At 32.9% G+C, this 144,179-nt stretch overlaps 9 protein-coding genes across 14 annotated transcripts; 6 read left to right on the top strand and 3 right to left on the bottom strand.

The window, feature by feature from the left end:
- Window positions 1-40,513: 40,513 nt before the first annotated feature.
- Window positions 40,514-44,965, top strand: LOC106717544 (caskin-2). Its single transcript, XM_045679589.1, has 7 exons — window positions 40,514-40,590; window positions 40,885-41,064; window positions 41,357-41,569; window positions 41,694-41,801; window positions 42,032-42,175; window positions 43,810-44,394; window positions 44,532-44,965. Exons 1-7 carry the CDS (start codon window positions 40,582-40,584, stop codon window positions 44,853-44,855), a joined length of 1,563 nt encoding a protein of 520 aa, XP_045535545.1. The 5' UTR covers window positions 40,514-40,581; the 3' UTR covers window positions 44,856-44,965.
- A 2,620-nt stretch (window positions 44,966-47,585) lies between these two features.
- On the top strand, window positions 47,586-52,216 carry LOC106717507 (synaptogyrin). Its single transcript, XM_014511378.2, has 5 exons — window positions 47,586-47,840; window positions 49,323-49,560; window positions 51,079-51,215; window positions 51,482-51,650; window positions 52,063-52,216. Exons 1-5 carry the CDS (start codon window positions 47,739-47,741, stop codon window positions 52,092-52,094), a joined length of 678 nt encoding a protein of 225 aa, XP_014366864.1. The 5' UTR covers window positions 47,586-47,738; the 3' UTR covers window positions 52,095-52,216.
- A 7,068-nt stretch (window positions 52,217-59,284) lies between these two features.
- LOC106717494 (histone acetyltransferase KAT8) lies at window positions 59,285-60,859 on the bottom strand. Its single transcript, XM_014511365.2, has one exon. The coding sequence runs from the start codon at window positions 60,785-60,787 to the stop codon at window positions 59,459-59,461; it is 1,329 nt and encodes a 442-aa protein (XP_014366851.2). The 5' UTR covers window positions 60,788-60,859; the 3' UTR covers window positions 59,285-59,458.
- An 815-nt stretch (window positions 60,860-61,674) lies between these two features.
- Window positions 61,675-93,963, top strand: LOC106717492 (ras-related C3 botulinum toxin substrate 2). The gene is made up of 6 exons (XM_045679554.1): window positions 61,675-61,958; window positions 89,948-90,019; window positions 91,996-92,176; window positions 92,441-92,575; window positions 92,851-93,030; window positions 93,657-93,963. Exons 1-5 carry the CDS (start codon window positions 61,924-61,926, stop codon window positions 93,007-93,009), a joined length of 582 nt encoding a protein of 193 aa, XP_045535510.1. The 5' UTR covers window positions 61,675-61,923; the 3' UTR covers window positions 93,010-93,030; window positions 93,657-93,963.
- A 4,680-nt stretch (window positions 93,964-98,643) lies between these two features.
- LOC106717531 (dihydropyrimidine dehydrogenase [NADP(+)]) lies at window positions 98,644-108,869 on the top strand. 2 transcript variants are annotated; one of them, XM_014511401.2, is made up of 22 exons: window positions 98,644-98,790; window positions 100,194-100,304; window positions 100,512-100,682; window positions 100,993-101,154; window positions 101,376-101,563; window positions 101,711-101,837; window positions 101,937-102,087; window positions 102,448-102,617; window positions 102,830-102,907; window positions 103,011-103,143; window positions 103,804-103,991; window positions 104,169-104,375; window positions 104,502-104,666; window positions 105,075-105,227; window positions 105,479-105,599; window positions 105,774-105,857; window positions 106,377-106,555; window positions 106,803-106,976; window positions 107,279-107,518; window positions 107,904-107,968; window positions 108,230-108,322; window positions 108,746-108,869. In XM_014511401.2, exons 1-22 carry the CDS (start codon window positions 98,752-98,754, stop codon window positions 108,834-108,836), a joined length of 3,090 nt encoding a protein of 1,029 aa, XP_014366887.2. In that variant the 5' UTR covers window positions 98,644-98,751; the 3' UTR covers window positions 108,837-108,869. The 2 variants fall into 2 exon arrangements, with proteins under 2 accessions (XP_014366887.2, XP_045535525.1); XM_045679569.1 differs by having other exon boundaries at window positions 104,502-104,670; window positions 105,079-105,227.
- On the bottom strand, window positions 108,839-114,674 carry LOC106717533 (alpha-(1,3)-fucosyltransferase 10). Of its 5 annotated transcripts, XM_045679572.1 has the most exons (3): window positions 114,631-114,674; window positions 114,402-114,475; window positions 109,994-110,652 (listed from the first exon to the last, which is right to left on the bottom strand). In XM_045679572.1, exons 1-3 carry the CDS (start codon window positions 114,650-114,652, stop codon window positions 110,341-110,343), a joined length of 408 nt encoding a protein of 135 aa, XP_045535528.1. In that variant the 5' UTR covers window positions 114,653-114,674; the 3' UTR covers window positions 109,994-110,340. The 5 variants fall into 5 exon arrangements, 4 of the variants coding, with proteins under 4 accessions (XP_045535526.1, XP_014366890.2, XP_014366892.2 ...); XM_045679570.1 differs by lacking the exon at window positions 114,631-114,674 and having other exon boundaries at window positions 108,839-110,652; window positions 114,402-114,418; XM_014511404.2 differs by lacking the exons at window positions 114,402-114,475; window positions 114,631-114,674 and adding an exon at window positions 111,505-111,632 and having other exon boundaries at window positions 108,839-110,652.
- A 443-nt stretch (window positions 114,675-115,117) lies between these two features.
- LOC106717532 (DNA-directed RNA polymerase III subunit RPC5) lies at window positions 115,118-118,720 on the top strand. Its single transcript, XM_045679739.1, has 8 exons — window positions 115,118-115,251; window positions 115,358-115,576; window positions 115,847-116,009; window positions 116,512-116,627; window positions 116,818-116,958; window positions 117,220-117,391; window positions 117,658-117,857; window positions 118,134-118,720. Exons 1-8 carry the CDS (start codon window positions 115,222-115,224, stop codon window positions 118,563-118,565), a joined length of 1,473 nt encoding a protein of 490 aa, XP_045535695.1. The 5' UTR covers window positions 115,118-115,221; the 3' UTR covers window positions 118,566-118,720.
- Window positions 118,721-121,094: 2,374 nt separating this feature from the next.
- On the bottom strand, window positions 121,095-131,278 carry LOC106717554 (multiple inositol polyphosphate phosphatase 1). Its single transcript, XM_045679647.1, has 10 exons — window positions 131,175-131,278; window positions 130,687-130,864; window positions 127,214-127,359; window positions 125,315-125,488; window positions 124,380-124,499; window positions 124,095-124,193; window positions 123,370-123,498; window positions 122,961-123,111; window positions 122,185-122,383; window positions 121,095-121,493 (listed from the first exon to the last, which is right to left on the bottom strand). Exons 2-10 carry the CDS (start codon window positions 130,844-130,846, stop codon window positions 121,250-121,252), a joined length of 1,422 nt encoding a protein of 473 aa, XP_045535603.1. The 5' UTR covers window positions 130,847-130,864; window positions 131,175-131,278; the 3' UTR covers window positions 121,095-121,249.
- Window positions 131,279-132,194: 916 nt separating this feature from the next.
- On the top strand, window positions 132,195-139,537 carry LOC106717483 (eukaryotic translation initiation factor 3 subunit B). The gene is made up of 10 exons (XM_045679602.1): window positions 132,195-132,370; window positions 132,580-132,895; window positions 133,313-133,499; window positions 135,609-135,835; window positions 136,172-136,348; window positions 136,485-137,064; window positions 137,469-137,587; window positions 137,859-138,012; window positions 138,448-138,556; window positions 139,225-139,537. The coding sequence occupies exons 1-10, from the start codon at window positions 132,244-132,246 to the stop codon at window positions 139,317-139,319; spliced, it is 2,091 nt and encodes a 696-aa protein (XP_045535558.1). The 5' UTR covers window positions 132,195-132,243; the 3' UTR covers window positions 139,320-139,537.
- Window positions 139,538-144,179: the final 4,642 nt, after the last annotated feature.

Here is a 144,179-nt window from a genome sequence, read left to right as displayed (position 1 = left end):
TTAAGGTTATAAAAAATATTTCTTGAAATATTTTTAAAGTCTAGGTTATTTGGAAAGTTGTGAAAGAAGACATTATTTGATTTCTAAACATGTAACAAATATGTATAGTAATAAATAATGTAACAGTATGAAAAGTTGTCTGTCCATCTTGATTCTTGAAGTGAAAATTCTTAATGTTTATAGTTTTAAAAATAGATTGAATCTGAAATAATTGCTCGACTTAAAGCGTGAGAAACTTAATTCTAAACCATAACTTAACTTTGAAAGTAGGTATTTCTAGTAGTTAAATAAACCTTTTATAGATCTAAAGAAAGAGAGAATAGACATCGTGCATTATCAAGAAGATAACAAAATAAGAGCTAAAGTTACTCCACCAACAAGTACATCATCCTCAAATTATAATTATAATAGATCTTTAACCATTTATATACAATAGCGGTTTTGAATATAGCATTTTACAAAGTTAAAAATAACTGTCTATTAAACTAATGAAGTTATTGAAAGGTAATTTAAAAAAAATAATAAAATAATAAATCGTTTGAATCGTGAATTGTTTGATATCTAACGCACGATTACTTCACACGATCGTTACATTCAACAAACGTGATGTAACAATACTTCACGTATTCGTAAAGTATTGGATATTTTATAGGTTGAACTTATAAGTCCAATGCTAATCATTACTATTATAAAAAAAACAATTGAGACGCCAATGACGGTTACGCGTTTTGTATTGTGCTTTCTGTACACCCTCCCGGATGGTAGAGTATATTGTCATTTTTATACTGTTGTCTAACTGCAGTCTGTGGCAGTGATATATTAAGCTAAGCAAGTCTGGTTATTGAGCCATCAAAGATTATCGTTTTCGGAACATCTTCCTTAAAAATGTTTATTAGAATACTTCTAAACTTTGGAACATAACGGGCTTGAATTGATCATCTTCTATGGATGTTTCTTACTTCCTTAAATCGCTTAATTAAGTAACTATAAACGTACCAAATTAAATCCACAATAGAACAATGTTTGCCAAACAGTTGGCACAATAGTTCAGTAGTAATCACCTGGCTAACGGAGTGTTTATAGACATGTTCAAACGTTGGTAAACACTACGCCCCTATGCTGCTGTTTCCCAGTTTCACACAAATACTGTGTCGAATAAAGTTGACTTTTTATTTAACACTGTCTTATTCCTGTGTCTTCTCTTCGTCTGTGCGAATAAAAAAATAGTACAAATATAGCCTCATGTTCCTCAGTGATAAAGTAGCTTTCTAATGGTAAGAGAATTTTTGCATAGGTCTAGTAGTTTTTGAGTTAATTCGTTACATAAAAAAATTAAAAATCTTTCCTTTTTATAATATTAGTAATTCTTTTTTTCGATTTTCATTGAAAATTTCAAATAAAAGTATAAAAGTAAACAAGTAAATCTTATCTCAGTTTGTTAAGATTATAAGTACTCAAAAATCACCCTGTAGTTGAGTATTTCAAAGTACAAGTTCCTCCCCACTCAGTCCCTCTCTGTAGAAATTCTTCACTATGCGACTGGTTAAGCAACCATTAAACAATTCTGCAGCAATTCAAATATTTTATACATACTTTCATCTGTCATTACTCTTCCATACAACTATGCTAGTAAATCAAACAAGTATGTGAGTAATGTTAGAAAATTGTTGGAATTCTTTAAAATAACATCGGTCATACATTTTCTTTAAGAATTTCTGGTGTAAAGTTACATATGCATGTTAATTGCTCATTAAGTTTAAAATATTTTAGAAACTTTATCATCTGACATATAATTTTGATTATTTTTTTTGTTATTTGCCGCCATTTTGTTTATTCTATCTTTTATTCAGAATCACTGTTATTTTTGGAAGTTTTAATTATTAAGTTAAAAGACTTTAATAACCCAAATGTCGATTTAAAAGATAAACTTTTTTCATAACTATTTTATGACATCTATTTTTTTTTTGTTATTTGGTGCCAGTTTCTTTATTCTTTCTTTTATTCAGAGTCACAGTTATTCTTAGATGTTTTAACTATTAAGTTAAAAGACTTTAATAACCCAAATGTCGGTTTAACAGATATAAAAGAACTATTTTATAGTGTATTTGCAGAGACAAAATTCTGTTTAAGTGAACTCGATGACCGTTCAACGACAAAATCAATGTTATTTTTTTAATAAGACACGACTACACGACTTCTGCGAAAACACTTTTTACCAAAGTCTTTAATCAAGCAAAAACTCACTCGAAGCTTTGTTAAGAAATCTTTTGTCCAACTCGTTTATAAATCTGTATTATGTTTGGAACAAAACTGTTTGTCATATTTGAGTTCTACGAATTTAAAATGAATTTAAGACTTCGAACGATCTCTAAAAAACACAAAGTTGTTATTCATTTAGCATTTCTATTAATGTGATCGTCAAAATATTGGAAGATAGTAAAATAAACAGTAAAAATAATCAGACGCCATGTTTGATTTCACGCGAGTAATTGACGCAAAATGGTAATTGAAACCGAATGTATGGACTGCAGAAATGCTAACAGACAAGAGATACTATTGGTGAAACTTGTCTTTGTTTTTTTCAACGTAAATGAGAGAGATAACACTACGTTTTTATGCAAGTGTTTTGTTTATAAACACATAGAAACTCGAACGATGACCTGACCGCTACACGCGTTCATAAACTTTTAACAAACAATGTTTATATAAAAAAATCTATTGATGTTCAGTAACACAAATGTTATTACTCATAATGAGAACAGCATCGTTCAGTGGCAAGTCAACGAGCTGTAACTGTTTGAAGCTACTGATTGTTTAATGAAACACTTCAAAGGTATAAATTCATAAACTCCTTGTTCAATTTTGCTCCGAAAACCGTTACTCTTTGTGACAATCTTCATATTTATATAAAATATTAAATTAATTTCTATGTCAATATATTTTTTGTTTTGTAAACTGTTATGTGATACGGTTAGAATTTTGATTTCCACGTTTGTTATTTTGCCAAAAAATTTAATTTTTCTAACTCTAAAATGACGCTAGCCAAAAATGCCTAAAACAATTCATAAAAATGCAGCACTAAGTTTAGAATCTTGATGCTTTTTTGTTTATTTGGTTAATAAAAAACAAGTGTAAAGCGTTGAAAAAATAGTTTATAGTCAATTTTAAACTTACAAACTACAAGAATGGCGTCAATTCGAGTTATGTTCACTTGGACGTCAGCCAGACGGGGCTCGTCTACGCTAGGAATGACATACGACTGTTTATATTACTTTTTTCTGGCTCAAAGCTTTGATACGACATGAGAAATGTTAGATAGTGGCTTGTATCAATTAGCTGCATCGTATAATCGCTTGCTATTTTTTCTCTTTTGTTTTTTATAACTTCTAAATTGATTTGCTGACTGTACTGTGTTTTAGCGTAGTATTCTTAGTAAGTATTTAGTTTTTTTGTCTAGATCGAATTTCGGAAGCCTACGCATAATAATATTTCAATAATCATGACTTCTGGGCATGTTTAATATTATCGTGCGATAAACGTTTTGAGATATGTTTAAGCTACGAGTAAAATGTAATTGAATCACTGTCTAAGTTTTTTTTTTAACTATAAACTTATTATGTAAACAACTAGCTTTTACTGCTTCAGTGATAGTTACTTAAGTTGTACATTTATAATATTAAATCTACAATAATGTTTCCTTTAAATGACTCTGAGTACAGCAGTTTGTCAAAGCTCAAAAATGTATGTCAATGTATTGGTTGATAAACATCCATGTTTTGCGATGTTCTATATGTAACATTTGGAATGTATGACCTCATTTATTAGGCTACTAAAAAGAGTTGACTGTCCATGTGTAATATAAACCTGACATAATTTTATCCATCGATATGACGCCGGCTATAAATTTTATTCGCACGCGCCTTCTGCCTTCTAAATATCATTTTCGAAGGTTAAAGTCGTAAAGTGTAAAGACAAGCTCTGCTTATATTTCTGTGCTGTATCGTATTTTATTTGGGTCGTATCTAGGATAAGATTTTTTACGTCAACCATTGGTTTAATAAATGTACACACAAAATCAATCATTGATCTCAAAGCTTGCTTGTGGCTATGCTAATCCGTGGTGTTTTTTAATTTACACTTTAAAACAATAGCAAATAAATAAAAAAATAAGAGAGAAAGCATGTAAAAGTAATGTAAACCTAACTAATATTGAATTTAGAAATACTTGTCATGGCACAACTTGAACGGTAAACAAAAGAGCCCGAACTAATCTAAGTTTCGAACGTTGTTGACTGCTCGACAATAGCTTGCAACTTAGGTTAATGTAAACTTGAAGCAGACATTGATGTGGCTTCTAACTTGGAGTTCACTTTGATACAAGTAATATCAGACAATGTTCTTATTTAATAAACAGCCCGACGGAAAACGTTGGTTATCAAGTTCATGTAATTAAAAAGAACTTTTCGTTGCTATAAAAACATTGAAGGATTAAAAAAAAATGTACATGGATATTTAGTACTAAGGCCACATACTTATTTTCCCATAATCACTTGTACTGTCATACTCAACCTTCAAATAAGGATCACTCAACTCTGAGTGTAAAAGAAAGTCGATATTTTGTGTTTATCGCTAAACATTCTGGTGAAAGATTCACAGATTAGGTCAATGAACCCGTGGGCGATTTAGAACAGGCAGCGTTTATAAAATAGAAGCGCGGGGGCGCGGGTCACGCCGGGTTGAAACGATAGTGTAATAAAGCAATTCACACCGATAGGTCGCTTTCGCACTTAATTTCAAATGTAAATGTTTTTTTAGTCTGTTTTTTTAGTAAGACGTTTCAACTTTTCTCTTAAAAGAGGGATATAATACGTGTATAAAAATCTTAAACTTGATTACGTTGTTATAAATGTGTATTAATATTCAGATATCGATCCATTAATAAGCGCTGAAAGCAAAAATGTCCCTAATTTTAGTCATAGTCTTCTAGTTATTTAAAAAAAAAATGGGACCCATCTGCAAGCACTTCCTTTCGATTAAAATAATTTTTATCAAAATCGGAGCACTAGGGGCGGAGTTTCGCGGTAACACACATAAAAAAAATACAGTCGAATTGATAACCTCCTTCTTTTTGAAGTCGGCTAAAAATGAAGGGAAACAACTATCATTGCGTTATCTATACTTGTAATCTCAATCTTTTTAATTATTTCAAAGTATAATATTTTATTAATTGAATGTAGATTTTTTTTCAATATCATTTGTTAATCAAATCGAAGTTAATCTAATGTACAAAATCTAATTAATCTAAAATATAAGCGTTCGTATAAAATTGCTTTGCTTTTTTTATTTTCCACTTTTTCTCGCGCGATATCTGTACCCAATTAGTTCAAAATCAATTTATAGCCGTAAATAATTTATGAACGTATAAAAAACGTTACAAATAAGGTTTCAGTTGCGGCGCTAATGAGCGGCGAATGTCTTAATGCAAACGAAACTGGACGCATAAATTTGTCTATTCAAGTACATAGACACGCTTGTTTTGCGTAAATTAAAAAAAACGTTCCATTATTTGCATAATACTTGCTAATTAAATAAATCTAATTAGTATTAAAGGTAATAAAAACACATGTTAGTGTAATATTTATAGAATGGCAAAAACTTAATACCTTTAATGAAAATGCGCGAACAGAAAGCTATTTTAAATCAAACGGAATTCTTTGATTATAAAATGTGTCCGAATTTCGAACGATTGGCGACCACTAGTAAATAATTACGAGTATTAAACAATAATTTAAATGTCCTTTTGATACTTAAGTCAGTATCCATTAATGTTGTTTTCTTGTTCTGAAGTGTATTGTAAAATGGATTTTGCTTTTTGTAACATTACCATCGTATTTTCAGTGAAACAATGCCTTTAGTAGACAGAAGGCAATGGATATAAATGTTATTTATATCCACCATTTAGCTTAGTTGCAATCGTTTCGGCAGGCAGGCCAATTTATCGGATAATTTGAAATTCCAATTTTACTGGCGGATAATTAACTTACTGTACTCACGCATTGATCAATTTAATAGTCTACAAACTACGTATATGGAGGAAATAATTAGTTTTTTCTATTGTATTATAAAATCATATAAATAGTAACATAATTTATATTGAAGTTGGGTGAATAAACATTACGATAGCGCATACTATTTTTCGAGCACTTAACAGCATATACGATCGTGGTTAAGAGTTACTTTATTCGTAGCCAATATTATATAGTTATCTAAAAAAAGAAATTATAAATTAAATACTTTTTTAAAAAGCTTTTATTATTTTCTTGTTTATTAAAAGACGATTCAAACGAGAATAAACTCGATGAACCTAAAATCAAATCAGCGTCATGTCAGCATAATATTGACCACATGAATAACAAAATTTCAGCTCCATCAGTAACCGGGAAATGGTTTAAATTTACTTTGCAAAACTTGATGACAAATATCGCTTAAAAGCTTACAAAATATGTTATTTACGGTGAAATCGTTTTTGGATTGGAAATAAATTTACAAATGTCATAATTTGAGTACTGTACTTTCTAATATTAATGACTCAATCCTGAAACGTTTCCAAAGCAATAACCATGGATATACATATCCTATATCCGAGATACCTTGGAACATGCAAAATGTAAGCCAGTCGTAAAACGTGTTATAGTCGTTCGGGTATCCCGGTATGAAATTCTATGGCACACTGTATGGCACGGAGCGACCTCTGACGACTAAATTACCATGACGCGTCTCTTGCATACCATTATTTATATACCATTGTGTGGCGATACATTGATGGAAACATGACGTAGAACTATTTTATAGTTTATGCCATTCACATGTCTAATGATTTTATAGTCTGTGCTTAAATCTACACTATGTACTTTTATTGTTAATCGAAGAATCTGTGTTCCTGTGATTTATTTTCTATCTTTCAATATATTTATCGTTAAAAATCTATATATATAAAAGAAAGTCGTGTTAGTTACACTATTTATAACTCAAGAACGACTGAATCGATTTGACTGAAAATTGATGGGGAGGTAGCTTAGAACCAGGAAACGGACATAGGATAATTTTTACCCCGTTTTCTATTTTTTATTCCGCGCGGACGGAGTCGCGGGTAAAAGCTAGTAATAAATATCTTTGACACGATCGTTTGTTTAAGATTTATGTTTGGCACAAATTCAAGATAAAGAAATAAAATTTTAGATAAGTAAGTGAAATTCTAGTAAATAAAGCAACGTAATAAAATTATTTTAACTTCTACTGTCCTTCGCCTAGTAAACATCGAGGTCAAACAGTATGTATTTATTTTAATATTTTGTGACATACTTTCCATTTTATTAATCAATTTATAACATCCTTTATGTATTTATGATTTTATGAATTTCTAAGAAAATAATTGGGGCGAAAAAATATGCCAAGAGCATGTAAATATAGTTCATTACTAGTTAATTTTTATTACTAAAGGCGCAATTTCATTTATCTATCTATAATGTAATTCGGTAGTTATGCAGCCAGCATGCGAGGAGTCCCTGCATACGTGCTAATCTTAATAATATAATAAATGCGGATGTTTAGATGGATGGATGGATGAATGGATGTTTGTTTGAAGGTATCTTCGGAACGGCTGAATGGATCTTGGTGAAATTTGACACATATGTAGAACATGGAAGATAGAGTCTGGAAGAACACATAGGTTACTTATTAGGTTTTTTTAAAATTCCGCGCGGACGGAGTCGCGGGCAACATCTAGTGCCTAAAAAAATGATCGTTCGATGAAAATGTCATGCGAGGATTCAGTTGACGAGTATATGACAGTAAGTAAAAGTAAGGAATATCGCCCAACGCATGTGGACCCTGACGACAACAACAGAAAATCACTCGCACCACGCATGCGACCGCTAAAGAATAATTAAACTGCTCTCTAATACTCTAAAAATTCAGTGTATATTCTTATTCATCTGCTATTACGAAATTGGCCTTAAGGTTATGACACTTTAGAGAAGACAAAAACGGCTCGATAAAAATCTCGACGGCAGTTTTATTTTAGGATAATTGCTAAAATAATTAGCCGTTATAACTGTAACGAGTGGTATGCTATTAGCTTCGTTAATGGAGCGTCCACAACAGTTTAATGATTGTAGGAAGTCGCTTTACGACCGTGACAACTTTTATATGAGCTATTCCGTTTTCATTGGTAGACGAACTGTTATTTTTCTGTTATTTTTTTAGATTTCTAACCCTTTATATTATTGTCATAAATTTCGATTTAGAAATGCTTTTCTACCAAATTTATAGGACAATTTTTGGGTGGCGATTATGTTGGTTTGAAGGGTTATTTGTAGTAATATCTTTCGTAAAAGTTATTGCTTTGATAAAAGAACGAATCAAATCAAAATAGTAGTTGTAGAATTCATTATGTCTGATAGTATAATAGTAAATATTATTCCAAATTAACATGCAAATATAAAATCGATACATAATCGATATAAGTGTACATAAACGAAAATCCAAAACGATTTTATCGATATTAGGCAATCTCTTGAACATTTATGTCACAGCACTACACTAAGCAGTATGTTCTTTACGACATTAAAGTTTAATAAAAAGTAATAGAATAACTTTCACACTTAAACATCTATGTAATTATTAAATAAATTGCTGGAATTCAATCGTTTTAATGTGGAAATCACGATAGTCATTTAATTAAACACGTTCTTATTAACATATTTATACATCGCCCACCAGATACTATGTAAATGAAGTTTCTTAAAAGCCGACCAAAGACCTCACGAATATTGTCTATTGTTTTACTTTTAATATTATTCTGATGTTAATTTAGTTACACATTAAAAGGTATAGAAGTTTTAAAAGTGATTTTTACTAACATTCGTCATCTCCTTGGCCTTATCCCACTCACGTGTGGTCGGCGCGCAAAGCTTTATAAACATTAAAGTCTTGGCTTAATTCTTTACGGCCAGCCGCTTGCTTGTCACCAACCCTACTTGGGAGGAATATTTTAAAATTAAATATTTATTTTTTCAATAAATTAAAAAAATATGTATTTAATTAAAAATTAAATAATTGTACCTAAGTATTTCGAAATTACTATAAAAATATAAATAAATATTTCAAAATTTTAAGCTCATCGCTGGGTAATGATCATCATATACTTCAGTGGTACTGTCATTTTTAAACCCCTTCTATATATATTCTTGATATTTATAAAAATTACGACTGAAATTAATAATTACCCATCTGTATAAGCCGAAAATAATTTCAAGTTTGAAAAAATGCCATCTAGTTCCTGGAATTTTCCTATTTATTTCAAATTTAAAAAACTGTTATTGTTAACTTAACTATTTGTTTACATAATTAATTACATATATATTTCCTAATTACATTTTTGAGTTATCTAAAATCGTATCTTTAATTTATTTTTTATATTAAGAGCGAGTCGGTCGTCGATCGGTACTGAGATGAAAAAGACAACATTATTTTTTTTTTTACTCAAAGTCAATTTTCATAAATGCTATTATTTTTAACAAGAGTTAATTTCATCGTCAGCTATACAATTCATGATCATTACAAAAAGTTATTTACACTGAAATATCACGTAATAATCTCTTTGTTTACTGCAAGTTCGTTATAACACTCTGCAATTTCATCGTAACACGCTGCAAGTCCGTCGTAACACTCACACCGCCTGTGTGGTCTCATACATTTAATGGACATCAGTTTTCGATTTAATTAACAAACAGGTGTCGTTCGTAGTTTTTTTTAAGATGGAGCGCAAGTATGTAACCGCCGAAAAGCGGAGGAATTATACTTTCGCAAATGCTTTTTGTAACATCAATTTTATTTTATTACAAAATTAAATTTCTTATCAGAATTAAGTACGGTTTCTTTAATTTAATTTAAAAAAAAACGTATAAACACAAAATTATTGATCACACAGCCATTTTAATGTTGGATGAAACGAAAACGTAATTTTTCGGCTTATTAATATTCTACGAGGTACAAAGTGACTCACGAAATGATAATATTATAAATTAGAATCACGAGTAAATACGATACAAATGCTTTTGTATGTTAATTTATTAGTTCCTATTAGTTAAGATTTGTTTATTATATTTTGCTGAATCTAATATATAAAATTCTCGTGTCACAGTTTTCGTTCAAGTACTCCTCCGAAACGGCTTGACCGATTCTCATGAAATTTTGTGAGCATATTCAGTAGGTCTGAGAATCGGCCAATATCTATTTCTCATACCCCCCCCCCCATTTTTTAACTGCGCGCGGACGGAGTCGCGGGCGACAGCTAGTTATAATATAAAAAATATTTTAAACTTAAATATAACTCTTTTCAAATATCTTCGCGGCCTAAGGTCATGAGCGCGCTGCACGCTGGTCTCGTGCCATGTTATCCTGATTGTCTTCATGTCGGCAAGATAGAATTGTATAAATGTAATAAGCAGGATAGAAAATTTGTCATGATGGCGCCTCAATCCTTCATTAGAACGCGAAGAATTTAGTTATGTATTCTTCCAAAATGTTCTGTTTAACATTGGCCAGGATATGTTAAGTATCAATATACTTTTTATGGTAAAAAGATTATTGCAATAAAATAAATATCTTGTTTTATTCGCAGTATATTTTAACACGAGTAATATAGCAATAAATGTCAAGTCTGTCGCCTGTTTGGTCAATGGCGCTTGTGAGGTCGGTTCTAAAAATCGAGTATTGAAATTTGCATATCGTAAAGTCACGCTGATTTTAATATTGGAGATTTTATGAATTCAGTTCACTGTTATGTATCGCCAACAGCAGTAACAAGTCTTTTTACGATGGCAATAATTTATAAATTATAATATTTCTGACAATGTATACGTTTTTTTCCTGGCAATAATTTTGGCGTTATATTCGGTTAGAAGTGTAGCCATTATAGTGAAAAAGAGAAACCCAACATTGCGATAAACTTGTCTGGAAGTTGCGAATTACAATAGGTTTTGTGTTCCAAAATATTTTATATTATTTATTTATCATCAGTACATTAAGGGTTAACAACCTTTCAGTTAAATACAAAAAACATTACTGAAGTTTTATTAAACTTGATTTTCGTTCCGAGAATATTTTTAAATTTATTTCAAATAATAATACGATTAAGATAAACAGAAGTAATGTGGCAGCTGCTTTTATAATTATCAATATGACACTTAAAATGAACCCTGATTTTATCAAATGCACCTTCGCTTGCGTAATCGCTAAATCTAACTTTAAGACGTTTTTTTAATTGATTCAATGGTAGATTATATGTGTTGAATAAAACATTATTTTTAATTTTAATATTTACCATTATCAAATATTACCAATCTATACCAAATATGATGTAAATTTAAAAGATTTATTTTGTAAAAAACAAAGCGCTATTATTGAGTTAAAATTTCTCGCAAAATAATTACGCGTACACGCATAATATACAGGTTCAAAGTAATAAAGGTACATTTTAAATTTCGTACGTTGCTAGGGTCGTCAAATGTACCTCGATTAGATTTTATTTGTATGTTAACAGTATAACATTTGCTGACACAACCCTATAAATCTACATTAGAAGTTCAAAGTTCTATCTTTACATTAAGTTATACTTTTTCTTCAAATTAATTGTTCCAAGATTTTCGGTAATTAGTACTTAAATCTTACTATCTGGAGATCTGGACGGATGGATGGATGTTTGAAGGTATCTCCGTAACGGCTCAAAGTATCTTGATAAAATTAGGAACAGATGTAGAACATAGTCTGTGGAAGAACACATAGGCTACTTATTATGTTTTCTTAATTCCGCGCGGACGGTGTCGCGGGCGACAGCTAGTCTTCTATAAAACTAAACAGCTCTTAATACATGCACGTAGTTTATTTATGCGGATTTTATTCAATTAATACTAACTCTATTCGGTAAAATATGTTGACACTAACTTGGCATAAATAACAAAGTACTTATTTGTAAAACTATGTGTCGAGGTATTCCTTGAAATTAGAGGATAGCTTTTAGTTTAAATTAACTAGCATGCATATTAAAATAAGTAAACCATTAATTAACTGTCAAAAAAGTAGTTACCGAATTAATTATGCGTATGTTTTAAATACTTGTATGTAAACATATAATCATACGAAATCGTAATTTCAAATTTTCTTACAAAATTATACGATAATTGATGAATTCGATGTTCCATGATCAAATCTGATAAGATTCAAAAGATACGTGATATATCTTGAAACTTTTGCATATTTATAATGTTAGGGCACTTTCCATAATAATAAGGAACATTGGAAAAGACCTCACAGAAGTTTCGAGAAATCTTTGTCCATTAATTCAATGAAGTAACGCAAAAATACTGCATATTAAATGAATCGGTCATTTCAAAAACCACTTAAGTCAACATTTTTTCCAACATGCTTTTTTTACAGAAAATGGTTTTTCAAAGGTAGTTTATCAGTATTTTCCCATAAGTGGTCACTCCTTCTTACCAAATGACCGTGATTTTGGAGTCATAAAAAAAAAAGTTCGGAAGCATGATCGTATCTACGTCCCAAGAGAATACATTGATTTGGTTTCGAACTCCAGCTCAACATTCACAGTTATAGAGCTAAAAACTGAAGATGTTTAGAATATAAGAAATGGTGGCCAAATTTGTACAAAAAAAATGTTTGTCAACTGAATCTTATGGAAAAAAAGTCCCAAAGGACCAGAAAAAGTCTTTTGCACCTTCGACATACATGAGTTTTTCATATGATTCAGATCGAAAAGGAACTATCATAGCCGAGGAATATATTGATGGATTGATTGAACATTCATTCTCATTATTGAAGAAAATAACAACTTCTGTTTCACTTCCATCAACGAAAGCCTATAATTTGAAAGTGCCCATCAATAAAAATAAAATAGACGATTTAAAACTAGTTCAAGATAGCATTCCGGAAGAGCATATGCCATTTTATAACAACATTTTTAGCTGGCCAACTGCAAATGTTGAAGATAATCCAGATGAGAATGATGGAGAATATGACTATGTACCATAAAGATATTAAAACATGACAAATTAATACATGTGAAATATTAATAAGATTATTTTTAAGTGTAATTCTTAATTACAAGCAATAAAAAATATGATTACTACAATTTTTTTGGTTAAATTATATACCACTAAACCTATTTCTCGCTAAAACAACATAAGTCAAGAACTGTTTATCAGGTTTTTTTCATTATTTCTATTAATAAAGCGAAAAGATTATACGCTATTTTAATTTTTTACCCCTCGAATACTAAATTAACCATAAAGAAGCTCTTCAAAACTCATTTGTTTGTGTATGAAACAGTTTTTATTGATTTCTGAAAAATTATAATTTTGTGACTTATGAGGTTTTTGAAATGACCGATTCAAATGTCCACTGAACTTGAGTCAAAGCTAAAGCTATGCTCTCTTGAACTACGCTGAATGTCAAGTTGACGAACAATGCCGCAATCAAATTTCGTTCGACAAATAATTTAGTGGATATCACAAAATAAATGTAATTTTTTTTTTCGCCGCTCAAGATGTAAGTAATTGGTGTTGAAATTTTATACGAAATTTACTTTTATCCTAAATGATTTTTTTCTCTATATCATGTTACCGAAAAATAAAATATTTAATCTGTAGTATCAAACATCAAAGGTCACAACCGAAGAAATAACAATGCATATTCGATTCAAATATGCAAATTCGAAAGAAAACCATTGAAAAGAAACTAACAATCGTTTTTACGCAGATATCTTATCCGGTTCTCGTTTAGAGTACAAAAACGCACATTATTTTTTTTCTCCATTCTGTGCTTTGGACTTTTTAAGGGTGCGTTTATATGTGGCAACACAGGCTCACGTGCCGCTTGCGAAATGCGCGGAAGTTTTTTGTTTTGTAGTCATTAATTGGGGTGTTAATTTGTCGACATCTTATACCTACGCCTTGATACGTTAAAGGTCGATAAATATTGTAACATTAGCATATTCGATACTGTATAAAAGTCATGTGGATAGTGCAAAAAGATCACAGTTGTTTTTAAGTTAATCAAAACATCCTTAACAAATTGTTTATTTGTAACTGGAATACCACGAACGGCAACGGACATGGTGTGCGGCGAAAGCGCGCAGCTCGTGAGCCTTTCGCGCATTCGCGGGGCATTCGCCATACGTGGAAGCACCCTAAGGTTTGCAAAGATCCGTATATTTATGGGCAGGTTCATTACGTATTCAGCGTGGGCAGGCGCGTGCGACGCATGAGCACGCTTCCCATCCCTCGGGATAATATCCTCTTTTAAACCTCACGGGACATACGGATTTTTAAATTTAGAACGCCTCTAAACTTTTACGACTTTATGGCGTTACGTGTTACATTTTAATGTTCTAATCTGTGCTATACAAATTTAATGTTACAAAAAGATTAAGTTTTTAAAAAGAAAAAATATTAAAAACAGTGAAGATAGTGTGGCCAAATTACATAAATTAATAGATTACTAATGTGGCATGTGGATTATGTTATTTTTTTTTTTGAACGAAGCTATTACAACCATATATAACTAGCTAGCTGCTTAGATACTTTTAACCTATGTTTAATACATTCAAAATTTAAAATAGGTCCTAGAAATTAGTATAAAATATTTCCTTTTACCAAAATCACAAAGCTTTATTTGTTATCGGTGGTAAAAACCACTTACGTTATCCAAGTCGAAGAAAAATGACGTCACCAGCGTACGTGCGCTAAACGAAGTTCGCATTTCATTGAGAACTCTTACTCACTGTCAGGTTTTCTAAAATGCATTCTCGGAACTCAACTGGCGATGTATAAGTTTAAAAAAATACACTCACTATTTCCTTGTATCGACTACATAAACGTTTGAGGCGTTAACGCTAAAAGCCTTAATGGATACTATGCAGGTTTTTGCAATTCGAACCTACTTTGGAATACAAGGAATTGTATTTTCTGTGAATTTAACTAAATTAAAGAAGACTTAATCTATTTTAACTACTACTAACAATCCATGACATTTTAGCAATTTTAAAAGCTATGCTAACCAATGTTTGCTTTATAAAACTACTAGTAGTTTTTTTCGACTCCGTCCGCGCGGAATTAAAAAAAAACTAAATTAGTACCCTATGTGTTCTTCCAGGCTATGTTCTACATCTGTGCCAAATTTAATTTAGAATCTAGATACTTTAAGTCGTTCTGGAGATACCTTCTAACAAACATCCATCTATCCAAACATTCGTATTTATAATATTAGGTCCTTACATATGAAATTGGCGTTTTGTATGGGAGGAACAAAAAGTCGAATATTTTTTAAAATAATATATTTAATTAATCAAAGTATGAACCATTATTTTCTATGCACTTTTGCCATCTCTTAGGTAGTTCATTGATCCCTTTACTAAAAAAACCAGTCGGACGGGAATCAATAAAATCTTTGAAGGCGATTTGGACTGCCCCATCGGAGTTGAATTTTTTCCGTTGCAAGAAGTTATCCAAATTTCGAAAAAAATGGTAATCTGTTGGAGCAAGGACCGGGGAGTACGGAGGATGTCTTAGACTTTCCAATTGAAGCTCTTCTAATTGAGTAGCCGTCTGTTGCGCAGCGTGTGATCTAGCGTTGTCGTGAAGCAGCAGTGGCGTGGAGCGATTGACCAGCCTAGGTTGTTTAGCCGCTAGCTTTTCCATCATGGTTTGCAATTGCTGACAATAGACATCAGCCGTAATAGTCTGGCCAGATTTGAGAAAACTGTAATGAACAATACCGGCACTAGTCCACCAAACGCTTACAAGTAACTTTTTTGTGGTTAATTTTCGCTTGGGGCAGGATTTGGCTGGCTGGCCAGGATCCAACCATTGCGCTGAGCGCTTCCGATTATCGTAAAGAACCCATTTTTCATCACAGGTAATGATTCGGTTTAAAATACCTTCATTATTGTGCCGGTTTAGTAATGTAACGCAACAGTCGACGCGCGTTTGCCGGTTCGCTTCAGTCAATTCGTGAGGTACCCACCTTTCAAGCTTTTTAATCTTCCCAATTTGCTTCAAGTGAATTAAAACAGTTTTATCACTAACATCGCAGCCTGCAGCTAACTCGGACGTGGTTTGCGATGGATCCGCTTCCACAATAGCCTTCAACTCTTCATTATCAACTTGAGTCTCAGGCCGTCCACGGGGCTTGTTCTGCAGATCGAAATTTCCAGAACGAAAACGTTGGAACCAAAAACGAACTGTGTTTTCTTTTGCAACACGACCGCCATACACATCATTCACCCTTCGAGTCGTTTCCGCAGCACTAGTGCCACGGCGGAACTCGTACTCGTAAATAATGCGATATTTTAAGTTTTCCATTTTGTAAAATGAGTGACGCAAACAGAAAAAAAACAGAAGAAAAAAAACAAATGAATGACGGTCATCGAAACACAAATACATGAGTCTATAGCTGTACAAATTTGAATTTGGAATTCCTTACCAAAGAGGGGAAATTCGTGATTAAAGTGGCCAGTACGAAAAACGCCAATTTCTTATGTAAGGACCTAATATAAGTGAGATATAAAAATCTGCTCAGTACATTTAGAGTTTTTCAAAGTATAACAGACATAAGGCGAAGGAACATTGTTGAGTTGTAAAGATTAAAAAAATTACGTCTATTTAAATTATTATTTATTTCCTTAATTTCCATCAAACAACTAATTCAATAAAGTACAATCTTGTAAATATATGGAATAATTTAATATGAGCTTTTTTTTCATTTAGAGTATTATTTCGTGAAAAGGATATAAAACTAAAATCTATTTAGTTTTGTATTCACTTCACATCAATGGTGGGAATACTAAAAAGAACGAAACAAACGAATAAACTAACATCAAAGAAACCTTGAAAGGCCGCATGTACGGAACCTTGAGAATTCTTAGAAGGATTCGAATCCAATCATTAGTTACATGGGATTGTGTTCAAGATATTTTAACCTATTATATATGACGTTCACGCAGTTTATGCTTTAGTTAGAGTTTGGACTAACAATTATTAATGCCAAACTGCAATTTTAGCAAGCATTAAGTGATTTTAAATATGATATGGCATTCTTACATAACCTCTATATTACTAGTTTTATAAATCCGAATATTCACATGGATGGATGAATGTTTGTTAGAAGGTATCTCCAGAACGGCTGCATGGAACTCAATGAAATTTGGTTTAGATGTAGAACACAATCTGTTAGCGCACATAAGCCATTAATTAAGTTTTTTTTTTTAATTCCGCGCGGACGGATTTGCGGGCGACAGCTACTTTTACATAAAAATATCATCAAGCAATCAATTCCATGTCACAAATTGAAACTTTAAGTGCGATATTTCACTTGTATTACTAATACTAAAAGCTATATTTTCATTTTGACGAGTCTGTAATTAATTTAGTCCAAACTTCTTCGTTATTACCTTTTTAGTCTTTAATAAGCGTTTAGATAACAATCAAATTATAACAGGCGATAACTTTGTTGATGCCGATATCGCAAAAATTTTGACATACGACCTCAAATAGGCCCCTTTCGAAGGGAACAGATAAAAGATTGGGCGAGTTAATAAAAGTTTGCAAAGGTCCGGACGATCCCGCCGGCGTTCGACAGCTCGATTTAGCTCCTCTGATTTGTTACGGTTCGTTACAGGCCCAACTGATTTGTTACCACTGTCTTGTATTCTTTTTTAACACCTTTTATTGAAATAACTTTACACTTGCACCATATTTGGACTATAAAAATAAATTATTTATGAAATTTGACACTATTATATGACAGTTACATATATTTTGTATGTGTTTCTTCAATTTAAATATTTTCATTAGTTGCTTTTACACATATCGTGTATAACAATTGCAACAAAAATAAACATCTGCGAAGTATCTACATTGTCAGCAAATCAATTTTAATCTTTGAACGATTAGCAAATTATTATGTTACTGGCAACCCTAAGTGATGTCAAATGGCGCGCAATGGCCGCGTTGCAATCAATTAGGCGGGAAAGCCACCCGCGCTCGCCGCTTTACGCGTCGCCTGCTACGATCGCTGCACTTTTGCATTATTATTACTAACCTCCTTGGTGGCCATTTTAAAATATCCATTACCTAACGGGTGTAAACGTCAATTAAATTACCTGAAGCGATAAAACGCTGACTTCAATATAGATGGAAATTTTTTAACAGTTGCAAAAGTTTCGGACCCATGTTTTCAACAGAAAAAATCGTATGTTTATTAAAAGGATCTACATATTAAGTTACAAACTGGAATAATAAAATTGTCAAAAAACTTAAAACTGACTATATAAGGATAAAGTATTGCTACTTTCAATTCAAAACAAAGGAAAAGTTTAAAACTATTCGTATAAAAGATTCAATACAAGCATTACGTTTTTCTGTTAGTTTGCATCGAACACGCAACGAAATACTACCGCACGAAACACAAAAATGCAAGCGATATATATATATATATACATGACGCTGATGTATAGTGCTGAACTGCGATACTAATACCTGAAGCACACAATTCCCGAAAGAGGACAGACCGAAACTGAAAGCGAAGCAAAAAGTACTACGAAACTACCGTTTGAATTGGCTCTCTTTCATTAAACGGGGCAAATTCAGCGTTTAAATTTTGTTTGTCTCTTTATTTGCTCTAAGTTTTACAATATGCTTGGCTTTCGTGTGTTAAACAGTGTTGCCAGCTTGCATGCCGGCACGTCATCGTCCTGATATATGTGTTGCACGCTAATATCTATTACGAAATTAATGCACGAACCCCATTATCATTGATGTTTTTTTTACCCCCAGATGTTAGAACGTGAAATTAATGACCAATTTCAATGTGCTTAGATAATTAAAAATTGTAATATTACTTTTGTTTTCGTAATTGATTGTGTATTAAGGAGGTTTTATATTTAGTGTATTTTTGTTTGCTATAAAATAATGACAAAACTAATTTGATTGTAAGTTCATTTTATCATCTCATATTACAATTTTGTATTGCAATATTACAAATTTACAACATAAATTAATTTCGAAGTATTGCCAGCTCTAAATAATTATTAGCGCCAAACCGTGTACTCGTTTACGATAACAGATAACGTCTAGGAGATTACGATTGAACTAAAATTAATTTGCATAGCGTAATGACATATGTCTACTTCTACGTATACTTGTAATGTTAGTCTGTGACATGTAGATCTCACTTTGCTATTAATCTTACGTTACTTGGATTACACTAATTTAAGTCGAAATACAAGACACACCTTCAAAACTGTTACTAGGTTAACTTTATTTTCGTTTAGTACTAAACTCATAAAAAAAACGATATAATTAATGCTCATTTCGATGGCTCCTACGTAGACTATCATAAGTCACAATTTATTTCGGTTTAGACACAGAGCTGTCAAACATTTACTGCCTTTTATAAAAGTACCATAGTAAAAAGTATTTTTTAAAAACAAAAAAACTTGAGAGGTGTCAAGGGACACCCGGATGGAACGAAGTTCCTTTCAATTAATAAGTGAAGGAACCAATGTTAATTCTATGAATAAAAAAATTAAGTCTTCACAAGAAGTACATTTTATTTCTATGAATTTTCGTTATATATTGTCACGTCGTTGCCATGGTGAAGTAGCGCTCATTCGTCTATAGTAAAAAGTGTCGTGACAACTTTTCGTAAGAATTTTTTCCGTCTAGCCCCCTTTCGCAACGCGCGATAAGGAACTTCGTTCCAAAAGACGTTGTGATTCAGCTACATTCAAACACTAAAATTAGTAAGTTATATGTAATAATGAAACGATGCAAAAGAGTATGCCCAGACTATAGACTTTTTTATCGCCCGATAGTTTGATCGGATCGGGCTGTAACTGCGCACACTGACACGACTAAGTCAGGTTGGATGTAGGCGCGCACATTAGACAAGCAATCGCCCGATTTTTTTGATATATTTAGTTATTCTCCGATTTTTTAATAGAGCGGTCGCCTAAGGTATTTATAATGAAGTTTAATATTAAAAGACTCTAGTCTGCGCGGGCTCTCAGTCGAGTGCAAATGCATTAATTCAGAGATACCAGCTGAATGAACTTAGACTAGACACGGAACAATTTGTTCGCGCGTAACCGAGTAAAAGATGTCACATTGTACTAATGAACGTTAATTAGAGCGCAGTAACAAAGCCCTTAGCGCCGTAGATTAATTCACAAAAGACGCTATAAAGCTACAAAAGGAGAAATATTAGTAGAAAACAGGAAGTTGTCCTAACAAGTCTATTTGCTACACTTAGTTCTTGCAACTCTCTCTCTCTCTCTCTAGAGTCGGTCCCTCATGACTGAGGATGGTGGTCAGCATCAGGGTTAGTTCTATAGTAGATTATTCGTTTCCACCGATTACGGTCCAGCGCCTCCCTAACGACCGCGTGGAAATCAGATGATGACTGGCCCTTCACTTGGTCACTCCATCTGATTGGTGAGCGGCCGCGCGATCTTTTGCCGTCCGTTCTTGCGCGAGTTCTTGTAACAGTTACAGTTAAAATCTTAGCAATATTATAAATGCGAATGTTTGGATACATGTTTGTCTGAAAGTATCTCCAGAACAGCTCAACGGATCTCGATGAAATTTGGCATAGAATTAGATCACGGTCGGGAATAACACAGACTACTTATTATGTTTTTTTAATCTGCGCGGACGGAGTCGCGGGCGATAGCTAGTCTTGCTAAATACGTAACTAATTACATATATAAATGTTACAAATTAAAGTTCAATATCAAATGATCTCACGTGTTTAATAAAACATACAAGTCCTTTACTGGCGGACAGACAGACGTTACTATCGGTCGTAACATAAATCTATATCTGTTCGACATTTAATGTACAAAAGTCATCAATTGTCACTCGAAACATAAATAACGTGTGATAAATCAGAACTTTCGCTTATATAGAACAAACAAACAATAAATCATGGATACGAAAAGCTATTACACGAACGACATGCAATTTTATAAGATTTACCTTGGGTTTCTGAGACTAAAATCTCAGTTTAAAACATATTGTTATCTCTATTTTGTCAAAGATAAAGACAGGGATGACGATATGTTTTATACCGAGATTTAGGATTCAAAAACCCACGATGATACAGATAAAAATATACTTATTTATAGAAACATGTTTTGTACTTTGGTATGTTAAAAAAATATTATCGAATATTTAACGAATCTAATTACTAATAAAAAAATAGTACACTTGATTCTATACAAAATGAAGGTTTTAAGGTTCTCAACAAATTATCGGCAACTGGACACCGCCATATGTTCAGTTAAGTGACGCGGTTTCGCTAACTCAAGCTTTGAATTTACAAGACCAGTTTGATAAATATGTCGCCAGCAAGTGAATTAGGGCCGGTGGAAGCGAACGGATGATAATTGTTTGCTTAGCTTGACTATAATTGGTTTAAACTAACCGTAATGTGCCTCTCTGTTATATTTATGACAGCTTCAGTAGTTGTGTTCATTTTCAACTGCTATTTATGGATTAACTTACTTATAGACTTTAACTTACTTGTGGTGCTAAACTTCTGATAATTATACGAACTTTTTATCTATAAATTACAATATACATGGTGTCCAGAAATGCAGTGTACAACTTATGATTACAAGTTCTACTATGCTACACCCTGTATATAACTAATAATCAAAGTAGTCTGTTTAATAGATAAAAATATCGATATATTTCATTAGTGGTACCGTAAGTTTTGCGATTAGATAGCGTTCGCGTCTTGTCATAGGAATCCAGCGACACCCACGGCCCGAAGCCAGTCGCTGTAAATTAGCCAGGATTACCTGATAACGTGACGTCATAAAGTACAGACTGGAATGTTGCCATATCTAATGAATGTATCATTGAAATCTGATTTATTTACCAGTGATTTTTTTGGCTTACCTGTTTCCTAGCTTATGATAGACTCAAACCTATTAGTGTGGAGCTATTCGAGCTACTGACTAACACGTCATAAATAAAATAGATTTCAATAGAGAACAAGGAGCAACTTTTTAGTGTCTGATCTAGTCAATTGTTTGTGTGTTACTGGTCTAATTTAATAGAATAAATAACCGCCACGTGTACAACAAAGCTATTGAATAACAACTGTTAACATAAGATTAAGAGAGCTCTAAAATGTCGCTAGTTTATTAGTTAGATACTTATTTTTTTACATACAATAAATATTTTTTCTTCATGTTATTACACGAATAATACTTGTATGCTGTAACATAAAATGTGACCATATGTGACTAAATATAATTATACTTAACAATATTTAATAAATTTCCAATAAATAATAAATTATCTTTCTACTTTTTTTATCATGATTTATAAGCGTGGAAGTTTAAATTTAATGTTTCAATATAAGGCTTAAATGTCAAATCTTTACGACTCATACGGTCTCTTATATGGTGGTCGAATCGATTACGTGAAAGTTAATAAAGATGTTCCGTTCCTTTGTTGTTAACATGAAATAAACAAGTAATGGAATGAAAATATTTCGCGTAACAATAATGGGCTATAAACATCGATAGCGGCATTTTATTGCACCCGAAAGAAACTTCATATCTTGAGTGTGTTTACGTAATTTGAAATTGCATCTTTTACTGTTTCAATCCAAAGAAAATTATGTAAAACAGAAATGTCCATCCTTACATGGCGTCCATGAAGCTATTTGACAGTTATTTCGTAAAAATCTAACTAATATTACAAATGCGTAAGTTTGGATGCATGTATTTATGTTTGTTAGAAGGTATCTCCAGGACGATTCAACGGATCTCCTTGAAATTTGGCACAGATATAGAACATAGTCCCAAAGTATACTAAAGTTTATTTTTAGTACTTAAGTTTTTTTAATACCGCACAGACGGAGCCGTGGGCGACAGCTAGTCGCAAGATAAAATGAAGTGATATTATAAAAAGGAGTAACTAATTATATAAAGTTATTTAAAAAAAATCTTACTAAAAACATTTTGGACTTTACAAGTTTTAGAGTGCAGTTTGGTTGTAGTTAAGTTTTTGGATTGGAACAAGGTATAGAATCTCTCCAGTACAAACAGGGGTCCAGTTAGTCGATTGTCAGAGATAACTTTTGACCCCCGTTGAGTCCCGACTAACAAAAGACCTCTACATAAGGCGCTTGTAATAACATTGCCCTAGAAAGTCGCCTTTATGTCTCTCTGTTATTGGCAATGCTAATGTGACAGAACATAGTGTGCCAATTTAATTTCAATGGCAAGTTTCTGTTATCTAATACAATTGTATGGATACAATCCATTAATAGCTAAAAAAAAAGAATTAAATCTGACGCTACAAATATTTATTTAGATACTAGCTGTCGCCCGCGACTCCGTCCGCGCGCAATTAAAAAAAACTAAATTGGGGGGGGGGGTTATGAAAAATAGATGTTGGCCGATTCTCAGACCTACTGAATATGCTTACAAAATTTCATAAGAATCGGTCAAGCCGTTTCGGAGGAGTTCAAGTTCGAACCCCGTGACACGGGAAATTTTATATGTAAGATTGCAAAAATCCTTCTTCATTTTTAAAAAGAAATGCTGCTGAATTCTATTAACTACATCATATTAAACGAAAAGATTTGTATTTTTTTTATATAACGTATAAACTCAAAACTATTTTTTTTAAAAAGTCCACGAAGCCAGGAGTCCTTGACACTTGTATTTACTCTTGATAAGAACCAAACTTTTTAGATCATAAATAATTAACAAACATGTATATATAGTATTATAAAGTGTTGTTCCTGCAAGATGTAATTTATACGCAAACCAAACCCGGTACCGACACAATGATACATTCATCTAAGATTAAGATCTGCCACGGACAAATCGCCACGTTTAATGTTTATTTAGGGGCCGTTTTGTAATCGTATCGGCTCCGCATCTATTGTTGGCAAACAAATTGCCTACTGAACACAGCGGGACCGCAACTCGTGTTAAATGATTTAAATGCTCTCTCTACTCGAGTTACATTGTCTATTGTTTGTTTTCTTAAAGATATAAAATAGATTTTTGTTTCGCTAGCTATAGGTTTTGCACTTTCAACACACTTTTATAAAATTTATTGACATCCCTTACATGATCTTCAAAAAGAGAGACAGTAAATATTATTATAATAAATGCGAATGTTTAGATGGATGGATGTTTATTTGAAGGTATCTCCATAACAGCTATACGGATCTTAATAACATTTGGCACATATAGGATATGGTCTGGAAGAACACATAGATTACTTATTAAGTTTTTTTTAATTCCGCGCGGACGGAGTCACGGGCAAAAACCAGTATGTAATAAAAGCCCTGTGTAAGTCGAATTTAGTAGGAAGATGTAAAACAATTAACGCTCTCTATACAAAACCTTCAATGGTTAATTACAACATAAAATACAGATTAAAAAAAACAGTAATTCTTGTAAGGGAAAGGATTTTGAAATACACGATTCGTTTAATAAATAAAAAAATTGCTGTATAAATGTTGTAGATATACAAATAACAAAACATAATGTTATAATTATTATAATTCTTGTTATCTATCTAAATAGCAATTTGAAATCATTAAAATGTTTTTACATAATACTAGATATCCGTCTCTACCCCGGCATTAGGTATCATTTGTCACTCGTTTCGATTGCTCTAAGTGATTATCATCGAGTTTATTAAATGTACATTTAAAATGCTATTTATGTCATGGATATGATTGTGTGACTGTCAATTCGTGGTGACATGATAACATGAACTAAACAGTCACGAATAGAAAATATGTTCAGTAGTAATATTTTGTCGTATAAATATTGTATGAAATCTTTAAAACATAATCAAAAACATGTGTTTTTATTCACATACACAAATACACGTAATTTTTACTCATACACGTAAATTTATTAATAATAAACTATTTTCAAATAATCTTATAATTATAAAAGCCACAAAATAACGGTTTTTTTTATACTAACCTACAAATACAACAGAAATAGCAATTGACTTACATTTTTATAATATTTAAAACCTTATTTTTGTAGAAAAATAGGTACAAAATATGAACGCAGCTTATTGACTTTAATGCGAGAAATAATAACCTACCATTACTTTGGGCATTATTAAAATAAATTCAACTGCCTCAAACAGTTGCTTTTGCCTTTCTGTTGCTTTTTTTATTCATCGTACATTGACACCAATGTGTAATGCCCACATCGATCAGAGCGAGCTTTCACTCAAACACATTAGTCGCTGTTTGGCGCCAAAATTCCTAACCTATCATTTAACAATCAACTAACACACAACGAATACTTTTACTTGTTATCATTATAATAATTTAACTCTAACAAAATAAACAAACTTTAAATTGCTCGATGTTTTAATAACTGACATGTTACCAGTAAATCTTTTGATTCATTTATACTCTGTGGCGTTTGAGTTTGTGCAATGTTGCCATGCTTCTTGTTTGATTTTGTGTATTCGCTTCCTGAACGCCAAAACCACTATAATTTAATATCGTCTTGACCCACTGCCGAGTCACGAATAAAGTACGCCTCATCAAATTCGCTTACACTTCTTGTTTAGATCTTATTTCTTTGTTCAACATACATTCCTCTTTCTGTACATTTTCACAAATTACACTTGTACAAAATAACTTACTCATTAACTCTGAAAGCTTACGAAATACATGACATGACTTGTATATTATTCAAATTTAATTTATAACCTCATAAAGTTGTACAAATTAAAATATATTTTATATTAATACGACATGTGCTTATAATTTATGTCAAGATACTCATCGTTCATCGTAAGAGTGGCGCCATACTATGTTAAGTAGGCAAATACTCGTATTATCTGAACGATGGGTCAATAGTTCTTTGTCAAATAGAAAACCAAATGGATTAAGTTCATAAACTTTAAGGTCGTGAATTTGAATTGTAGTTTACTCAACTAAGTTTAATAAATTAGGTCATACTTTCTTCTGTATTTGTATATTTTGTTATTTATTGGTTTTTTTTTCCTTTTCAGGTAAGTTGTTACGTGCCAGCAATATGTTGTCACATGACAATTTTAGTAAGTTATAAAGAAGTAAGATGCGTGAAAAAAGACAGATATGAAAGGGAAAAAGGTTTTCCTAATCATTAATCTTTTCCGTGTGACACGGACATGATCTCTTTTATCTTTTTCCACATTTCAGCTTTTCAAGTCAAGTGCAAAATTAAAGTTAAAATAAGATCTGCTTTACGCACACAACTTCCGCGTACAAATTCTTTAAAAAAGTTACGCGACAAAATTAAAATTGTAATTAAAACCCGCCCGAGACCTGGGACCGGGTCGACCTCATTAAACGGTCAGGTAATTAGCAATTTTGTTAATGGGTGTTATTCATTAATTTGTCGCAAAGAGGAGAGATGGGGCAAATTAAAAGGTGGCTTATATAAAAAAAAACGCCTACTGTTGGACAGGGCTATTAGCAATAATTCGGGTTTTTTTTTTTTTTTATTTATTTATATTAAACAGGGTACAAAATACAAAGTTATATTAAAAGTGTCTATAAACCCATCGTGGGTTTGTCCAGACACTTTGGTACTACGCTATGAAATATAACTGAAGGTAAGTTTAGATTAATTTTTTAAACAGCAACTAAGTGAGATCGCTCATACCGTCATATACAGGGTGCACAACGGGTAATAATTATATAACGCTCAGGATTTAAGATAGTAGTCTTTAAGTATGTATTTTAAATTTTTGTAGTTTATGTTATTTTTAATTTCAGAAGGTAAATTATTTATTAATGTTGGAATTATATATTCTGATGTACGCATACCATAGACATTGACATGTTCTGGAATTGACAATTTTTTATTTGTTATACTCCTAGTTGTAAGTTTATGATTAATTGGAAGCTGAATTTCAGTCCGAAAATATTGTTCTACTAACAAGTTATATTCTACTTTTTTATGTACTGGAATTACTATACAATGTTTAAATAGTTTTATAGGGTCTTTAGAATAATTCTGTTTTATTTTCGCTGGTGTTATTAGTTTTAAAATTTTATATTGTATATTATATATTTGATTTAGGTATGTTTTATAAGTTCGTCCGTAGCTACTTAATCCGTATGATATTATACTTTCTACTAACGCCATATACATAGTGATTAGAACATTGTAAGGTATTCTATCTTTTATTATATAAAATTTAGCCATGATTGCCCTTAGCTTATCACATGTCTTATTTATATGTCGCGACCAACTAAACCTATCATCTATAACCAGGCCAAGATATTTATGCTCATGGACCTGCTCAAGAGGCACACAATTAGATGTGCACTTTCCACTGTGGAGACACATGTGACTGTGTGCTAAAATTTTAATAATTTTATTCGGAGAGCACCGATTGTGGCTCGAATGCACATGCATAAATTTAGTTTTGTCAGCATTGAGTACTAAACCAGCATCATGCGACCATTTACAAAGCGCGTCAAAATCCGATTGTATCTGGCGTTCAGCCACCGCGATGTCTCTGTCAGCAGCCATCAGACATGTATCATCCGCAAACTGGTACACAGTGCAATGTTTAATGACCATGGTGATGTCGTTGACGTAGGTCAGATAATGAAGCGGACCGATAACAGAACCTTGTGCTGTTCCTAACGTAACAGGTACACTATCGCTGTACGACGTTCCGACTTTTACTTGGAAGCTGCGATCATTAAGATAATTTTTACACCACTGTAGCAGTTTTCCTCTTATGCCATTATTATCTAACTTCTCAATTAACAGATCATGTTTAAGCATGTCGAAGGCTTTGCTATAGTCAATAAATATTAATATGACATGTTTTTTTGAATTAAGGCAAGCATTAATATCATCGGTGAATTTAGATAATAAGAGAGTAGTACTTTTTCCAGCTTGAAACCCATATTGCTTTTCAGATAAAACTTTGTGAGATCTGTAGAAATGTTGGATTGTTCCGGTTATATGCTTTTCAACGATTTTATCAACTACTGGTAATATGGTAATGGGACGATATTTATCGTAATGAAGAGTACTGCCTCCTTTGTGGATAGGTCGTACGATACCAGTTTTTAATTCTTTGGGATAAACCCCCGTTTGGATACTGACGTTAACTAATCGCGTTATCACGTGATACTTCAAAACTCTTTAGTAAAAAACAGAGTACCGTAGTAGCCATTACATAGATATATCATGCTGGTTCTGTATTCGCAAATCGTGAACTCAGATTATATTTAATAAATCCAAATATCACTTGTTTAAATCAATCCAAGATTTAGAACTTGTGTTACAAAATGTAATTAGTTATTTAATTACGTACAAAAATTACCAGAAAATGCTATACGTATTTATAAAAATAGATTATATTAAGTCAACTCGAAAACCTTGAATAATAAAGTTAAAAATAGATAAAAGCAAACTGTAATAACTTATATAAAATCGAAACGTTTATTGATTCTTTACATTTGTATAGAAGTTATAAAAAAGTGTTGGAAATAATAATCTATTTTCACACAATAGACACGAAGCTTAATAAAAAGCTAGGAAGTTACGGCTTGTTGCAGTTCTAAAGCGGCTATTATATGTTGCCAGTACTCATTATATGCTCGTTGTAGATTGCAAAACGATTACAGTGATTCAATAGCTAATGGACTAGAAACACTTATTTTACAATTTTAATTATTTAATAAAATAACATCTACAATCAAATAACTTCCTATCCATTTAATATATTATTCGTTGAAAATAGTTTCGAAAAGAGATATCAAAAAAATTCATGTTACACGTGTAATTTTCGCGTGACCACACCTAACCTAAAAAATAATTAATTCGTAATTAGAATTAACATGACGACAGTTAACAAATATGTATTTTGTACCTATTACGTTTTCCTCGGGGAGAAGGGTGGGTTCTTGCGTAAACAAAACCTTAACTTTCTGATAATGTTCCGGAGTTGTTTTGTTTTTTTATGTAAAGACCCGCGGAAAGTTTAGTCGAGCGTAAAAAAGTGTTTACTTTTTTATTTCCATCGTGATAGGAATTTATATGAACTTCCTTTATACAAAGATAAAATACACTTTGATAAAATCTTTCATATTATTTTAAACAATATATTCTATGCTAGATTTCAATTTATGGTGCTCAAATATAATCTATATGAATTTGTCTAAATAGGACAGTGAACATTACCCGTAGACGTATTTGCGTTGCCTACCTTTAATCGACAGAAAAGACTTGTATTTCCCCTACCTATGCGTCCCCTTTTCTACCAATTCCAACTCGATCTCCCCTCCCCATCCCTTAATTAAAGAATTAGAACTCCGACACGCACATTCGAAAACGAAATTACTTCCACTTCACGTCTCTCTTCTGTGTAATCGTGGTGTTGCAGCGGTCAAACCAACCAATGCGTGCCAAAGATGTTATTGCGGCTTCTCCTTCTTTTTATAATACTTAAAAATGAAATAAATAAAGGACCAATTTTAGCGTTAAAGTGACTAACTTCGAAGAAATGAGAACTTAATTTTTTTATAAACTAATAAAATATGGTGTTATAGACTTTTACTTCGACGAATCAATATTCGTACGGATATTTTAAGTATTTATTCCTTCTCATTTAATGAACAAACATTCATTAAATGTTGAATGATGTTTTTAATGAAAATTAATTCTTTAATGCGCAACAAACATGGTCATCGTCAACGTTATTTTAAAATCAAAATTATTTAATTGCCTTTAAGCGTTTCGAAAGTGGATTCAATCATTCCTTTTAATTTTTATGATTTGATTATAATTAAAAAAGATTATTTTATAATCAGCAATGGATTTCTTAAAAGGAATTAAGTAAAATATTCGAACATTTTCATTACGATCTGATAAACATCGGTTACATCAAAACAAAAATCTCCAAAATAACTCCGCATTCACTTGTTTCATTTCACCGAACCAATTAGAGATGAAACGAAGCCCTTTGCTTCTTTTGAAATTAACTTGTTACAATCTTATTACTTCATATTTGGCGATATCCGGCTAAATGAATTTATAGCTTACACCTCGGTAATAAAACCTTTTATGGCACGATGGTATTTCGCTTTACTTGCTTACGCCTGCGTTTTCTCCCTATTGACGGTCAAGATTCTAAAGCCGTAATTAGAAAAGCTCGTTTCAATAACACTTTATCCGAATCCTTACAGAATCTTGATATGTTGGTTTGTTATATTAAAGACTCTTCAAATTACATCAAAGTAATGAATAAGATGTTTCGAGAAATTTCTATGTTTTTAAGAAATTCGTGACTCTAATATTATTCCGTGGTTTTACCTCGCGCACTAAAAGTGTTGAATGGTTATTAAGGAAGTCTCTGGGCATAGATTTAGTATCTGAAGTCTACACTAAGAGACTGCTTAAATAATAACTAAACTATTTTGAATACTAAAAAGATAATACCAAGAAAAAAGATCTGATTACGGCAATTATTCTCTTCAGAAATTTTAAGGTTTATTCGCGTTTTGAATATAAATGATATTATTAAGTAAGGAAAGTACAGATCTGGTGAGAGATGCAAAAAACCACTTTCTAGCGCTTGTTAAATCACAATATGTATTATACAGTTGAATTATCGTAACCCACATAGGTTGTATACTGCGGGTCAACTAATAACTAGTTGCAGTGAATAGGACTGTTGTTGCAGTAAATGTATGCAATGCAAAACATTATACTGTTGTAAAAGATACTCTAGTGATATTACAGTGAAGCTACTGCTGTTAGTGATACCTAAATAGTAGGATTCCATTCTCAATATACCATTCTAGAAATATGCTGTTGAGTTTCTGATTTATTTAAAGAAATTGAGCGTTCTGTAATTTTGTTTGTATAGATGGTCTATTACGAATAATTGCGATATTTCGTAACGTCTTCGACAAAATATGTTGTACTTTACTTTAGTTTTATCCATATAATTACGAACAGCTTAATCTTGATGAAATTTGATAGAGATGTAGAAAATAGTCTGAAATTTAAAAAAAAAACTAAATAAGTAGCCTATGTGCTATATAGGCTACTTATTTCGTTTTTTTTTAATTCCGCGCAGACGGAATCTTGGGCGACACCTATACTAAATAAAACAACATAATATAATGTAATTAGATTATAAGATTTTAAATAGCTACACTACACCATTAAATCTAGACATTCATTGAAAATCAACAGACATAATACGACGTTGGTGTCACAGACTGCTATCAGATATTGTGACAGACAACAGAAAGCTGTATTGGTCATCTCGTTTGCGGTGTAGCGGCGATAGACGTTGACTTGTGGTTTACTTGACTCACAACAAATCACAAACGAACAGAACTTGAATTGATTTAAGTTAGAGATAGACTGACGTATGAAAGTAGAAATGTAAAGACGGAATGTTATGATTATATAATTTTGTAATCTGGCGAGAAGAATCCTTTTACTTAATTTAAATGTTAATTTATCTATTAAGTAATAACTACAAACGTTTAAAGCAATGGAAAACATTCCGAAAAGTTGCTTTTTTGCTACAATACAACAATGAATAGGTCTGTTATAAAGTATCAAAGGTACTTTTTTAAATAACTTCTAAATTATCTTAGTTAAAAACAAAAAACGATAATATTTTCAGTAGTATAAAATAATAAAAACTGTACGAAACTACTGTTTTATTTCACTTTGTACACCCTATACTTTAATAATTTCAGAAACCCGAAAATTCAAGAGTACAGGATTTGTAAATTTTTTTATCTAATATATAAAATTCTCGTGTCACAGTTTTCGTCACCGTACTCCTCCGAAACGGCTTGACCGATTCTCATGAAATTTTGTGAGCACATTCAGTAGGTCTGAGAATCGGCCAACATCTATTTTTCATTTTGTTTTTTTTTTTTTTAACTGCGCGCGGACGGAGTCGCGGGCGACAGCTACTAAAGATATAAAGAGTTCCGTAAAATAGTTAATTTAAAGTTCGAAAGCCGGTACATCGTGCAATTTACGTGCGAGTTAGTTCATAAATATGTTAGATTGCGGTTTAAAAACTCAATTTTAGTGCTGAAACGTGCGAATTTCGCTGATATTTATGAATAGAATAGTATAGAATGGTATTAATTAGATAAATCCAATAATACCTTAAATTATATGTCGATATGTAAAATTGCAAGTGAAATTATGTGGCAGCTTGTCAGTGAACAGTTCACTGCTGGGTAGAAGTTTCTTCCAATACCTTCTTCTTTCTTTCTTGATTCTTATTAAGGTAAATAAAGATTTCTTAAACCATTTACGCCCGATAGAGGGCGCTGTACTAATTTTAATACAAATTTTGTCGATGACGATACGATGGCGATTGTCATAAATATTCGTGCTAGGCCCACAGATCTTATTAAGGACAATTAAGGGAAAATAAAACAGAGGAATGAGATTTTTAAATGGTTTAAATGGTTAAAATTATCATCTCTTTTTCCATGTTGATACCCTGTATGCGAGTATAATAACATAACTCACGCCTGTAACCCAGAGGGGTAAGCAGAGATCACGAACCTCCATTTGGTGTGGCCAAATGAACCTCCACAATCCACTTTTCGCCATTTCGGGAGACGAAACGTGACGAGAGTAATACTCTGAAAAAAATAAAATGTCCGCTTAATTTCAAAACGCATGGTTATCGCTATATCGTAGTTAGATAGTGAACATTGCATACGACATTCGGTGAGGCAGTGGACAAGGAACCGCGCCGTATCCGCGTCTCTCCTGAGGAAACTACCCAGATCTTATCGTGCCCAGATCCGAAACTAAATTAATTCTATTGCTCCAATTGAAACAGAAAATCCGCGATACTGGCACAGGAAATTGAAACTTTCTTTGCCGTTTCGAAAGTAAATAGAAAGTAACAGCGAAATAAAGGTTTTTGTTTTAGACTTTATTTTTTCATTACGATATTATTTCGTAATCTTGTCGAAAATTATTACTAGTACCAAATGTCGTCAAAAGATGGCGTTGTAAATCTTATGATAAAGAACATAATTTTCGGAACGAATTGAAATGACAACGCAGCTCAACGGCAAAGCGAGATTCGCCGAAGACTTGAGTTCGATTCCAGACTTGTGCAATAGTTAAAATTAAAATTTCCCGTCGATTATTGGCGCCGTTTTCATATTGTAACGATGCTTACGTCTGCGGGAATAGATAAAGTTGGGTGGGTCGCAACAAGTGAATTGTTCAACGTAATGTTCACTTCTGTTAGGCTTACCTACATATTTTGATACATAAAACAATTTAAAATTTTAGAATATTTTTTAGTAAACTAACAAAAAGATTTTAATTTTATACAATAATAATTTAGTGCATAATAAATCGATAAAACGCCAAAACAATTTCGTATAATACTTTAAAAAAAAATAATAAAGATAAGAGATTGAAGGTTAACATTAAGCGAAAAATTCTTGCAATATAATTGAACCGTAATAAGTTTATAATTAGCAGAGCACGCGTAACACAGAATTTGCGACCTTATTATCGAGTTATAACACCTCATACATACCATAATGCACGTATAATAGACCACCCGGCAGCGGAATTCATGTCCATTGGGATACTAGGTTGATGTTTAAAATGCATCGAACTTCATGCAGCCAACGCATACATGATCCAATTTGAAACACAAAAGAAGTCCGATGTTTCACACTAGTAATAAATTTGTCTGACTGTGTTTACTAATACGTATTCAATGTGATACTAAGAAAATAATTAACTAAACCTAGAGTTCATTTATTATCAAAGTTAATACCAGTAGCAGTCGCATTACGACGTTCTTAAAAAAAAGTGACATATTTAAAAGACAAAACAATGTAAATACTATTGACGTTTGCGTATTAATTAACTATCTATTGTCCTCATCTGCAACTAATCTAATAAAGTTTGTGTAATATTTTTAAAACAGTTAAAGTAGACGACATTTAAAAATGTGTTGTACCATTTCTCACCACTCTTGATCCTAGTGTTGTTACGCAAGAGAACTAATTGTCACCGGTTAAACCATTAGCCGGCGCAATGTGTCCCGCTTGTATTTGTTACGCCATCATGGATATGGCCGCCTTTGTTTTCATTAACTCATCCATACCCAATACTTCCTTTTGTTGATGAATTCTATTCGATTCATGACGTTTGTAAAATTTTATGATGATTGGCTCCATGTAATACTGTATTGCGTCAAAGTGATCAAGCATTATACCTACATAGTGTCAAAATTCCATTTAATAATTTGCCATTATTACATTTTAAAGAATAAAAATGCAATATCTTACTCAATAATTGCATTCGACCTCATTTAATCCGCGCAAAAATTTACAAGTTTTTTTTTTACATTGCACGCAATTGTGAAAAATGTCTTGTCAACAATAATGGTCATATTCATCAATTTAAGGCAATATTTGAACACTTGCATAACATATTAATTGATATTTTAATTTAAATACCTTTTATAATTTTTTCCTAAAATCCGAATATTGTTATGACACTTCATATCTCGTTAACTCCAGTACTTAATTAAATAGTTTTGTTATTGTGAAAGTAACGTAAAGATATATCTATATATATAAAAGAAAGTCGTGTTAGTTACACTATTTATAACTCAAGATCGATCGAACTGATTAAGCTGAAAATTGATGGGGAGGTAGCTTAGAACTAGGAGACGGACATAGGAACTTTTTTATTTTGTGTGCATTTTTTTTATTCCGCGCGGACGGAGTCGCGGGTAAAAGCTAGTATTTTATAAGATAAACAGTCGAACCTGGATAAGCGACAGTAAGAGGAACCGCGATATTTTTTCGCTTATAATAATTTTTCTCCAACCCGAGTTTCTCGCTTATAGAGGTTTCAATACACTTTCATAAACCTTTGTAATAAGCAATAATTACAATATCATGCGATCTTCGATACTTGTATTATTTAATCTAAAATATAACGTTCTACAATTAATGTAAGTTATAATTTCATATATCCAATGGTTCAAACGGTACTGTTGCACCAAATTGTACAATTTTTTTCTTTTATTTTCATTGGCACCAAAAAGGATCCTGAAATTGTGCTTGACTTTTTAAAAAACATGATATGACCTGACCATTGAATTAATTATCGTTTCCCAGAGTTTTGTTCATCTTCCCACTATTTTCTTAAATGGAATGGATGGGAAGGGAGACAGATTTGACCAGGGGAGGTGACGTCTAAGAAGAAAAAATATCCTCTTTCTGTAGTTAGTGCATCACCTTTTAAATTGATGGCCGTTTGCTAGCTTAAGCTAGCTAAATACTATGTTAAGAAAAAATTAAAGTCTTTTGGCAACCCTAAATAAGAATTAAAAGTGAAAGCATCCGTTCGCAGCGAGTATAATTGCGGACCGTCTCAATGGAGCCCGCATGATTTATTCAGCAGCCTCCCCGGGTTAATCAGTTGTGATGGCTGTTAACAGTCGTTATCGCCTCATGTGAGGTTACGTTTTAATTATTCGATTAGGAATATGATGTTTTATTTGTAGAAACTGTATTGCATTTCAGGCACTCTTTGTCTCACTTAGAATCCTTTATCGCACACTTAGAAATACCCTTAGCGTTGATTTGGCAATCGAAATCTACAGTAAAATTATGCTTAAGTAACTAGTAAAGATATCTATGTGCGGCATTAAATCAATTGTCACAAGCTAAATAATATTTTTCTTTAAAACAAAATTTTACGAATGTTGCAACCCTACAAAAATTCCATAGACAATATTTACGTAATAAAAAAAATCTGACAGCACAATATGGCGGGAGTTGCACAGACTATAACAACATGATCGGAACGTTAGCGCCGTAATCGATAGCTGTTTATTTTGCTTTGTTGCTAATTGACCGCCACTTTATTGAGTTACAATAAATAGACTGTGGCCGCTTTTTTATTTTTTATTTCCATTCACGCAGCTTGTTACAAGAATTGACGTAACATCGTATCGATTACTGCAGTATCTTATACTACAGATAATACTCAATTTGTAAATATTATAGACTAGTAAAATAAACCACATACAAGTTAAATTAAGTTTCGTTAATATTTAACGTGAAGAAGTAACAGTTTTTGGCGCTATTAGGAATTTCCTAATCTTTTACGAATATCTAGTTTCTAATACATATATGTTTACCCTATTGAAATCCTTGACTACTTTTTAGTTTTTGGTAATTTACTATATTTAATAAGTTGCCAAATGTAGTTTAATATACTTTAGGAGACGGATGGAATAATAAATGAACCTTTATGTTTGCAACTTGTTGCTATGCGGAACCATAATATATTGGATAGCGAAGTGAAAGTCAAAAGTAGCGTTATCTTTATCAGAGGCATTGTCCTACCGGTCAATTAGTCCAGCATATTTCATACAAGGACAGAACAGTTAACAATGCGGTACTGCTATTTGAAAGCTACCCTGCCTTATTCTTCTGTCCTCGTGTGGAAACGCATTAGCGATAAAGATTCTCTGTAAACGGAAGTGTTCATGAATTTATTTGTCGTGAACGAAAACCGATGTTTTCTTCTTTCGTCATTTTATACGAGTTAAGTTCTTCCTGTTATTTTTATAAGTACTTTAAATGACTAACAATATTTTGGTAGAGAAATATTATTTATGTATCGGAAATTATGTGATTCGATACTTAGTAGAAGTCGCATGAAGAAGCATAAAAAAATACTAAAAAATTCTTTGTAAGAAAATAACACGTTAAGTATGTCCCTTTATAAGAATGCGTAATGTGCACACATGTATTTAATAGGAGAAATCTTACTAATATTATAAACGCGAATGTTTGTTTGGACGGATGGATGGATGTTTGTTAGAAGGTATCTTCGGAATGGCTTAACAGGTATTGATGAAATTTGGCATATATGTAGAGCATAGTCTGGAAGAACACATAGGCTACTTATTAAGTTTTTTTTAATTCTACGCGTAGTCGCGAGCGACAGCTAGTACATCATGTATACGAACTAATAACGTCCTATTTATTATTTATGTTTTCATTATGAATCAGTGTAATGAATATCGATGAACGATGTCGGTCGACGACCATTCGCTGTAATAAGGAAAAATGTATGAGGGCACAAATTTATTAGAATCTGTAGCAATATAAAGGGAAAGAATACATTTTTGTGACATAACTATTGACATGAAATAATATGGGAAAATCAAAGGATTTAGGAATTGAGACTACTGACAAATATTTATGTAGATATATGAATGTAGAAAGCGAGAAGTGTTCCTGGACTGTGCCAAATCGTAATCTGTATCTGCCTATCCTCTTGACTTATGAATTACAGACCAAAGTCTCATTATAAAATATATCTTCATCCATTCATCTTTGACAAAACAGAGAACAACATTTTTAAACGAAGATTTTGGTCTCAGAAATCCACGAGTAAACATAGATAATAATAAAGTTATTTTTATTTTCCCCTGGCAACCCTAAATGTCAGTTGTCAGAGCATGCGTGATGGAGCATTCGTTTTCGCTCACAGCACCGCCTTCCTTGCTCTCTAAAGAGTTGTCTAACGCGTCACGCAAATCTCTACATGCATATCTGTCATGTAATTGAACCAATCAATCATTTTGATTGCCTTTATATAATACTTTCACTTCCCAAAATGAATAATTTCTGATATACTTTGGTTGTAATTGTTTTTAACGTGACGCGTGCACCATGCAGGCGCAGCGGTGATACTAAACGTTTTGACTTAAATTTATGATATAAACCATAATCTATGGGTCCTATGTATAAGGGCTAAAGTAACAAATTGATGGTTTTTACTTATTTGTGTTAAAATCTACCTCTTAGTTTAGTTAACATGCACTAAACACAAATCATTTACAGGTGTAAACATGTTTTTTTGCTAAAGTAAATCGGTTTATGCGGCATCTTTTCCTATATGGTTGAAACTTTGAGAGCCTCCCCTGTAAAGTTGTCAATTTGCACATTGACCCTTATTCGTAGGAGCCATCGATATAATACCGATAGTGCCTTAATATTTAACTAAGTCTTTTATAAAATCGTTGTTAAAATGATAAAAAGACTACACGTAACATGGTAAGGTCAAATTATCGACATTATTTGGAACATAACCTCCGTGAAATAGCACATTTATTGGCCTTTTACCGTCGTAAAGCGTACGTCGAACCCCGACGGCAGGCATTCATCAAATGAGGTGCTTTAGCAAAGTCATCCGCTCAGGTAATGAATCTCTTTAAGGGCTGGCGATAAAGAAAGTAGGTGACGACATTTGCGTCATTATGAAAAAAAATTTTCGTTCTTTTGCGCCTTCAATACCGTAAAAGCAATAAACAGTAACGTAATCTTAAATTATCTCATAATTAACTAATTATTCAGATTTTAAAGAAAAGTAACTCTTAAACAAAGATCGATAAATTTAAAGTTATCGGATTTTGTTTAAGAATTACTAATCTATTTACTAATCCCTAAAGCAATAAGATTAAATGTGAACAGCTACAAAAGTAGAGGAAGACAGAAAAAAGTATGGATACATTTTGTAAAAGAGGACATGCGTAAAATGGGAGTGAATTTAGATATAACGGTTGACAGGCTGCCCTTGTCCTCATAGTGATTATTTTAATAAAGAAAAATCGCCAAAAATCAGATATATTAAGGTAATCGATGCGGTATAGTTAATTGTGTGGATTCGATCCGATCTCCACAAACGACATGATTGATGGTGTTTTTATGTTATTACTAAAATCCCCCTCTTCGACTTATCAGTAATGTCCGTAAGGAAGGGGGATTCATTTCGCTAATGCGGTTGACGCCTCGTCTGTAATGCGTAGATAACAATGTTAGAAGCCGTTTTTTACTATTAGTAATGTTTTAACAGATCAAAGAACGCATTACAAGATTATAATTATGATGTGGCTTTTTGTGTTTCTTCAGTACTTCTCTAATAATTTAATGTAACGATCCGTGTACCTCAAAGTGCGAATACGAACTCGGAATTAAAGCTTAAAAGAACTCCTAAACCTTTTATCCACCAAGCAACCAATCGTGTGATTCTCGTAGCATATGAACTTTGAAACGGCCGCGACAATGAATATAGGTAGGATATTGCTCATTGAAATAGATGTAACTAGAGTCGTGCCACATATAAAGGGTCTTAAAGTCTTCTTTACTCATGCATTGTGATTTATAACACCTGGCTATTTAAACACAAATATTAAATTCTACTTATGCTCGCTTTATGTGTGTGTGTGTGTGTGACAAAAGTCGTAAAACACGTCCCGGAATGAAACACGGATCCAATTAACTTTTTTTCTATCGCTGTGCAAATTTTCGCACGTATCGACCTTGAGCGAGGCTACACGGATGCCTTAACTAACTTTATTATTTCTCCGTGATAATGTTTAACACCTCGCCATTGTTCACGGTAGCCCGTATAAACGTTTTAAATTTTGCGGATATGTAAAAAACTATACAACGTTCAAAAGGTAATAAAAGGAATGCATTCTCTGCCTTCTATAAAAAGGGAAGAGAAGAGACGAAAAGGACGGACAGGCAAGCAGGAGACAATTCCTACAATATCTCTTTTATCTGATGTCCTCGTTGCGCGTTTGCCATCTTCCTTTGAAAAAAATATTGTTCTCTTTTTATTAGTCCGTAGTGTAACATGATATGTGTTGTGTTCCAGTGGGGGGAATGTCGCGGGGCGGGGGCGCGGGGGCGGGCGGCAAGGCGGCGACGGCAAAACGCGTGCCGCCGCCCGCGGTGCCCGGCGACGCCTTCGCCACGCCGCACCATCGACACTCGGGCTCCAGCTTCGGCTCGCAGGGCTACGCCTCCTGCGAGGACCAGCCTTACCCGCAGCCGCCGGACACGCCGTCTCATACGAGAGGTCAGTATGACAAATTTTTACAAACACAGGAAATGACAAACGAACGAGGTAAGTCTCTTTCCAACCAACATCGAGAGACCTGAGTGAACAAAACGCGATCGTTAAGTCTTGTTCCGTTTTTTATCAAGTTTGCAATGTTCGCATAGCTATGATATCTGTACTTATATGCTTCATGCATGGGCTAACTCCACCATAAGTCTATTGTAGTTACCAATCTTGGAACTTTTCGTCAACAAACTAAGACAAACTCTTCAGGTTAGTGTAGTGTAATTTGTCCAATAAAATTTCAATATCTTAGAATAACTGTTGTATTGTCGATGCTTGCAGATGACCACTCGGACTATGGCAGCACGGTGTCAGGCGTATCGGGCGCGAGCGGCAGCCTGGGCAAATCACCGGCGGGCGGAGGTACCTTCACCTTCCCGCCGCAACCGCTCACACACAAAGCCGCCGTCTACTACCATCACCAGCTGGCGCTCAGTGATGACCAAGGCATTGACATGACACAGGTATGTGACACAATTTTTTTGCGTCATTCCATTCACGTGGGATACGAAGAAATTGTGAAACTCTATCAATAATTATTGTAGAGCTACGTAACTCCTTGAGTGAGAAAATGTAATGACATGTCGTTTATATTTGAAAAGTGAAGTGCCAGTTCTTAAATTTTGGATCCCATCCTTTTCTCTTCTTCTTTCTATATTTATCCCTTCTACCTAACAATCCTGGCAGCATATGAGATTAAACATTGGGCCTCCTTCTTCTTTTACAAAGTTTTTCTCTACTTTGGTGTCATTTTGCAGAGTCCGGGTCGTGACAGTCCCGGGTCGTCGTCGGGGTCGGCGGGGTCCGGGTCGCGTCACTCGTCCGCGTCGCTGGACAGCGGGCGTGCGTCAGGCCGCCTGCCGCCGCATCACCACCACGCCGCCTGCCACTGCGGGGACACCGACAGAGTGCGCGCCATGATCTCACAGGGACTGCCAGTAAGTTTATTAAAGTATATACTAACGTGATATTTTGGAAACTTTTGATAACTGTACTGACAAGTGGCGTATGTCTCTACTAGTCGAATTGTGTAGTCCACCATTTGAATTATATGCGAAAAAAAATACATACATACTCATAATTTCGGAATGACATTCTAAAGGTTTTTGGCAACTTCGTATGATCTTTTATTTGTGCTGCAATAACTTATCTATGAAGCTCAATAACCTTATAGTAACATCAGGTGATATACTGAACAAATAAGTTACTAATAAATAAATATCTTCCCAGGATACGGATATAATCCACGCGTGGCTAGCGGACATACAGATGGAAGAGTACGCGCGGCTGTTCATAGAAGCGGGGTATGACTTGCCGACGGTGACGCGGATGACACCGGAGGATCTAACAGCTGTCGGCATCAAGAAGCCCAACCACCGCAAGCGGCTCAAAGCCGAGCTTGCAAATCTCAACGTGCCAGATAACCTGCCCGATTATATACCGGTGAGTATGAATTTATAATGAACTAGCTGTCGTCCGTGACTCCATCCACGAGGAATTGAATTAATTAATTATTGATTGGTTAATCATAAAAAGTCGAGTGACTACACTGTGTTCTTACTTCCAGGGTTCGTTAGAGGAGTGGCTGCGGCTGCTCCGACTGGAGGAATACGGGCCGGCGCTGGTGGCGCAGGGATACCGCACCGTGCATGATGTCACGCAGCTCGCGTGGGAGGTACGTGTTCAGTTATATTATAATATTGACTTAGATAAACGTGGGAAAACACTATGCAATGTTTTAAAAAAAAAGGTGGAAATAACGTGTAAATTTTTCTTTTTTCTTCTTTGCTATTTAATGATAACTAAATAGTAATTATAATATACATACCTGAAGTGTAAATTGTAGACGAAGAGCAAACAAAAGAATTTCATATGAACTTTTAAAGTTGTAATAATTGCTTCCAGGATTTAGAAGACATGGGTATAGTCCGACTCGGTCACCAAAAGAAAATCCTTCTCGCCATCAAGAGAGTGAAGGACATCAGAGCCGGCAAGCGGAGCATCAGCAGCCAAGGCTCACTCGACTTCACCAGGCTACAACCCGGACAGGTCGGTACTACGCGCTTCTTCCTGCAATATATTTGTTTGTAGTGATGTTTTAGAATTAGTCTCCTTATACCTGTCAGAACGGACCATAGACAAACCCTCCACATTTTTTTGTCCACCAAATAAACCAATATTTTAGTGTAGAAAATTAATTAGAGTTATCATGATTTAAGTAAAATAATAAAGCATCACTCCAATACAATTATTAATTTTTAATTTAATATTTTTTTCTCACGTCATTCATCAACCATCTTGAATTACCGCCAAAACATCTGTCAATTCTCCTTAATTCTCCTAATGAATTTATTTTAATAGTTTTATTTCTTTTTACTTTTAGAAAATAACATTCTATAATTTCTGTTCTACTAACGGCGTCTAACTACGTAACCAAATATATTCTAATTAGCTTGAAACTTTCCTGAACTTACAATACACTTTAGTAGGCGTACTTCAGGTCCCTGTAAGGCTTTAGTTGTTAGTTCAGTGTTTACAAAATAAATAGCACAACTTGCTAAAAAGTTTACTTTGCTGAACCATTTATGATGGACACATTGTGGGAAAATACAGTCCACAAGGACGATATTGGCGCGAATATACTTCGCATTTATTACATCTTCTTCAAAATTAAATTTTCCCGATGCGTTCAAATCCGTTATCATTTCGCTTAGACTTTTAGAAGTCTATATCCATCGCCATTTCCATCGCTGATGATATAAAGCAACTCTGTGATACAGATTTTATACGATTTTATTTTATCCTGTTATATTTATGGTCGGTTTTATTTTAAAACTGGTTTTGTAGTAAATCATACCCTGATATAAATGTATTGTTATAAATATTAGTCGCCGAGTTGCCACTGTCAGCGTTCCATCACATCCATCGCTGCATCCACCTCATCACTAGCCCGAAGCAGCATGTGAATGTTTTGTTTTCTTTTCTTTTTTCAAAAAACACCAAACCGCACATTGGACATTATCGGCTAAAGGATTTATATCCGAGAGAACTACATTACCAGCCGTGGGAGAGGCACGCGAGGAGTTACCATAAACCCCCCGATCTAAACTTTGACGCCATACCAACGCCCCTGAGTGCCACAGACTTGGTTCCTATCCAGGTATGAACAAACATCCTTTGGCACAAGTCTTGTCAGTTTTATCTCATTGCACCCGAGCACCCGGCTTTTATGTGCACCCCTTTTATTTTGTTTTCGCAATTGAGAACGCATTACTATCGATGTTTTATGTCTGAATGAATTTCAATGTACACGTATCGAAATGTATGACTTGAAGTTGAGAATTCGTAATGTTAAACACTCTTGCCTGCACGGTAGATATTTATTTAGATATAATATTATATTTATTACATTTAAGTAACTATAAAAGCTTTTCAAAGCATGATCTTACTGACAAATGCTAACAATAAGACTAAATCTTACCAGAGCATTTTTAATAAAGCATGACAAAGTATAACAACAGAGTATTTTTAAAATTAATATATAAATTAATATGTTATAAATATTATTCGAAAATTTATTTAAAAAGTATTATTAGGGCATTCTGTGTATTTTCTTGGCTAATATTAAAATTGTATAAATGCGAAAGAAAAAATTATATTAAACAATTTGTTGGTATCAACAGATCCGTCATCCTCGCGGTAAATCCTTGGAAAGCTTAGAGGATCCTTCAGAGAGGACCTCACACACGACATTTTCACCCGAAGCGGGCTTCTACTACGGCGGCGGCCAGTGGAGGCGCTCCTACGACGACGGCGACATCACCCCCACCAACGACAGTTCGTACGAGGGAGGGGGTACTTTACCGCGTCCGAGGGGCTTAGTCCGTCCCCGACCGGTTGCGAAGATACAAGCGACGCCTGCGTACAGAGATAAGTCGCCGGACTATACGTACGATGAGATCGCGTACTCGGCTCGGTTGCAGCGCGTGGCATACGGCGCGAGTCCGCATGTGGCCAGGAAGCCCCCGCCCGAGCCGCCGAAGCGCCAGAGCTCTCAGTACGCGCCGTTCACTCGGTTCGGGCAGACCACTGTGGAGATCCACCCCGAGAAGAGTCTGCCGCTGAGCCTGCCCGCGTACCCCAGCTCGGACTCGCTGAGTGTGTCGTTGGACAGCACGGGCCTGCTGCCGCCGCCGCCCGCACCCTCCTCCCCCCCGCGCAGGTACGACGACGACAAGATGAGGACCGGCTCCGACGCGAGCTTTAAGGTAATTACAATTCAATTATTTTAACTCTCATAAACAGTACCAGAGTTCTAAAATAGGTTATTTCTATCGACAACTGACAAAACTGAAACAACTCCGCGATAATGTAATAAAATAAAAGCATACTATTTTATTTTTAGTCAAGTTCGAGCACTGAATCGGACAGCATTCCGTTCGCGAACGAGAATGCGGGAACAATAAAGCAGAACCGAAGCCAGATCGGGGGCCGGCCGCATACCGTGGACTACGGCCGCACCGCCATCGGCCTCTCCACTCTCCCGCCGAGGTCCGCCGCTGATATCAAACCATCGACAACGCACTCCCTCCCGGAACACAAGGAGGAGAGCAAGAGCACGGAACCCGTTGACGTCCTAAACGACATCGGTAACATGCTCGCCAACCTAACGGACGAATTGGACGCCATGTTGGAAGAAGAGAAACGTCAAGGCCTGACTGATTCCTAAAATAAGCTAAAATTGAATTAAAGCAAATTAATGTTTCATTTCCAACTCGAATAGTTGAAATTTTAGTTTAGTATTCATGTATCGAAAACAATAAATTCCAAAGAATAGTACTATTAAATTGTTTAAACTTTCGTGAGACATCATAATTAATTAATTAAGAAACGGCTTAACTCACGTTTGATCGTCCGAAGTCCTATCGATCGATCGTCCGAGTGTTTAATCCGAAGACTTCGGATTAAACACTCGCCCTGAAGATGGACCCCCGATGGGTTCGAAACTAGTCGGTGCCGTCACCGGACGATCAAACGTGAGTTAAGCCGTTTCTTAATTAATTAATAGTACTATTAGTACAGTGAATTGTGGTTGACGTTTTTCAAATGTTGTGAGAATATTATATTTACCATCTATTATTTTATGTACTTGATTAAAAAGGGACAATTGGACAATTTTTATAACTGTATACAATTTCAATAGTAATAAAACCATATAATAAGTTCCGATAAATGAAATCTTGACATGAAATTTACATTATCTGTGAACTATGATCGCATATTGTCAATGATGCTTCTCAATGCAGGGTTAATACAGTAGAGTTGACTATAATCGGATAAACAATGTTAGATGTATTAGAAGTACTTGGTTTTTACAACATTATTAAATTTTCTTTACTTGCCTACTTCGATTGTCACCTACCTCTTATTTATCAGGAACTAATTTGACATTTAAAAAAAATATCTGAACATCTTACAATATTGCCAACATTGCAATTCGGATTACTCTATGGTTCATATAATTTTGACAAATGAGTTATTATTTTAAACTTGGATAACATTATATTATTCAAGTAATGTACCTAATTGTTAATAACATTTTTGTTGACCTTTATTTAATACTAATTAGTTCCTTTAACGTTGTAACTGTGTTTTTTTAATTTCATTTGGGGATTATGAAATGTTAGATTTTGTAAGGATCCGTAATATATGAGAATGGCTATTTTTGTAAATAAAGTTTTACTTAAATTATGTCATAGATAAAATATATCCAGTAGCTAGTTTTCCATGTACAATAAAATTATAGAATACATGTAGAATGGACTAGTTAGAATTTATACAAAATGATAAGTACTAGATATAGATTAAAATAGCGTCTCTTCATATGAAATAGATATATAGACCTCATCATAGACGTTGTATGTCGACCTTCTTGTAATGCCTAAAGACATGCCCATTGCCATCTCACTTGAACTAAACATACATTGCTTATCTGTATTTAAAATTTATTATCTGTATAAAACATACTATTTTTAATATACTCTCCTTATGTGAAAGCGATTTGTACCAATTATTTCAGTTATGTAAAATAATTTGACCTAATTATTTTTTTTAATTTCAAAATACAACATTCTTAATGTTTTCATTTCATTATTTATACGTTATTACTATAAATAGGTGACCATCACCTTTTGTTTATTTTCAAATGCATGTCAGCTTAGTATGTGATATCCAGCGGCCATAAAATACTTACTTACTAACAGCTATTATAGTAAGTTTCCTTGAAAAATAATGTTCGTTTTTTAGTTAACATCGTTACCGAACATTTAGTATTGCCATTGTTAACGCAAAGTACAATAACTCCAATAATACCCACAAATAGTCTGCAACACTAATGTAAGGTGTAACTACATTTTAATAACGATATAATGTAGTGTACTTATGGAATATTTTAAGCTGTATACTGTAAATATCTGTTATAGAGATGAGTGTTTCTACGCAGTCTCCTTTGATACCTAACATTTCGTATTTAGAACTTTTGTATAACTACTGATTAAAAAAAAAACATAATTGTGCCGTCACTCTTATTAATAAAGATTGTTTTAATGTCGCTAGAATAGGAAGGTGCTAAACATGAAAACGTAAGGCGAACTGTATATTTTACAACGTTGCAATAAAGAGGTCCTTTTTAAGAATATGTTTACTTCGGTTCTGAACTAGTCAAAATTTTCTTTTCGAGTGGCGGCTGGGGAGAAAGGTAAACTTGAAGTCTTATTATAGTTTTTTGCGATATGTTAATGGCTGCTTAACATTCTCTTATTTTAGTTCAGTTCTTATTTTAATAAAATATTTGTAATATTTGAAATGATTCTTATTTATTTATACTAATACCCTTAGCCCAATTTAAATCTAAACATCAAAGAAGCTGCGAAAACTGATCAACATTAAATCACAAAATCAACATTGCGTATATACGTTTATACAATGCCTAACGTGCGGCCTACATTAATGTTAACTAATGGCTCACCAGATGTTGAAATGATCATGTAATTTGTTGTTACTTTATACATCTAAATAGATTACGTGATATTCAAGATGAAGACGTAAGGCAAAAAACGGAAATTAACTTAAGAATTATCACAAGTCCTTAAAAGATGCTACGTAGAAATATACACAGCACGTTTTTACATAACGTATAAAAGATAACAGACTTTCCAAATGTGTACCTGTATTGTAAATTGTGTATATTTGTCAATATCCTCCAAATTATTTTAAAACCATAGACGTGATAAAAATCTTTACATTCAAAAAGTACATTTTTATTTATTTAGTTTTGAGACTACATTTTAGTAGCAATAGGTGGGAATCCAGTGGCATAGACAAATATTTACCAGATTCTGTGACGTTAGTAACATCGCGCGTATCGTGATTGTCATTGTAATTTTTAGTCTGTGCCAATTGTCATCCTTGTTGCGAATTTCAAGTCGCCTTTTGCCTTGCGCGAGCGATCGATAACATAAATTGGGTAGATTCGGAGTTTGTGGAGGTCAGAGTTATTGATGGGCAAGGTTTTGCAGTGTAGGCATTGAATTGAAATTTTTATTGTATAAAAATGGAATCTGCTGGTGCTTACGGGGGTGGAAAAGCTGGCGGAGCTTTTGATCCTCAAGCTTTCATTCAGCGGCCTCCGGTGATAGTCAGGGCAGTATGCTGGGTAAGTGTTTTCTACATCATTATCATCTGAAACGCATTATTTAACAAAAATCGCGTATCCAAAATTTTATCAAGAATACTCGAATATTTTACTTTTAGACCATACAAATCAATAATCTACGATGTATTGATATAGTTATTGTATTGATTATTCTTAAACAGATCGGATTAAAATCTAATAAATAGTTAACAATCTACATTTGACTTAAATGTTTTGAGATATGTGGTATCAATTGTGCATTTTCAATTACATGGTTGACCTTGAACAATATACATAATAGGTATTAATTTTGCAAATACTGCAATTAACATAAATTTGTATTTCATTGCATATTACGACAGCGCTTAAAACGGAAATATGCATTGAAATCAATCTATCAAACAATATTCAATCCAATTAAAATAGGTTGTTGATGAAAAAAAGTTGGGTAAAATTAAACATTATTATTATTAAAAAAAAAAAACTACATTTAAGTATTGAAGTACTGGGTGTGGTAGTTGATTCTTTGCCAATATACATAAATTAAATTCTAGTTTAAAATAGGTCACACTCTCACATAATATAGGTGAATAACTATATATCTATTATTCATCTTGCTTAAAAAAAATTGATAGTTACATTAAAGATTAGTTATAAATAAGTTTGCAGGTGAAAATGTTGCTTTATATTTAAACCTAAATGCAATAAACTTGTATTTAATGCATGTTTTCAAATATATTGTATAATTTTTAATTAACATTAATTAATGTCTCATGATAGTTTAAATAACTCAAAGGGGTCTACATTTAATTTGCATTTGCATAAGTGATAAGGTTACAGAATATAAATGAAGAAGCCATGACTTCATTCTGTGTTAATTGTGTACACAAGATATGACTATCTCTGTTTAAGTTTAACAGAAGCCACATTTACAGACTAACTCAATATCATTTTGCACATATTTTTTTATCTTATATTACAAGATCTATTGAAATGTATGGTCTAATATAATTATTTTATTTGAATATTCCTTTAGTAGTTATAATTTTTTCATTAAATATAGTTAGCCTCAAGATCCAGGATTTAATTACAAATATTACAAACATAGTTCTAGAGCCAAAGGATATGATGAGTGAACACATAACATTGAAAAAGCTTGATAACTAAATTAATAAAATACCATTAGTTCCGTCAATAAAATTGCTAAATGCAAGCTTTTAATTTCTACCATTGCCAATCAATTGTAGAGATTATAGTTTGAATTCTGAACATCTTTAATTGCTCTATGTTATTACTGGTTGCAAGATTTTTACAAGGTTACTGTTAAAATCATTCAAATGCAAGTCTCCGTTCTTGTAAAAGATATATCATCAAAATCATCATCAGTTCACTTATGTCTTCAGCGAGGGGCTCGGAGACTCCCTAAAAAAGATATATATTGCTCTCTAATTATCTTTTCTAACCACTGCCTACTGAATTTGGGTTTCATAACTTATTTCTCAGCTCTTCAGCGTGATTGTGATGGGTTGTATATCCGCTAAGGGCTGGTATGTCAACAAGGAAGACGGCAAGGAGTACTGTGTCTACAATAATGATACTAATGCATGCAACTATGGTGTGGGGATATCGGTGATAGCTTTTGTTGCATCAATTGCATTCATAGCGGGTGAATATCTGTTTGAACAGATGTCATCTGTGAAAACTAGAAAGCATTACGTTCTTGCTGACTTGGGCTTCTCAGGTAGGTGTTTGAATTTGTGTACTATTAATACAGTGGCTTTCTTATTTTAATTTCACTTAAACCCATCTGATGAAAATGGTTCCATCTCTTATGGGTGTCTTAAGATATGTAACTTTTTTCTTTGGATGAATGAAAATAGAGCTTATGTGTTAATCATTTAATATTAATGATATAGTAAGGTAAATACTTGTAATACTAATCTTTAAAAAAAAAACAAGCATGGACCTTCATCTTACTAATATTATAAAAGCGTAAGCTTAAATGGATGGATGGATGTTTGATGGGTCCGGAAAGCATCTTAGTGAAATATGGTATAGATGTAGAACGTAATCTGAAAAAATGCATAGGCTACAAATTGTGTTGTTTTTAACTACGCGTGTACAATGTCGCAGCAAACACTAGTCTTTAATATGATCAATCAATTTTTCTTGTTTGTTTTCTTCCATTTGATATCAGTGGAACTGTCTATAAAATATATCTTATGTGTTTTGTGTAAATAATTTTTCCATAAACACTTATCTATTATTAAAATATGTTCAAACAAGTATTTCACACAAATTCCTCAGTAACAAAGTACAAATAATTTTTAAAACTAACTCTAGTTACATAACTGCTTAGTCTAAATGTGAAAGGTTCCTAAATGTACATTAAAATAAATCTTAATTTATCTACACTTGAATCTTTGTACCTATATTAACATGTTGACCCATTAACCTTTTAATAACGATTGTAACCGAGACCTGTCATAAGCACCGCACTCCCCATATATTGTACGTAGTAAAATCTTTATTAGTTCTTGACAAATGCCAACACTGTAAACCTATATTGTTGTACGTTTTATTACATTTTTATCTTTATGAGTGAATTGTAACAAGTATTTTCTGAAAGTGATTTTTAATACGAAAAAAAAATCTTAATTTTTGATTTCTAAAAGGAATATTTGACAGATAACAATTGGGTTTTGTAAAATTTGCCTAGCGACTTCACTTCAATACCTTGTGGAATTTACCAAAACATAGCCATAGTTTAAAAATAAGATGGCGAGATAGCGCATGTTGTCAAAAATAAAAATTGTTAGTCATATTATTTTCGATCTTTGATCAATTGCAAAAAGGGTTGCATCGCACCTCATTCTTACGTAATCGTCAGCCGTGAGGTTATTTTTATGCAATAATCCGAAGGCGACGGAAGCCGGCTGGGAACTTAAATTATTTCTTATTGTCTTACTTCTTATATTTCTTGTTTTGTTTTATGAACCCAATGATGTTCTTTTACTAGTTGGGGATTTTAAAAACATAACTTTATTATACTGTATATGGATTTTTAAACTCCCAGGCACTATTCTAGACTTAACTATTCTTAATATAGTATCTATAAAAGTAGTTTTTAATTTCCTATGGTTCGACTGGATGCGAATTCGATATTCAACTATAGTCATTACCTCCTAAAGGTTAAGGTTAGAATTGCTTAAAATTTTATTAGCAATTTACATTAATATCTATTTTATAACCATTCCAGCTTTCTGGGCGTTCCTGTATTTCGTGGGCTTCTGCTACCTGTCCAACGCTTGGGGTAAGACCGACAACCCACCGGTGGGCACCGCCAACAACATGCAGGGCGCCATAGCATTCTGCTTCTTCTCTATATTTGCTTGGGTGAGTTGTTTTAATACAAACAGTGCTCCCTCTGGTACATAGCACCGCCGTTAACCAAATGTAGATTTGAGCTTAGGAAATCCCAAAATAAATATAGACCAGATATTCCCAAACTCCGCTGTTACATTTCTTCTTCGAATTTGAACCCACAACTTTTTTCGTGCCATTGTACACCTCCTAGGGTCTTTCGTGGATCTTAGGAACCCTGGACCACTTTGAGAATCACTGGTGTACACAGAAAACGAAATAATTGTGTACGTTTGTAGGTGGCATGCGCATTGTTCGCTTTGCAACGGTTCCGTATGGGTGCGGATGCGGCGTTCGCACCCGCGTACGAGGTGGAGGGTGCCATCGGCAGTCCGGGCAGCTTCCCCGCGTATCCCGGCGCCCCCGACCCCCAGCCCGCGTACAGCGACCCGCCCTTCACGCAGACTGGTCAGTATGGCAAAACACCAGTTTACACAAAACACAAGTATATACACAATTGTACATAATGTACAAGTGTACACAATTATACAAAACACACATTTACACAAGTGTACAAACCAAATGTACACAAGTCAAAACACTACTAGTTATATTAGTGATAAAGTCCGTAACATCATTAATTGTACGAATGACTCGCTTGACCTGAGAAATACCATAAAATATAGATCAATAAATCACCACGAAATAATAAATACCTACAATTCATAAACAACATAACATTTTAAAATTGGACCCAACACGATAAGTATTCTACTCGAATTAAAGAAAATTTAACTACCAGTAACCCCTTTGATCATCAGCTGGCGATGTTCTAAGTTAGTAGAAATTGTTTGAAAAAAAAAAACGAATCAAATTTCAGGTAACATTGACTACACAGCTCCTACCTACTAAATGGATAAATATCGCAGAAGCGGCTACGACGCATTTACTTATTTATTTATTTTATAATCCATTAAGTCATAATTATATCATACATGGAGTGTGCCATTATTTGAATATATTAAAATGTTATGCAGCACAGATAAAATTTATTTAAAAATCGTAATAAAATTATTTTTAATTACTGCTTAAATTTATTCAAGCGAAAATTGTGTGATTTTTTTATTATTTTTAAAAAGTCTTTTTTTATTTTATTTCAAGTCAGTATTAATTTTAATTTTTCATTTTAACTGTTGTTAAATTGATTTATATTATTTTAAAATAATTGATGTATAAAAAAAAGTATTTTAAAATAAGAAATTGTTATGATAAAATTGTAAAATCAATATACCGCTTCGAAAGTACCTGCTTGTAGATATAAATATATCTATGACAATATATTCCCAATAAATATATAAACTACATACATAATATGTAAATAGTTGAAATTACCAAATGTATTTTTTCCATAGATGTATAACTTATAAGTAATGTGGAATAAATTTCCTTAGTGAAAATCAAATCTCGATTAAAGAACGATTATTAATTACAGTCAGTCAAAATGACAAGTGCAACTGTCACTGATACAAAAAAAGATTGTCCCTCTGAAATAGCAATAAAGGCAATTTAATATTGAATAAAAAAAAATGTAATCTCGAATATATACTTTTAGTTGTAAAAACTCGATTCTACCATATCAATATTTATTTGTATTTATTTTAACCTGCAACACTGGTTATGTCATTTTACTGACTGGAATTAATAATTTTACTTAAGACATGACATACTACTATGAAACACTCCATCAATATGTTATATATCTATTTTTTTTCCCCTTAGTGATGTATTAATTGTGATATTTTGTTTCAATTTTATTTATTTACAGTCGTAATCAATATATCGTGCCATTCGATCGTTGTTTTGTTTATAAAATTTTATTTTCAAATGTAAGATAATAATAAAATAATTATAATCTATATTTCACATGAGAAATATTTTAAAACTACGTTGATATAAATTTTAACCTTAAAAAAGTAGACTTCAATTTTGACATTTCATATTTGACATTCAAAGAGATGTTTTTTTTTAATTTTTTAAGGCATTGGATATCAGTGTCCTTTAGCCTGTTAAAAGATTATCTTTAAATATTATTGCCATGTGTAAGTTATAAATATTATTATAATTATGACTATATGAGTGCAAATACAGCACAAAAGTCCGATGACGTCATCGCATTTTATTTATTGAAAATGTGTTATGTTATTTTACTCGCGTAGTAATTGTATATATTTCTTATTTAATCCTGTCTTGATCATGAAATCTTTACTGTCTAAGTTAATTAATAACGAGTAGATGTAAAAATTGCATATCGATGTTTTCGTATTTTACTTAATGAGTGCAATATTTTTGTTGTTATATTTATGTTTCAATTTTCTATTATATAAAATAAAATCGAGATCTGAAGCATACAGTATTATAATTTAAAAAGTTATGGAAATATTAATAAAAACGCTTTAACCCAAGAGTATTTTTTTAATATGAAATATATTTAAATAGTGTTACTATCTCATTTGTAGTTTGATAATAATATGTTAAGTCAATAATTCTGGTGATTTTTAGTTGTAGGTTATTAGTTGATAGCTTCCATTGTTACTGATGTTAAAGGAAAATGAATCGTATAATAATCAATATAAGGTCTAAAGTTTAGTACAAATGCTTTCCATCAGTGTAATTATAAAAAAAATCTAGGAAATGTTATTAATTAGCCGTAAATACATCAATCATTTATGTACTGGATGCGATATAGGAATTGATAATGAAAAATTAAAAAAAAAAACTTGTATTGAACTATTTTTTTATATTTTTTCTTTGGTTTTTTTTTTAAACCAAGATACAATTTTTCACAAGATTATCTAATTAATATGAATCTTTAGCTTAAAGATGTTTTGGGGTGAACAGTCTTTAAAAAATGTATAATACGTATCCAGCGCATTAATAGTTGATGTATTTTGTAAATCAATAAGCGTTTTCACTTCCATAGCTTGCACTGTTTGTAAAAATTTTAGCAATAAAATTATTTAGTAATTTCAATTGTTCGGTTGTACTGTTTTAACATTATATTATGGCTGTTAAAAATATAATTTTATCTTTTTTTCTTATGAGTTTTTAATAAGAAAAGTGCAAAAACATCCTTTAGACAGCATCTAGTCTAATAACAAAAAATAGAAAAAAACAATTTTTTGAAGTGCAAAAAACATCCTTTAGACAGCATCTAGTCTAATAACATAACAAATATTTAAAAAAATAATTTTTAAAATGCAAAAAACATCCTTTAGACAGTATCTAGTCTCTTAACATAAAAATAGTAAAAAAAAAAACTTAATAATTATTTCCCAACAGCTTGAAAATACAAGTTTTGTTTTATTTTTTTAATACCAAGAGGCTGTTTTAGTTTTTATAACTTTTACCAGTTATAAGTTTCACTAGTACAATCTGAACAGATTAAATTGGTTCATATCAGTCGTGTTTTAGGGCATATAGATAATGTAGTTGGTGTAATATTCGTATTATTATATTATTAATAATAGATTTAAGCTTTCGGATACATTAGGAGTCAAAAATCTATGCATTTCAGTTGTTAATCTATATATATATAAAAGAAAGTCGTGTTAGTTACACTATTTATAACTCAAGATCGGTCGAACTGATTTAGCTGAAAATTGATGGGGAGGTAGCTTAGAACTAGGAGACGGACATAGGAACTTTTTTATTTTGTGTGCATTTTTTTTATTCCGCACGGACGGAGTCGCGGGTAAAAGCTAGTCTATCATAAAATGTTAACAATTATCAAACTATTTCAACCAAGATTCGCAAAATAAAAAATATATATTTAACATGTCAAAAAGTAGAATTTAAGATTATTTTCATAGTTATGGCTTCCTAATGTATCTAAATGGCATTGATGTAAATTCATTAAGCTATATAATTATTTATAATGAAATTTTTCGCGTACAATTTTAACAGATTTAAAACGCCTTAAAATATGTAAAAAAATAATATATTTATGCTTATATTGCATATTCTGGCATATTTATGTGCTAGATTAAAAAAAAGAAACGTTTTTGTCTAGATACATATAGATAAAATATCGATGTGCTTTTAGGAATGTCTATGGTTTTAAATATCGATATTAATCGATTAAATTTCATAATAACCTACAAATTATCGTTAACTAAGGTTTTCGAATATCAAATCAATTGAATTGACAATGTCTCAATCTTTAAAAAAAAAAATAGAGACATTTTTCTATACAAATGTCACGACAGTGGAATTTCAAAGTAATACTATAGTTTGTGTTGTAAACTATATATATAGTAGCTACATAAATATTTAGATGTAGACAACTCGTATGTTAGACCTCTGTTCTACTGAGACGAAAAAAAAATACAGATTAAAAAATGAAAAAAAAAATATTGTAATAAGTGTTGAATATTACGCTAAATCGTTCTGTGTTTGATGATAATTGATGTTGCGAATTGTGAATGTACTGCATTATTTAATATTTAAAAAAATACTTATCCATGTACTTATGATTACGTCCGTTTATTTGACAGAAATTTAAAATTGTTTTTCGTAATACGTATATTATGTGTATAATGACAATTTAATCGATTTTTTTCTTGTAAATTGAAATTTTTTCTTTACAAAAACGTATTTTTACGTTTATTATTTTTCGTAAAACAAGCAATATTAATAAGAACTATTATTTACCAAAAGAAAATGGCAACTTTATTTTATTAGTTACCGTAACGTACAAACGTGAACAACACATCAAAATGTTTTTGTACTCGTTTTCGACTGGAAAGTCACGCTGTTGGTGAATAACTAGGATTGACAATAAAATGAGTGGAAAGTACAAATTCTTGGTTAATAAAATTGCATTATACACATGAAGTATAGAATATCATTTATTTTTGTATCCGATCCGTTTGTCAGTAGGTCACACTTTGAATGTAAAGATTTTAATGTGGAGTATATTATTTTCTTGACACATAAATATCTGTCTACCTTTAAATCAATTAAATCATTATTACTAGTAATTATTGTACTCGTGACCATATTTAAATTTGTAGACCTAACCTAAAAAAAAAATTCAGTGTTTCAATTTCTATTTAACTAAAACATTTGTTAACCCTTTTTTTGAATGTCAATAGAATAAAACGCACAAGTAAAATTATTTGCATTCAAAGTTTGTCCTACCATTAATTTATTTTATGTGAGAATGTGTATGTTAGCAAATAAAAATAAATTGAATTATAGAAATTGTGAATCGGCAGTTTTATTTAACCTATAAACCACAGTGGTAGATCCCGCAACAACAATATTTGTTGGATGCACGAATTGGCCTCGACCGGTGCAATACCACGACCACACAGAAGACAGGCGTCAAGTGGAAGCAATTCCAAGTACAGTCTGATGAGTCACGCACGTCAGGCACGTCCACACCAGCCGAGGCATTGGCTCGCGCGGCAGCCTCGTGAGCCAATGCCTCGGCTGGTGTGGACGTGCCTCGGGCGCGCGTTTGCTCGACCGAGCACGGCTCGGCCCCGAGCCATCTGTTGTCGGTAAACTTGACGCGCTCAAAGGTGCCTCAGTGAGCGCTGTGCGTTAGGTGGGGACGGTTATGTTTTGACTCGCGCGCGAAGCTACTTCAAGTTTTGTCTCTTGCCGTGTTTGTCTTCTGTAATTTTGATATCATGGGCAGCCAGGAGGAGTCCAGTAGGTTTTTTTGATACGTGACTGTTTTCGTTTCTTTGAACAATAAGCAGCTAGGAAAATAGCTGTAGCTGAAAATACACGACTGTCCATTACGAATACTCGCGGACTTATGATGGCTCAGCCTGCCTCGCGAGGCGGCCACGGCCACGCGGAACAAAACTACTGAGGCTGCCGCAGGAGCCATCGCTCGCGATCCGGACACCGAGGCTGCCGCGTGAGCCTGTGCGCTAGGTGGGTACGCGGCTTATGGGCAACGGTCGCCTCGCTATTGCGGCGAATCCAGGTGGCCGTTTGCTCGTTTGCCACCTTATGAAATAAAAAAAAACCTTTACTCGATGATTGTCAAAACACATTTCAACTTTAGTTCTCTTAAAATAAACGGGATGTTTTAAAAAGTTTTATATTCAAATTATTGTGAACTTATTCTAAGGTTTACCAACTTAATTTGTGGTGTGTTAATCTACAGGATTAAAATTAAACCAGACATTGTTCAGATATTATTTTATTTCGTACTCCTACATATCTTCAATTAAAACTAATGAATTATCACAAATAGACAGTAAACACTGACAATTCACAGAATTTATACAAGCAATTGAATGAATATCAATTTTAATATATCGATTATTCTCAAGTAGACGGGAGACTTAGGTAGGCTAAGGCAAAATACAAACCAGTCGTAAAATTGCGAAATCTATAGCCCCTTACTAATACATATGCAATTACATATCTAAGAATACTTCTACTGGGCAACTTAACATACACAAAGTGTAATAAGTAAAACTTATTTAAAAAAACAGAACATTGTTCCAAATGGGCACATTCAAAATAGCTTTGCTATTATGGTTATGACTGAAAATTTACAAGAACTTATAATCTATATACAAGTTACTATTAGTAACAACAGAATCCAATATTAGGAGTTAACTAGCGGTTGTTCACTACATCAGAAAAAGTAGCCTTTAATATTATAGATACATTTAAAACAGACCATACTGTGGCATATTTGCAACCAACTCTCATTCAACACATATTTACATGCATTTGTAAATATACTACAAGGATAAAAAACTTATGAATGTGATTATAGAATCATGTTACAAATAACCTAAAATGTGGGTAGATGAAAATAACAAAATTTAGATCTACTCTCAATGCATATTGTCAATAAAGGTGGGTACAAATAGCTTAATAATGTCATTTACTAAAGCAATGAGTTAAGCGCTATGCAGCTTCAGTTTTAACTGAATAGACTGTTCAGTAACTAAATATGTATAGACAACATTTTATCAGATAAACTGTACAGCTCTCAGTTTTGTCACACTAAGTTTTAACCAAACAGTCCCATTTTTTCAGTACAAGCTTGAACATGTGTTTTATACTTTTTGAGTAATTTTAATTTGTATACATTTAAAAAAAAATGAGTTGTATTTACTCTAAAATTTAAGGAAATAGATAAACAAATATTAACAAGCTTCAGTAAATGTAAGACAAATTATTACTCTTAAAATACAACTGCATAGAATTGAGATAATGAATAGCCATTTTGTTTACTAGAATCAAAATATGATTGACAGCAACCTTCCTTATCTTGGGTCTTGTCATACATTAAAATCATTAAACTTGTCTAAATTAAAAATTATTACAGGCATGAAATTAAAAAAAAATCTTTCATAACACTGAGTCAAGTTAATCTGAATGTTGTTACACAGTTTAATAATATATTACACAATAAAACCATACTTACTCTTATATACTAAAAAAAATTTACACATCAGTAATTGAACTTAAGCTAAGTTAAAACTTAAAATTAGTATCACTATACCGGTATAAAAAGGAACTAAAAATGTACACAGATCTTAATGTCACTACAATGTTTTAGTGTATTCCAGAAGTATAAATCAAAAATAAACTGAACATCTGGAAATAATCACACTTGAACCTGGATAAGGAAGATATCCGGTCCCTGACAGATAAACTTCATAAGGGAGAAATTCTGGTTGGAAACAAACCTATAAAAAAAATTAAGCCGTCTCTTGGACTATAGAACTTTAGCTTATCTGGATAATGGTTTCAACTATACATTGAACCATCTTATGAAAAGATTTACATATTTTAAGAGATATGACTTCACTAGATTTGATTACATCAATAACAAAATGAACTAAATCCTTGTCAAAAGTGTTGTAACATTTATTTCTTAAGCTATAAATGTGCAAAATTCTTAATTGCTTTCATAATTAGACATTTCAACTAAAAACAAACTTGTTAATTATACCATTTTCTGACTTAACGCTATTTGAAATTGATCTATTACGTAGCATTACATTTATTAACTGGGATGATTAAACTATGATTATCTTTATAACAAATGCAGTGGGAAATTCTATTAATAGTATGTATTTGTCAGAAATTAATTATAATACTTTCACTCTAATTGTTTAAAAGCTTTCTGTATATTGAAGTTAGATTTTTTTAAATAAACAGGCTTGTGCCTAGAGAAAGTTATAAAGAAATAAAATTACAAACATTCTCTAAGCCCTGCCTGTGAGCCTGTACTACTTTTTAGCCTTTGCAGAGTTGCCTTGTTTGTTGGGCGGCGACCAACGTAATGCAGATCTATCTACACACAACCGAGGCTTCTTAAAATGGGGACTAGCTAGCTGTTCCGCCACTATCTTTGGTGTAACACAAATTACATGCTGTCCTTTCCAATACTTCACCATATTCATGCACTGTAAGGTGGTTATTATATCAGTTTGGGATATTCCAGTCATTTGACTTAGATCTTTTATACTTAATGTACCTCTGCTGACACTTAACACTTCCAATAACACATATGACCAGTATGATCTATAACTTAGCTTCCCCAAATCAGATAATGGTTTCTCCGGACTACCCACCACTTGTTCTAGCCTCGACAGCTCATAGCTGAATGCAATTAGAAACTTTCCATAACCTTGTCTTTGGTATGGTGGTAATGTAAGTATGCAAGCTACATTATTACCCTCCGGTGAATCTTTTTCCTTTGAAAAATAACCAACTAGGTGGGCTCCGTATTTGTCTACTTCACAAAGTATGTAAAATAAAAATTGTTCTATATCAAAATATAATGTTTTGTGATCTAAAAACAACTTTGCTAGTAAACAGAGATTTTGGCAGTAAGTTTTATGTTCCTTGCCATCAGCTTCAAAAATTGCTATTGTCCCCTTTCTGTATATTTCACTGCCTTGAGGTTGTTTTGCGGGACATTGACCCAAATGGTACCTGAACGTTTTTTCCATCTTCATGTATGTAAGACAAAATTCACATATCCATAGTTTCGATTGTTTGCCATACTCGTCTGGGTACGGACTGAAATACCAAGTGTCTATCTCATATTTACCTATTTGTATGCGATCTATATATTTGACTTTCGTGATTGCTTCATGTTCCTTTTCCAACGCCGCAGTTGTCGGGTCCATCTCTTCGTATGTCTTTTGTATGTGATTGATTTCGTCATGTTTACGTTTTTGATTGCGGGTTATTTTACGACCCGATTTATCGGTCAAAAGATGGTCCGAATTTATATTATTCGATTGTTCGCAAACGTCAAACCTGTCGGACATAACCCTGTGGCGGGAAACCCATTCGTCGAGGCGCCGATCGTAGCCCACATAGTGGACATAATACTCGAAACAGGACTCGCCGGCATTGTACCGCGTTTGTATTATCTCCGCCGGGTGCCATGACTCATCCGAACGCCGCACCAAATAATGCTCTCCGATATCCAAAGGCTGTTGTTCCTGTACCGATTCTGATTCCTCGTTATCGGTGTTCCTACATTCTGGATTTGGTAATTCATCTTTCACTATAGGTTTCTCAAATTCCTTATCACCTTTTGCCATGTTAAAACACACACATTAAACGTATCACGCAATACCGCGCAACATAATTCATGAAAGTAGCCATGCCTTTACAAACCATAGACTAAAAAATTGAATTTTGAAAGCAAATGCCTGTTTCATTATAAGTTCAAACTGTTTAGAAGTTATTAAAATAATTGATTGTTTCTCTTTTATGAAATTCCCCTTTTTTCAAATGATTGAATTATACAGTAATTATTATAAGCTAGTATTTAAGGAATTAAGCTTACTCGTAACAAAAAAAAGTGTTAGCGAGAATTTTATTCTGGCAATTTTTTAATTTATGACTTTTATGAAGTATGACTACTTTCGAGAAATTTCTACTTTCTTGGTAAATTAAGCAAGCATTAAACACAGAAGAAAAATCACAATCAAAATTAACTTGTTTTAAGTATCTCTTGTTTTAACTCTTTCTGATAATAATTTGACATTGAAAGCGTAAAAGGATGTTAATTTTACATTTATCTACCTAATAAAAATTTATGACTTTGAAAATTTTTGTGATTACTTAAAACTAATCTTAAACATACTTAAATTTCTGCATATTACAAAAAATTTTATTTTGATTAGCGACCGGAATTGTAAATGCCCACCACCTATTTCGCCTCTCAAAACCAATGATTTTATATGAAGAATGAGACAAACACTAATCTGCTTCTATTAGAAGTAAAGTCAAAGTAAGTCGTAAGTAGTAAAGTCAAATAAATATTCTATTTTTTACAGTAATAGACAAAATATACAAATATTTATGAAATTTAAATTTTTAAAAAATGCAAACAGCATTAAGTAGAATTAATTCTGAATTTTAGTAGAATTTTGGTTAAAAATTCGGCCACACCGGCACTGTGTGCACAGTGCACGTAATCGCCATCGGCGAAACGTCTGGTAGTAGTGAACGATTTATTTTTGGAAATAGTTTATTCTTATTGCTTATAAAAGATATGAAAATTGTTATAATTACCTAAAATTGTGCCATTGAAACTTCTGTGTTTATTGTAATGCTGGTGTGTTATTGCAATTAGACGTGATTGCAAGTGCAGTGCTTGCCGATTCAGATTGGTTTTGAAGCCTTGTGATTTTCGTGTTCTTTTAGTGACAACGGACACACAAAACTCAAAATGCAAGCGATCAAGTGTGTAGTCGTAGGCGATGGGTAAGTTTTTTAATATTATTTACCTATTACTACGTAAATTCTTTAAGCGCGTTCATTAAATAGTAAACTATCTGACGTCATATCGACACAGTGCCGTTTCAACGACATAAACGAGTAAGTTTTATAGGAATGATATGAACATTTTCTTTATCAACGTTTTGATTTAGCTTGTCGGTGAAAGAATGTATTGATATTTGATTACGATTTATACGTTTATTTTTTTATGATACAAAATGGTAGGAATTGTACAAAGTACTAATTAGTTCTGAAGAATGATTGTGGGTTGAAATCAACTCTATAAGCAACAAACGCTATTTAAATGTTTTTGTAGATTAAAGCCAAGTATGCAGCATCAAAAAATGTGATGAGTCATAAGATTTGATTTGATACAATCTCAATGAGATTAATTCTGAGATTTGGGGTAGTTACTATCAACAGTACATGATAAATACACTATAACAGGGATGGTGATGTATCAACATGCCATTTTTCTAAATAAATATTTAATGAGATTATAGACATGCCATCAAACAACTTTGAACTTGTGATTATTAGGAACATTCCATAACATAGAGAGATCACTCAAGTTTGCTCATATAGCACCTACTCCAAATTTTTCTCTTATGCATGTTAAATCATCATTATGTCTAATGCAATGTTATTACTGATCAGTGACATGTCAAAAATATTGTGCCATTGGTACGCCATCCCTGCACTATACTTATGAAGATTATGTTACACTAATAAATAACATGTTCTACAGTTTTATTTTTATATTCCAAGATAAGAGATAAAAAGTTTGTAAAAGGAAGTGATAGGAATGTTATCTTTTTAGGATGGAAAATGGATGTAAACTTTTACATCCATATAGAAGACAAAATGGTTACAAAAGTAATAGATTTAATATTATGGTTTGTTTCCTAGAATTCATAATAGTAAAAATAAAACTTCTTCATAATCACATGCAGTTTAAACTTGTCTTAGTTGTTGAAAACACTATATAACCTTTATTTCGGTGTTAAATATTACTTCTGGAATTTGAGCGCATGTAGTAGTAGATATTACTATCTTACTCCATTATTACGCATTTATGTGTTACAGTTGATACCAGACATTGTTTTGAATGTTTAATTAAAATGTTTACAGCATTAGTTCAGTCTAGACTTTAAGTTGATTTGTAGAGTGGTGTTAGTTAGCATTAGAATTATATGGTACAACAACACAACTCAAGCCTGTAGCCCAGAAAGGTAGACAGAGACCACAAACTTCCATTAGGTGTGGTCATGGCACACCACTTTCGCCTCTTCCACATTGATACATTCATGTTACTTTTGTGTTTTGTTTATGCCTTTGAGTATTTTCACCAATCTGAAGTATAAGTCGTTCTGGGAAGCCTTGACGAACACTGACACTCACCTATGTGTCATAAATTCTGTTTCTTAATCTCCAATAGTTTGCACAGTGTAACTATAAATAAAGCAACTTCTTACAAATCATTTAAACTAGCTGTCGACTGCGGCCACATTCGTGCGGAATTAATAAAAACCTTATTAGTAGCCTATGTGTTCTTCCAGACTATGCTCTACATCTATGCCTAATTTCATCAAGATACATTGAGCCGTTCCGGAGATACTTTTAAACATTCATCCATCCATACATCTAAAAAATTGCATTTATAATATTAGTAAAATTAATAGTTACAGCTGGCTATGACATCAGCACTTCTAGTGTTGTCAAGATTCATAGAATTGCACAGTAGTTAGCAAGGTCTTCAATATCATTTGGAATATTAATGTGTTTTGTCTGTATTATTTTTTGTTGTTTCTCTTGATTTTTAATTTACATTAAAGTAGTGTACGAAAATAGCAGCTATATTGTTTTAACTTGTTTTATCTCTCTCTCATACAGACACTCAATCTTTAATAATTTAATAATTATTGTCGGACCTAGCAGACAGAGTCCGCAGCATGGTGATAAAGGCCTTATAAAATTGTAAATACTTTCTCTTGTTATCATTATTTGTTGTTTTATGTTGTTAACTCGAATGCTCTATTGTACGTCATATTGACCTAAAAATTACCAACGTTTTACGAATATTAATTAATTTGATATAAGCCTAAATATTTTACAAGGAATCGGCTATTGTTTACGCTTAAATTATAGGCGTTGGAATGCGCACACGAAAGTCATGGAAATCGCATGTTGCGTAAGACAATTTAACAATCACGTACGGTCTATGAAAATAATTGTTTTCGTCGCCTCGCTTTAGCTAGGCTAGTGGAGTAAACGCTAATAAAAATATTATTTATAGTAACATAACAAGGTCTTTGGCGTGTTTGCACAAGACATTTATAATTCGCGCTATTTCCTTGTATCTTCGTACTATTTTCCTCTGCGTTTTTTTATGTGTATTTTTGATCTTGACACATATTTTGTTGTTTTATACAATTGCGTATTTGCGTCCACGTGGTTTGTTAGCTTATGATTGTATGTCTGTTATACTTTTAAAATTTCAATAGTGCAGAATTTAATATCTTCTTATTTTCTTTGAGTTTTATATCTTAATTATCGCCCACGAATACGTTGGCGCGGAATGAAAAAAAACTTAATAAGTAGCCCACGTGTTCTTCCAGACTATGCTCTATATCTGCTTATCGCCATCTGTTAAGCTGTTCCGGAGATACCTTCAAACCAATTTCTATCCTTCCATCCATCCATCCAAACATTCGCATCTTATATCTATATATATAAAAGAAAGTCGTGTTAGTTACACTATTTATAACTCAAGATCGGTCGAACTGATTTAGCTGAAAATTGATGGCGAGGTAGCTTAGAACTAGGAGACGGACATAGGAATTTTTTTATCTTGTGTTTTTTTTTATTCCGCGCGGACGAAGTCGCAGGTAAAAGCTATAGTCGAATTTTTAATTAGACGAAGCTAACTGACAGTAGCTAATGTCACTTTGTAAAATAATGTTGCCACATTTAAAGTTATAGTGATGCGTTCAGTTCTCGCTCAATCAGATGAATGAACAATGAGTGTGAATAATTATTTCAAACTTTAAAAGAATATTATTTCTATTTGTAAAATGTATGGTCTCGACCACATGATCGATAATGTTTCAGACAGATTTATTATTAATGTCGCCAAAAGCGATAGTGATGATTTTTTTTTCTGATGATGATTAAAAATGTAATAAACTATGTTTTTTATTTTCATTACCTACCTATAACTGTTATATTTCATACATCTATAGTTTCAACTACATGATGTAGTGAATAGGAAAGTCTTACAAGTATCCTCGCAATGTTTTCCTTAATGTTAAAAACACTCAGGTATTCAGTATAGGTAGATACTATAGGAACATAGTCATCGGAAACTCGTTGGTATGTACAAAGTACGACTAAAATTCATTTCAAAAATTTCATTCATTCAGGAGTTTTTTCAATCATTCAATTTGTCACAACACTATATATATTTCATCAAAAACTGACAACACAGTAAACGTCAGCTAGCTTCGTCTAATTAAAAATTCGACTATAGTTTATAATATTAGTAAGATATTAATACTGCTAATATCACTATGAAATGAGGTTATTAATATGCATACTTGTGGCTTATGCTTAGAACGTGATAATCAAGATACATCGTAAATGTTCCCAATACGGTATAGCAGCTAATCTGACTGCTTAGAAAGTAGCGAGTGAAGAAAGTGGCCATGTCAATAATACTAGCCATACTTTGGACCGGACATAATCAATTAACACGATTGATTGGTGATATGGTGAAATAACCTACTTACGTGACAATATGGTACGAAATATTTTTGACTACAATATTTATATTTGTATAGAAATTGAATATTTTTTAAGATCTTAACTGAACTATTGTCGTTGAACGGTTTGATAGTATTTCATACGATTTTGGTTTGTGTTTATAAAGCTTGCATTGCAAAGTCTAGAGTCTAATGGATCTATTTATATCAATATACGAAATCAATTTATAAAACCTGTTTAAAAGATATCAGAGAACATTTAACGATAATGTTATTTTAAGAACCGTTTCTGAAGAACACAAACTTCGATTTATCAAGACTTTACTTTGTAAGATCGATATCATCGCAACAAGTATTTTTCTTATTTAGTTTCAAACTACTTTGAAAACATGTTTGCGTTGGAACTTCGGGGAAATACAGTTTTAGATTTCTGTATAATGTTTAATGTTTTCTGCTCAAAATTTGATGTTGCGTAGTTTTAAAATTATAGTATTGGTTTAAATTATATTATTTGTAGGTATTCTCATGTTAAATACTGTTATTTATGCTGGTCTTATAGCAATCTTATCTAAATTGGCAAGCTAACTCCATCTAGTGACTTATTATGGATTCTCTCACGGTTTTTACAAGTTATATGCGGTCGGTTAAAATTTGAGTTCATTTAACACGGCAGCTGTGATTTTAATTAACACCAGAAGTAGTGAAGGAAGTCGGTCAAATTTAATAATTTAGTTTTTATAAAGTGTTTTTTTCGCCGACAATTACTCAAAGCAACATCTACAAATCATATTTTCTCACACCGTACTTAATTCAGTTATAATTATATTTTATAGTCTAAAAAAAACGATAAAAACTACTCTTGTCCAAAGGTTAAATATTGTTTTTTGCGAAAAAAAAAGTTCTCAACATGAAAATTCCCGACGAGGCGGTAGACGATAAAAAGCAATAAAACATTATCATACAAAGGATTCGTTTTATAAATGCAGATATAAAAGGGATATTGTCCCAACAAAACGAGTGACAAGCTCAAACGTGCGTAAAAATTTGAATACACCGGAATAAGGTTTAACTTTATATTCGGAATGTACAGGATGCATCGACTTGCATTAGCTGGAATATATAAAGTTGGATTTTATTGTTTTGTCCATTTTGTGATATGACCGTTGTTTTGCTTACCGTATACTAAGTTTGCACCAGCTTTTTTTGCTATATTTTTGTATTTCGCGCCTTTTTTACAAACCTTACTATATAGTCGTATTTTAATATGTATAAAAAATGTAATGCGTTTGCAATTACAGAGAATTGCAGTTTTCATGTCTTAGAAAATGTGTGATTATGGCGACATTAGCAGATGCGGCAGCTATTTACTTTTTACCAGCAAGACAGATTAATACCGACTTAGATGAGATTATGTTATTAAAGAAAATAAATTACTTTTTCCAACAAACATTCTTTTAGCAATTAAATAGAACGAAGATACTGGCTGTCGGAAAAAAATGTTGAAAACTCTTCAGTGATAATTCCTGATATCTTTTATTAAACGTCCGGCACGTTGAAAAATGGAACACTCTATAGTTTTTTAATACATTACGTTGTGCAATGCAAGCGAATATAAACTCATTGAAAAGTTATGAATTGGTTTTAAATAGACCACATGAACCTGACTTCTGTTATTACTTGCCCGCTCCTGTTACGAAATTAATTAACATTCTTGCTCTGTGCATGATCATGGCTCAAAATAATTGACGCAACGTACATTCTCAAATAAAAGAAGTAGTTATAAAACGAGGTCAATGCTCATATTTCTTAGATGTTTCTAAGATTTTTTGTCACAAGACCATTTTGGTATGAAATGTGCATGTGTTACACTTTAATTATTACCTTTTGGTGTAATTATTTTGAGATTGCTAATGCATTGGCAATGTGTTTATGCGAGCAACAAAACTATTTCGTATCTAAAGCACTGGCCAGTTTTAAATGGCGGGTAAAAACCTCAACAATGACATGCGGTTGCCGCGACCCGACCCTAACCTTCATACTGGCTCGGTCCTGAATATTGATTTTAAATTTTACAAAATCCTTGGCAGAATTACTATAAAATTTCGAATTCTACAAAATCTTTAGAAAAATTATTTTAAAATACTTTAAATTACTCAATCCGAAATTTAGAACAAGATCGTTGAAGGTGCTGGGCTCAGTTACTTAATATGTTGTCCGTTATAAGGTAGGTATTTTATACGCATCTTTTTGTTAATCGCAAAATAGTAATAACAAATAACCGGGTTATATTAAATCGAACCCGGATAACTATCTCTATCCATCGATGGTTAACCGCTAGCCTTAATGAAGACATCAACTGCGGTAAAGTTTGCCGTTTTCCTATGTGACGGCGCTATGTCGACCGGAAAATCAATATTTGCAATGTCTACTGCTACGTCACTAGGGACCCGGCTAGTTTATAAGTCTGATAGATTTGCCGTGAAGCTACTGCAATTTTTATACTCTGTAAAAGGAAGTTACTGTAAAAGTCTGAAGATAGAGTTCTTTTAGAATTTCCTTTTATGTGAGTACTGCTTTTCTAACTACTACACTCAGAGTTAGTCCTTAGTGTAGATACCTTTTTAAATGTACACGAACGGATCCGCTTAGCAACTATTACATTTTTCTGATTATTATTGTTAATTATTTTTTCCTGTGTTATTTAAAATGTTTTTTATGGGGATGACATACTCAATTTGTCTTTTTGATTTAATATACTTAGTAATTAATATTATTGTTTAAAAAAATTGACGATATTTTTATTTTTTTTATCAATATGTCAAGGTTTTAGTTATTTTTAAAGGTATAAATTAATAAACTCGTTAATTAAATTCTGCTTCCTTATTTTTTAACCACAAAACAACCACATCCTAAATAAATGAGTGCAAAAAACATTTCGTAATAAAAATGGTATAGAATAACATATAGGTACGGAAGTGTTTAATTAACTTAAAAATAATACAATTTCTACATTTTGGCTTGTATGAGAAATATAAGTGAAGATCAATTCCTACTGGCTTAAGCAATTCGTTAAATGTTACAAACCAATTTCCTAATCTAAATTAGTTTTGTTGAGTTAAGGCAGACTGAGGAGATGCGGGCATTTTTGCTTTATTACATTTACATCTTAATGAATAATACAATAAAACTATTGGTTAACCATTCGTAGTAATTAACTAAGAAAATTTGAGGCTAATGTTTCTGTCTCATTTCGAGTATTTCACACTCTGCGTTTTTCAGATTGTGTAGAAAACAATGCTGAATTAATGAGAAACCAATAAACTTCTCGGTAAAGTGAATACTGGGAAATGTAGTTGTTTGCAACATATCTCGGCGTTTGACCTCATTCGTCCTACTCTGCCTCTAATTAAGCCCGCAATGTATGTGTGCAGAGAATTAACACGTTACCTATAAACAATAGAAGATAATGGTTACGATTCATTGCTCTTCCAATTTGCAAGTTACTGTTCAAGTTTCGAAAGATGATTCATAACTTTCAATGTATACAGGATGATATGAAAATACGATTAAGTTTCTTGTTTACACCATTTCGATTGGAGCTCTAATAGTTTTACAGCATGTAAACAGCAAATGAGATTAACGCTAAGTACTAAGTCCGTGTTATCATAGTATTACACTTGATGTTGGCAAGGATAACAAAATAAATTTACACACCCTGTATGTACATTCGGGTTTATTCACACAGACATATAGAACCTACTTGAATGATAAAATTGTCTCCGAATGAGACTCCAAAAAAAAGAAAAGCTGAAAAAAAAGTCTATGTACTAATACAGATTGTAATCAAGCTTTTATTAAAATTTCATCCAGGTCCTTTCAGCACTGGAGTAACGTGGTATTAACATCCATCCATTGATACTAAAGTATTACGTAACATTTATTGTCCTCTGCATTCATTACCAGGTGGTTTTATTTATTTCTCAATAAATTTCCTGCAGCGCAGCGTGGAAATGGCAGCGTTTGTTTTGCGTTTTGTTGCGATGAAAAAGGATTAAACATAAATCGTGGAATAGCGTACATGTATAATACGGTAAAGTTTAACGGGGTTATGACCTTTTCCGCATATGTACATTGCAAACATTCCTGACCTTTTATCGTTCGTATATTTCATTCAAATCTAACTCGAAAATTAAGAACGATGGAACGTCAAATTTTATACCTAAGGTGTGGTATTGTAAAAAATGCTAGATTAATGTTATTTGATGAAATCTTACTAATATTATAAATGCGAAAGTTGGGATGAATATTTGTTAAAAGGTATCTCCATAACGGCTCAAGGAATCTCGATGGAGAAATGGATTGATGGAGGAAAGTATCTCCGGAACGATTGAACGGATCTTGATGATATTTTTCATGGGTGTAAATTATAATATAATCTGGAAGAACACATAGGCTTACTTACTATTTTTTTCCCCCCGGACGGAGACGCGAGCGGCAGCTAGTAGATTGTAAAATCATAGTTTGTCAACATACCGTATCTGGTTACGGTCGCGGGAGTGTTTAATTTAAATTGTCTTTTAAAATTTTAACATTTTTTAACGGCGATTTTGATCTCGCGTCTATCTAGGAATTTATAGAAATGTTTGAATGTTTTTCGTTTCATTTCACGAATATTAAAAGGGCTCTCTAGTAGAATTTCATTCGAAAACACGGCATAATGAAGTAGGGAACATTACGGAGCACTTATTAATGGACTGGCTGGCTTTTTAAAAATATTGACTCATTTCTGCAAAGGTTTTGAAAGCATTGAATGCAAAAATATAAACCGAGAAACATTTTCGTTTACTCCATTTTGAAAATATTAAACAAATCTCTTACTTTAATATAAAATCTGTAACATTATGTAATTTTTGTAGGAAAATTTGTGTAGAAGTTAGTAAGATGTTAGAATAATTAGTCTTAATAAAAATGTATGAAAGCTATTTAAAAGAAGAGCAATAAAGTTGTTAAAAGAATTTGTTTTTTCACTAAAAATTAAACAAAATAGAGTTTGATAAGTTTTTTGATTAAGGAACATAACAGTTTTTTTACTGAGTTCTGAAAAGTTCAAACCTCCTTTTACATTTATTTCAGCCAGTATTTTATCTGTAGCTGTATTACTTTTTAAAGCCAAGGCAAAGAAAGAATTTGAAATCATAGCGAATTGAACGTTGATACGAGATGAAATGAGAATCCAGATTGACGTGAAGTTTCAATACAGAATTTCTATTTCATTTGGTTATAATATAAATAGAGGTTCCTAAGTAAATTTGAAGTGTTTTTCGATTTACATATATTATATACATCTATTCGACGTTCTAACGGTGAAGGAATACATCGTTATACATATGCATAGAAATTCAAAGATATGTGTGAAGACAACCAACTCGCAATGGACCATCGTGGTTGCCTATAGCCTAGTTACCCCTAAAATAGGGTAGGCTCCGAGCCCCTCAATGGAATCATATAGTTGGTATAGTAGGTAAATTAAGTTTTTTCATTCTTTCGGAAAAATAAAAAGATTAAAACCAGTCGTAATTTCAACTGTCAATTCAAGAAATTGTTGTTGTCAATGTTTTACAAACCCGATTTCTAAAGTGTTCTTCAAATTAATTAATGAGTACTTTATAAAAATGGTAACGTTTCTAGGTTAATTGTGAATTATGTAAGTGCAGTTAAAATTTTGTTGAAATTTTTATTTAGTAATTTATGATTCTGATGAAGGAAAAAATGTCAAATCCTATTCTTACTAAATGCGGATGTTTGGATGGATGTTTGTTTCTTTGGGGGACAGGTATCTTCAGAATGGCGAAACGGATCTCGATAAAATTTGGTTTAGATGTAAAACATAGCCTGAAAGAACACATAGGATCACGTGACATTGAGATAAGAACATAATCTCAAATAACACATACTACTTTTTTAATTCTGCTCGGACGAATTCGTGGGCAAAAGCTAGTAGTATAATAAAAACATATATAGCCATAGATAATACAAGATTGCGATAAAGTAATTGTCTATAATGTGAAATTTACTGCAATGCACATAACTGTGTAAAGAATTTTGCTAAGTAATGGAATATAATGCAATTCTGCATTCATTCTATGTCATAGCGGTGATCTACAAGTTACGTAGTGTTTATAATATTGCTACAAAAAACATGAACGTAAGTATACATAAGGCCGGCCATCTGCTGATAGCAACAGTGGATGATTGTTTATTATTATTTTTTATAAACAACGTATCTTACGTAACAACACGTGCACACCAAAAATATTTATTTCATACAGATATTTTCACATGGAATCTGTTTTATGTAAAACTAGCTTTTACCTGCGACTCCGTCCGCGCGGAATAAAAAAAAATAAAAACGGGGTAAAAATTATCCTATGTCCTATTCCTGGTTCTAAGCTACCTGCTCACCAATTTTCAGTCAAATCGATTCAGCCGTTCTTGAGTTATAAATGGTGTAACTAACACAACTTTCTTTTATTAGCCGACTTCAAAAAGAAGGAGGTTATATATATAGATTTTATAGATCGAAAGATATCTGTCTCGATGGGCATAATTCAAACTTAATTATGTAAGCACACTAGCGCCCTCTTGTTAATATGTAGCTGTCATGTAATTTATTCTTTTAGGCAATTTTCTAATCCCTTGTAGGCTTTACATATTTTCTGAAAGTAACCGTGATAGTAGCGCTTCTTTTATAGAGCCTGATATCCTTGTTTGATTATACTCCTATTAATTATAAGAAATGCGAAAGTTTGAATGAATATATAGTTGTTTGTAACCACTTAACTCTAGATCGGTAGAACGGAACTATAAGTCATTTGGAACAAAGATGGATTACAGAATAGCTGATAGTAATTCAGTTTTTTTTTTAAATTCCGATATTCGAATCGCGACAGTGTTTGTGAATTACTTTATTTAGAAAACCGTTTAGGTAGTGGAAAAAAAAGATACAGCGCAACTAATGTGAGGAATAGACTGTTTCATTTGTCACCTCTTTGTTCATATATTTTATATTAAAGTTGTAAACATGTATATTTAAATAAAACGCAGTCTTGCTAAGTCAGGTGCAAGATAAGTAACGCATTGTGCGTGTGAAAATGCAATTATGCGTTATCTACGGTCAATATGTCGTACTGTATTGTTTTATTATCTTTTATTCGAGGTGTTCTCCTTTAAAATTTTGTCTATACATTAATAGTTCTCTGGTTTTCATGACTTATTGTGTAATATTTATGTTTTATTTTAGTGGATTAAATGAGTTTATTATAATTTTTGTTATCAATAACAATACTACTAACTACTAATAAAAATTTTACAGGCGTTCTAAAAATATTTCCCGGTAAAAATTCTTGCATTATACTAAATGTTTTACTTTTTTAATCAAGATCTGTATAATTTCATAATTAATTTCTTTCTAATGCGAGTTTTTTAAATTTTATTGTCGCCATATGTGTTCCTAATAACTTGTGGTGAAAATTGAGTTCATCACCGTTAATTTATGACTTGACCCCCTAAGAATACAAGGTAATGCGGTCGTAGACATTTGTGCACGATTTCTTTATTAAACTATAATAAATAATATCTTAATAATAGGATTATATATAGCAAAGCAACTGAAATAAAACAGCCTGGGTATTTAAAAGCGAAAATAAATGTACATTTCAAAATGGTAAAACCACTAGTTTGTTGTACTAGAGCCATCTCAGTGAGTGTAAGCAATGTACTTGCGGGTCTAAATAGTTGGTTTTGATAAAGAAATATTCGATGCAAAATCTCGTTGTCTGGATAGACCGGTTCCGTGCGAGGGGAGTACAAGGTTGGCGTTACACGTGCGAATAGATAACATGAATTCCATTGCTCCGGATAAAATTCATCAGTCTTCAATTGTTTGACATGTTACAAAAACGTTTTGAATGAAAGTTTGAAGAGTTTAATATTTATTGTGGTAGAAAGCAGTCACTGAAATCCACAATTTCTTATCCTTATAGCTTTTGCCTGCGACTCCGTCAGCACGGTCTTTGTATTATGCCAAATTTCATCACGATCTTTTAAGCTGTTCTGGAGATACCTTCTTCTAACAAACATCCATCCATCTATACTTTGAATTTATAGTGTTAGTAAGAAGGTCGCAATTAGGATGTTTTAATGCAACGAAATTCTTGGAAAGCGGTAGCGTTTTATTCCTTAGCTCGTCAAATGAAATTACCATAAAAATTCAACACCGTTTTATGATCAACTATAAAATAAAATGTAATATTGTAACATAGGGTTTAATATATCTAAATAAGTTACGTTTTATTTGCTGTAGTTAGTACAGCATCATGTAAGTTTCCCAAAGCACATTAAGCTGTTACTAGACCCCTAAGCTTCATATGTAATTAATGCCACTGTTACTCGTATTTCTAGCAATTAACCCAAAACTTTATGACTAAGTAGGAACTAACGGGGTAGTAATTCATTTAATTTAAAGTTGCTTTGGTATTATGAATTCACAGATATAGAAATTTTTACCTCTTTAACTTTTATTTAGTCCCAATTAAACTGTTCATGTTTTTCTTTGGTATTATTATTCTTTAAAAATAGTATTTTGAAAAGTTTTATTTAAGATTCTCCGGAACATTCATATATTTTATATCGGAGTATTTCAATGTCCATACTATTCCGGTCTATATAATATTTTAGAGAGTTCCAACAATGGCTTAGGGATAAAATATAACCTAGAAAGTTTAGATGAATATCGGAGTTGTAAGTCTCGAATTGTTACGTAGAGTAGAAATGAAATGTTACACGTAGTAACGGTGTTTTGTTTGTCTTTTGAAACTGGCAGAAAATATCTCCAGCCTTATCCAAATTTACGTGCCGTAAAAAAACTTTTGCTCAACAAACCGTAACTGTCACATCCGTACAAAGCTGTTTGAGCTCACCGGCAACCCTAGTCGCTTCCCAGTAATTACTATTCTACCCTAATTCCTTGCAGCGACAACCCTAGGTTACGGGCCACTGACCTCTTTACGGTGGCTTCGCGGATTGTATGATGTTAACTTCAACTTGCTTCATATATTTTTTACATGATATGTTATTAAGCACCTTAAATAATGTTATAAAGAAAACCTATCATTGACATTCGATAGAGAGATAAATATCCAAGGGTATATGTAGGTCAGTCGTGACTTTTTTTTTGACTTTAGAAAAATAAGTGAAATAGAATACATAAATTTAAATAATGTATATACTTCGTAACTCAGAAATACTTCAAAGAACTGAATAAATACATTTTTCTTGTATGTTAATGTACACAAATTGATAAAATCAATGATTATTCCAGGCTCCTTCGCGAACAGTCTGGATGTTTCGCATTTGTAAATCAAGCGCGTATTGAGGATTGGAAATATTTCTCCCAGTCCTTGATAGTATTATTCAATTAATGTTCTTAAAAACAGTTCCCAACTTTTAATCGAATCGGGAACAACATTTTTATGGGCTTTTCGTAGACAGGCAAAGACTCATTGCCCTTACCTAGAAAATGGAAAAAATACAAAATAGAAGTACTGCGAAATACTAAGATATTTACATTTCCTTTAGATACACATAGATTACTCAGAAACTACTTGTCCGTTTGTTCCATTCCCTAGGTAATAAGCATTTCCGTTGGAATTAGCAATTCCCAACCCGAGAACATTTGATAGTAGAAATACCGAAGAAACATTAAAGTTTGTGTTTTTTGGTAAGAGTTTTATGCACTGATCATGATTTGTATTTTAATAGTTTTGAATAAATATTAAGGTTTTTAATCCTTTAACTTTAGTAGGTATCTCATCATTTACTAGTACATTTTAATTTGTGTTTCTGCTGACAGAGCACCTGTACTGTATATTGCCATCACTGTTTCTGAAGAAGAATGAAAGAGATGCCAACGTGTTTTTATACGTGTGTTTGTGCAGTGGAAACCCACAGTAAAGTTCACAAGTGCAACGTAAACAAGGCGCGAGTAAATTAATTCTGGAACCTCTTGTTTCCACACAGCTGCATGTTTACGGGTAAATAAAGTGCTCCCAGTTGGCCCCGTCTGTCGACAATTTCCCCTAAGAGGGAAAGAGAGACTTACATTTTGCACAGGATGTCCTCAAGAGGGATAGAGAAGGATGGAAAAAAGTTTCTGCACAGGAAAAATAGAGTTCAATCTCATGTTTTTCCTTGTAATATTATTGCTATAAATATATATAAATACATTGATTAAGACAGGAAAATGGTTTTGATTGCCGAATATATTGACGGTACGAAATACGTAAAGGTATATGTGATTAGAGATCCTGTTAAATATTATTATCTGTGATTATAAACTGTAACTTCTCAATAAAAAAATGCAATTACACTCGTAGTTATCTCACGTGTTAATTTGCTTGAGTTTTTTTAATAATGAAATACTTTTTACAAGGATCGTATTTTAATTTTTTCATTACATCGCAGTAAGGTTATGAATGTTGTAAAAAAATAATAAAGCCGGAACGGTCGTAGGCTTAAAGTCGTTAAGCATGATGATCTCCGACACTTCAACTTAACCGAGTAATTACTTTGGAAAATATTGCGTTAAGTTATAGCTAAGTTAATGCACACTCGTTATATAAAAGTTTGAGGTTATGATTTAATAAATGACTTCTGACTATTATTCGAATAGTGTTTTTATTTAAGCTAGTAAAGCTTTCGATCGAAAAATTATTCTATTAATATAGCTTATGTTTCTCAGTGAAGCTTTCTAATGACAAAAGATTTTTTGAAATTTGTCCAGTATTTTCGAGTTTATTAGTTACATACACAATATACAAAAACATAGGTTATAATATTTTTTAAACCGGTCTTGTGACAGTGAAAACTCATGGTAATGTTTTCTTACGGCTGTTGGTGGGAAAAAGAATTGTAGTTCAAAGTGGATAAACATGTTAACGTTACTGTGGTATAACAGTGTTGAAGTTCTCAAACATGTTCGCATCTTTCATTTTCTTTTGAATAACTGAGATAACAATATATTTGTGTAACATGTATTTCGGCAGTGGAAACGCACGACTATAACATTCGTGTGAACATGATATAAAACTATTGTAATCAAACACATAGTTATGAAATAACATTCTCAGAATTGTTTCTTTCCGCATTAGTACATTATTTTCTAATATACTTTAATATTTTACTTCAGTGGTCTTGTTGTTTTGTAATTCGGTTACCCTTTATATTAGACCCTAAGTATTATTTTTTCATAACATCACGACCAAGATGAAAGTTGTTATTAAATTTTTTGATGAATTATATTTAATCTCTTTCTTGGTTATGTCCGTTATTAAATTTTATGATTGTTGGGTAAAAAGAAACACCTTAAAAAGTTCCTTTTTTTTTTAAAAAATAATTATAAAATCGAATTTAATCCTACAATCACTTCTTATCACTTCTTACTTATCACTAATTATGCGAATGTTTAGATGGATGGATGTTTGTCACTAGGTACTGGAGATATATATATTTATATATATATAACGGCTGCGCGGATCTGAACACAATCGTATACGATTCTCGCGGAATATGTTTGATTTTCATATTTACTCAATAACTTTGCAAAGGTTCGACATATCTTTAAAAATTTGGCATAGTTATAGTACATAATTTCATGTAACACATGTATTAATAATAATAATAATAATAATAATGTTTATTTAATTCAGACTACAAAGATCCATATTATTATACTAGGGTTAGTAAAGACTTAATAAGTAATGTTAGTAACAAAAATAAAGAGAAAAAATATTCATAAGTATTAAAACATTACTTTTTTTTTTAATTCCGCGCGTACAAATTCACAGGTCGAAAGCGGTTTCTTATGTATTGTGACTAACATATCATATCCTATATGCATAATATTATGTATTGTTTTATAATATGAGTGTTATCGTGTTATAAACGTGCTTGCTTTTGGTTTGATCTCGGCTTGAATTGAATTCTTTATTCGCACTGTAATCCTCTTGGGAAAATCATTGAAACATTTAAGAGTAAACTATATTTAATAACATGAAGAATTTTTTTTTTCACATGTATGTTACATAAACGCATAAACGCTGTAACCCTTGAAATGGCGAATATGTTTTTCACACGTTAATAATTTCAACCATTATCAAACGATAATGATTTTATTATAGGTTAGCACAAACTACACAACATTGCTAAATACCGCATGCTTGTAGGTGTATCAGCTCACGAGTTATCATTTTTTGGCTCTCCTTTAAAGTTCATACTTTCGGGGTTACAGCGTTTACGCTTTCCAACGTCGATATGTATATCTACTATAACATATATTTATCCTGTATATTTTCAGAAAGAAAGGAATTAACTATATATTTTTAACCTGGTGTAATAGAACCCACACTAACATAGTATCACATAGACTCTACTAATAGGAGACATATTAAACCTGAATGAAAAGGTCCGCCACATCCGCTCGGCGTGCTCTAGGGAGAGCTTTGATTCTACACTCCGAATATACAGGGTGGTTTTCTCTGCCACTTAAATTTTAATTGCGTACGGATTTAACTTGCGTAAGTAATCAATTAACCTTTTCATACAGGCTGATATTCGTTGTAATGAAAAGGTATTAAATTGCAGGGTTCCTCCTTATGCAAAGGTTAAAAGCTAACCCAATAGAATATTTGAAATATTAATATAATCAAATACCATTGAATTATGGATTAAGGTTTCGACTATAAATACTTGAAGTAAGAAATCGGCTAACGTCTCGATATATCTAGGATGTTTGTTTGAGTTTTATAATAGAATGAATGAAGGCGGTTGGTTCGAGCGCCAAGTAGTTCATGCGTGAGTCAGTCGCAGCTGGAAATCATTCTACTCGGCCTTGAGCAGATGATAGGATTGAAGTTATGACGCTTAACACATTCCATGCTACTAAGATTTCTTCGCATGAAAATGAACTCATCAGGCCATAACAGTGAACGTGTTAAGATCTCTGTTATATCTCCTGAAGTTAAAATACTGTTGAACAATCTGACACTTAAAGTACCAAGAACTAAGCTGTGTTTTGATATCCTTAAGATCTCAATTAGCAAGTTATGTGCTGCACGAATTTTACATCGAATCAGTGGCACTGAACGTGTTTAACTTCCCTTTTCCTTATTACAAATGCAACAGACCGAAAAACAGTACAAAAAAAAACGGAAATAGAAATGGAAATAGAAATGTACACCGAGCGGTTAGCTGGCAATAAACAATTCTTCTTTGTTCAATGCAATCGATACGGAACTGGGACGATCATTGATCTGTCTTAGTCGAGATTTATCTTGTTCTTTAAGGTTATATATGGTTAAAAATAACTCGAAGGGAGGTTTTAATGGTATCAAGGTTAGGCTCAAAGTTTATTCTTGAGTTTGAATCGGCTAAGTTTTTTGGAAGTTTCGTTTCGTAATTTGATTTATAGTAAATTCGCAGAATAATAACTTCAGCTAGAATACAAATTATTTAAAATTTTAAGAATGCTGTCAAACAGGTGTTCATACAACCGCGTGTCTTGACCCTTACAGTCTGTAGTCGCCCTTATCTATGGGAATCGATGTGACGCACGCATGAGTAAGTCACACGAGCAGTCGAGTGGCATTATAATTGGTCGTGTCAGTGAACGCGGTGCGATGGCAAAGCATTCCTGCTATACTGTCGGTTTTGTAATATATCCGCTGCCTTCTGTCCGGAATTATAAGTCAATTCTGTGCTGAATTCAGTTGTCACGCTATCACTAAGGGATGATATGAGATTGGTGATACTAATACGTCATTTATGAATGTAGAATATTTAAGGATTTGGGTCAAAATATCACGTCAGTGGAACTCTATAGTTACATTGTTAGTTACTTGCTAGTAGATGGTCATATTAAAACAGTAAATTGTTATTTACGTTGATTATATTTTCGTTCATTATCGAATAACTTTCCAAATTATGCAATAGCAGCTGTTGCAAAAGTTGCCGTTGTTTCGTAATTGATTGATACAGTTTCAGTCGGTTTAAGTTAATCGATCGTTCTATTATTGTTTGCGTAATTGCAACAGATGTTGTTTTTTTTATATGTACTATACCATCTTTTAATTAAACAAATTTTAAATAAAAATTTGTTACAAAAACACATGCAACTTACTGCCGACGATCTCTTTAAGATTTAAATTGTCTCATTAATTCTTTAATAGCGACTACCAACGACGATATGGTGTTGAATTACAAAGTTTTTTATTCTTATGTAATTGGTCTCGATTTAAATATACGTTTATTTACTTTCTGATAGTAAAATATCGATGGGTCCTATGTATAATGGCCAAAGTAACAAATTGACGATTTTTACTTTTTCATGTTAAAATGTTAAAAGCTACGTTTTGGTCTAGTTAAAAACATGCACTAAATACAAATTTACAGATGTAAACGTGTTTTTTTTTATTGCTAATGTAAAAGGGCCTATGCGGCATCTTTTCCTAAATGTTGAAACTTTGAGAGCCTCTCCTGTGAACTTGTCAATTTGCTCATTGACCCTTATTCATAGGAACCATCGATATAATGCTTTTACAGAGAACTGTAGTTTCTTATCAAGATGTGTATTAAAAAGAAACCGGTAGATATACCTATCACGGATTCGATCACAATTCTGATTTTAATAAGAGATAATATCCCTTCAAGTACTTTTATAAATCTAAATAATTCTAACAATCTACACCCTTGATAAGTTGTTCACGTTTTGTATTTCACTGAACTCTGCTATCATATATAACGATATATGATACTTATAACGAGATATAGGGCAAATTTTTTGGTTTGTGACGCCAATTAAAAGGCTTAATAGTGTAAACTAATCTTACTAATACTATAAATGCGAATGTTTAGATAGATGGATGGTTATTTGTTGGAAGGTATCTTCATTACAGCTCAACGGATCTCAATGAAATTTGGCACAGATTTAGAACATAGTCTGGAAGAACACATCGGCTACTTACATAAGGGTTTTGTTAATACCGCGTGGATGGAGTCGCGGACCACAGCTAGTGTCGTATAATGCTTAAACGCATACATTCATTATGCGGATTAAATGTACATAAGTTAGTGTAAGAAACTGTACTGAAAATGTTTTAGAACTTACGAATTTCATTTATAACCATTTTTTTTACAAAGTTTAAGTTTCACAGACAGTGAAAAATTGTTGTCTGAACTCAAATGTCATTTGAACTTCCTTAATTGTGAGTAAACATAGGGAAGTTATTATCTATTATTTCGACGTCCAGTGCTGTATTAACTATGAATGACATAATCTGTGAACGTCATAACGAGCAGATGTGGAAGGGAATTAAGGGCAATGTTGCCACGCTGAGTCACTTTTGACGCAACGAATGCGTCACAAGATTTGTTTTGTTGTTATACGAGGAAACGTAAAACGATTCTGAGGTTTGTAAGTTTGTCTGAGTACTCATAAATTTAAGTAAGGTATTATAGATTTTTCAGTATGCATTTCAGTAGTAAATTACTAAAAATCCAAAGGTCAATATGGCCACCATATCTGGAATTTGATGCGCCTGTCTGTGTAGGCTTTCAATCGTAACGAAGGATAGTGGCAACTTTACTTTATATTCCTAGCATAAATAAATCTATTATTTATTCTAATTTGCTTTGGAAGACTATTTCCGTGGTTAACTGTACATTCGCTACGGAGGCACGTGACCTGTCAGATTTGATGGTAACGATGAAATATTGCTCCGTCATTCTGCTCGATTCATTGTTGAGGACATACCACTACACTCCATCAAGTACATTGACAACGAAATGTACTGAAATGAAAATAAATATGGTGATTTATCATGATATATTATTTTTGATATCTTACTTCTTACTAATAGTATAAATGCGAATGTTTGGATGGACGGATGTCTGGTTGAAGGTATCTCCGGATGAAATTTGGCATAGATGTAGATCATAGTGTGGAAGAACACATAGGCTACTTACTTATTATGTTTTTTTTTTAATCCGCGCGGACGGAGTCGCGGGCGACTACTAGTATTTTATAAAGCTGAACAATAAATAAATTAAAAAAAAAGGAAATTTTAAAATTTTGGATTTATTTTTAAAATCTGCTTATGTGAAACTTGAAATAAAAGCTCACGATCAAATTTCATTAATGATTATACATTTATTGTCTTATAGTATAGTAGATAGTTATTGTTTTTATTTCAGTAGAATAGGTATAACATAGGAAAGTTAAATATTCTCTTTTTGTGCGTCTCCTCCTTCGTCAATTGAGGGTAGGCAACGCATATGCAATTGCGAATGTCTATGGGCAGCGGTCGCTTCGCCATTTCGGCGAATTCATGTGGCCGCTTGCTCGTTTGCCACCTTGTAATATAAAAAATATAAAATTAAATACAACATTCATGAGTTAAATTCGACTCTTAAATTTACTGTATGTAAAACTATTGACATGGTCTTTTGAAGTTTGAAGTGGTTGAGTAACTAACACTAACTTGTTTGTAACACATTCCTAGTCTTACCTATACTAATATAATAAACAGGAAAGATTTGATTGTTTGTGTGTGTGCATTGAATAGGCTTCTAAACAACTGAATCGATTTGAAAAGTTCCTTCACTGTTGATAAGTTACAAAATACCCGGGTGATAGGCTATATTTATTACGCGCGGACGAAGTCGCGACCAACTGCTAGTATCAAATGAATAGGTTTTGTTATTATTTCCCTCATACAAAGAAAGAAAAGTTCTCCAATTTTCATTTTTATACGATTGTCACTAATTCAACGTTCAGACGCTCCTTGTCAATGTTCAATTTTTGACAGAATGATAAATGGTCTAACTAAGTGGAGCATTTAAGGGCTTCTATCTATTTATTACAGGAGACAACCATTCCATGACTACAATCTGTTATTTGAATAGTAAAGCCAAAATATCGTGCATTAACACTCCACTGAAAGTGTAATAGTAAAACTTACGAATCAATAAAAATCCTAAATATATCTGTTGTCTATGTCTTAGCGATGGTTTGAGTAGTATATTAAAACATTATTATCTTTCGATTTATAAGCTCTTAATGCGTAGTCCATAGACATTAAATATAAATAAGAAAGATTATTAGAATTTTATGATGTCGTAGTTACCATTAACACGTAAGTAATAAACCAGTAAGGTGCGGATAATGGCCGAGAGATAAGCCCGACCGATTTATTTGTTTGTATAGGGTATACACACGTGGTTAAACTAGTCCATTATCTACGTGTGCAGTGACGCCTTGATGCATTATTTAAACGCAGACTAAAGGTCAACGACCGGTTGATCTAGTGTTTTTGGCTTATATTGTCGTCGTGTGAACTTGTATCGCTAAAACGGTTCTCGAACATTCCCTGATATTAAAACACAAGGGCAAAGGACAAAAACAAATAACATTCTTTGTCAACAACTTTAGTTCTTTAGTATTTTGTGACATTGAAAATTCCAATAATATTGGGCATAATAAGAATTATTAAGAGTAGTTTTTTTTTAATAAATAAAAAAGCATTTTTTATATTTGTTTTATAGGATAAGTATGTAATACTAAACTCGAATAGCAGCATTCTTCCCCTATTAGCCCTTCTTTCCCTATAAGGTGGAAGATAAACACGTGTGTGAAGGAATTACATCATTGATCGCGTTCAAAGTATACCGAAGATACGCGCTAGCTCAAACAAAGGCGTATTAATCAGTGTTACGATGAATGACCACATAACGTTTACTCCCCAGTTTATTTATAACCACGTAGAGTAACTCTCCCACAGCGCTGAGATTGTACAGGGCTGTCAAACCCGATTTATACAGATTTAAACCAGTTCTGAAGCTCCTTGCAGTTATTGTCTTTCTTTTCTTTTTTTACGCTTTGAGTTTTCGATTGTACAGGGCCTGTATTTATTAAGTTTAACGCTAAAATGATAAAGGAATGTTTATTTCTTTTGGTGTATTGGTGGGAATAAATACAATGAGGTTGTTTGAGACATTCATAGTATATTGACAGAAGTAACAAAACAGACACGATCCTCTGAAGGTCTTTGAATATTACGAATTTAGACTTCCTTCACCAAGTGATGTAAAAAACCCACTATAAAAAGACATTCGCATATTACTGTGAGAAGTTTACATTTTTAGGGAAGTTGTCATAAAAATCTGAATATATTTTTGTGATAAATCTTTTTGTAGCAACCCTATGATTTTGCCGTGTCCGCGTCTGGTTATTCACATATGTTTCGCTCGCAACGTATAATGTACGCTTTAGACTTGATTATATGTCTCACTTGTTTCCATCATATATCATACTTTCTCAGCTGTATTATGCACCGTACTATATGTCTAACTGTCTGAAGGAATTTTCTGAATGAATATCAAAATCTAAATGCATTTATCTTACTAATAATTTTAAATGCGTATGTTTAGATGGATGGATGGATGTTTGTTAGAAGGTATCACCAGAACGGCTCAACGGATCTCGATGAAATTCGTCACAGATGTAGAACATAGTCTGGAAGAACAGATAGGCTACCCGATGATCCCGGAAATGTGTAAGGTTCCTGTGGGATACGTTTGACTTACATATTTACTCGATAACTACGGTTCAACGCATCCTTTTGAAATTTGACACAAGTGTAGAACATAGCCTCCAGTAACACACGAGATGCTTCGGACTATTTTGCACAGACGAAGTCGCGGGCAAATACTAGTATTATAGGATCGATGATATTCCGTTAATGAAAATTCGTTGCAACAATGTTATGACCATTTAAATAAGACAATGTTTATCTTCATAATTGTTAGAAAAATTATACTTTTCCACATGACCTATGCATTATTTAATTGTATTGGATTTGTAACTTGGAAACGCAATTAATAGGATATCCTGTTAAACGTAACTGCATCAGCTTTGTGAGTTAATCATACGTATTTCCTGCTATTAAATAATTGTTGTGGAATACTTATTTAGTTAAAACATATAGTAATCTAAACAGTTTTAATTCAACAATTTTTAGCTCGTTCATAAATCCCTAAAGACTCTTCATTAAAGAGAATGTACTTTTTGTACAGGGATTAGTCGATGGATGTTTCAATTAGGGAACTATTTTATACAGTTGTTTCGGCAGTGAAAACTCTTTGTAAACTTGTACAAATACAAATATCTAAATCGTGAGCTATTAAACCTGACACAGTAAACAAGGTCAGGCCGTTATAATTATCGATGGTGCACTCGACAGTGATTTGTACACATATTTTTTGTTTTCATTAAACCATAACTGATGCGTCATCGTCGAGTGTGTCATTGTGACTCATTTGTGATATGATCGATTGGTTTGACACAAAATTGACCAGTTTATCAACACCATTGACACCAGATAAGAGAAATAAGAGTATTTTGAACGAAGTTACTAGTAAAAACGCCTCAAAGCTTTTAACAAGCTGGTAAATCTTTATAAAATTTAATTGCACCTAGATATGCGAGAAACCTCTATAAGGGAGAGTCATTTTCTGTTCCCGACGGACAAACTCTTTGAGCGAGAAACTTGGATTGGGAAAAACCTCTGTAAGCGAAAAAAATGACGCAGTTCCTTCGACTCTAACTAGTCTAGCTTCCACTGTATTCGGCTGTGTGTATTAGGTAAAATTAGTTGACACAACAAAACCTACTTTCAGATTATCTAGATTATTTACCAAATGAACTAAAAGTACTGATGACTTGTTATTTATAAAGATCTAGACTGCGACTACGTGTCATTGACCTGTCGACAACATCTCTAGTTCGCTGTACAATGCCGCCTTATTGCAGTCATACAAATTGCCGATATTTGAATAAATCGTAAGTGCACAACGCAGTGCATGTCGGGTCGAGGGTTACCGCCGGTCGGACAATCGACAGTCCTTTATTACTGGAATAAATCTAGGGCTGTCACTTAAGAGATTAATTTATTTTTAATATCATGTTGTGACATTTATTACATAAAGTGCTTTAATATCAATACATCCTTATTGATAAAACCCTACTATCATCTCGTTAAAGGAAAAATGCAAAATTACTTTCTTTAATACTGACAGCGAAAACGTAAAAATAACTTTTTTTTTTGAAAATATCAACTTGTTGCAATAAGTTGTAATTATTTATAAAATTATAATTCTGTTTGCTTAGTTTTATAACTTATAGATGTTTGGGGACATCAAGAATAGAACAGAATAATGCTTGCGAAGGGGTAGTGGATTTTGATGGAGGGTGGACGCAAAGGAAGAGGATATATCCTCTTTCTGTGCATCCCCTCCTCTGTCGATTAAAGGTGGCAACGCATCTGCATTTTCGAATGTCTATGGGCAGCGGTCGCATCGCTATTTAGGTGGAGTCAGGTGACCGCTTGCTCGTTTGCCACCTTATAATATAAAAAAAATTAAACTGTAGGAAAAATTCCTTCCAAAAATTTAAGGAACGAAAAATACAGTCAAAAACATAAATCGAATGGCCGTATGCTTTCTAGCAAATACCTCTACACTCTATTTCTTTTTGTCTTTTCAGCCAAAGCTACTTACTGCTTAAAATTCGCTCCAACGTCGGTTTTAATCTTTTAAGACCATTTAGTTGTCCTTTGTTTTGTGGCCGATTCGAATAGACTTCTATTGTAGCTTTTAGTTTTATTACATAACTAGATTTTGCCCGCGACTCCGTCCGCGCGGAATTAAAATAAATGTAATTTGTGTTCTTCCAGACTATGTTCTATATTATACAGTTGTTCGTATATGCCAAATTTCAACGAGATCCGTTGAGTCGTTCTGAAGATATCTTCAAACAAACATCCATCCAAACATTCGCATTTATAATGTTAGTAAGAAGGATTTCTTTCAAAACGGCTTTTATGAATCTGTTTAAACTGATGGTAAATTTACGTCATTTAAAATCAATACTACTCTACTTGTCTGAAATGTAGGAAGTCTAATCGTGGATTTCCGAGAACAAAATCCATGTATAAAACATATCTTCATCCCTGTCATTATCTTTGACAAAACAGAGATAACAATATGTTTTAAACGGGGATTTTCGTCTCAGAAACTCATTGTTAGTTTTTTAGTTTGAAGCAAGTATGTTATGACTTATTTTTATCATTATCGCTTATTTCGTTCTAATGGATATTATTGAATCGGGCGGATTTGTCACGATTTGTTTGACTTTATCTAAACATGAAGAAAATACCCATGTTTCGTACATTTTGTATTTCCATTTTAGAATCTTACTTATATTATAAACTAGCTTTTTCCCGCGACTCCGTCCACGCGGAATAAAAAATAGAAAACGGGGTAAAAACTATCCTATGGCCGTTTCCTGGTTCTAAGCTACCTGCCCACCAATTTTCAGTCAAATCGATTCAGCCGTTTTTGAGTTATAAATAGTGTAACTAACACAACTTTCTTTTATATATATAGATGTGAATAATTAAGATGGATTGATGTTTGTTTGAAGGTAGGTATCTCCGGAACGGCTCAACGGATCTAGATGAAATTTGGCATGGTTCTAGAACATAGTCTGGAAGAACACATAGGCTCATAAAGTTTTTTTCACTGCCGCGCACAGATTCGCGAGCTACAGCTATTAATAAATATAAAATCTAGTTAAAGTACCCATCTCAAAATATATTAGATTTCTTGGTAATTTATTGCTTTGTGATCTAGAGTTTTTGTATATTTTGCTACTATTGTATTGAACCAAATAAACCATTTTATCAATGTTGGTTGGAAACTTGGTTATCATTAGATTTTTACTATCATCAATTATCAGCGCATGTACTTGATTTTATCATATCTTATCAGTGCGTCTATCGAAAATAAGATTTGTATACTAAAACTATGTATTATGTTGTAATATACCTGCGTCGTTTTTTAATTCTATTTATGTAGAATATATCGTTCCAATCCAAACGTAAAATGTTTGAGCCATAGACATACTATAAATATTTCGTTAAAACTACGAAAAAATGTTCGTGAAAGTTTTTTCTCTGAAAAAAGTATATTACAGTACCTACAATTATTTTACAATCTAATTTCACTTTATCTTACAATTTTCGCAAAATAACTAAACAAAGCAAAAAAGCGCAACAGCCGCTATATATTGGAGTTGACGTTCGTATACTTAATATAGGCGTTAGTAATGAAATACATTTGTGTATTTTAATTTCTCTCACGTAATCGTGTGCGGTCAACCCTAATTGATACATCTGACAGGATGTCGTCCTTTAGGCACGAGGGTTGAATACTCGGCGGTTATGCGACCGATTTCAATCGCACTATGACCTCTAGACGTACCACCAAAGAGAAGGGCATCGTCATATTATCGGATAACCTCGGCTTGGAAACTCGATACTTTATTGAGCTAGACAAATAATGCCATTGTGTGAATACTTTGTCAGATTTTTATTGTCTATGTCTAGCCTTTAATAACTCGATCCGAAAATTAAGTAAATAAGATACATAAATACTAAATACTTTAATCTAATATATAAAATTCTCGTGTCACAGTTTTCGTCACCGTACTCCTCCGAAACGGCTTGACCGAATCTCATGAAATTTTGTGAGCATATTCAGTAGGTCTGAGAATCGGCCAACATCTATTTTTCATTTTTTTTTAACTGCGCGCGGACGGAGTCGCGGGTGACAGCTAGTAAGATATATAAATACTAAATACTTTAATTTAATTAGAAAATAGATAAAGTTTTATATTGTTTGGTGTTCATTTTGGTGTGAACTTGTAACATTCATACTTTCTGGATTATTGAATCAAAATGTTAAATTAAACCATCATGTGACGTCATTAGACGTAATAATCAATGTTTCGTAGATTACTAAATGATAAAGTTCATTCTGCAATTGCATCAACAATCGATTTTATATCTATCTTTTTCTAGCACACAAAACCTACGTTTAAAAAAAGGAATACACCGTCTACAGCACAAGTTGTTAGAGATGTCTGCTCATTATGGAAACTGAATATAATGAGTGAACTCTGAGCGTATTTCATACTTACGATATGGGTTAAGAGCGCCCTCTGTTTGTAAACGGTGTCTAGCTCGGGGATACGCAATTTTTTTACATACGATGAATATATTCACAATTTTATGGCGTTATTTATTGGTTGTATTTTCATGATTTTTTCTAAAAAACAGTTTATATATAAACTCTTTGCATTTTACAGTGAAGGTTTTTTTTCATCTTCTTTGCCATAAATCTAATTTCATCATCTACACCTATTATGTCTTTCAAATAATTTTAATATCGCTTTAGTATGTCATTTATGTGATCTTAAAATAAATACTTAATACAATTTAGTACCTTATGTCGCGATAAAGTTTATAAATTGCTGAACTGAAGTCTGGAGTAAGGGCCATTTCAGTATACGTCGTAACTTTTATGGGTCGTCGTTAGGTTTAAGTTTGGGTACATTAAGAATTCGTCTCACTCGGTGTAGCGAGGACGTGCCTGAGAGTTGTTTCTTGTTTGTGTCGGGTAGATCGCAGTTTTATGCCTTTCTTGTAAGACGCCCTTAGTAAATTCTGATGGCAAAATTTACTAAGAATATTGATATTTCAATTATTACGTATAATAATAATAATCATAAGCAAAATTTCCACTGGTGAAACGTATCCATTAACTTATTTTCTCCTCTGTGTTTCTTTAAAAAATATCTTACTAATTTTATAAATGTGAATGTTTAGATGGATGGATGTTTGTTTGAAAGTATCTCCGGAACATAGATGTAGAACGTACTCTGGACACATAGGCTAATTAAGTTATTCTTATATTCTGCGCAGACGGACTCGCGGGCAACAGCTAGTATGGTGTAAAAGTGTTACGGCAGTTGAATTACCCCGTTATTGTAATGTGTAATTTAATTCGACAATTACACGATATTCATAATAACCCTATTTAAGTATAATGTCACGTATTAGTCACATTTGATTTATTAATGACCTCGGCACACGGTTTACCGCAAGTCAACATTGTCAAAGTATTAAAACACGATTTTGTAATACAACCCCTTCCTGAACCTGTGGTTGCTGTCAACTAACTTGTTTTGTCTCTTGTTCACAGTGCGGTGGGTAAAACATGTCTTCTCATCAGTTACACCACAAATGCCTTCCCCGGAGAGTACATACCTACAGTGTAAGTATACCTTTAGTATTATTATACTGAACTATAGTGACAGATATGCTGTTTTTAAAAGAAAGTTTTTCACTCACATTACCGACATTTAAAATAAAGTAGGAGAATTATAGGCCTTCAACCAAATAAGAAACCGAAGCGAACTTTCTGATATGAATTGTTCCAACGAACCATTATTATTTAGGCTTAAAGTGCGAAACCGCAATAAGGTGGAGCAAACTTTGCATTAAATTTTCGCGCGTTTCGTTTTGTTTCGGTTCACTTTTGCAGTTGTTTGTTACAAGCCATTTATCATTGGTTTCTGAGACCAATCCCTGTATAAACTATATTGTTATCTCTGTTTTGTTAAAGATAATCAGAGGGATGACGAGATGTTTTGAACATGGCTTTTGGTCTCAGAAACTAACGATAAGTCGTGTATTTTTATTTCCAAGCGAGATTGAGAGACAGTGGCCCTACGTAGTAATGAATGAAATACAAACTGAAATGTTGTATTTTCTTTAAATATGTATAAAATATAAATATGAATATTTAAAAGGATGTTATAGAAGGGTGGCGACAATCTGTCGCCATCGCCTCGGCCGGACGCTGTCCGGTACAATTGAACAATTGATTGGAGACATCCTCTTGACCGATATTGATCTTACTACTTCCATAAAGATTCTTCTCTTGTTACTGTCCTTTGTATAATAAAATCCTATATATGGAATTCCATAATATGGAAATTATTTATCTTAATACGTTTAAAGCCACTACGATTTTCACGTATTAAAGTGAACTCGCACTTACAGAGTCGGTGGCACTGAAAGTGTTAATGTTTAGAATTTTTTTGTTTGTCACACACACACACAACTCAAGCCTGTAATCCAGAGTGGTAGGTAGAGATAACGGACCTCCATTTGTTGTGGCCAAATGAACCCCCGCAATCCACTTTTCGTCATTTCGGTAGACGGAACGTGACGCGCCACGAGCCGCGTCGCCGTCATTTTCTCTCGGGAATTCACACATATTTGCGAGTTGCATCACGATGTTTTCCTTCACCGTATGAACGTCGGATAAATGCACATATGTAGTTAAGTGCTTAACTCCTGAGCCTCCGACGCTTCCTTTTTTGTTTGTTTTCGCTCTAAAGTGATAGTGACAAATAACCTTATGATGACTCTGCATTTTTGCAATGTTTTGATGGAAATTTATTTAACATAATACATTTAGAGGAAAATGTTGTAAATACTTAGTTAAAGGTCATGTCAGGTCATGTGAATTTCATTTTATTCACAAATTATAAACAATTTTTTTCAGTTTTTTAAAAACACACAATCACGCCTGTAACCCAGAGGGGTAGGCAGAGATCACGAACCTCCATTCGTTGTGGCCAAATGAACCTCCGCAATCCACTTTTAGTTTTTTACAACAAATATGTCAACTCACTTATTTCATATATTACCACTTTCGGAATATAATTAACAAGATGAATAATTACTAAATATAGCACCTAAACGTTTTCGTATAATATAAAGCAAAAATTTTTACATACCAGTATATTAATAGAATGTAAATTTTGCTAGAATTCGAACCCGTCACCTCCCACACACGGTATTTGTTTAACGATGGTGTGAACTGACCTTGCTTATTGAATCATCGTTCTTAGAACAAACGTTTTTTTTTGTACCGGTAGTGTAAAAAGACAAGATTGTTTTGGACCATATGTTATTAGTTTTTAATGAATTAGGTATATTTATAACTCGACTGTTTGCATTGCAAAGACATCTACGGGTAACCCCAAGTATAAAGGAGCAAGGTGCAGAGAGCCAATATGAAGAGAGTTAATATGAAAATTTCTCCTGCGAGTCACAACTCGGTCATTATTTTTAGAGATTGAACAATCATCATATCACAATTTTGTATTTCTCGAATTGGAGACTATTTATTGGTTGGACACTAGTCATTGTTGTAATATATTTATCTCGTAATTTCAGATTCGACAACTATTCAGCGAATGTGATGGTGGATGGCAAGCCCATCAACTTGGGACTGTGGGATACGGCCGGCCAGGAAGATTACGACCGCCTTCGACCGCTCTCCTACCCACAGACCGATGTCTTCCTTATATGTTTCTCACTCGTCAACCCAGCATCATTCGAAAACGTTAGAGCCAAGGTGAGATAGAACAAAATTTCAAATAGGAACCAAGAAAACTTACCATGGAGACCAAGAGGTTTATGTTTTTTTCGTTCAGATGAATTTAAGATTAAATCGAACCTTAAATAAAAATCAATACGCCTGTTACAAGTCATTTTCAATCTTCCACAATTATTTTCGAATGGAAAACCATTTCATTAATTGCTGAAATAAAGGCTTCCAAAAGTTTAAATGTAGTTAAGGTTATCATGTTTGAATAATGTATTTATTTATTGTTTGCAGTGGTACCCCGAAGTGCGGCATCATTGCCCGTCAACGCCCATCATCCTGGTCGGCACTAAGCTGGATCTGCGCGAAGACAAGGACACCATTGAGAAACTTAAGGAAAAGAAGCTCGCGCCTATCACCTACCCACAGGTACGTTGTAACATATTCTGAGTGGTTTTACCATCGACTTTGTTTGTTTCTTTTGTAAGAATACCCTTTCGGTGAGTCAGCCACTGTCATAATAGTTGTATGACGACAACATTGACGTATGTTTTTTTATTATGCCGGGTTATGTGAGACTATGTAATTCGCAGACCTGTGGTGCCTCTTTCTGTCTAGGCGGTCGCCCAACTGCGCTCTATCCTAACGCCGGCCCTGACATTAGTTGCTGTAACATAACTTCAAATATTAATTGTTGTTACCAGGGCCTAAGCATGGCAAAGGAGGTGAACGCGGTGAAATACCTCGAATGCTCCGCGCTGACGCAGAAGGGCCTCAAGACGGTGTTCGATGAGGCGATCCGCGCCGTGCTGTGCCCCGCGCCCCGCGTCAAGCCCCCAAGGAGGCCCTGCCAGCTCCTCTAAGTCAACACAACCACCTGACAGGTAATGACATAAACCGCCAATAACTCAGTGGGTTAATGAAACGGTCATCTCATCACGTGATCGTACGTTTAGGTACCGTTGTTCCCTTATTTTTGTGAATCATATTCCAGAACTTGTTTGGATTTTTTTATAAAAAAAAAATCATCTTTTACAGATATTTATGTGATCATAACAATCTATTTTTCTTCGATGGGAATAGTTAAAAAATGCATTAGATCTATGTTCTGTGAGGTTGGATGTTATAATAGTAGGGGAGACAGAGCGGGGATTTTGGAATTTACACAAGCGTGGCAGTTAAACACCCAATCAAGTACTCCTATTATGCATACATAGAAATCTCCATATGAAACTACCCTTTTAATCTAAATACTAAGTAAAAAAACGGTTATTATTATTACATTCAAAAGGGTCTACAATTTAAATTTCTAGAAATAAGTCTGGACTTACACTTGACAATGTTAAGTCGGCGCCTGTTCTTCTTTATGGCTCCTATTTCTTTACGTAGCTTAAAAATCTTTAAATAATTTAATTGTCCCTTATATTTAACTGTCACGCTTTAGTAAATCCATAAATCCCCATTTTACCTCCTCTACTATAAAATTGTAATTATAGTATCCTTGTTACAGATAGTGTAGAGAGATGAATGCCAGTGTGACAGCATGCACAGCTGTACAACAAAATAACGCACCAAAAGATCCGTCTCAGTCTTTCACAGAGTGCAAACTGACTAAATTAACTAATACATCGCTACATGTCTACAATACGCATTCAATGTTGTGTGAATCGGTGTGAGTGAGCTCCGTATATATTTATATATGTGTAACGCTTTTTTATATATGTACAGACCGACAGAATTATCTGGACCTGGGCTTAGATGACACTAAATTAAAATATAATCAAATAAGGATATCTGAACCAGTGAGAGAGGCGCTGCTATCGTGGTTGTTTCTGTCAATATATATATATATATATATATATATATATATATATATATATATATCAGAAAAATTCCCTTATTCTGAATACTGTCTTATTCTGAATAATATGTCGCTTAAAACGAATAGCCTTCCACCCCACGATATAAAACTTACTTACTAAAACTACTTAGACATAGAAAATGAAATAAAAAAACAATCCAAAGACGATCTTGTGACATTTTTCGACATTGACAGAGGGGCGCTATGGAGCTGTCATAATTTAGTCTGACTTATACCCACCGGTTCAGATAATCTTGTCGGTGTATACTCATGTCACCTGTCAATGTCAAAAAAATTGTTAGAAGATCCTTGTCGTACTATAACTGTCTTGTCTTCTGTGTAATTTTCTATGCTTATGTAGATTTTTTCATTTTTTCTGTTGGAACAGGATACTGGTCTCGGGGCCAGATAAATTTGTCGGACTATAATATGTCAAAGTCGACTGTCTGTCACTTGTATATATTTAAATAAGGGCATTTACAAATTAATTGTTGCATTCGCTTATTAAATGTGAATTATTTTTAATTTGTATGTGCTATATGTCTTGTACCGTATTGTCTAAAGTCTAACGCATAAAAAAATGTTCTGAAAGTTCCAGTTCTTAAAATAGTTTATTATTATTGTCTGAAGTCAATTTTGTCCTAAAAAGCCTCTCCTCTCATATGATCTAATATCCACGAAGACACAATTTTGTTTTTTTTAATGAGCACTGACAGATTATAAATATTTCTTATCTAATTTAAACTAAAATCATTTTTTTTAAAGATATCAGACATTATCAGGTATTTTAATTTTTATTTCTTAATGACAAAATTTAACAAGTTTTCGAAATTCTGTCAGAGATTATAATATAACTGTCACGAGACATTAAAAAAATTAAATCCTTCTTTCTTTGTAATTAAAGCAGATTAATTCATTATTAAGGTGCTTTTTATTTTTTGCAAATACATTCCTAGATTTTAAAACTCACTGTTTACACCATAATGCGTTTCTGTCGCAATGTTAAAAATATCTTTCCTTGGAGATTGTTAAATGGAATTGTTAAACATTTGTTTTTTTTTTCACAGAGATTATATTTTTCGATTTATTATTACTTGCTTATTTTTTGTTCAATGTATTGTTGTGTTCCAAAAAAAAAACGTTTTTTTAAGTACACAGAATTGACTAAAACTTTGAAATTTATATAAATAGCATTTACTTTTGAATGTCTAAATTTAGATGAAGATTGTTATTGAAATTTGTTAATTTGGTATGAATTTTTTGGATTAAAATTTTTATTGGCGCAAAAAATATTTTTTGTCCAAAAAAAGACAGGTTTAAAAGATAACTGTAGCGACTTTGATCTCCAAGTTATTAATTAACTCTAAATAGAAAAAATCCTCAAAAGTGACATGTTTTTTTTTTAATAACTACATGAATTCTGTAAAATTGTGAATATTTAAACATAAGTTTTTTTTAAATATAAATACATAATAGAGCCATGCTCTGTGGTTCTGATTAACTGAAAACTAATTATTTTTTATTTAAAGAAAGACTATTTTATGTCGATTTTTCTTATCCTCAATAAGCATTGTATGAAATTAATTTTAAATTGTACTTCTCATATCTCACTTTGAAATATGTAATGGTATAGTTCGCTTAAATATTTTTGGCCTTTGCAATTGAATTACAGTTGAGAAATTTATGCATAAAAAGGGTTTGTTATAAATCTCGCTTCCAAAAACTTTTAAAAATATGATAAATATTTAACCGAAAAATATTTGTTTGAATTATGATTTAGGGAAAGTATGTATTTGTCTCGATTTCTATAACATTTTTTGAACATATACGTAGTTGTGTTTAAATGAGAAGCCTACTGTGAAAAACCGCACAATTAATTTTTATAAAAATGTTGCGATCGACATTATTATGTTATATTTGAATAAAATTAATTTAAATAACTAAAAATTATTAGGCGATGGATATTAAATTGATTCTGTTCATTTTATAACGTTCGCATAAATATAAGGATTTTTTTTTAAATTGTCATTTTCAGTTTGGTTGCTGTTAATTAACAAAAGGGAGCCATTTTTTTCGCTGAAAATGTGATAATGGGTTTAGGCTTTAATTGACTGTCGACTAGGCCTTTGCATTTTTGTAAATGTAAATCTGATTTCTTTGATCGCCTAATTTTTTTTTAATGAGTTACTCGGAACTCGTTTGTGGTATTTATAAACTGAGAATTGTTTCCTTGAAACTAGAAACAATGATATCAACCATAGACAATGAGTTCTGTGTAATTTATTTTTACACAATTTGAATTTGGTGTCTGATGTAGTTTTTAAGTTGATTAATGTCTAAATCCACTCCTAAATAAATGAAATAGTACACGTAAGCGTTTTAAGATGTGTGCAGTTGTGACTGTTTTTTTTTTATATCCAATTGCTAAATGCCATAGATATTTTCATATGATTAAAAAAAAAACAAAAATTGTCTATTGAATTGAAAAAAAAAAAAACTGAAATTTGAAAAAAAGGCATGATCAATTGCACACTTTAGGTACTCTAGTTTTTAAGATTTTAATGTATGTATTGTTCAGATGCAAATATTTAGAAGAATCATCAGCATGTAAATAAACGAAAAAATTAGTTTTTAATTAATAAAAAAAAACGAAATAAATAAAACGCACCATTTTCTTTGGTGTTGCATTTTTATGTAGTAGTATCAATTTTTGTATGAGGTCTTTGAATGCATTTTTTCTATTAGTTTAATTATTATACTCGGCAATGTTGGTAAAAGATTTATTTTAATAAATATGCGCTAACTTGTACCTATATAATATAATATATTATTACATAACATTGTTAAAAAATGTACTTTGCATGTATTATTATAATATTAATGTTTAAAGTTGCTTATAACTGTCAAAAAAAACGCGGGAATTCGATTAAATTTGTTTATCGATATTAGCCATATCGATTTTATAATTGTAATTGCTAAAAAATCTTTTTTTTAATACTTTAAAAATACTTTTTCGGGAGTATAGTTAGCGCAAGTAAACATTTTAGTGGAAATTTATTGGTAATGTATCTTTTGTATACTGTATTAAATTTCATATTGCGTGACACTTGTATACAAACTATTGCCATCTCTACTTTGTTTTGTGAATGAAAGGGATGGCAACATTGTATAACTTGATTGGGAATATAAAAACTCTGCCCACATTACGGGAAAGATATAGCATTAATTCCTTTACGCATATTAAAAATTGATGTTATAAATAAGGCGATTGTAGTGTATACAGGTCAGGTTTTTTATATTCTTGGTTAGGCTATAATACAAGTTTTATGACAGTGGAGGTTCTCGGTAATTTAGTGATAGTCTTTGTTACTTGTTTATTATTATGAATTTTCACAATGCGTTTGTATCACGTGTCTATGCTTTTTCGCGATATATCGGCTCGTATTATATTATTTTTATACAAATAATAAAAATGTAAATGGTTAAAATTCATCGGTCGCTAAGCCCTCGAGTAATTCTTCCAAATATTGTGAAGCCTCTGAATAATTCAAAATATATTTATATTAACTGTTCAAATGTTTGTTTTATTTTACCTCATCTACATTTTTAGGTTACTTTATAATATACTATCAAAAAAAGGAAGGAGACTCCTTTCTCATTTACTTTTGACAAAAATGTTTATTGCACGTTAGTTCCCTCTTTTTACATCGTCTATATACTATAGTCTATAACAGACAGTTTTTAACAGTGGTAGATGCTGCAATAACAATATCTGTTGGGTACAAGCATGTGTCTGCTCGCTCGATGCAGTACCACGACCACACAGAAGACACTCGTCAAGTGGAAGTAATTCTGCGTACAATCTAATACCACCCTTTTCTTATAAGGAAATGATGGGAAGATGATTTGGCGGAGAAGGAGGCATCGGCCGCTTTGCTATTCCAACGAATTTAGATGGCTGCTTGCTCGTTTGCTACGTTGTATTAAGAAATTCAACAGTATGATTATCTTTGGAAAACATGGATAACAAAACCTTATTTTGGACCTAATACGATGTGAGGAGCTTAAGCAAGGCGTATGTACAAAGAATTTCTTTTGCTTATGGCATGCAATGTCTCCATATAGTTGATAAGCGTCTCATTCAATATCAGACGAACGCAATTCAACTTTTTTTTTATTGATTGAGCAAGAATCTTATATCGTTTGAAAATTGCCTTAGTAACAACATTTAATCGACACATACTTTAATATAAACACAGAACAAAATGTAAATTTAAGATAAACCAATATTATCTTATCTTATTGAATTACATTGATAAAATAAAAACCAAATACAGTTGAACCTGGATAAGATAGTACAAGGGCCCACGTTATTTTTCTCCCTTAAGAAGGTCATCTATCAGGACTAGACAACTCTAGAATACCAAAGTTCATCTGTCTTACCACCATATTACCTACTTCCTGCAGTTTTTAATATACATAATCATAAACGAGGAATTTATTACAAATTGTCAATAGATTACTAAAGAAGAAAATGGACCTCATACATACAGTGCGTAGTAATTACGCGATTTATAGAGATCAATGTATAGTGGTCAACGAACAAAAGATTACATTCAGATCGCTTTACGATCACTCAATTTAGTCGTTTTGTGGCGCTGCCAGTGAGCAGTCCACTGCTTCGATAGGCAATAAACGTATTTTAAAAACATTTTGAGGTTATAAAAAGTTTCAAATTAAAATCATGGCTAAAGTGTTAAGTCGAGAATTACCGGATATTGAGGTAAGATAGGTTTATTATATTTGAGGGCGAGTTTCGTAAGGAATTTGTCTTGTTTGATATTCCAACCAACCTTGAGCAATACTAAATAATAGCATATATCATACTTTTCAATACGTAAATGTTGCGTATTCATATTTCATTTAATGTTGATTTCGAGAATAGGATTTGGTACAGTCAAGATAACAGATCAGAAAATTTTATAAATATCAACAAATGATTATTTTTAAATAGTAGGGATAGGTTTTTATTTTACGATGTTACAGAAATTAATTAAATAAAATAAATCGGTGTTTATTGTCGCCTGCGCGCGAACGCTGTCGCCCGCGACTCTGTTCGCGCGGAATTAAAAAAACATACACACAAAAAATAAGACATTTTCGAATATTATTTCGTTTACTTTATTAAAATTAAAATAAACAATTTTATTACATTAGGTTACCTATATCTTATTGACGGTCCGACTTACTACGCACAAGTGGACATTTGTTTACTAAACATTAAAAAAATAGTATTAAATATAGCTAGCCTACATAAGAGTTAATGTTACATCTGTATGTGAAATAATTATTAAAATAGGTCCAGTAATTTTTATGTTTATTCGTTATAAATACAAACATACAACAGTACAAAAATATTTCCTTGTTATAATACATATTTTCAATGTAAATTACAAATGATTTGCAAGTATGTTGTGTTAAGATCAAGTTGTCAAAGATAAATGATTGGCCTTTCAAGTATCACCAAGGTCATAATATCGCTTTAAGAAAAAAAATATTGTGAATCTATACTGCGAACTTGATAACTATCAAGTGATTTGTCTACAAAGAATGGCGGCAATTATTATGAAAAAAAAATAATATTAATTTTTCAGTAAATTCTGCCACACTGCTATTCTGCCACAGTGATTTAATATGAGAAAAAGAAACAATTTTGCTAAAGTATAAAACAGTTTGTCTGTATGTTTGTATGTATATTTTTTTTCTGGATGCAGACAAGATTGTTTAGGAGTAATGTAAATTGAACTTTGCAAGTAAAAATTTAACACGTTTTAAAAACATGAAAGAAGTTTTTAAAACGTGTTAATTAACTTACGCGCAATCATTTCGTAATAGAAATACATATTTTATTTTAAATTTGTACAAGAGATATAGCACGTGCCACAACTGTAGTACACATATATTTGACATTAAATTGTGAAAAACATGACTGCGGAGACCGAATCATAACATTTTCTAACGATCAACAGAACAACGTAATAGCCCCACATTATTTCATTAAAGGTTATCTCTGATATCAACGTCGAGCAATATTACCAACGTTAATTACACAACAGTTCACTCTCTAAGATCTAAAAAACCACAATTAAAATAATCTCCGATTTCTCTGGTCTCTCATTTTTTCAGAATTTGCTAAGACTTAATCCTACCGTGAAGCCCTACACCAACCTCGTGCCATCAGCTCAGACCAAGAAGAACAAACAGCATTGGAAAAGAAATGCTGATCGAAAATGCACGGTGAGATTTTATAATTTATAAAAGGTATTCAAGGTCATACAAGAATGCTGTCCGAGAGTCGGCAAAATATTATTTACTTATATATTATATATTAGGTACTCTTCCAAACAACGCACACAAATTAGAAACTACTAATTTTTTTTTATATTCACTATTCCACTTCCGTAATATTTAATAGTTCCCTGTTTCATATGTTTATCTCTATAGTCATGTCCGTCGTTGGAGAACAACTTCGACGATATCAAGCACACGACGCTGTCGGAGCGCGGAGCGTTGCGCGAGGCGGCGCGCTGCCTCAAGTGTGCAGATGCGCCTTGCCAGAAGTCATGCCCTACGCAGATAGATGTGAAGAGCTTCATTACTAGCATCGCTAATAGGGTACGTACTCAACATATTTTGACGAAGTTCGTCATTTTGAGTACTGTTGAAAATATTGTTTGTCCAGTCAGAACAGGAATATGTGACCACGCGCAATGCTTATCGCGATAAACACAACCTTTTGAAGAGTTCCGTAAGCTGACTGATGCATCGATCCCTTACTAAAGATAGAGTTAGTGTAGATTTCTCGTACTTAAACTGCACTAAGAGACTCCCTTGGAGACCACCTAACAACTCTGAATGCGGCAGTTAGTGTGACTACTATAATTGCACAGGCGTGAAAGCATTGTAAATATAATCTCTTTATCAGAACTACTACGGGGCGGCAAAAGCCATTCTATCGGACAATCCGTTGGGGCTGACGTGCGGCATGGTGTGCCCAACAAGCGATCTCTGTGTGGGCGGATGCAACCTTCACGCCAGTGAGGAGGGAGCCATCAATATTGGCGGCTTGCAACACTTCGCTGTTGAAGTGAGTCTATTATTTATGGTTTCCATACGTCACATTGACATTCGTTATTTCAAATACTATTAACGGATTACATATCAAGATTGTGTGATTTAAATATAGCTTGTTACTTATTGTTAGGTGTATTTGTAGTTAAAATTACTAAAATCATGGCGTCAATAATTCTCTTTTATGTATGTCAATGGAAAACTTGAAAATCCATAATACACTTTAGAAATTTCCAGATTTTTATGCGGATGGGTATACGCCAGACATTGGACCCTAAGACCAAGCCTTTGCCAAAGGGCGGTGACCATAAAATAGCACTGATTGGAGGCGGTCCAGCTAGTATCAGCTGCGCTTGCTTTCTGGCTAGATTGGGTTACAAGAACATTACTGTTTATGAGAAAGAGAAATATTTAGGAGGATTAAGGTACGTTTGTCTCGCTTTCGCTTCACGTTCGATACGTTTCACGTTCGTTACGATATGTGCAAACGAATCTATGAAATTTCATCACACATAATTAGTTCCGTTTTTAAATAATTTTTATTAATTTAATGATTCAATTTTTTTTATTAGTTCATCGGAAATACCTCAATACCGTCTGCCATACGATGTGGTGCAATACGAAGTGAGCCTCGTCGAGGACTTAGGTGTGAAGTTCGTGACAGGAAGAAAACTTGCCACAGATGATATTACTGTAGATGTAAGTGATCGGTTAGAACCACGTCGTAGGGAGGATATAATTATCTAATTTGCGAAATTCGCTGTAAAACTGACATGTACAAACAATTATAAATTCCAGGGACTTTTAGAAAGTGGCCATGATGCGGTATTCCTTGGCATCGGCTTGCCCGAGCCGACAACTGTTCCCATATTCAAAGGCCTTACGCAAGACATGGGATTTTATACAAGCAAGGACTTTTTGCCCTTAGTTTCGAAAGGCAGCAAGAAAGGTTTGTTGACGTAAACTTATTAAGTTTATTTTTTGTTTTGCTGATAAGACTTGTGTGAGAGTTTTTTGGTATACAACGTAGAGAGTGATATACTCGTGAGTTAACTTCAATGTTGCCATATTGGGACACTTCTCCTCAATGAATATTCGCGATTTCAGATGTACACGCAATTTTTGTCTACGGTTTGTGGTATTTCCACGGTGGACCACATCATAACTTCATCGGATGGGGTCGTGGTCAAGTGCTAGCTTTTTCAATGTAAAAAAGTTCTTAAGATTGCTGTTAAGAGTCCTTCCCGACTGTAATTGGTGTTTTTTTTTTTAAAACTGGCTATTTATTTAAAATGAATGTTTGGTTCAGGTATGTGTGCGTGTAAGAACACATTACCGCAGTTACACGGTGTGGTGGTAGTGCTGGGTGCGGGAGACACAGCTTTCGATTGCGCTACGTCGGCGCTGCGTTGCGGCGCACGAAGAGTCTTTGTAGCCTTCCGTAAAGGATTTTCTAACATACGCGCTGTGCCTGAAGAGGTATTAAACATTTGCTTATAAGATAGACAATTTTTAAAATCCAATTTCCACATAACAGCTGACCAAGCGCGGCCGTGGCTTGTTTACAAAATGACAGCCACAAACAACAGGAGTCCAGAGTTCTTACTTTAGGATTTAGTAATAAAAAAACAAATAAGGATATATAGTTTAATGTGATTTATTTATAAAAAAAATTCAACATGTATTTACAGGTCGACTTGGCAAAAGAAGAGAAATGCGAATTTATGCCATTCATGTCTCCTCAAGAAGTAATAGTTAAAGATGGAAAGGTGAGATAAAATATTAAAATCGAATTTTAGTTGTCAATAAAGATTTTTTTTAATGATAAACGGTTGCCAGTGTAAAATATGTAACAATTATTATTTGCAACAGATCACAGGTTTAAAGATGTGTCGCACGGAACAGCTCGAAAATAGAGACTGGATAGAAGACAAAGATCAGATTATACAGTTGAAGACTAACTTCATTATATCTGCATTCGGCTCTGGCCTTTACGAGACTGATGGTAAATTAATAATATTTCATTAAAAAGTATGTAAAATTAAAATAAATCAGAAACAGTAATCAAATGAAGTAGAAAAAAAAACAAAGATTACACCAAAATATATAAAATAACATAATACATTTTGAGGTTATGTTTTTGTTTAAACTTGAAACTAATGTAATAATGTATCATAAGTTCACAATAGTATTCTATTATACGTAGTCCTTCGGTACAAGGACATTACTTTTTTATATGAAAAGGTGGCAAACGAGCAAACGGCCACCTGAATTCGCCGAAATAGCGAGGCGACCGCTGCCCATAGACACAAAAAAATGCAGATGCGTTGCCTTCCTTTAAGCAACGGAGAAGTGTATCCTACACAGAAAGAGGATATTGCCCTTCCTATGCGTTCCCTCTTCCGCCAAATCCACTTCCCCTTCCCATCATTTTCTAATTAGAAAAAGGTGAGAAGGGAAAGGCTAAATTAGGCCTCCGGTACCACACTCGTCAGACTGTACGCGAAATTTCTTCCACTTCACGTCTGTCTTCTGTGTGGTCGTGGTATTGCACCGGTCGACCCGGTCCATTCGTGCACCCAACAAATATTGTTGTTGCGGGATCTACCACTGTGAAAAATTACTTAGTTAAATTGGAAAATGTTGTATAATATTTATATTTTAGTGAAAGATGCTATGTCTGGCGTGAAACTGAACCGTTGGGGGTTACCAGAAGTTGACAGTACCACAATGCAGAGCGTCAGCAATGCGAAGGTTTTTATTGGCGGCGATCTCGCCGGTGTGGCAGAGACAACTGTTGAATCTGTTAATGATGGCAAGACCGCCGCTTGGTATATGCATTGTTATTTACAGGTAACACTATGACATATTTGCGCGCGTTTAGAAATAGGATAATATATCTTGTATTTGAATTAAAATATGTACTATAAATGAATAAAAATTCTTTAAAGAAACGATAGAAATCGTTCTATATATACATTCTTTTTTTCTTAAAACTGTATTATTTAAATTAAAGCCCTATAATTCTAGGGTATTCCATTCGATTCTCCAGTCGAACTACCAAAGTTTCACTGTCCTATCGATGACGTGGATCTGTCAGTGGAAGTCTGCGGCATAAAGTTTGAGAACCCGTTCGGTCTGGCTAGTGCACCACCCACCACCAGCTCCGCGATGATCCGCCGCGCCTTCCAGCAGGGCTGGGGCTTCGCCGTCACTAAGACTTTCGGACTTGATAAGGTAAACCACAAAAATATATTCGATCGTTTTGGTACCCCCAAAAGGTCAAGGTTGAGGAAAATTTGTAATTATTGCTTTGTAGTTATATATGTTTGAATCCTGTGAAGTACCATTCGAGTGTTTTAGGATCTGGTGACCAATGTATCCCCGCGTATAGTCCGCGGTGTGACCTCGGGCGAGAACTACGGCCCTGGCCAGGGCTCCTTCCTCAACATTGAACTCATCTCTGAGAAGTGCGAAGCTTACTGGTGTCAGAGTATTGCAGAACTCAAGAGGGATTTCCCCAATAAAGTAGGTGTTGCAAGAACCTCGACTTTCGTTTGAGATCATTCAAAAAAACTAAATTTAGAATTAAACAGTTAATGTACTTTAATGTAATCTACATCATCTCGTACTTAATCCACACTAAGAGTCCGCTTAGTGTGGATTTACAATTAAACAACTCTAAGACACATTTATAGAGCTAACCACAGATAGAAAAGGCCTACCATAAAGGCAATCAGAAAGAGCGTGTAGCAGCTATCTTTCTCATTCTTTCTACATTATAATCTTTTTTCTCCCTCATGTAACGAATTATGATCCTTAAAAGTTACAGAGTATTTAATTTTCACTCTAAATTATTGTCCAGATAACGAATTATTGCTTAAGTAACTTATTGATTAGTTTGTTAATGGTTTCATTACTTAATATTTGTTTCAGATAGTGATAGCGTCCATAATGTGTTCGTATAACGAACAAGACTGGACGGAACTGTCTCGCAAAGCGGAGGCTGCGGGCTCAGATGCTCTGGAGCTCAATCTCTCCTGCCCTCATGGCATGGGGGAGTCGGGCATGGGGCTGGCTTGCGGACAGGTTAAATATCTTTCTTTTTATTAAGCTTTTAAGTGCGAAACTTAAGATAATTAAATGTCTGTTACTAGGTAACTCTATAATGGCTGAAAAGATGTAAATGAAATTTGAAACACAGATAAATTACAGCCTAAAATAGCGTCTAAGCTACAAAATTATTTCTTATCATCTGTGTTTGTAAATATATTATTTTACGTAAAACTATAACTACCTAAGTACAAAATATTTTTTTTATCGTCATCTATTATTTCCAGGATCCAGTTCTTGTGAAAGGAATATCTCAATGGGTCAGGAAGGCTATTAAGATACCTTTCTTCATCAAATTGACGCCAAACATCACGGATATAGTGAGCATTGCTATGGCCGCATATGAAGGTATATAATTTTGCATTCTGTGATATATTTTGACAACTTTTAAAAGCAGGTGACGCCATTAAACTATTCAATTTACTACCTAAAAATATGTGTGTCATCTCTAAAAGTTACCATGAAAAATATGTCTCATTTTTAGGTTATGATTTTTTTTACTTTTTAATTTTATTTTAATAGGTGGTGCCAATGGAGTTTCAGCAATTAACACCGTGTCTGGACTAATGTCTGTTACCGCTAACGCTACGCCATGGCCGGCTGTGGGTAAGTAGAGGCAACAATTTATATTATAATACACGTTGTTTCTGTGAAGTTATCTTTACTATAATTTAAATTTGTGAATTTTATTATTTTAAACTGGTTTAAATTGTATATAGTTTTAATATTTCTTCTATTATTTTTAACCTAGACCTAGCAGTGATACAACTTGATACTAGATATAAGATTTTACATAATACTAGATGTCGCCCGCGACTCCGTCCGCGCGCAGTTAAAAAAACTAAATGGGAGGGGGGGGGGGGGGTTATGAAAAATAGATGTTGGCCGATTCTCAGACCTACTGAATATGCTCACAAAATTTCATGAGAATCGGTCAAGCCGTTTCGGAGGAGTACGGTTACGAAAACTGTGACACGAGAATTTTATATATTAGATTTACTTAACTTTTAAATTATTAATAAACAAAGATAAACCCACACCCCAGAGTCTCTGACCCATAATATGTTATGGGGAAAGAGATGGTGGCATATAGCCGCCCAAAAAAAAATGTTATCTTTATTTCAGGTAATACAAAATCGACGACATACGGCGGTGTGTCGGGCAATGCGACGCGGCCTATGGGCTTGCGCGCTGTGTCAGCTATCGCCAACAAGCTGCCCGGGTTCCCTATACTGGGTATTGGGGGGATAGACTCCGCTGATTCCGCTTTCCAATTCATACTGTGTGGAGCTCCCGTTGTCCAGGTACGAGTTATAATTATACTAACAGTCCGTTTTGGTTTATTTTAGGTCGATGGATAGGTTAAAAACTTGATGAAAATGTATGCATTTTTGGCCATTTATTACAGATTAAGTTAGTGTTAACATATATTTTATTTTGATTATTTGAATATTGTATGCCAGTAATAAAGAAAACAAACTGACTTTTACTTATTCAAAGTAATGTCTAATCTACCAAGTCATCTCTATATTTCAACTTCTTCTACTTTAGATATGCAGTGCAGTTCAGAACCAAGATTTCACAGTAGTAGATGACTATATAACCGGTCTCAAAGCCTTGCTGTATCTACGCTCGCTAGGTTTGGATGGATGGACAGGCCAGTCTCCGCCCACCAACAAACATCAGAAAGGGAAGCCTGTGCAGACGTTGATGGATGAAGGAAAAGTATGCGACAAACTTATTTGGAAGACAAATGTGACACTTGAAGTATAATTACGTATAGGCTCGTACCACACAATTTCAAAAAGTGAAACCTTGTTGGACTCTAAATTCTGCAATCCGACAAGGATTGTCTTGTCTTTTATGTCACTTCTATGCCTAATTTAATGTTCTTTCACAAGTTGCGCCATTATAAACAGTTCAAAATTTCACTTATTCACAATAGAATTTACTTTAATTATGGACCTTCGAGTCGGATAAACCAGCGATCATTTTAATTTGGCCCTTAATATCAAAATCGATTTCAGGTACTGGGTCATTTTGGACCTTATAAAAAGAAGCGAGAGGAATTACTAAAGACTATTCGTCAAAAATCAGACTTGATTAATGGAGATGAGAACAATTGTTATTCGAAATACGGTACAAACGGTACATCGCAAAATTATGCAGTACCAAAAATAAAAGATGTCTTAGGCGAAGCCTTACCCAGGATCGGTCCATACAAGAAACTGGATAATACCAAACAAGTTGTCGCACTTATTGATGATGTAAGTACTAAGCGTGGACAATAACATGACACGTTTGAACAGTGACGTCATAGAAACCGTAAGCCTTTATATGAAAAGCGATAGTTTGACTACACAGTGCAATAAAATCGCTGCTAAGCCTTCACTCATGTGTCATGTTCTGCATGTATATTTTCTTGAAAAGTTATTTTCTGCATATATTTCACTAGCTATCGCCGCGATTCCGTCCGAGCGGACGCTGACTTAAAAAAAAACCTTCATAAGTAGCCTTTGTGTTCTTCCAGACTATGTTCTACATCTGTGCCAAAGTTTATCAAGATCCGTTCTGGAGATACCTTCAAATATACATCCATCCATCTAAATATTAGCATTTATAATATTAGTAAGATATATTTATTATTTTCAGGATATGTGTATCAATTGTGGAAAATGTTATATGGCGTGTGCGGACTCTGGATATCAAGCTATTGAGTAAGTTGTTTTTGTTTTAACATTCTTCAGGTTGGATTTCCATTGCCGAAACACCTCACATATTATATCTCTGATGTTTCAAGGAGAAAGGCAATATGTTTTTGATACATGTATTTCGGTACTGGAAACTCTCGCTAACTATATTACAGTAGTAAGAGAAACAATGCATTTGTAGTATTTCTGTTAAAATGTTCATAAAAATACGCTTATTTTCTTAAAAATTATGAAAGCATCTTGTGTCTATTTTGTATAATTTTGTAGATTTGATCCAGAGTCTCACATTCCCCATGTGACAGACGACTGCACTGGCTGTACTTTGTGTCTCTCTGTCTGCCCCATTATCGACTGCATTACGTAAGTATCTATCTATATATATAAAAGAAAGTCGTGTTAGTTACACTATTTATAACTCAAGATCGGTCGAACTGATTTAGCTGAAAATTGATGGGGAGATAGTTTAGAACTAGGAGACGGACATAGGAACTTTTTAATTTTGTGCAATTTTTTTTTATTCCGCGCGGACGAAGTCGCGGGTAAAAGCTACTATATTATATTCGTATGTTTTAATTAGAGTACAATACAAGAACCAAATAGTTCATGTACTAGCAGAATTTAAAAAAAAAATGTTGTTCCGTCAAAATTAGTCCAGCTGTTCCCGAGATTACGGAACAAACGTGGCCTTGCGGACAGACATACAGAGACAAAAATTTTATTGATATAAAATTGAGAACTACAAGATTTTACTTTTAGTACAATATTAAAGTACGTATTTTTCAGAATGGTGCCGAAAAATATTCCACACATAATCAAAAGAGGGGTCGGCTACCAGGTTCACCCAGTGACACCATTAGATGCCGTGTGCCAATAAGGAATTGTAAACAAACGAAGCAATAAAAAATTGTAAAAAAATATATATATTTTAAAAATAAATTGTATAAATATCTAATTAACAGTCATGATTTTCTTGCGTATCGATGCTGCGTTCTGTTTTGCAGTCTCGAATGAATACGCCCAAGAGTTCAAAGGATTCACTTGTAAAGTAAGTGCTGATAATGGTTTCGGACAATCGTAATGGTTTTTGTTCACAATACTTTGATCTAATTTACCCTTTCGCCTTTGATGTAACTTTTCACACACGTAACATTCAAACTCTGTTGCAGTTTTTAAAACATCTATTTGATATGGTCTATTTTTTATCTCATCCGTAAGTTTTGTGTTTGTAACAAGTCCTTTTGTTTTATGTTCCAAATATGACTCATACAATTTATCATCGTTCATCAGTTTATTAATGTAATTGCTCATAATTTTTGGTGTAGGGTAGTCTTCTAAAAGTATAGCTGATTTGTTATTAGGAAACCAATCCTTAATCAATGGAGATCCGAAGTAAATAGGCACAGTACCAACTTTGATAGCTCTCCAAAATTTCTCAGTAACATAATCATTACATATACCATTTTCTATGGCAATAACAAATTTATATCTCGCAATAAAGCTTAAAAATTCATTATCATGTAATTTGTTCAAATAATCTTCTGTGAATTTTATTGGAAGTTTTTTATTGTTTAAACAAATACCATACGAATCGATTTCTATATATTTCATTAACTCCTTAACATAAATATCTCTTTCAGTTGAAGTTTCACAATCTGACTGAAGGTACATCACGGGAGAAATTTCATTTAAATACTTATTTTTTTCCACAGTTGGCACAAAGTATTTTATATTTGTTATATCTTCAAACGAATTTAAGTATTGCAATGGAAATGGTACATCGCTGAAACGACTAAATGTCGATGAGTAGTTAAATAAGCTCAAAACATCTTCATGCATCATCTCTTCAACATTTCTAGGCGATTCCTCATGGTAAAGTCCCCATATAACCTCTTTGGGACGCCGAGGTAAAGGTAAATCATCAAATTTAATGTTACTGGCATAAAATAAATTTGCTTCAACATTATACAAATCACTTATGTTTCTGTTACTAAAAATATCACATCTTATTCCATTAGAACAATGTCTTGTCTCGGATGTGCCAGGAAAACTTTCAGTCCACCACAGTATCACAGGATTGTGTGTATTTTGTTCCACAGATTCACCATTCCACATCCATAATGTATATATAATTATCACCACAGTAATCCATAACAATTGAAATAATGTTAACCTACGTGTTCTGCCTATTATTCTCAAAAGTATTTTAACAATATAATTCATTGTATGAAGTTTGTAGCGTGGTTTATTATCATTATCTTGGGAGTACATGGTTCCGACTATCTCTGAGTTGTACTGTTTGTTGATAGGACAATTTCCTCTTCACTATCCCGCATTTAAATGTGTTTCTAATGAACTCCAATTGCATAGAAAAAAAAACATCAAAATTTAAAACCATGCTGTTTACGTATGTAGTTCAAATCCATGATAAATGCAATTATTAAATCAACATAAAACAGTCCATAGACAGCTCCAATCAATCTTCCGACAAATATAAGGTTCAATAATGCGATTGTTGTTACAAATAACTGCATAACAAGGTAATAGAACTCCGCTTCAGGTTGTACTTGGTCCACAACATAAAGCACAATTAGATGGAATGATATCATAAGAGTTGGGGCTGATGCCAGACAGTAAAATGAATCAACGGGATCCACAATATTGGGCATAATACAGAGTAGAAGAGCGAGTCCCTAAAACATTAAATCTACTTCAGTAAAATATACTTTTAACTTCTTTAATATAGAGGTTAAATGTAAAAAGCTTTTTATGCACAATAAGTTAATTTCATTCAATCAGTTTATTAATAAAACACTAGACTTCTGTAGTAAGGATTGAGATCTATCAATAGTCATCACTTGGTTGCATTGCGTGGCTCTCAACTACAAATTTACTGTGTTTTATGGCTAAACAAGTTATTTATTATTATTTTAATTTAATAAGAAGTAGTAAATATTTTTGTTTTATGTATTATAATCTATTTAATAATACTACTTCTCTTAAAACATAATTTATTAACTAAATTATAACTTTTTTAGGTTTCGTAAAAATTAAACATCCATGCTCATTATAATTATAGTACATATCAATACAAAGTGCAAGGAATAGATGAAAGTACATTAGTCCATAGTACGAGCCCGTGAAACCTGTTAAGATAGTTGCTTGTAGTATTGCAAAGAGATTTAATGTAATTTGTGAAGCCAGGTACAATTGTTCCACTGCACTTTGATGTTGATCCACTAAGTATAAGATGATGAACATAAATGATAACATAAGTGTTGGAGCAGCCGCCAAGCAGTGGAATATCTCTGGCGCGGGAAGAGCAAAAGGTAGGGTCAGGAGAATCATAGATATAACCTAAAAATAAATCACCTCTACTTAGTACAGTGTTAACGTAACAGAGAAATTTAAAATTTACTTAATCACAGGCATTCTAATAGATGACTAAGTATTTATGAACGACACCTCAGGATATGCAATGTTAAAATTATGCTATACTGTGTTGATTCAGCGAAAATAAAGAAAAATAAGCTGAATGTACCTACATATTTACAATAAAATTATCGTAACTTTTTATTAGTAGAATTTAATTCATCTTATAATAAGTAATCATATGGACTAATTTTCAATTTATAAGTATTTAAAAGGTAAACACAACAAAGGTAAACATTATGTTAAAGGTTATCTTTGATAATTGAGTTTCACTTTGATTATCTAAACCATAGACCTTTACAAGTCTATGACACGGTAATAATAATACCGTGAGTGAGAGAGATACAATTATACCCAATTCCTGTGACGTGACAAAGACAGGGATAACTATCTTCTGTCCCTTTCTGCGTACCAGGCTTTGGAGTTTGTTTGGAACAAAGGTTGTCCCCTACAAACAACCTAGGTTGTCCCTAACAAAGTTTGACATTCGTGCTATTTTTCGAAAATTGTGAGTACTTAGTGGCTGTAATTGTGCAAAAATATTTTGATATTACAGTTTTAGTGAGATCAAGTGTATAAAACATGGTATACTGCTTTATTGTTGGTTGTAAAAGCCGTAGTCAGCGAAAAGAGAAAAACATAACCTTTCAATCGTAAGTACTGAAACTACGCACTTATTCACATGTATTCATACAAAATAAGGAAGAAAATACAAACTAGTTGTTTTTTACAGTCTTTGTAATAACTAATATGTTAAAATACGGGTAAAATTAGCTAAAATAAAATAGTATTTTTCGAACATTATGCGCCCAAACGCAGATGTCATTTGTGTCAAATAATATACTGTAGATCTGGGAAACAAGCGGCCATATTAAACTTCTTTTCAAATTGGTTGGTTATTACCCGTAAAAATAATACCACCATCTTGTTGTAAAAATTACCCTGAATTTAGGGGAAATAAATTATAGTATGTATAATGTATATAAATGAAACAATTCACATTTTTTATACTATTTTCAACAGATTTCAAAAGGATTTTTTAATTCTGGTATATGCTGTGTTTTTAAATATTTGATACTTTCTTATCCCGTTGATTTTAAAGAGTATGCTTTTTAATTTGTCCCATGTAAATTTTGTTTCTTAGAAATTACAATCAAAATAGTTTAATATTAAGTAGTTTTACATGTAGTGTTCACTGTAATGATATACAGAGTAATTTAAAATTATATGACTATAATATTGGTATGTTTTTTGTAGCTTTTTATGAAGACTTAGGGCTTCGTGCATATCGAAGAAAAATAGGACATCGTGTGAATGCTCGTCTAATGGACCTAAGACTGAAGAGATGCCGCGCTTTGTTGAAGCGGTACGCGGGAAAAAAATATCGGGAAATTCTTTTTTTGGAGTCACTCAAGACATCCTTGATTAAGGCAGCCGCCGATATTGACATGGACCTCGTTCGTGCTGTGATAGACGACTGGCCGAGCAGATTGAAGGCCTGTATTCAAAATCACGGATGTCATTTTGAATAAACTTTAGTGTCATAAGAATCTATGTTTTGTTAAGTTCAATTTGGTATATAAATGGTCACATAATGAATAAACTTGTTTCAATTATTTTATATTAAACATGTGACAGAATTTATGACCTGACTAAGTATTACTAAAAAAATCTGTTTACGTAATCTTAGTCACATAAACAAAAATTACGCATTGTTTTTTATATTTATTACGTTTATTAATTACAATTTAATTGGGAATATATAAATTGGTCTATATTAAATTATATCGTAATTATTCATTTTCGGGACAAAACAAATAACTGGTAACCCCAATCCTTTTACTTATATATAGGTATAGTCTATAGTACTCTCTATCTGTCCCTTACGGGTGAACGCGCATGTCATATCTATATAATTCTTCATCTGAGGACCTTTATAATATTTCATACTTCAGTGATCTACAGCTATAGATGACATTTCCTTTATCGTTTAAAACTTCAGTTTTTAGCGAAAACAATGTCCATAATTATTGTATTTATCAAAATAATTTGTATGCTCATCCACATGATCGCGGTGTTGTTATAAAGTAAAAAATAACAATTAACATCTTCAATTTCCGTAAAATAAGAATAATTGTCTTTCGGCTTACTGTTTCTGTATCAAGTTACTAATCAATCGGACTTTAATTAGACAGAGGTCTGTGTTAACAGTTTACGTCCTAATTTGATAAGTAAAATACATTATATTTTTATGTTTAAGTACATTTATTAGACATGTTGTTGAAAGAAACAAATTATCTTAAAGCAGTACCAGTATCAGTACATGATAGGAATGAGGTTCAAGTTAACTTATTTTAGGGCTTTTGTAATAAAATAGTTTAGGCACAACTAAATGTACACCCTCTTTCGTTTGCAATTAAATATAAGTCCAGCGCTAACGCTGTTAACAAAGCGAAATAAAATAAACCATAAATTAGCCACAACCAAATTCTACTAAGATTTAATAGAAAACATTGTATAAAGGCTCCGAAGGTAAATAATATTTGAAAAAACAAGTACATTTTTTCCATAAATAGAGGCACTTGTTTTCGTAGATACAGTATAATAAATAAAAGAGATATTATGAGCGTAGGACCAGTAGATATGCAGTACATATGACCATTAGGCTTTGGAATCATTAACGGTAAAAGCAGAATTGTGAGAGAAAATCCCTAAAAGGAATAATATTTAAGTATTAAAAGTTACCAACTAATTAAATGAAAATCGAAAAGTAATACTCCGCATTATACAGGAATAGCCGATGAAATGTAAAGAGCAAAACAATTATAATTAAAAATGGTGAGACGGTAAGTTATTTTTACTTGGTTTTTAATAGCTTTTTATGTGCATTTCTGCTAAACACATTACGCAGGCACTAAAGAAGTGAGGATAGTCAAGCAAGGCTACAAACATGAATAGTGGATTGGAATGTTTAAGCCAATTTAAGAAATGGGATATAAATTTTACTTACAAATTCTATTAATTTCATGATAAATATATTGTATTTTATTAATTCATTCCATTTCTTATCCACTGGAACGCTGTCTGTGAAAATAAACAATTATTTACCAACGTGTCCAAGTCTCGAAGATAGGACTTAATCATAAAACGTGATACCATATTCAGACAAAAATATATGAAATGAAAAATACAGACATTAATAAGGTGCCACATGGATTATTGTACAAATTGTTAATTACCATTTATTATCATGTCCGACATTTTGATCTACAAAATAAAGTAAGAGTCAACAATAAAAAGAACAAAACTAGACAGTCTACTTAATATTTAAAAACTATTATTATTATATGAATAAATATATAACTGCAAAATTAATGTCATTATAGTTGGCACATACAAGTCATTAGCATCAATAGTATTTTATTCCTTTTATCAATTGATTCAAATTTTCAAGCCAGTTCGCGAATGGTTGCTTTCAAGGTAAGGCAAAATAACTAGTATTATAGTATAGTAGGTAGGTGTTCAGTGATTTTTTTGTAAACTTAATAGTTTGTTTTTTTTTAATCCTGAGAAAGTTGCACTGGACATATTTATGTCTAACAAACACAGCTTTCTTCATTCTTGTTTCTCTCTGGTCGGTTGATTTCTCAACGAATTAAAGTAAAAAAATAATGCAAATGACTGCATTGACAGATGTCTTTTATTTGCAGTGACACTAACAGATGTGAAATGACATTTGTTGAACTTACTGTAGCGTGATTTTGGGTCAGTTTAATTTAAATTTATTGCTATGATTTTTTTATAGCATTATTTCTTAAATAGTCCATATAATGGAAGAAGAAGACCCCGTTGTACAAGAGGTAAGGTTAGAATAAAAAAAAAAATGTCATGGAACATGTATAGGTTATGTCGTTTTTAATTTGATCAAAATGTATTAAATATTCGCCTGATCTTTTTATTGTCTAGATACCAGTGTTTTTATCCCAAGCTTTGGCAGAAAATTTCTACATCTTTCAATATCCTGTGAGACCTGCAAATAGGGATTGGAAGGATGTTTTGGTGAAGAATGCATCTATAAAACCTAAAAATAAAATAGTGCGATTGGAAGTGGGTCTTGATACTTATAGTGATAAATACTGCCCTTCTAAAGGTGAACAAATCGCTTTGAATACAGATGGCCAGCAGGTATAATTGACTCACTTATTTTTTTCCCTAGTTTAAGTTTTGTAACAAGGCGAAAAAAAGTATTTTTAATTAGTTAACCATGAATGAAATTAAATGTAAGAACATGTTTTTCTAATTACTTATTAAAAAAAAATAACTTGTAAATATAATAGAGCCTTGAATAATTCTTTCATTTAGAAAAAAAAAATTAAATTAATTATTTTACCATAATGTATACAGATTAAATATATTTCAAAATTTCTATTAAATATTTTATTTAAATTTCCATAGGAATCAAGGTACATAAAGGATAGGGATAGAGAAAAATCTCAATATTTCAAAAATGGCATTATGGACAAGATTGTATTGGAAAGCAGTGTACCGTGTTTCAAAACTGAACATTATGCAGTAGCATTGTTGCAAGACAAGGAACTTCATTGTACACCAGTTAAAGGTTTGTGTAAATAAATATTAACTTGTGTTGAACTTATATATTTTTTTCTGTGTGCACAGATGACATTGTAAGGTCATGTTTTTGGAAGATTTAGACAATGTATTTGTTTTCAACCTTATAGTATCTTATAACATGGAATGAGTGTAGTAATAATTTTCCAGCTAACTGTTTTTTTCTTTTTTAGTACAATTATTAGCTTTCCTGGTAGCTATATAACTTTTTCATTTAACCTGTTTAAAGCCACCAACTCAACCCCTGAATTCATTATAGTACCCTAAATTCTTAATTGGTACACTGCTTGTAACCTAATAAGAACTTAATTAGTGTCTGGTATACATGATGAAGTACAGAAGATCAGTAGCACCAGCGTGGAATAGACAGTATGGACTCAGATGCGCCAATTTGTGTTTACATTATGACAGTTGTATGCCAGCACTGATTTTCAGCCCTACTGAGCTAATTTACTGGCATAATGTAAACCATTTATACATTATCTGTACAGGAATCATTCAACTGAGACCATCTTGTTCATTCTATGATAAGCAAGACAAACAAAAGAATGATAAAAATAAAGCAGACAATTCCGATGATGAGGAAAAAGAACCAGAAATTCAACAGGTATGTAAGATTTATTATGATGTTTATTTAAAAAGGTTTATTTAAAACTTTCTCACTATTTACATAAGTCTATTTACGTAATAATTCTTCATTTATAGATTTGCAAAGATAGTTAAAACTAAAAAACCTTCTAGCTTTAATTGGAAATGGATTAACATGTGTATGAATTGATTTTTATATGCTTTTAAAGGTGACAGTAAAATTTGCTCGTCAAGAGACTGAGATTTCAAAAAAGGCCCGTGAAAAATCTTACGAGACAATATCGCAACGCATCTTAGATGAGCCATGGTATGACGGACTGTGGAAATCATCTGATAGTGATCAAGCTGAAGTAAGTTTGTTTATATTATTACTATTGTCTTAGAAATACATGAATATATTAATACTGAAATGCATCTCAGAGGTGTTGCTGCACTTTAAGGGGAAAGATATAATTTATGTTCTACTGATTAAGTTTTTTGCCCATATGTCAATATTAATAATGCCTTTTTGACAAGTGTTTGGATTCATAGTCTTAACCCAAGGTGGCGGTCAGTCAGGTATTCCAGTTAAATAAGTAAAAAATCACAAAAATTGCATCTATTGTTTCCAGTTGGAACGTCTCAAGTTGTTCAGTGCAGTGACAACAGATGGCTCTTCTCTAACACTGCCGCATAGCGAGTACGTGCGCGCGTTAGTGCCCGCCGCGCCCGCAGACGAGGCCGGCGCTGTTGTCGCCAAGCGGCCATCGCTACAGGAACAGATCAAGGAGATACTTATCAGTGGTGAGAATATTATAATATATAGCTAATAGTATTTAGTTATTTAGTGGGGGTAGAAATTGAACAAAATCTTGGTGTTTTAATGTAATTTTTGAGTCGCAAGTCTTTATGTTAAATTATAGTTAAAAAAAAAAACAATTGTATATTTTGTGGTCTGTGGGGCGGGGGCCTGGTGATCCATCACACAGGGTATCATCCTAGTTTGAACACCAGTCCTTTACCCATAGGAAAAACAATAAAGTTATTTCATTTCATTTCATATTTGTCAGCTAAACTGATGACGTTTAACGAGCTGCGTGGTCGAGTGTACAACGAGGACGGCAGCTTGGCGGGCGAGGCGGCGGTGCTGAACGCGCTGGGCGGCGCTGCTTGCTGCGTGCGCGGTCTGTGGGCGCCTCGCTCTGCTGACCTCTACACGCGGCCCTCGCCCGCACCGCCGCATCTCATGTGTACTGCCAGAGATCATGTGGTAGGTTGTTTTTTTTACGAGGCAAAGGTCTTGGTCTCGTGATGCCAACCAAAGACAATTTTTTTTTCTTGCTTGACCAGAGATCACAATTTTGGTTTTTTTTTTAAGTCAAAGGTTATGTCATGCCGCTGTTAATTTTTTTTAAAGCCAATTTTAATGCTGTTGACTATCAGCATACTCTTAATAATTTGAACAATTTGGTTTGTTTTTTGAGCTAAAAGTTCTCATTATTAGTTATTATTGGAGTATTTTAATTGATCCATGTTTGTTTTCCAGTTGTATCTGTTCACACAACACCCTTACGTGGACAGACGTAAGGTCGCCGCAGCGGTGCGTCTGCCGCCGAGCGATGTGCTCCAAATAATACGCTCCGTGGCTAAATTCACACCTCGAATGGGATGGGAGCTGTTACTACCCCCCGATACGGCGTTCGAGACCAAATACAACGATATTGTGCAACGTCAGAACACGTATTGGGAAGCGAGACAGCGACAGTTCAATGAAATGTTGATCGGTGAAAATGTGAACAAACGTCAAAGGAAGAAATCTCAAAGGGATTCGATATGTGATGTGATAAACAGCCCGAAGCCGAGGTGTAATAGTGTTAGTGAAGACGATAGTGAACGTAAACGTAAGAACAAATCGTCCAGTGGTGTCGGCAAACGGACGCGTAATATCAGCTCTAGTAGTGTACAAGATTCTACGTGAATACTTAAATATAGTTAGGTTATCAAATTGTAGTTTTTTTATTAGTAATGTTATTTGTATATGTTTTGGGTCAGATTAATTTACACATACAAAAAACTGTTTGTGATTTTTTTTGTTATATTGAAAAAAACTATAGCGCCTACAATTGTCCCTAAATTCCAGAACATCCAACTGAAAATTTATTTCAAAATATTAAAATCCATGAATTATGAATTATTAAACTATTGTAACTATGTATTTTAAATGTTATTTTCTATTTATATAACTTCCTTTGCAAGTGATAGCATAATAATCTTTGAAGTTATTATACAAGGTCAATAAATTAAATTATGAAGTTATTCCATCCAAATTAAACCCCAGATTTTTTGATAAAGTGATTTAAAAAATACATTTTTTAATTGTTGAAATTCAGATAATATTTGAAACGAAAATGTGCGCTTGCGTCATAAAGTGACGTCAATTGACAAATTGAAATATAGAACGTTAAACAGATATTTCTTGAATTTATGTTAATTAAATTTTTTCAACTGTAACATTTATAAAACTTGGATTATACAATATTGTTAATATTAAAATTATTTATTTTCATTAAATATGTATGTTTGAAGAAAATACAATTTTCGAGTTTTGAAAAGTGGGGCATATTGTAGTTGAAATTGACACACACAATTTATATTTTATACATGCATAATATGTACTAGAAATGATTTTATTGGTTTCATTTAACTTGAAATGTATCTGTATATGTAAATTTAATGTACAGTCAAACCTGAATAAGCGTGAGTCAAAGGGAAAGTGATATTTTTCTTGCTTATAGAGGTCTTCTAACCAAAGTTTCTCACTTTTGGAGTTTGTCTGTCTGACTCGCACTTATCAAGGTTTGACTGTATATTCAAACACAATAATCTACTAATGTATTTAGTTATTTGTATAATAGTAAGTATTAAATGGTTGCTTGTTTAAAACAACGTTTTAAAAACGTCCAATAATAAAGCGAATAAATAACGTAATTTTGATAATTGTTTTTAAAGTAACAATTTTTAAAGAATTTTTTTGTTTTTTAAATATTTTAATTTGTCAAAGATCAATAACAAAATTTAACAAATCTTAGTCTATTTTAATTTATTAGTCCTAGATAACTGAGTTTTCACTGACGAAATACATGAACAAAAACATTTTGGGCCTAAATGACTAATGTTTCAATTATATTTATCTTAAACTAGCTGTTACCCGCGACTCTGTCCGCGCGGAATAAAAAATAGAAAACGGTTTAAAAATTATCCAATGTCCTATTCCTGGTTCTAAGCTACCTGTCCACCAATTTTCAGTCAAATCGATTCAGCCGTTCTTGAGTTTTAAATAGTGTAACCAACAAGACTTTCTTTTATTTATCTTAAATATTATATGTCAACCCTATTATCCCATATTGATATGAGACATCACCAGAAAATGCATTCCAGACTTCTGAAATGCGATCTTGGCTAATAAATAACAAAATACTTATACTAGAAGCTATTTTGGTGATACATATTTAAGGCTAAAATATTCTCTTTTATAACCACATTAATGTCCATATCAATCAGTGGCGGTCAAAGGGTTAAAACACATGTTCAACTAAACAGCGTCTAACTTTTTTTGGAATAATACATATTGTTAATAAAATTTTATACATTTGTACACATTTTTGACAGTGTAACGTCACAGTTATTTTAATAGTTTCTCGTTCTTTGTAGTTTTATCGCTTTATTATTGGCATTGAAACTTTCATAAGCAAAGCAAATATTTATTTAAGTTGTTATTTTTTTAATCGAATAAAAGTTATTGAATACTTTAAATAGTTTTATTATATTAAATCAACAATATTATAGAAACAGAATAAAAAAGTTTTTATAAAGGGAAATGAGAAATACTTCACATAAAATAGAAACATTTTAATTACATTAACTGGAAAATACTCATAAAATATAACAAAATGTTAGCTGATGAATTTAAACATCTAACCTAATTTGTACTAAAAATAAAAAAAACAACACAATAAAAATATATTTCATGATAATTTAAAAACGCTTTATAAATTTGCTCTTAAAACAAAAACTAATAATAGAACATACAAACATTGTATTTTTTTATTTCTCAAAAACTAAAACTACAATCAAGCTGTAAAATAAAAAGTATTTTTTTGTTTTTATTTTAAAAAAATGAACGATTTCTAAAATTAATACAATTACTGTGGATTTCTGAGACCAGAATCTCCGTCTAAAAACATATTGTTATCACTGATTTATCAAAGATAATGACAGGGATGACTATATGTTTTAGACTATATGTTTTGGTCTCAGAAACCAACTGTTAGTGCGATAGTTCTTAAAATAGCAAATCGTGATATTTATATTTAAGTGCATCTTACTGATGTCATTTTGATTTTTAAATAACGACAACTACACATTGTAAAGCTTAATGTTATGACTTATACTTACTAATATCTAAAAAGTGCTGAAAATATTTATAGCTAAAAGTATTACTTCTTTTTTTAAGCACTGACATTATTAAAAGTTAGTCACAGATAACAAAGTGCACCGTGGGTTTCTTGCTCTTTGAAAAAACCAGAGACAACTATAATGTGTTTTTTTTTAATAAAATTGTTAAGGCAATGGTATTTCATGGTGAGTTTATTTTTAAATTATTTATGAATTTAAGATTGTAGCAAAAAATGTGACTATTAACACAATAGAGGCGTATCCTTTAATATAACTCGCGTTATTACAAAATTGCAAATCGCACGAATCTGTCATTTCGTTGAATTTATTTTTAACGAAGTTCCAATCGCAGAGTCCGACGCGACAGCCCTCGATTTTCATTGGTTTCTCGTTCTCTAAGAATAATACTTGGTACTCACCTTTCACTTGGAAGTTACCATCTTGAGTGCATCTGTAAGTTATTAGGGAAAAATTTACTAATATTATAAATACGAATGTTTGTTTAGATGGATGGATGGATGGATGTTTCTTACAAGGTATCTCCAGAACGGCTGCATGAATCTTAATGAAATTTGGTATAGATGTAGAACACAGTCTGGAAGAACACATAGCCTACTAATTTAGTTTTTTTTTTAATTCCGTGGACGGAATTGCGGTTGACAGCTAGTATTAATTTTTTTGTTAAAGGGAAGTAAAATCTAAAAAAGCAGAATTAGGACGACTAAGGATTTTTAGAGAAACACCTTTTTAACAAAGTTGTAGAGTTAAGAGGTAAGGTTTAAAAAGTATTTTCAAGGTTATAAATATTTAAGTATTAGTTATTAATGATCAAATTCAAATATAACCAGTGGGTCTAACACGAATATTGGTGACAATTCGTGTCGTTATTGTCAATTATGTCAAAATTAGTATGAGATTTTTTGGAATACTTTACGACCGATGCGATGGCGACTACGATTGTCACAAATATTCGTGCTAGGTCCACTGATCTTTTTAGTACCTTGTAAGCAATAAAATAGTGAACAAAAATAGAAATGTCAAAATTTTTTATGAAAAACTTTTCTGCAGTCATTAGTTATTTTTTTTCGATTAAATTAATTTGGGACCTGGATTCCTACACAATTTTGATATTTTTGACTAACTTGTAGAGTACAGCAGCGATGTTGGCACTGAAGGGTGACATGAGAGATGTGGTCCATTGGCGAGTGGGTACTGCGGGAGTGTGGTAGTTATCTCCTGTGAGTGGAGTTGTATCGCGACGTGTTCCCATTGCGGTTGCAGTCAACATTATTGTAGCTGCTTCAGTAAATTGTATTTGAACTCGAGGTTGTTGTGGTGTGTCTGAAAAATGTCACCTTTGATATCACTGCGATAATGTCATGTGATAACGCTAGAAGTGAGTTTAGAAATTAATAGAGAAATGGGGGGAGATATACTAATACTAAAGGTAAGATGATGATCTAGACCAGTGATTGTCAAACTTATTTTCTTTCACCGCCCCCTTTGAAAATCAATTATATTTCAGAGCCCCCTAATTTTTATTGAGCCCTAAAACTTAAAAACCACAATTTCATTACTTTAATTAATTTCAATGCCCCCCATTTTTTGGGCACCTTATCGCCCCCTCCTAGGTTTCAAACGCCCCCAAGGGGGGGTTATTGCTGACTTTGGGAAACACTGATCTAGAGCTAGACCTGGGAGGGGGGTTGTAGTAAAATATTTTTTTTATTCCAAGGAAACGTTTATCAGCATGTTTTTTAATGAAATACTGAGAAGTATTTTTAAGTTATCTATTCGGATCTGTAGGGATAGTAAACATCTTAGTATTTATAATTCATTATGTGTATTTTTCGAAAAATCAATCCTTAGTAATCAATTAACAATTTTGAGTACGACATTATGTCAGATATTTCCTCACCATGTTCCACATGATTCTTCAAGAAGTCCATCATATCTTTAAGAGTTGTGCATCCCATTTTTTCATTCAATGAGTTACCGTATCCATATTTGTAGTACGTTTCCAAATCTTCTGCATATTCTATCCTTTTTAGATCCTCTTTGGTGAAAACCTGACATAATATTATGTGTATTTCAGTTTAATTGAAAATGTTTGTTTTTTTTTCTTTAATCGTTCAAATTACACCAGTAATAAACTAATCTCGTAAATAAGTTAATCACTTTAAATGTGGAAACCAATCAATTTAAACATTTCCTATGAAAATACAAAAAATAACATGTCCACTGTCTATTATAAGTAATTGTTTATTTTTTTGGACCTTGATTTGAGATAATGTATACGTTTTCTTTTTTAATATGTTGATACTCACAGCACACCAAGGTGAGATCTGTGCGACATTCCAGGCTTTGTCGTAGCGGCACATCTGGTACATGCTGTTGATGACGTCACGATGCACGTCATAGTTGAAGCCGAGGCGCTTCGATATGTTGCTTATCATCTATATGTGACGTCATCAATATTATGGAACAAGATACCCACTAAGGAAGTCCCTAAGTGCAGTCATACTAAATTTATACAATTAATAAAATTGGTCTGTTTGTTAAATAAAAAAAATTGCTTTATATAAAAAGAATATACCAATTTAAATGTTTGTCTGTCTGTCTGACCGTCCGTGTAGTCAGTCGGTGTCTAATTTGATCTGTAATACCGTGACTGAATAATTAAAGAAGTAGTAAAAGTACGAGTTAATTATTCATTATAAATATACCGTTTTGTAAGATGTTTTTAAATCGTATAATTCACAGGAAAATAAAAAGAGTATCATAAGTACGCTGACTGTTATTATTAATTGATCTTTATAGTTATTTAAAATTCTTTTAGTCGCACGTATTTCATTCATATCCTATCTTATTAATATAATAAATGCGAATGTTTAGATGTATGGATGGATAATTGAAAGGTTCTAACGTCTGAAAGAACACATAGGCTACTTTAAACTTTTTTACTTCGCGTGGACGGAGTCGCGGGCGACAATTAGACCAAAATATAAATACAATCGTCCTTATTATTATAGAACATAATTATAATACTCACCTCTCTATATTCTTGTTTAGATTCAAATGTACCTTTTTGTACCAAGGTATCGTTGTTATCACCTACTTCATTCATCCACGTATTACAGAATTTGTATGGCTGAAAACATTATATAATACATACAGAAAGATATATATAGCAAAATATATATATTTCTATTACTTATAGTTGGTTTCTGAGACCAAAATTTCAATGTAAAACATAGACGTCCGTTTTCAAACGGGAATCTTTGTCTCAGAAACCTACTATAAATGGAATTTAATAAATAATAAAAAATATTCTCACTCGTAATATTTTTTCATCGTTTTCTTTTGGTACATCATTACCTCCCGACTGGGATTTGAACAGACCTTCAGTGAAAGCACGGAAACTGGTGCTCGAACGAAGATCGTCACCAAATTTGAACTGGAATATTGAATGTATGCAGGATATGAACACTTAAACAATCAGTCATGTTAAAGATACGGCCAGCGAATGCAATTTGTCATACAAAGAAGAATCATGTTTTTTAGAGCTCTTAGAGAGCTTAGCTCTTTTAGAGAGACTTTAGTCGATTTTTAATAATTCAGTTAATTTTTTTTTCAATCTGGCCCACATACGAATTTAAAATGTAATATATGGCCCTCTGCAAAATTGAGTTTGACACCTCTGACATTAAATGTTAAAATCTAACGTGTGTAGCTTGTCTTAGTTGAATCGAAAAGATTAATGTAATCCGTTTAATTTACCAATTTTAGTAATTCAACATCGCAATCGTGTAAGTACTAAGACACTAAGCACTACGAGTGCGTGCTGGCATATGATGTAAACAAACCAAACATAGCAACTTGCCTATTAAAATTGTGAATTCTATAAACAGAAAGCAATTCAATAGTTTTGAATCCTTATATATTGTAACAGCTTAGGCTGGTTACAATGTTTGTATATTGTATAGATCATTAACTTCCTGTAAATTGGAACAATAGCATTTGATTTTCACGTTTTGTTTTGTTTGTCATGTTTTGTTTTGTATCGGGGAGAAGTCTAGAAAGATATCCTACTTTCTGGGAAAAAGCAGGGTTATGGGGAGTTTGACGCACTAAAACCCCCAATCTCGAGTGCAATAAAAGATGGTTCCAGGATTTCCGTGGAATGTACCATTAGTCATAAAACCTAATATTAAAAAAACACAAAATACTACTGCATTAAGTTTGTGAAACATATCTGAGCGGGTGACCTACCAGATAATCATGTGGGTTGTCAGTGAGAAGTCCAGGGTACTTGTTCTTCCAGGCTTGTGCGAGCTGTTGCGTGGAAATGTAGCCCTCGCTGGTGAGGTCGCCCGCCAGCATCGGGTCTCCGGGGGACCACGACCACCGCTCTAGCAGGTTCAGGTCTGAAGAGCAGATGCGTTGCTGGAAACAATACTTTTATTGCAATATCATGTTGTAAGAGATGATGAGGTTTATAAGAGACCTTAGGTGTGGCTTCTCGTTAGGTTGAGTCCTATCAACATACGAGTGAGTAGGACGTATTCAGTCGGTGGAAGTCCGACATAATCCGCTCCTGTCCCTCTGTCTTGCAAGGGAGGATATGCGTGAGGAGAAAATGAGAATTTTTAGTTGTGTTTCACATATTTTGATTGTTTTATAACGTGACGATATAATAGGTAATCATCATCATCATCAGCTCACTGTACGTCTCCACGGAAGGGCTCCGCGACTACCCTAAGTTAGGGGTGATTAGGCCATCGGCGCACTTATCTTTTATTTTCTTCGCAAATACGTGCAGGTTGCTGAAACTGGGAATAGATGTTGCCAAATATTTGCATAAAATATTTTGAGTTCAAACATTCCATTTTATTTGTGCATAACAGTATTTTTCTTACAGTCGATCTTAGCACTTAGCACTGGTGACTCAGATTCAACTATGCTAAACGATTAGCATCGTACATTTACATCTGTTTAAATATAAGTCATACGATAACCTAGTACCTACATCCGTTTCAATCGGATTTTCTTATGATAAAGGTATAAGAAAATTCCTCAAACAAATGTTTTACATATCATGTATATTTTCTTTTGTATTATATAATTTTATTTAACTGTTACTTTAATAAAAATTAATTCCATAAACATTTAGATAAAAAATTAGAAATTATTCTAAAGAGACTCTTTTACTCGTAAAGTACGAATGTTTTGAATGTCTCGCGTGCATTTAATTTATGATTACATCAGGTTATTTATTGTTGACATGTTCAGAAACATGCACGGAAGCTCAGGGTTGCAACCAAGGTCTTTGCAAACGAAATACGTGTTTTGATTGCACACAAACTTCCGCTGTGACAAGGACAAGATGCACGAGACATTGTAACGTTAAACGAATAATAAAAAAGAAATTGCAATACACACTTCAAATTGATTGACTGTTTTTACTTGTTTGTAGCTTACGATGCTACAATCTAGCGGTTAACTTTTTCCTTTTTCTTTTATAATATATATTTAAATATTTAATATACAATTCATTGATTTTTAAAACTACTTTCTAGTACTTATATCCATCCATCCATTCATTCAGCCTCGTAACGCCCACTGCTGGGCATAGGCCTCCCCCAAAGATCGCCACAATGATCGGTCCTGTAACCCGCATCCAGGATATTCCCGCAACCTTGACCAGATCATCGGTCCATTTTGCGGGAGGCCTAACTTAGAACAAAAGATCTACACAGGTTGGGGTTCCCCAAACGGCTCAATGGATTTTTTTTCCTTTTGCACCCATGAAACGAAATGTGTGAACTTTACCGTGAAATCCCACTGCTGTAATGCTCATTTTATAACATTTTTATGTCGGTTTTTTTTCAAAGCGACTGAGAGGATTGACAGGAAGTTATTGTACACGTACATCGTCATTGAAAATCCACAACAAAAATATAATCTAACTAATAAATATGAAAGTTTAGATGGATGGATGTTTTGATCACGTAACTCCAGAACAAATGAATGGATCTGAATTAAATATGGGACAGAAATAGATTTTAGACACAGAAATAGATGCAGTCAGGAATAAGACAGGTTTTTTTTTAATTCCACGCAAAGGCCGCACCCGACAATTAGTACGAAGTATAGAATAAAATGACTTACATCGGTATTCCTGAAGTTGCCATTTCTATAGTTGGTGAGAATGTTATTCCTGAGATCAGTGAGTGATTGCAGTCCAGCAGTTTCATTGGCCTCGGGGTTATGTGAGCCGTGCCGACTCAGCAGCCAGATTGCGATAGGTTGACAACCTGATAACAAATTCAAGTCATTAATGTAGATATAAAAGAAATCATGAATAACTCAGTTTCTGAGTGATACTAGAAATAAAATAAAACTTAGTTTGGTGCTTGATTTTGTAACTTGGATAAAAATAATCGGCATAAGATGAGATGATTTTGCAAATATCTTACTAATAACTTTAATTAACACAATTAAGTATTTGTCGATACATTCAATCTGCGAATCACAAAGAAACGATCTTCATCGATGTAAATAAGTGCAAATGGCACTTAAGGTCACGATGAGCATTAATAGGGCCCGTTCATTGAATACTGAGGTCATCGTTTAACACCTAATGTTATTGCACTCGTAGCATGGTAATTACTATGTTAAATATGAAGCAATCCACGATCCCAATTTATAGTTGATATTTCTATTTTCAATGATGTCGTTTACTTTGTATTGATTACTGATAAAGTCATTAATTTTTTTTTAAAGATTGTACTTTCGTTCCGAAAAGGTCCGTCGCTTAAGTAATATTAGACTAGCTGTCGCCCACGACTCCGTTCGCGCGGATTTAAGTAAAATCTTAATTAGTAGCCTATGTGTTCTTCCAGACTATGTTCTACATCTATTCCAAATTTCAGCGAGATCCATTCAGCCGTTCCGAAGATAACTTCAAACAAATAATCATCCATCCATCTAAACATTCGCATTTATAACATTAGTAAGATTGTTATGTAATATTATTAAAGTCAATTTTTACTGTCGAAAATATTTGTATAAAAACACATTGTCATCACTTTTCACACCGATAATTCTTTTTGTACAACTTTTGCCAGTGAAAACCTACGGTTCCTTAATAATAAACACGATACGTTTATGTAAATGTAAGAAATAAAAGCGGTGTTCAAACCACCAAAGCATAATGTGCTATTTCTACTATATGCACCCCCTGTGCAAGGTGCCTGTTCAGAGTGGTTGAGTGAACACTTGAGCATTTAGGTCAGCCCTGTCAGAGGTAATGAAGTGATCATAAAACCTCCGTGATCACAAAGATTTAGTTGACCCCATTTGTTATAATAGTTTAAAAAGTATTTTTCCGTCAATTTTTTCTTATTGTTTTCAGCCATTATCTTTTACATAATAATTTCAGTCCGTAAAAGACGCCTGTAAAACAATAGCGGAGTTGCTGTTAGAATTTTAGAATGGGAAGACATTAAATGCAATTTGAACAACAACGGTTAAAACTTATCTTACTAATATTATAAATGCGAATGTTTAGATGGGTGGATGTTTGTTTGAAGGTATTTAGAACGGCTGAACGGATCTTGATAAAATTTGGCATAGATGTAAAACATAGTCTGGAAGAACACAGGATACTTATTGCGTTTTTTTTTAATTCCGCGTGCACGCAGACGCGAGTGACTGCTAGTGCAGTAATAAAGCTGGTATGACTGATAGTTACTTTAACACGATAATGCTGTTATTGCTCCATTATTAGACCCTTTGGCGTGGGCTTCCATTGTTATAATACTTGTTAATACATTTTGTCATACCTATAATTTTCTATAAGAAAACAGGGTTGTTTTTATATAGTTATGTAACACTGGAAACCCACAGTTAAGCTTGGTTATAGCTTGACCAGGATTATAAAAACTCTCGTTATATAGCTGAAAATTATACTCGTATCAACAATCCTAACTAATCCTTTGCGTACATTAGAAAGTGATGTAAAGATGACGGTGAATGAAGCGCCCAAGTTAAGGATTTTTATATTCTTGGCTGCGCTGTAAGTAAAACTTGTGACCAAAGGCAAATTAATATATCTGAAAATTGTTTTATAACTATATCACGAACGCATAAAATACAGCAGATTACTTACATAAAGACGTCATAATATAACGCTTACAAAATGATTTCTCGAACGTTCCATTGAATGCAATGAGTCAACTCCCACTATTGTTTCAATGTTTTAGACTATTTTCATGGTGTACTATATGGGATTGGAAGCTTTCCCTTTTAACAATGGAATATATATGATGGATCTAGTGAATCCTTTTATGGTATGTTATTGTTTTTTTTTATAGTTCTCACGGATTACATGTTTGTCGTAGAAGTTGTATAAAGATTTTTTTATAGCTTGTATTTTAGAAAACTATTCACAGAGCACTATTTCTTTTTCGACAGAAAAGGATGTTATTCTATATTCCGGTAGCTTAATAAATTTCTTTTTCATTTAACAAACCTAAAACATTAATGTATTTAAGACTATTTAATGTATCTCTAGCATCAAAAGTTAATTAACTTTTTGGTCGGATTTGGATCAGCTGTCTTCAAGGGCACGGGGATAGTGAAAAATTTATTGTGTAAATATTTAATCAGTCCACTTTTAAATCCGCTGTTTTTATAACTGTTTTGTCAGTAGAAATCCACACTAACAATGCTATTCTTAGATCATATTACTACTTAATAAATATACAAATGATTGTTGATTGTATTTGTGGTCAACCTGTGGTCTGGTATTGTAGCAACCGATAGTACTTTGACGCGTGTTTTACGAAGTTATCACGTAAGAAAACTAAACAAGTAAAGTGTTGATTTCTACGATATAAGTTGTCTTTGTACCTTTGACAACCTCATTAACTTAAATCGGTGAAAGCTGGTTTGTTTAATGGGCCACAAAAGCTTTATATATTTACATTAACATGCTATTTTGTTTCATATTTACTTAGTTATAAACAATAGTTTAAACCGTTATGTAGTAGGCAAAGTATAACTTGACCACAAATATTTCTGTCACGTTCATATTACAATAAAACAGTCAAAGGTAATAACCGTAGGTTCCGTTGTATTGGACAGTTGTTCTCAACTTTAGTAATGATGGATTGAAGTAAAAATATTTTCCCAATTGCGTTGAATGAAAAAGGGAAGTAAACGTAAAACAAGTGCAAATGTGGAAAATACAGCAAAACCGGACGTTACATTAATATATTTGTATTTTTAGACGGTACCATACTCGTAATAAAAGTTTTAGATTATATTATGCATATATTTTTTTTTCTATACTATTATTTAATTTTTTCTATACTAAGGTATAGAAAAAATTGTGATCACTTTATATAAAGCGTAAAATAATATATTGGTCCGATTCCACAAATAAAATAACATATGCTAATTTCCCATATATATTTATACAAGCGTAATAAACTTATTTATATAGGTTTTATGTAGTAAATAAAAAGAAAACATTTAGTTTTTTAATGATAATAAATTTTAAATTAACTTGATTTAGCTCAAATTTGTCAATATTTTCATGTTTCAAGTCAAGTGTAATTAATAAAAATAAAACTTACCAGGAATATCTTGTATCCTAGTCGTTGGATATATTTTGTTTGCGAAAATATAAGAAGTCTTAGTCCCGAAAAGTAGATAAGGGTCTTCTTCACCAGAGAGACATATTTCTTGACCATTTGCATATGCCAATAACAATAGACCAAACACCGTCCAAATCATTTTCACGGGCGCACAATACTACAATATTATCAAAACACAAACATACATATAAAAAAAAACAATTAAGCGATGTCGATTTCTCTTTACATGTAAAAAAATATTTTATAGAAAAAGAAATTTAAATTAGGATAAGTAGGTATTTTTTCATTACGTTATCTAAAAATAAATAATTTAAAGTCATACACTAAACAAGTTGATTATACCATCAAATAACTTAGACACAAAATGTAGCACAAAAGTTTAACTAAATCAAACTAAAAGCAAATTTAAATAAAATTTCAAATACCATTAAGTTTAAGACTACAAAGAGGTTATTTATTTGTAATACCTTTACGCGGGAAAATACGGGATAGTTATTCGTGAAAGTTATCTATGGCAAAGTGGCGGGAAACGCGACGTCTTCCGCCCGCTATAGGAAACACACTGGCTGGTTGTTGATTGGTAAAATGTAAACCGGCTGGCATGGAAAAATGAGGCGAACATAGCGCAAGCGACAGGCAAAAACGACGCAAACAAAATGTGTTACGATGCCTTATAACTTAAATATGCGTACGAAAAATTACGGATGAACGTCTGAGTATGATTTAAATGCAAAACAAGTTCAGAAGCATTTTTTTTCTGCAATGTTTTGAATTAGAAATTTTATGCCATTTTAGAGTAAATGTAAGATACTAACTTAAACGCATTACTTTTACATACATTATATGAATTTACAACAGTTTGAATACATCCGGCCGGTTTGTTTTGTGACCTTCTGCCGTATAAAAGGCATACAACATGCGTGCCCATTGTGAACTATACGTGCGCTACATTACATTATTTGTGTAGCATACATGAGCTGCATACGAGTTTCCATTGCCGAAACATTTTTCACACTACATATTGTATTTTACTTACGCTACGTTTAGTTGCCTGGGGAACCCTATGCCTAGAAAACAAAAAAGCAAAAAAAAATCGTAGTCGTCATCCTTTCTCTTTTTTTGTATTATGGAAAGGATGGAAAGGGGTGATTGATTCGAAAGGGAAGAGGATAAATGGGCAAAGGAAATATCTTTTTAAATTTCATTGTCCTATTTGTCTAATAAAGCCACGCGTCTGTATAGCTTTGCTTTATGGTTTACGGTTTGGCTCTTTATCTGAAATATTTTTACTAAAATACTTTGCCGATAGTTATTTTTTTTTTAGGAAGTTCTATTTAATTTATATGAATAAAACAGAAGAAAAGAAGGTAAGGTCAGTATTTATAAAATTTATATTCCAATTACTGAACTTGATGCAACTATTTATTTATGAACGAAACTTAGAAAGTCATTACGCTTACGTTCGGATCTTTTCTCTATGGTTTTAGTTCATTAACTAATGGCGTGTCTTCCGGTACCACACGTAATAACGTCAAAATGGCAAAGAAAAAGGGCGATGAAAAAGTGAATCAAACCCCTCAAAGTGATAATGAAGAACAGAATTTTGACGAAGAGCCTGACTTTGATGATCCGGAAGGATTTGTTGACGACATACCCGATGAAGGTGAGAGTTAAAAAGTTTTAGAGGTTGTTCCGGCCATATGCGTTACTATGTAATTTGTGTGATAAAAAGTTTCTTCGTTTTAAGTTTTGTGTAATGTAGTGTTCTATTCATAGTTTTAAGTTGTTAACACACATGTTTCGGAGATGAATTACTTTCTTCATGAGCTTGTTGATGACATCTCAAGGCATAACCTAACTTTGACGTTGCAGAATTGCTTGCGGACCTTCTAGAGAAGAAGCCCAAGGAATCTGATGGGTATGAAAATGTAGTCGTCGTGGATGGGTGCCCGCAGGTCGGGCCGGAACGCTTGGAGAAGCTACAAAGCGTTATAAATAAGATCTTTGGCAAGTTCGGAAAGATCGTCAGTGATTATTATCCGACTAGCGAGAATGGCATGACAACTGGTTACATTTTCCTAGAGTATGATAATCCACAGAACGCCGCAGAGGCAGTCAAAGCCACTAATAACTGTAAACTGGACAAGCAGCATACATTTTTAGTGAATCTATTTACTGATTTTAAGAAGTAAGTACTATGCTCTTATAAATTGAAGTATTTTTTTTTAAATTCTGATATATATTTTAAAGTTTCGTGATATAAACTTACAAGTAAAACTTCTATGGGCGGTTCAAGTATTGTCAGTTCAGAACTTTGTGTTGTTTGTTAAAATTTAAATGTATCTAATGTTCCTTAGAAAACATGTTGAATTTACATACTACTTTAAATTCATACCACAATTGCATCACACACTCCGTTAACTTGGCATTTGCTATTGAAAGCTTGTGCTTTTCAAAAGACTTTTCTGTTTCTTCTTCATGCAAGTCCTAAAAATAGAAGATATTTTGCATGACAACAATAATTAAACTTGTTTATAACTTTAATCCATATTTCTAATAAATTAATCAATCTATGTTGGTGGTGATATAAAAATGTTTGTTCCAGATATTCTGAAATCCCTAAAGAATGGGAACCACCAGCACCTCAGCCGTTCAAGGTACAATCAGACCTGCAATGGTACCTGATGGACCCAGATGCTTATGACCAGTTCCTGGTGGGCATTGGTACCGGAGTTGCCTTGCAAGTATGGCAAAATGCTTTGCCTGAACCTGTGTTGTTACAAGAGAGACCTGTAAGTATAAAGATTAGAATAAAAATATAGAAAAGCCATCAGTTGTTTCACATGGAATTAGGCTATATTTATTTAAATCACTACAGATAAAATTCTTTTGTCTGTTTTGTGTTATTGTGCATATTATTGTCCTATCATTATTGAAGATAAAATTATATTCTTGCACAATAATTTATTGAAAATATCTTTTTACTTGATTAGGTTCTTAACCTTTCGCTCCGACGGCCGTATATATATATATATACACTCTCGAAGAATGACCATTTGTGTATGAAGAGCATATACGATGTATGGCGGATACGATGGGCGTATATATATATGTTCATACCGTATACTTGATTTCATACTTTACATGAGATGCTATTGTTCATAATGTAATGTTGGGTTATGTGTGGTTCCATGCTTTCTAATTTATCATACCAAAGTTGATTATTATTATGTTTGGCTTTAAATACTTTAGTAATTTCATTGTATTAAAAAATGTTACATGAACATTATATTAGGTCCTTACATATGAAATTGGCGTTTTTCGTACTGGCCACTTTAATCACGAATTTCTCCTCTTTGGTAAGGAATTCCAAATTCAAATTTGTACAGCTATAGACTCATGTATTTGTGGTTCGATGACCGTCATTCATTTGTTTTTTTTCTTCTGTTTTTTTCTGTTTGCGTCACTCATTTTACAAAATGGAAAACTTAAAATATCGCATTATTTACGAGTACGAGTTCCGCCGTGGCACTAGTGCTGCGGAAACGACTCGAAGGATGAATGATGTGTATGGCGGTCGTGTTGCAAAAGAAAACACAGTTCGTTTTTGGTTCCAACGTTTTCGTTCTGGAAATTTCGATCTGCAGAACAAGCCCCGTGGACGGCCTGAGACTCAAGTTGATAATGAAGAGTTGAAGGCTATTGTGGAAGCGGATCCATCGCAAACCACGTCCGAGTTAGCTGCAGGCTGCGATGTTAGTGATAAAACTGTTTTAATTCACTTGAAGCAAATTGGGAAGATTAAAAAGCTTGAAAGGTGGGTACCTCACGAATTGACTGAAGCAAACCGGCAAACGCGCGTCGACTGTTGCGTTACATTACTAAACCGGCACAATAATGAAGGTATTTTAAACCGAATCATTACCTGTGATGAAAAATGGGTTCTTTACGATAATCGAAAGCGCTCAGCGCAATGGTTGGATCCTGGCCAGCCAGCCAAATCCTGCCCCAAGCGAAAATTAACCCCAAAAAAGTTACTTGTAAGCGTTTGGTGGACTAGTGCCGGTATTGTTCATTACAGTTTTCTCAAATCTGGCCAGACTATTACGGCTGATGTCTATTGTCAGCAATTGCAAACCATGATGGAAAAGCTAGCGGCTAAACAACCTAGGCTGGTCAATCGCTCCACGCCACTGCTGCTTCACGACAACGCTAGACCACACACTGCGCAACAGACGGCTACTAAATTAGAAGAGCTTCAATTGGAAAGTCTAAGACATCCTCCGTACTCCCCGGACCTTGCTCTAACAGATTACCATTTTTTTCGAAATTTGGATAACTTCTTGCAAGGGAAAAAATTCAACTCCAATGGGGCAGTCCAAATCGCCTTCAAAGATTTTATTGATTCCCGTCCGACTGGTTTTTTTAGTAAAGGGATCAATGAACTACCTATGAGATGGCAAAAGTGCATAGAAAATAATGGTTCATACTTTGATTAATTAAATATATTATATTAAAAAATATTCGACTTTTTGTTCCTCCCATAGAAAACGCCAATTTCATATGTAAGGACCTAATAATAAAATATTTGAAAAAATATTTTTTCTTTATACATTTTATATTTTAGCATGTAAGATGATATTATTGAATATAATAAATGCCATTGTAAAATTTTGAGAACAAGAAACGACTTCCAATTACCCCGTACGTCAGTGTCAATGTCCATTCAGAGCGATCACACTGAGGTGCAAGCGCTCCGTAGCAAATAAGTAATAGTCACAAGTCGTAAAATCAACTGACAGCTCGCGCCACAGAGTAATCAATCCGTTCAGAAATGTCAGCTTATTGAATTTTTGTAACATATGTTACAAGTTAATAACAAATCCGATTTGCTATTTCAGAACTGGACTGAAACTTATGCTGTTTGGTCTCCTCTTGGCACATACTTAGCAACCTTCCACTGGAGAGGTGTGGCTCTATGGGCTGGGCCCAAGTTCTCTCAGTTCCAGAAGTTCTTCCACCCAGAAGCGAGGTTTATATCTTTCTCACCGTGTGAGAACTATATTGTCACCTTCTCACCGAGCAGTGATAGAGGAGATGACAAGAAACTCATTATTTGGGATATCAGGTGATTGTGTTATTTATCTCTTTCAGAACTGTAATGAATACAAAAATATTAGGTATAGAGTTTGTCACATATCTTGACAGCACAGATCATTTTATAATTTGCTGCACAGAACACAATTTTAGGGGTAGAGAAATGCACGGGAAGTTACAGGGTGCAGATTACTTTAAGCTGCCACAATATTTAAAAACATGGATAGAAACAAAAATATTATAATGAATCTGCAGTAGAAAAAAATAGCATTAATTCTGCTGAGGTGGAAACCGTACAGAAAGTAGTAAAAAGTTTTGTAGACAGTCATGTTTTTTTCCTAATATTTAGTAATTTTTTTTTAAATAGAACTGGACAAGAAAAACGTAGTTTCCCTCCGCCGGACGAGTATGTGACGTGGCCGATCTTCCGCTGGAGTAAAGACGACAAGTTCTTTGCTCGTCTCGGTGCTGATGTGCTGTCTGTATATGAAACTCCTGGCTTCGGTCTTCTGGATAAAAAGTCTATTAAGATTCCTGGTATTAGGTAAGAGAAATTATATACATTTAACACTTTTTCACTTGGAAGGTAGCTACTAAATGGTTGCAAGAGTTAATCTAATTGTCTTCTTCAAACAGGATTTTAAAAGGTGGCCTTGCTTATGTTCATTTTTATTTTACAGGGATTTCAGCTGGTCTCCAACAGATAATGTTTTAGCATACTGGGTAGCAGAAGACAAGGATGTACCAGCGAGAGTGACATTATTAGAATTGCCCAATCGTAACGAAATCCGATCAAAGAACTTGTTCTCCGTTGCCGACTGCAAGATTCACTGGCAGAAGAGCGGAGACTACTTGTGTGTGAAAGTAGACCGTTATTCTAAAGTGAAGAAAGATAAAAATGATATTAAATACTCCGGAATGTATTATAACTTTGAAATATTCCATATGAGAGAGAAGGAAATACCCGTTGATTCGGTGGAAATTAAAGAACCGATACAAGCTTTTGCATGGGAACCTGTCGGTTCTAAGTTTGCGATTATTCACGGTGATCCTGCAAATATATGTATAAGTTTCTACCAAGTTAATACGGGACAAGCACCGACTTTATTGAAGAAGTTTGAGAATAAACCGTTTAATCATCTTTTCTGGTCACCGTTGGGACAGTTTATTGTGTTAGCCAACTTTGGACTTACTGGTGGTGCTTTGGAGTTCTTAGACACAAATGACTTTACTATTATGAATGTGTCTGACCATTATCAGGTAAAAAAATTGACTTTAAAAAAGTGTTAAGTGAAGTTTAGTTTTAGAAGTACCCAATGATACCTAAACACCTATTTTAAAAATAATAATTTACTTTTTAAACTCTGAAAAGTCTCCAAAATCATAAGACCTTCTTGATCTTTTAGATTGAGGATATCTACTTGAATATACTTATTTTAATCTAATATATAAAATTCTCGTGTCACAGTTTTCGTTCCCGTACTCCTCCGAAACGGCTTGACCGATTCTCATGAAATTTTGTGAGCATATTCAGTAGGTCTGAGAATCGGCCAACATCTATTTTTCATACCTCCCCCCATTTTTTTTTAACTGCGCGCGGACGGAGTCGCGGGCGACAGCTAGTTAAATATATATTTATGTAATATTGTTATGTGTTATTACAGATGTCGGGTATCGAATGGGACCCAACAGGGCGGTATGTTGTAACGGGAGTGTCCTCTCTCAAATGTAAGATGGATTGTGGATATTATATCCGATCCTTCCAAGGCAAAGTTATAAAGAGGTAGGTAATAGTTTATTTAATGTGGTCGCTTAATTAATTTTAATTTAGTTTTTTTTTTTTTTGCCTACATTTTTCTTACACAATTTTACCCAATTATGTATTGTTCATGTAGAAAGTTCTTTTGTTTTCTCGATTCTTGTCTTTAAAATGTGCGCTGCAAGTTAATTACTAAAAGTTTTTACTCATAACTAGCCTTTAGCAATAAATTTTTAAGTATAACTCATACTTAATTAATTCTATGTTTAATTATATTTATTTAATTTTATTTTAGAGTAATGAAGGAAGGTTTTGCCCAGTTCCACTGGAGACCTCGGCCACCGACTCTGCTCTCTGAGAAACAGCAGAAGGAAATAAAGAAGAACCTCAAGAAGTATTATTCACAGTTTGAATCAAAAGATCGTATGCGTAGCAACAAGGCTAGCAAGGTAAGAACATTTTAACTACGCCTTATTAATTTTTCATTAATTTAAAAAATTTATTATGAAATTTTCTATTGGTTATGGAAAAAAAATCTTTAACGTACCACTGAATTGAATCTATTCTGTAATATTTTTGTGTATAAATAAATATACTTATTAATTTTTTAGTATTGCCGAATAAATAGCATTTTGTTGTTGATTTTAACAATTTCACGATCAAGGGAAATATTTTTCCCTTCTATAAAAATCTTTATCGATTGTTCAATTTTTTTTTACCGAATGTCATAATACAAAGTATGTCCAAAGCAGCAAATGTGTTTCTGAACGAATAAAAAAAACTGTTCTAAGCTATTGTAGCTAAAATATTGTGTTGTATTGGTATATTTAGTCTTGGAAATGTTATATTCCTGTAAGGGTTAATATATATTTTTGTTGTTTCAGGAATTGGTGGCGAAGCGAACTGAGCAGATGAAGAAGTATGTGGAGTACCGCGAGGCGAAGACCCAGGAGTGGGCAGACCAGCGCCCGCGCAGGCTCGAGCTACGCGACTGTTAGTATTTTTTTTAATTATTTTTTGTTTTGTGAATTTGTTTCAAAGTTTTTAAGAGTGTCGGTGGCCCAGGTGTTAAACACTTGACTTAACAACAGCAATCTGCAGGTCTTGGGTTCGAATCCTGCCATGTACCAATGTGATTTTCGATTTACTTATGTACTTATCCGACGTTCTTACGGTGAAGAAAAACATTGTGACGTAACCTGCACAATATCTGAGAAGAAATTCAATGATATGTGTGAAGTCAACCTGCACTGGACCTGCATTGACTATGGCCTAGTCACCCCTTACTTGGGGTAGGCTCCGAGTCCCTCAGTGGGGACACATAGTGAGCTGATGAATGAATGAATGAATTTGTTTTTAATTTTTTTATTAAGGCTTAAGTTTTGTATGTCTTTCTCACACAGCAATTGTACTTATGTTCATCGTAATCACATTTTCATTCGTTAAGACGACATTTCTACGTCGTATATATCAAGAAGCAAGCATATCAGGCGATGCATCTGCAGTTCCTCTGGTATTTCAGATGTTCATTTCAGATGATCACCTTGGTGTTCCCGTTGCTTGTTTGCTCCATTCTTTTATATAAAAAATGTAGAAATTAAAGCCCTGTAACATATTTGTCGATGTATTTGTTTTTAATTATTTTTATTTTGTTTTTCCAGATGTAGATACTGATGGTCTGGACACAGACCAGGCGAATACGGTGGAGGAAGTTGTAGAATTCTTTGTGAAAGAGGAACAAACAGTCATCGAGTAGTCAAGATACGAGCCCCCCACTGAGGTCAGGGCCCCCCACTCTGACCTCCCGTACAGAGCGTTATTAATAAAGAGACAACATTATATTAACAGTTTTTTTATACCTACACCCCGTATTTTTATATTCAGTCACAAACATTTTGTATAATTCCTAATATGTTCAATGTAAGATTTGGGTTTTTAAATTTAACAATAGGTGGTAATGTTTATATTAAATTGATATGTTTCAAATGGAAAATTGACTTTTAATACCTAATTTATCTGGAAAGTAAAATCATCAGAAGCAGAATTTCTATAATGTTGGGACATCGATTTGGATGAACTTGGGCGTGCTTTCAAGGTTATTTAAAATATTACAAAACGAGCATATTTTTTGACTCGTTATTTTCTAATCGCATGATATTAACGGTTTTGTAAAGGATTAATGTGATTTATAAAATTACGCATTAACAGAACCGTTCGTCGTTGACAGTCTGTTTCCAATTATGACAAATATTGTAAACAGAGGTCAAATCTACCTTTGAAGAAATTCATATTCAAGGTTATTAACACCAGAGGAACTACGATAGAGCTAGGTTGGGAACTATTAATTTAAACAAGATAAAAACTTACTAATTTGTGATCAAAATAATTACAAAATCAAAATAAAATTAATTTTGAACAGTGACCTTGGCCTCCACAAGTTAATCGTATAACGTTAACTTTTTTCCGCACGTATGCCAAGACGACGCCATTCATCTCACTTATAGTTGGCACTGATCCAAGATTAGGTATATTTGGAAACACGTTTAAGTCATAATAATAACAATTGATAGGTACTTATTGTTTTAATAGACCGCAAAAGAAATTAATCTTTTGTAGTCCGTAAAAGCTCAAAATAATAACACACAATCGTATTTTGGACACTTTATTTAGTTTGCGATTTCATACCGACATTTTGTATAATTTCAAAATTCTGTAAAATACTCGTAGGTTTTGGGGCTTTTGCGATAAGGATATGAACTTTTCTTCACAATAACTAAAATTTCACGTTGTTCCGTTCCGCAATTACCTTAAAAACAAAAAAGTTTTAGCTTCAAGTAATATATGATTTCTTCTGAATATTACAGCTTTGTTTTTAAAAAAGTATTGAGATGTTTCTTGTTACGCAACACGGGGCAGTTTCCGCGTCTTTATACAAATGAAAAGATACTAAGATTTCAGCGAGGTATTTTAGCATTTTGATAAACACAATCGATGATAATGTTGTAAGAACGTCTAGAAATTGCTTTCCTGTTTAATATGTAGCGGATTCACGATAGCTCAGTGATTATTTTGATTATTGATCTCGTATACGTAGTGAGTTTGATTCTCAGACTGTTAAAAAATGTTTGTCATAAAGATGACTAGTTCGTAGTAAATTGTTATATGTTATAAGTCGCCTAATCAACGAGTTAAATAAATATAAATATAATAATAAATAAACGAGTTAATAAAAATCAGGAATTTTTCACAATTACAAAATTAATTGAAGTATAATTGTCAATCGAAGATGAGTTGAAATGTGTAAGGTATTTACAGTGATGGGTTTGATACCAAAAAGTTTGTTGTTTTAATTTAGTATTAAAAATCATAATTTCAGTTTGTATGAACGCGCATGACCGTAGCGTCAGCATTATACAAACGCAACGCTCTTCAGTCCGTCTGAAAAACTGTTCAGAGCACACGTCCGGGAATTTCAAAACGCGTCCGTTCACAAATCCGAACTAATCTTTGATTTATTACGATTATTTTTTTACAACATTAAAAGTATTAAAAAGTTGTGGAATTTGTGTTTTAGTTAATATTTCGAATTATTGTGTTCCATTTTTTAAAAAACGTGTAGATTTTAATTTCTTATTTGTTTTTAAGTGTACCGGTTTGATTTCGGAGAAATCGAAATAAAGCGTTAATACCGGTAAGTTTAATTTTGATTCAAACAATTAACTATAATTTAATTAACTTCTATGTATGATCTTTGATAAATATAGAAATAAGGCTACGGTAGGATTTACTCATGAAAGTTGATTACTTAACAGTACAAATTAATTTCAATTACATCATTTTAATTTAGTAAATTTGTTACGGTCTGTTTGTTATTTCGTATACAATAAAATTTCTGGATTATATTGCGTAAGGCATAATTAAATAAAAACGTTTATTTGATATTTTTAAAACAAAAGAAAATATTTAATGCATTTGGTCTTAAAGAGTAATTGCGTTTTATTATTCAGTCCGTTTAATTAATCAAATTTAAACTGCGAAGTCAATCAATAGAGAAGAGATCAGAAGTCAATATTTATTTTATTTCAAATAATTTTTGGAGACTTGAACGCAGGAACTGCGTCGCAATGTGTACATGTATTAACTGAGCTACTGAGTCATGAAATAATAAGTTTATTATTTTTATAACTAACGTAATATAACGTAAAATCTTAAGATAAATGTAAGATTCATCGGTAAATTACTACGACAACGGTCTACAAAGAGGTTGAGGTTTGATCCTCGCCAAATTCACATTTTATGTTCATCTCCAGTCGTACAAAACTGCGATTATATTTATACTAGCTGTCGCCCGCGACTCAGTCCGCGCGGAATTTAAAAAGAACATAATAAGTAGCCTATGTGTTCTTCCACACTATCTTCTACATCTGTGCCAAATTTCATGTTTCATGTTGCATGTTTCATACGTCATTAATAGAAATAAAACAAGAGGTTAGGTTAACAAAGCGAGAAAGTGCAATTTTTAACGGTTAAATTGTTACTATTTTTTCAAATAAATTGTGATGGATGGAAAAAGGTTTTTATAAAAGTCTATCAACAGTGGAAACTCACCCTTAGATTGACCCGTAGTACCCTTGACAAGTAAGCGTCAGGTCACAGAGTAAATTTATTTTCATTACCCGCTGTCTAACTCTGGCACGTAACATGGCGACATATCTCAACTTACAAATTCTCGAAGAGCTATTCAATCCTTAAGATGTTTCGTACTTTTTATGCTAAAAGCTAAGACTTTTATGGAAGATATATAAGTTACTTCATTACTCGGGTTATTCTGAAAGGTAATTTAATTACGCGTATGTTATAGACCTCATATTTCATTAACACCTATGGTTCAATTGATTATAAATTGTGTGATGTGATTAGATTCGTATTTTATCCCGTAGTGTCTTTAAATTATTGAGATAAGTAGCTTAGATAACTCGAATAGTTTGAAGTTTATATACACCTTTATTTCGACAGCAAAATACATGTACTTGAAGTTATAATTGTTACGCGTTGGACTTGCGGTTAGGTCGAGGTTTGGTCTATAATTTCAACTGGCATAAACCACTTTTTGTTTAGAAAAAAAAAAACTAGTTATAATAATGTTTATCACGTAATTGATACGTAAATTTGACCTAACTTAGGTGTCAAAAGTATTCATTGTCTGTTTTAATATAAGAAAACAAACGACCTTACTTTATTTTATATGTAGATAAACATTTCTAGGAATCGTTCGTTTCTTACTAATATTAAAAATGTATGGATGTACGTATGGATGGATGGATGTTTGTTAGAAGATGTTTCCAGAACGGCTCAACGGATCTCGATGAAATTTGGCAAAGATGTAGATCATAGTCTGGAAGAACACATAGGCTAATAATTAAGTTTTTTTTAATACTGCGCGGATAAAGTCACGGGCATAGTTGCTAATTCATAATACATCTTTGTGTCTTTTTACATTTCAATATACAATAACAACTTTCCAAGTTGTCAATCAGTGAAATTAGCAAAGTACTCGCAAGTTCGCGACAAAGTAATCACTCATTTAGTTACTTGTTTCTTCGTAACTCAATTCTACAGCAAACAAGGACTCTATTAGCCGCTACTGTGAGGATTATATACGTTAAAGGCACAATTATTTACTGTCCTTAATACAGGGACAAATATTTGTAACCTAAATAAATGTACGAGATGCTTGTACTTTTGTGTAATATTTATTTTGTCTTACTGATGTTATAAATGCGAAAGTTTAGATGGATGAATGTTTGTTTGAAGGTATCTCCGTAACAGCTCAATGGACTTTGATGAAATTTGGCACAGATGTAGAGCATAGTTCGGAAGAATACATAGGCTACTTATTAAGTTTTTTTTTAATTCCGCACGGACGGAGTCGCGGGCGACAGCTAGTATGTTAGGTTTAATTTTGAATTCGTATTTCTATTAATTAATTTTAGTGTTTGTTAAATTTATAGTCTTTCCAATATCTTAATAATATAAAAAAAAATGTTGACATTTTTCTAAGCTATATACGCAGCCTTTATTGAAGGTTTTGTTTTATGTACTACATAAAACTTATTTATTAGATATCTTAGTCTATGTTGTAATAACAGTTTTGAAGTCTGGATCATCGATAAAGTAAAATTGTTCTTCTATCGCTAAAGTTCGAACCTAAATTAACTGTAATAAATGCTTTTCAAATACGATGTTCAAATACTGAATGTGTGTTATATAAAATTTATTGTTGCTTCATAAATCAATAAATTATAATAAAAATTTAGAAACAAAATGTTCATTTAGAAGACTATTCTAATATAACGTAATATTTGTTTAATATAACGTAATTATTTATACCCGATATTTCGGCACAATTATACTTGTGTGGTAAGAATCCCGTTTCTACTACGAAATAATACTACGTAATACTACGAAAGTTTAAAGTTTTATATGTTCTAATATACCCAGGAAAACATTATAAATTAAATTATATATATCCATAGTTTTTCTATTAAAATAAAATCGTATTGGTCTCGATCATAGTAGCAAATCTATTTTTATGTTACGCGGTTGATATCGTAAC

The sequence above is a fragment of the Papilio machaon genome, chromosome 10 (assembly GCF_912999745.1).
Source record: "Papilio machaon chromosome 10, ilPapMach1.1, whole genome shotgun sequence".
NCBI lineage: Eukaryota > Metazoa > Arthropoda > Insecta > Lepidoptera > Papilionidae > Papilio > Papilio machaon.
Note: the sequence above shows the minus strand (reverse complement) of the source record. Positions and strands in the feature narration are given on the sequence as shown.

What these genes read in the sequence shown, in the direction of transcription:
- LOC106717544 (XM_045679589.1), top strand. An exon ending in CCAGGCTACAACCCGGACAG is followed by an intron (nt 42,176 to 43,809) that starts GTCGGTACTACG and finishes TGGTATCAACAG; the next exon opens with ATCCGTCATCCTCGCGGTAA. An exon ending in GCTCCGACGCGAGCTTTAAG is followed by an intron (nt 44,395 to 44,531) that starts GTAATTACAATT and finishes TTTTATTTTTAG; the next exon opens with TCAAGTTCGAGCACTGAATC.
- LOC106717531 (XM_014511401.2), top strand. Translation starts at nt 98,752, where the DNA reads ATGGCTAAAGTGTTAAGTCGAGAATTACCGGATATTGAG. An exon ending in TTCGAAAGGCAGCAAGAAAG is followed by an intron (nt 102,088 to 102,447) that starts GTTTGTTGACGT and finishes TGTTTGGTTCAG; the next exon opens with GTATGTGTGCGTGTAAGAAC. An exon ending in CGTTGATGGATGAAGGAAAA is followed by an intron (nt 106,977 to 107,278) that starts GTATGCGACAAA and finishes AATCGATTTCAG; the next exon opens with GTACTGGGTCATTTTGGACC.
- LOC106717554 (XM_045679647.1), bottom strand. Translation starts at nt 130,846, where the DNA reads ATGATTTGGACGGTGTTTGGTCTATTGTTATTGGCATATGCAAATGGT. An exon ending in GCAACTTCAGGAATACCGAT is followed by an intron (nt 125,489 to 127,213) that starts GTAAGTCATTTT and finishes TATTGTTTCCAG; the next exon opens with CAACGCATCTGCTCTTCAGA. An exon ending in CTAAACAAGAATATAGAGAG is followed by an intron (nt 123,499 to 124,094) that starts GTGAGTATTATA and finishes CGTCACATATAG; the next exon opens with ATGATAAGCAACATATCGAA.
- LOC106717532 (XM_045679739.1), top strand. Translation starts at nt 115,222, where the DNA reads ATGGAAGAAGAAGACCCCGTTGTACAAGAG. An exon ending in TGAATACAGATGGCCAGCAG is followed by an intron (nt 115,577 to 115,846) that starts GTATAATTGACT and finishes AAATTTCCATAG; the next exon opens with GAATCAAGGTACATAAAGGA. An exon ending in GTACTGCCAGAGATCATGTG is followed by an intron (nt 117,858 to 118,133) that starts GTAGGTTGTTTT and finishes TTTGTTTTCCAG; the next exon opens with TTGTATCTGTTCACACAACA.
- LOC106717494 (XM_014511365.2), bottom strand. Translation starts at nt 60,787, where the DNA reads ATGGCAAAAGGTGATAAGGAATTTGAGAAACCTATAGTGAAAGATGAA.
- LOC106717533 (XM_045679570.1), bottom strand. Translation starts at nt 110,230, where the DNA reads ATGTACTCCCAAGATAATGATAATAAACCACGCTACAAACTTCATACA.
- LOC106717507 (XM_014511378.2), top strand. Translation starts at nt 47,739, where the DNA reads ATGGAATCTGCTGGTGCTTACGGGGGTGGAAAAGCTGGCGGAGCTTTT. An exon ending in TCTTCTCTATATTTGCTTGG is followed by an intron (nt 51,216 to 51,481) that starts GTGAGTTGTTTT and finishes GTACGTTTGTAG; the next exon opens with GTGGCATGCGCATTGTTCGC. An exon ending in CCCGCCCTTCACGCAGACTG is followed by an intron (nt 51,651 to 52,062) that starts GTCAGTATGGCA and finishes ATCAAATTTCAG; the next exon opens with GTAACATTGACTACACAGCT.
- LOC106717483 (XM_045679602.1), top strand. Translation starts at nt 132,244, where the DNA reads ATGGCAAAGAAAAAGGGCGATGAAAAAGTGAATCAAACCCCTCAAAGT. An exon ending in TGACGACATACCCGATGAAG is followed by an intron (nt 132,371 to 132,579) that starts GTGAGAGTTAAA and finishes TTGACGTTGCAG; the next exon opens with AATTGCTTGCGGACCTTCTA. An exon ending in CAAGGCAAAGTTATAAAGAG is followed by an intron (nt 137,588 to 137,858) that starts GTAGGTAATAGT and finishes ATTTTATTTTAG; the next exon opens with AGTAATGAAGGAAGGTTTTG.
- LOC106717492 (XM_045679554.1), top strand. Translation starts at nt 61,924, where the DNA reads ATGCAAGCGATCAAGTGTGTAGTCGTAGGCGATGG. An exon ending in TGTGTAGTCGTAGGCGATGG is followed by an intron (nt 61,959 to 89,947) that starts GTAAGTTTTTTA and finishes TCTTGTTCACAG; the next exon opens with TGCGGTGGGTAAAACATGTC. An exon ending in GGAGAGTACATACCTACAGT is followed by an intron (nt 90,020 to 91,995) that starts GTAAGTATACCT and finishes TCGTAATTTCAG; the next exon opens with ATTCGACAACTATTCAGCGA.